The sequence below is a fragment of the Rhinichthys klamathensis genome, unplaced genomic scaffold (assembly GCF_029890125.1).
Source record: "Rhinichthys klamathensis goyatoka isolate OS25496 unplaced genomic scaffold, OSU_Roscu_1.1 h1tg000768l_1, whole genome shotgun sequence".
In the NCBI taxonomy this organism is placed as follows: domain Eukaryota; kingdom Metazoa; phylum Chordata; class Actinopteri; order Cypriniformes; family Leuciscidae; genus Rhinichthys; species Rhinichthys klamathensis.
Genome location: NW_026607168.1, coordinates 66,639 through 210,817, shown reverse-complemented (window position 1 = coordinate 210,817; position 144,179 = coordinate 66,639). Strand labels below are relative to the sequence as shown.

The window sequence follows — 144,179 nt, the reverse complement described above, 5'->3', positions numbered from 1 at the left end:
CACCTGCATTATGTCAGAGGGGTCTCAGAGATGCAGGAGAGGGGAGTGCCTGGAGACAGCTGACCTCCGCCTCAGAGAGAGAGAGAGAGAGAGGAAGAGCAGAGGGGGAAGGGAGGGAGAGGAGGCTGTGATTCTCCCGCACAGTGACAGGAAAGCACACAAGCTCCAGGGTTGAGGAGGAAGAGAAGAAAAAAGAGACAGAAAGCGGGGGAGGGGCCGAGGCACTATTTTTAGTGCATTTTTTTCTTTCTGCGAGTGTCTCTCTGCGTCACAGATGAGGGGAGCGCAATGGACTGTGGCAGGTTTGTGTATTCTGTTCTTCAGTTTCACCCAGACTAATGTGCCGTTTGGCACCCGGTGTTCTGGTGAGAAACAGACTAAAAACTCTCTGTCAAAGGTATAGTGACCTGGCGTCACCTTTCACCCTCCCCGTTGTCACGGTAACAGGGCAAAAGAACTGTGACATAAAAGCTGCTGTCATCGAGAGCTCTCTCTCTCTATATATATATATATATCTACATCCATCTGTCTGTCTATCTACCTACCTATCGATCTGTCTATGTAACTAACTATCTATCTATCTATCTATCTAACTATTGATCTGTCTATCTATCTATCTATCTATCTATCTATCTATCTATCTATCTATCTATCTACCCATCCATCTGTCTGTCTATCTATCTATCGATCTCTCTATCTATCTAACTATCGATCTATCTATCTATCTATCTATCTATCTATCTATCTATCTATCTATCTATCTATCTATCTATCTATCTATCTATCTACCTATCCATCCATCTGTCTATCTATCTACCAATCCATCTATGTATCTACCTATCCATCTATGTATCTACCTATCCATCTGTCAATCAATCAATCAATCAATCAATCTGTCTATCTATCTACCCATCCATCCGTCTATCTATCTATCTATCTATCTATCTATCTATCTGTCTATCTATCTATCCATCTGTCTATCTATCCATCTATCTATCCATCCATCCATCCATCCATCCATCCATCCATCCATCTCCTTTTCCATCTATCCAAACAAATGATGAACACAAATCCATCAAACCATAAAATCTCCTTGACGGCTGATTTGTCATAATATTTAATGAGGCGATTTACTTTCAGTGCCGTTATAAATAATAATAGTATTAACAATAATAATAATAACAATAATAACAAATTACGCCGTCTCTTCTAGGTCTCATTCCTTACATTTTAAGCCATCAGTATTGAAACATGCAGGTTGACTGCTGGGTGCAGTGAGCAGGAAAAAAAAACTCCGCGGGCCATTTCATCCCACACATCCACGCTGTTGGATTTGATTGGAGCATGTCATGTGACAGAGGCTGAAGCATTTTTGCTGCAGAGCTGCAGCTGCGCATGCATTGAAACTTTAGGCACAAGGACCCAGCAGAGATGCAGATGGCACTTCTGCATGAGTCAGGGCTGTTTTGTAACAGGGGAGAGACCAAGGGCCCTGCTCCCTAATGGCACTCCACACATACACACGCTCAAGCTGAGACCCAGGCAGAATATCTCAATGAACAAGCAATGACATGAGCACACTAGCTCACATTGTAACACAATGATGTCACAATAATCATATAAAAGATCATTTAAAAAAGAGACAACATAAAGAAACATAATGAATATGGTCTAACAGCAGCAACACATATGTGGATTGATGAGTACAGCAGTTAAACCTACCAAAGAGTGTTTGTGGACATGATCTAATGATAATACATTGTTTTGTTTTTTTGTTTTTTGGGGGGGGGGGGATATGTAACATGATATTCAATGACTCTATTCATGCAAACACACTACTAGAACATTTGTATCACACCACAGGAATCAGTATAAGCTATGAAAGCACACTGTGCTGTTCAGCAGTCTATTGTCAGTTAATTATAGCTCAAACTGCGTCAATGCTGCGTTGGGTTCGACCAGGATGGTCGAGTGTCCTTGCTGGATGGACTGACACAGATGGCACAAAATGGCAGTAGAAACTAGCCTTAAGATAAATATTGTTTTTATGTCACAGAAAGCCATTTTTGTAAGCAAAAGTAGCCATTGAACATGGTCTTATACATCCCTACTGAAAAAACATCTTACATCTTGTCTTAGTAGGCTCCCAAACTGGCCAGCCTATTGGCTGGTGGTTTTTGTCCAAAGTTTTTAATCCAAAATTACTTACAAAAGAGAACTAAAGCAATGTGTCAAAGAGCCAATAATAACTGTAATACAGTAATATTTCCCCCATTAAAGCTGTTAAGTTTTTTCAAATCAAAGTTTGTAATATTTTTATACACCTCTTAATTTTCTTAAAATCCCTATTGGAAAAATGAATGGAAAAAACATTTGCAGAAAAGATTGCAGGAAAAGGTGATGGGCACTGTTGCGCTCCATAGCAAAAAAAACAACAAATAAAAGCTAATAAGCTGTTCCTGACTTACCCAGCATCCCTTTGTTGGGCTCAGACAAACACATGTCCTTCTCAGCACTGGGCAGGACGAAACCCACCACGAAGATCTCCACGCCGTCAGCCATCAGAGCCAGACCCAGTACAAAGTAGAGGGTCCACTGGAAGCGGCCGTGGCCACACTCCTGAAGGATGGTCTCATACTGCTGTGCCAGCTCCTCCTGGTCCTTCCTCCTCTCGCCTTCATACTGCGCTACGTCCCGGAACTGAGATTGTCCCACTCCGTCCACCTGTCTGTCACCCTTTTCCACTGAGTCGTTTCTGGGGATGCCCTGGTACTCGCCCTCATAGATCTCATCATCCTCATCGTGGCCTTCTGTAGAGTCACTGTGAGCCCCTTCGTCGTCATTGGCCCTGCTATTGCTGCGGTAGTAGCTGCCGTCCTGGGCCTGTACGGGGTAGTCGTCGTCATCGTCTTCCTCTTCGAAGCGAGTATATGAGCGTTTGGTGTACTCATCAGCCACCTTGTCCACGTGGCGGCCCACCTTTTTACCTGCATGCCTTTTGACTTCTTTGGCAATGTCCTTAGCGCCTTTAATAAAGGCCGAACGATCTCTGTAACCCTCATCCATGGTTGAAAGTTGTGTGTTGATGTAAAGAGTGCTGGAGCCGGGTGTCAGGAGCTGCTTGTTAGCATGTAGTAGAGTGAAGCTGGGCTAGAGAAGTTCAGGACCTTGGACAGCACCTACTAGAGCACAGAGCTCTAAACGACAGCCTGAAATTATAGAAGAACACATGCTGTTATTCAGTTATATAATGATTATTTTATTTGGATAATTATTATAAGCAAAAACTCCAAAAGGGCTTCATTGTCTTTATACTGAATGCCATTTCTGTAATTAAAATGTTGTATTATTTGTTACATGGGCATGTTTTTATGAGATTTGCTCTTTTAGAAATCACTCTTTGCTGAATCATACAGGTAGTCTGTATATTCTGATGATATACAAAGGCGGCAAACAGTATACCAATATTGGGTGACTTATTTTTTCAAATTGACTTCCAAAATACATTATTTGTATTCTTGAACTATGGATGACTAGTTTGTACACAATTGACCCGCTTAAAGAGTTAGTTCACCCCAAAATGAAAATTCTGTCAGTAATTACTCACCCTCATGTTGTTCCAACCCCGTAAGACTTTCGTTCATCTTCGGAACACAAATTAAGATATTTTTGATTAAATCTGAGAGCTGTCTCACTCCTCCATAGGCTTCTAAGGGATTGAAACTTGCCGGCCCAGAAAAGTTATTAAAGACATCGTTAAAATAGTCCAAGTGACTACAGTGGCTCAATCTTAAGTTTATCAAGCAACGAGAATACTTTTTGTGCGCAAAAAACAAACAAAAATAACGACTTTATTCAACTATTCATTTCCTTCTCTGTGGGCCGCGAGACTTCACGTAGTGATATTGCGCAGCGCTTCTGTGTTGTACGTCACACGTAGGCTCACTATTGGCCGACGCTGGTCATGTGTGTGATGCGTGTGACGTACAACAGAAGCGCTGCGCAGTTACACTACGTGAAGTCTCGCGGCCCACAGAGAAGGAAATTAAAAGTTGAATAAAGTCGTTATTTTTGTTTGTTTGTTGCGCACAAAAAGTATTCTCATCGCTTGATAAACTTAAAGATAGAGCCACTGTAGTCACTCTGACTATTTTAACGATGTCTTTAACTTTTCTGGGCCGGCAAGTTTCGATCCCTTAAGAAGCCTATGGGGGAGTGATCCAGCTCTCAGATTTAATAAAAAAATATCTTAATTTGTGTTCCGAAGATGAACGAAAGTCTTACGGGGTTGAAACAACATGAGGGTGAGTAATTACTGACAGAATTTTCATTTTGGGGTGAACTAACCCTTTAAAACAATGCATTTACAATGTCAAAAAAATGACGCTAGAAGAGACACAGCTGCCAGTTGTTAAGACAATCTACCTTTAGACTAGTCTTAAAAGATAGTCATTAAAAAACATTTTCTTCAAGACATGTCCTAACTTTTTAAAGTCAGTTATATATATTATAAAGGCTAACTGACTTAAAAAAGTTAGGACATGTCTTGAAGATTTTTTTTTTAAATGACTATCTTTTAAGACTAGTCTAAGCAGTTTATACAACCTGTCATACCAGCTTAACCCAAACTAGTTTTTAAAATGGTCAACCAGGTAAAAAAACAGGTCCAACGGCTGCTCCACTAGCTAATCAACCATCTTAACCAGCTTGGATCCGCTAATAATGACCTGCTTGGACCAAATAAAAATCATGTAAAACAAGCAATACACTGAGCTTGGCTTCAGCAGGATTTTCCAGCAGAAAGAAACATTACCTGTATAATCTTGATTAACATGAATCACTTTTGTGATAACAGCAACAACAACAAAAGTATTATACATTAAAATTCTTGTAAGCTTACAAATGAATACATGGATAACACTGACAGCATGTAAATAGGTGCAGCAGCTCTCGCAGTGACCTTGTTTCCTCCACTTTACATTCTGGGGGAAAACACTTTAAGAAACCAATTGAGCCTCCCTGAAAAACGGCTGATTAAAATGTTCCTGAGGGAAATTCATGAAACCATCGTTTTTGTGTTGCCTCGTACAATCTGTTGAAATTGGTCTGGTTCCAGTTATTGCATTAATAATCAAATATTCATAATTGAGCCACATTAATAATATCTCAGAGGGTACTTAGGAGCTCTACAACACCGATAAAGATCTGTACAGAAATCTTTCACTGCGCAAACCTGAAAAGGATCATATTTAAGGTTAGGAATCAAAACCGGAACTGACAATGACAACACCTCTTTCACCTCGAGTTGTCCTCACTTCGCCATGAGTAGTTTAGTATGATTTTGGAACAACATTTTTTTGTGGGTATTGAATCACTCACTAAACCGCACAAGTTATTACTTTTATCATATATATATTATATATATATATATATATATATATTATATTCTACACACATCACACATCTTTAGGATATGTAGACGTGCCTACACATAGATATACTGTATATATACAGAGCCACAATCATTAAATTCATTACAATTCCTATTCCTAATGACACTGCTCTTCTTTTTTGTCAGTCTTTTTTTTACATTCTCAACTAATTTAGTAATTTGCCTGTTCTTTTCTATCTCTCTGGCTGTGTTTTCCTCTCTGAATAGAACTCATCAGCTGGCATCCATCTCTCAGCAACCACATCACCCTGTGTCTGTGAAGATAATGAGCCGGTCAGTCTGACATTCGGCCTTCTCTGTGACAGACAAAAAAAAGAGCAATCTCGATATCTGTCAGCAGCCCTGCTCTAAACACCTCGGCACAAGTCCTATTACGTTATCGTGGATGGCACTGATAAGTGAATACACAGAAACTGAACAGCCATGTGGATCGTAGAGCTGTAAATGACAATAAAACAAATTGACGTGCTTCCCTTGTTACTCAAAGTAAACACTGTGCAATAGAGGAGGAGATGGTTGTAAAACTATAAATGTCTGTAAAGGTGGATCTGGGGCGCTATGAGCTCATCAGCAGTTGTGATCGGTCCAAGGGAGAAATGGCCCAGTTGGCGGCAACAGACAGGGATCTGCGGTATACTGTCCTCTGTGGTCGTTCAACTATGACTAATATAATACTTGCATGTTCTCTGGATGTCTTCCAATACAGAGGCCTGCACTGCCATTGGGAAAATCATTTCTAATATCGATTGCTTTCAGGGCTGGTTAGATAGTGTTTGGTATAGAAAAATCCATGCATAAGTGGGTTCTGATGAGTATTTGATCGATAAAGTGCTGACACGATGAAAATGCATCAGCAATTTTGTGGCTAAGCTCAAGAAAGCGTGATTTCATTAAAAACAACACAAATATCAATGGTGCTATCATTACTATACTGAAACAATCAAAGGCATTCTGACCCAGGGCCTAAAAAAATCGATCCGTTCACTCCGAGCAGAATCAATATTTTAACTCATAGCAACAATAATCTTTTGTAATCTGTGTAAATTGATATAAATGCAATGCGAGGCACTTACTGCCTCAGATGCGGCCATTCTAATGACTGACAAAACACACATTTCTGACATTCGCTGGTGAAAAACCTAACTTCATTTAAGCTTGATTTTGGTAAAATGTAAATAATATAATGGCACTTTTTTTTTTTTTTATTGAATAGTAATGGTTCAAATACAATCAAATACAGATATAAAAACCTACCACAAACCTAAAATTACCCTAATCCTACCCCTTCAATAAGATGTAAATTTACTGTAAAAGAAGTGAGGCTCGTGATGACATCAATGGTTCTAGAGGGAGGTGCTAATTGGCTGTCTCATTGTAAGGGGGCGTAACTTGTAGGGGCGTGGTTTGTAGTACTGCAGGATGCAGTCGGAAAAATTGGGGCATTTTACTCACATTGGATGCGTCAATGTCACATTTGCATAGGCCATTTTATTTGAATTAATTGGTTGACTCCCAAACAGCACGATAAAATAACATTATAAACTGGTTAGAGGTCATTTCAAATAAGCGTTTCTGTTCAGAACAATGAAACTTGTATAAATAATACTAAAATAACACTGTCATGTACTCACCTTCATATATAATTTAGTGGAACACAAAACATTACATACAATGAAACTGACTTCCACACAATGAAAGTGCACTGCTAATTTGGTTGCCAAAAAAAGACCACTAAAGCAGTCAACAACTCTTATGCTAAATTTCAAGCTGTCTGAATTGATAGCTTTATGTGAGAAACAAACTGATATTTAAGTTGTACTAATTCGCTCTGCTATTCTGGCATAGCACCTCCAAAGAGATTTGAGAGTAATAATAACCTGTAAATAACCCATGTAACTAGTCCTGCGTAGGCAGAGCACACAGACTTGTGCACACAGTACGGTGCAACTGTAACAACCGTCTCCCCCACAGTTCCCAAATACAGCTCTATTCATGTCTGCAGACAGGACAGCAATAGTGGCGTGTAGGAGCAGCGGTGTGTGAGATGGCTCTGCTGGGAAAAACACTCAATCAACTCTTGGTGGAACACTTGCGTTTCAATTAGACTCCTACAGGAACATATGTCAGCGCTAAAGAACAGGGTCTAAAAGCTCTGTGAACCAAAGCCTAGCCCAGAGCGGTCACATCTCTCTGATACACTGCTCTAATAGCAATATGAGATTATAGGCCATTTAGATGTGATTTAGTACTGCAGTAGATCAAAAGTGGAGTAAAACACACAGACAGACGAGGAAGACAGTGCCATTCTTAAATACAATACAAATTTGATTTCTTCTAGATCTGCTATGAATCAAGAGAGATGGCGCACTGCAAAAATACTTATTTTTTTATAAATAAGATATAATATAAATAAATATATATTTATATATTGTTATTTATATATATATATATATATATATACACTCACCTAAAGGATTATTAGGAACACCATACTAATACTGTGTTTGACCCCCTTTCGCCTTCAGAACTGCCTTAATTCTACGTGGCATTGATTCAACAAGGTGCTGAAAGCATTCTTTAGAAATGTTGGCCCATATTGATAGGATAGCATCTTGCAGTTGATGGAGATTTGTGGGATGCACATCCAGGGCACGAAGCTCCCGTTCCACCACATCCAAAAGATGCTCTATTGGGTTGAGATCTGGTGACTGTGGGGGCCATTTTAGTACAGTGAACTCATTGTCATGTTCAAGAAACCAATTTGAAATGATTTGAGCTTTGTGACATGGTGCATTATCCTGCTGGAAGTAGCCATCAGAGGATGGGTACATGGTGGCCATAAAGGGATGGACATGGTCAGAACCAATGCTAAGGTAGGCCGTGGCATTTAAACGATGCCCAATTGGCACTAAGGGGCCTAAAGTGTACCAAGAAAACATCCCCCACACCATTACACCACCACCACCAGCCTGCACAGTGGTAACAAGGCATGATGGATCCATGTTCTCATTCTGTTTGCGCCAAATTCTGACTCTACCATCTGAATGTCTCAACAGAAATCGAGACTCATCAGACCAAGCAACATTTTTCCAGTCTTGAACTGTCCAATTTTGGTGAGCTCTTGCAAGTTGTAACGAGTGGTTATTTCAGTCAAAGTTGCTCTTCTATCAGCTTGAATCAGTCGGCCCATTCTCCTCTGACCTCTAGCATCAACAAGGCATTTTCGCCCACAGGACTGCATACACACAGCATACTGGATTTCACACCATTCTTTGTAAACCCTAGAAATCCCAGTAACTGAGCAGATTGTGAAATACTCAGACCGGCCCGTCTGGCACCAACAACCATGCCACGCTCAAAATTGCTTAAATCACCTTTCTTTCCTATTCTGACACTCAGTTTGGAGTTCAGGAGATTGTCTTGACCAGGACCACACCCCTAAATGCATTGAAGCAACTGCCATGTGATTGGTTGATTATATAATTGCATTAATGAGAAATTGAACAGGTGTTCCTAATAATCCTTTAGGTGAGTGTATTCATGTGACACTGAAGACTGGAGTAATGGCTGCTGAAAATTCAGCTTTCACATCACAGGAAAATATTACATTTTAAAATATATTTAAATAGAACAAGGTTTTGTAAATTCATAATAATATTTCACAATTTTACTGTTTTTATTGCATTTTTAATCAAATAAATGCAGCCTTGGTGAGCATAAGTGACTTCTCTCAAAGACACTAACTGACCCCCTTTGAACAGTAGCATGTGTGTGTATGTACATATATATATATATATATATATATATATATATATATATATATATATATATATATATATATATATATAACCAAACAAACTCCTCTGACATTTTTTCTCATAAAAAATCTTGTTGCACTTGGAAATATATCAGATAATGAAAGTAAAATGGGCTGTGAAACATGTTTCATGTTGTAGCTCTTAATTTGTAATTTCTCAGAAGTTGCAACATATCAGTAAAAGATCTGGCACCTTTATTCCTAACATCTCTTTAGGATCAAGCTGATTGTGAATTAACTATGATATAAGGGGTGGGCAATGGCTTTGCCGCTTGTTCACCAGTGATGAAAGACACAATTATGTAATTCAGTTTTTGAAGCAGAGACTACGCCAGCGGGAGTGTAGATCATCATTTTCAATGAGAGACGACAGGAAAGCAGCGCATGAGCTAGAGTGTGAAGAGGCTCATGGGACTCCAGTGAATCTCAGTGTTAGCGAACACAAACTGCCAATGAAAACACAAACCTATGATGACAGCCCTGAGGGGCTCATTTCTGTTTTGGAGTACATTTTCATGTCCCCATCATATATGTCTTAAAGGCATAGTTCACCTAAAAACTTTCATTCTGTCATAATTTACTCACCCTCATATTGTTCCAAACCTGTATGAGTTTCTTTCTTCTGTTGAACATAAAAGAAGATATTTTGAAGAATATGGGTTGATGGACCCCATTGACCTCCATATTATTATTTTTTTCATATGTATGGAAGTCAATGGGGTCCATAAACTGTCTGGTTAACAACATTCTTCAAAATATCTTATTTTTTGTTCAACAGAAGAAAGAAACGTATACAGGTTTGAAACAACTTCAGGGTGAGTAAATGATGACAAAAAATGGTGAACTATCCCTTTAAGCTGTTTGTATGCAGAAACACCATCAGGGATTATAAAGTCATCTTGTTTGGGTGTGTATTCTGTTGATCTGATATCATGTTACAATAATTTCAAAAAGTGGCTAATGTCAATGAAAATCCCTAAAGCTAGGATCAGAGCGCTGTTGGTTTGCCGGGTCACATCAAATGGCTTTGACAGAATGTTGACATTCATTGAGATTAAACATGGTTTTTCAAACCGAGAGAATTTTTCTCTTTCTTTACAAAAAAACATGCAAATAAATAGTCGCATTAAGGATAATCTGCACCCGTGACTAGTACATTTCCAAAAAACATCAACCCACTGCATGTTCCTCTCAGCAAAACACACACACAGGTGCCCATTTAGCATTTAGAGAAAATGATTATGCTTCTTTCTAAAACACCTTATTTTAACCAAATTCTAAAGCAAATTTCTTATATCTTATGATATGTCTCTGTGTACATACGGTGGCACTTGCCATATGCTGACTGTGAGCCTGAATGGTTTTGTGAACCCAGACAGACTGGCGCTTGCAGCGAGCTTTACAGAAAGTGCAAATTGTTATGGTAAGGGGATGGCATTTCCAATCAGAGTACATGTGCTTTTAGGAAGGAGGGGCTTCATAGAGACAGGAACTAAACAGAGCGTTACTGACAGACTGGGAAGAGAGGTGCTGCAACATTGTAGAATATGTCAAAAATTATGTGTTTTGAACATTCAAGCATGAAACCTATTTTAGCAGATCTGAAAAACAAAATCAAGACTTTGTAAAAGGGCATAATATGGCCTCTAAAGGGTCACTTTGGCAGAAGATTCAAGCCAGTTAAATGTCAGCGGTCAAAAATTGGCGAAGAGAGGAGAAACCTGCTCAACAACAGTGACCAACAGAGCGGCAGCACATGTCGAGACTCGAGAGAGAGGAAGAGACTGTACTGAGAGCCATCATGACTAATGACAGCCATGCAAATACACCCAAAACAAAAAAAATAACTTGTGAATGTTAAACTCATTTCCACCATTTCCTTTGTTCACATTCATATTTTGAAGAAAGGTGGGGTCCAAATAACGCTGGACCCAATTGACTTGAAAAAACTAACAAACAAACAATAAAACTTTCCCTAAAAAATAAAAGTCATATGCTTGGAACCGTGTCTAATGAGGAAATAAAGAGGGGCACATAATTATCATTATGCAAAAGCATGTACAAACACAGAGACTTGAGAAGAGAAGAAACACTCAAAACTAATTTGAATAATGAAATATTCAAACGAATGCATCCATTATTCCTACAGTAGCAATGCCATTAACCAATACTTGTAACTTAAAATTACTAACAACATTTCATACAAGGCATTATAAATCCTTTACATGTCATCCCACATAATAACCCTATTAATACACCTAACAGGCTTATTCATTATTCATGTGAAAAGCAATTTAAGCCTTAACTGTGCACCCTTTAACAAAACATGCCGAGTCACTTGTCTTATCAGGGTATTGAAGCCATTTTCAACATTGTGAACGATTATTTGTACAAAAATTAAAACTAAGCTATCCATTATCCAGCAGGCTGATGGAATATGTGTATGGTGGTCACACACAGCCCAGGGGACAAACATGAGAATACCAATATCCCCGGCATAACAAGGACTATAACGAGATGAAGCAGTTAGCTTGATAGAAACATAAGTTCATTTAACAGTAAATGGGTGAATCTCAACCAAACCTGTTCAATGCATAATTTGGCCAATGGAGTGAGTTTGGGGAGGGACTATCTGTTTGTTCAACCAATATAAAACAGGGGGAGTGTTCGGGAAACCAGTTTGAAAACAAGATTATTACATCATTGTATTTTGTACTATATAATCCCCTGGTTTCACATACAAGGCTTAAGCTAGTCCCAGACTAAAATGCATGTTTGAGCTGTTTTAACTGAAAGCAAATTGCACTGGCATATCTTAAGTGAAAATCAAGCGATTCATGTTGTTTATATGTCTATGTAGTGTTTTTAATTATGCTTGATTTTCTCCTTAAAACTGCAGTGAACCAAAGAGTCTCAAAAATGCGGTTTGAAATCACTGGTGTTTCCGACGTCACAAACTACCTTGTAACCAATCAGGTCAACGTGTGATCGTCAACTAGTGGATCTCTGAGCTGGAGTGAGTGAGTGGAGGCGGGGCTAATCTGCATTTTCATAGAACCGCTTATACTAAAGGAGGCTAGGGTAGAGTTCTCAACGGGTCGGGTCGGCCCGACAAACCTGACGGGACCCGCGGGTTCGGGTCGAAAATATTTGCAAATGACTCGGGTCGGGTCGGACCTCGGGCTTAATCTTTTGAATTGTACAGTGAAAAAAAAAAACATTTATTATTCATCGCTGCTGTTCACTGTAAAGAAAGTCTGGCTGCTGCGTGCAACGTGCATCGCGATGGCTTTAGCCCGGAGAAGAAGATGGAGTTGGTGAAAAGTAAACTTGCCGCAGGTGAAATCACCGTCGCTCAGGGGTGGCGCCAGATCATTTTAATGCTGATGGGGGTGCTAGATCATTGACAGGGGGAGCTGCGCAATTATATATATATATATATATATATTAGAGCTGTCAAATGATTAATCGTGATTAATCACATCCAAAATAAAAGTTTTTGTTTACATAATATATGTGGGTGCACTGTGTATAATTATTTTATATTTATAAATACACACACATGCTTGTATATATTTAAGAAATATTTTCATGTATATACTGTATATAGATTTATATATAATTTATATTATATATAAATATAAATATTTTATATATAAATAATATTTTTTTCTTAAATATACATGCATGTGTGTGTATTTATATATATACAAAATAATTATACACAGTGCATCCACATATTTATGTAAACAAAAACTTTTATTTTGGATGTGATTAATCGTGATTAATCATTTGACAGCCCTAATATATATATATATATATATATACATACACACACACACACTATTATTTACATGAGAAAATTTATGATGAGATGTACTCCAGTTCACGTGCAATGCAATCGCGCCCGCGCCTCCTATATCATGATCATTATTGTCTGCAATATTTGCTTCTTATTTATTATATCCAGGCAATTGGTTGATGAAAAATTGATTAAAATTAAGATACAATTTATACAAAATGAAATTCACTTTAAAGAAAGGCTTTCTACAAAACAAAACTTAATTTAGTGGTCAAAATCATGTCTGAGTCTGACCCATCATATCTTACGATATATTGCACATCTTAGCCTACTCATGCTGTTCAATTTTCATAATCAGCATAGATGTAAAAGAAACAACCACATTATAATATTTTAACAAAAATGAAACTAAATGCAATTATTTAATGGCAACAACACATATAGTGGGCCTATACATACTATCTAAATATTGAAATTAACATTAACAATGCTGTAGAAGTGCAGTTTATTAATAGTAAATGTTAACTAATCTAATTAAGTGTTACCGTTTTTTTATACACCGATTCAGAGGTCTCGTGAGTTCAGTGTTGAGTTAAAGTGAATGGTTAAAATGAGTCATTCGTTTGCGTATCGGACGTCTAGCCACGGCACACGTTTTGTGATTATCTCGGCAGTTTAGGACATCGCACAAGATTCGCGTCAATACAGAAAACATTTAAATCACTGGATAGGTTTTTTCGTTTATTGAAATGTGGTTTATGTCAGCTGGATGGGCGGAACGTGGGAGACGTGAGAGTGCGCGCACGCGTGCGCGCCGGGGCTCTCTCTCTGCGTCAAGCGCGAGCAGTCATTCTATTCTACATCACTCACCGATCAAAAGGGTGGCGTCGGGCGTCCGGCCGCGGGCCGGGTTCGGGCAGATAATTCATGTTGATGTGTCGGGTTACATCGGGTCCGGGCTTTAAAAGCCACGGGCTGGGTCGGGTCGGGTTGTAATTTTCAGGCCCATTGAAAACTCTAGGCTAGGGTGTAGAGTTACATTCAAGCTATTTTAAGGCACAAATATGTCATTTTGGTGATCAAAGATGAGTTTTGAGGGATACAATCATTGACTACAGGGGGACTTTAAAATATGTCAGTGCCATTGTTTTGTCTCAAGATACACACCAGTAATGTTTTTTTTTTCTAAGACACGTTTTTAAAAGCTATAAATGCCCTAATTGAACTAAGGCTTAATCCTGGCTTAATTTAAGCACTGTCTGTGAAACCGGGCCACAATATACATTGTATAATTATATTAAAATGAACACAAAGCAGTTTTAATATTATTATGCTCCATCCTCTTAGAGTTTTGCTTCACCTTCAGTACATCTTTCTTTTTTTAATGTGTTTGAAGTATAATCATACAGAGAGTAATAAATTGAACACAATTTGAACTAGCTTTCTCTAACACATGCTCGGCATGATAAAGTATTGCCAACAAGGCCAAAGCTCAATGTATCTGGTGTATTTCAAAGAGCAAGAGTGACAGCAGAAGCCTTGAGTAGATGGATCTAGGAATCAGTGCGGTGGAATAGAGGGAGGAGAGCGGATGGTTAGAAGCGTCTCGACAGCGGTCTCGCAGGAAAGGACAGAGCCGCTGTGAGTCACGTTAGCCCTGGAACAAATCTCTCTGTGTGCGCTGTCACCATGACCACAGTCACTCCTGGCCTCTGCTACATCAGCACCACCAGCATCCTCATGCCCTGCCTCCATTTTAGCCCCAAATATTCCAGCACAAACTGGCCTGAGCCACATTTGGATGGGTGTTGTCAATGCAACATTTCATTAAAAACAGGAAGTGCTTCTACTCTTTCATACTGTCGCTAGTACAAATTGAACCCTGATAAGTGAAATATATAATATGCAAGGAAATCATCATCCTTAAAGTCAACATGAAATTAAAACTGACCTATACTTTCTTAAAATGATAGTTCACCTAAAAATGAAAATTCGGTCATTAACTTCTCCCCCTCATGTTGCTCTAAACCCATAAGACTTTCGTTCATCTTCAAAAAAAAAGATATTTTAATGAAATCTGAGAGATTTCTCTTCCTCCATTGAAAGCCTATTCATCCAAAACTGATGCTTCAGACCGTTCATTAAGTGATTGTAAAGTAAATCCATATGAATCTAGAAGTCTTATGAAGGGTGGTCACAGTCGCTTTATATGATGAACAGATTTAATTTAGGCTTTTATTTGCATATAAACTTTGATCAGCGCACATTATACATAGAATCCTCAAATATGATAAACCGCACTTACTCGACACGCAAGAATAAACCTCACTGGTTCTTGCGGAAGCTCAAACAGGCTGGTGTGACATGAGAGAATGTCTGGTTCACCGTTCGTTTACCATAGTATTTGTTCGCTGATCAGTGTTTATTTGTGAATGAAAGCCTAAATTAAATCTGTTCATCATATAAAGCGCTCAATATGGATTTTTTTTACGATCTCTTTATGAACTATCTATTTTGAGAAATATCTTCATTTGTGTTTCAAAGATGAACAAAATGACGGGTGAGTAATTAAATAATGATAACATTTTCAAATATCCCTTTAAAGTGGTGAACGTAACTCAACGGGTTTAAATGGTGTAATGAAGTCCAGGGGAAATGAGAATTCCTTCTGTAGGAGCTCATATTTTACCGCAGGGATTAATGGGTGAGAGATTACAGTATGATTCAGTTATATGCAGACTCGTGCAATATACTAAACATAAGCATAGTGCAGTTTCAAAGAAACCTCTCACCCTCCGTTTGCATCATCGTGAAACTGAGGACATCTGGATCTAACCTTGAAGAAAATTCTAAATAAATCACATATCTATAGAGGACTGTGATGTCACTGTTATTTGTTACGCTTCAAAGAGGTTGGTGGCCTTTACCCTTCTCTCTGTGAACGCATGCTGAGAGAGTAATGTATAGATTTTGGTTCAAACACTACACAAGTGAATGGGAATTTAAACATGGCTCCACCTTGGTGTGAAAATATGTATTTTTCTGAGGTTCTGCTTCAATTTAGATGTTTCCATTCCACTCTAAAAATTGGCATGCCTTCGATTTCACTCTAAACATTTACCCAGACGTTAACCTGCTGTTATGCAAGTATATTTTGAAGACTAACAGGATGGAAAGTGATATTGAAGACACAAAGGCAAAAAAACGTAAACTGATCACCGATTAGAACAATAATCCCAAGAAAACATCTTTTGCTTAAAAAAAGAAAGGATTACTTGGAATATTTCTTAAAAATCACCATGAAATCAAAATGGACAATTCAGTATCATGAATGATTTATCTGTGCACATTTAGTGTGAATACTAGTTACTAGTAGTTTACTAGGGACATCCTATCACTCACATGAGATCTACCAATAGCAAACTACAACCATCCAATGAATTCCAAAAGGACAAAAACAAAAAAGTAATTTTGTTTAATTTTGTTTCTAATTTGAGAAGCCATTTTACTCAGATATACATATAATTGTGAAGAAAAGACTTTCGCAAATTCCGTTTCATGCCTACTTTAACAAATTGCCAGTTTTTCATATTAAAATCAGAGCAGCACCAGGGGATATGGAGTTATTGTGAAAATTGCAATATTGTAATAAAAGAAAACTAACTAACATGATTTCCAACCTTAAAATTTTTAATCTAATACATGACATGGACATGAAAATGTGCTGCACCAACCTCGAGTGATAATCTTATTCCTGACTCCTGAATGAGTCCTGAATGATGGCCGAGTCAGATAAGGCATCAGCACCAGCAGAGATCAGAGACAAACGCTCCTGCCGTGCCGTTAAACACTTTTTCTGACCCTGTTCTCTCTCTTCCTCGGAGGATTCCTCTCAAGGTTACTCTGAAAAGAGCACTGCAGCGCAGAGAGCACACAATGATTGAGGAACAACTGCAATCCTGAGCAGCACCAGAGGACTGGAGCTGAAGCTGCGTACCACAAATCAATTCACATTAGGAGAAACAGCTTCTCTCAAAGTCCTTCACACGGGCTTGGACACTTTCAAACAGATCCGGATCAAAGTTATGATAACAAGTAGCCAATGACCTGTGTCATTGCACATCAAACTTTTGCATATCACTAAGCCACAGTTAGTATTACTGTACATATTATTTTGCATTGTGATGCTTTTTGGGTAATTAAAGACAATGATAATTCTCCTTAGATTTTAACTACTGTGATACAGTATTGTTATTGTGTGCTTATGAATATAGTCCCACAATGTAAAAAAGAAGGATCTGAATTTACAGTCTTCAGTTAGCACTCATATTTGATCCAAACCGACTTACAAACGTGAATAAAAAAAGCAGAAGTGATTATTCCAACTGGGAAAACATCACAAATACTGCTAACATGCTAAATTCATACTACTGTAGAAATATCTATCAAATATACATATCTAATATCAATACTAACTAACTAAAGCTCTACATACAGGTTATTTATTGGCATCAATGGTTCTATGAAGAACCTTTAACATTCATAGAACTTCTTTAGGTTATTTTAGGTTCTTAGATTAATAAAACGTTCTTCATACTAAGACAAAACGGTTCTTTTAAAAACTGGTCTTTGGGGAACCGAAATTGGTTCTTCTATAATGGCATCGCTGTGAAAACCCCCCTTAGGAACCTTTATTTTTAATAGTGTACTAACAATACTGTCAGATATCAAACTCTATAATATCAATACAGCTAATAAACAAAGATCTGCAGGAATGTAACAACATATAGGATATAGCTACTATCAATGCAGTAATGACAACGTAAATCTCTGCATTGCTAGAACATAAAGCTCTAGCATTGTAATACTACATTTTTTGCATATTACTTCAGCTCTGCACAATCTACTCTTATAGGAAACGGTATAGAGCACACTTATCATTTTTCGCATGCACTCAACAGTGATGGTTGGTTATTCCAGCTCAAAGGCATTATATTTCACTGAAAGAGGAGCAGTATACGGACACATGGAGATCCATAGAGCATCACTGTGAATTCAGTCAAACCAAATGCACATGCTGTCGTGACAAGATTGAATGCAATCAGCAATGGAATAAATCATCGAGGAGATTCACACTCACACACGCGCACACATGTAGCAGGTTTCCATTCTTCATGACTGCTGCAAGGTCATTTTGATGCTTCAAGATAGCACGAGCAAAACATCTCGTTTTAATCTACATTTCTCGTGATTAATCAATTGCAGAAAATATGAAACCCGATAGCAGGCTAAAATCGAGGGAAATGGAAAAGCCCGATCAGTGTTGTTCTGACGGATGGATATTAGGTGAAGGGGCGAGGTTTAAGGTGCCTGGTCTCTATGGGAATATGGCTTTTATAAATTGCTCTTTTGATCTATTCTTTTACACATGGCAAACCAAAATTAACATAAATACAGTAAATAAGTAACAATGTGTCGTAGGATATAGGCTATACTGAGTGCAAAATACAGCACAAAAAAAATCTGCTCGCCGTAAAATTATTTTTGAGATGATGCATGCGCCAATGATAAAAAATATTGCCTTAAAACAGATTTGTATATCATTTACGTACAGTGTTGTAATTATAAAGATGTATTTTTGATGATTACGTTTGCATCCATCATTGATGTGCTCACAATATCTTTCAAATGAATGCATCTTAGCCTGTAGAAGCTTAAACCTGCAACATATAACATAAAACACGTATGCATACCTATATAAATGTGCAATTTAAAACATGGACGAGCATTAAATCATATTTAGGCTATATAGATTCACTAATTATAAATCAGCTCCAAAAACACGACTTAATTAGCAATAGAGGTCACTTACCAGAGCGATTCAGTTATTATTTTTTCCAAATGCTGTCAAGAATAACTGTATATAAGATACGGTGAATTTTTAGTCGTGATGATGAGGAGGGCTGTGTGACATTGCCTGTATCTTCACCCTGTAACGAAGGCGCGTGTGACGTGTAACGGGGTGCAACCCTACAACACAGGCAAAATTACGACTCCTACTATGGCGAACGCTAGACTTATTAATATTAATAGGCAGACTGACGTTGCATGGTAACCTTCCTGGAGCGTCCAGTTACGTAATCTAGTTAGTATTCATGGCCGAGCCTAAAATTCTTGATAGGCCAACCGACTATCGCTCACTCAACTTTCTTTCAGCCAAACGGTTGGGCGATCGTCACGTGATTTGCACTCTTCGCACTCTCTGCCTTTCAGCCAATCATTTAGGTCTATTTAGGCGAACGTGATGTTACGTAATTAATATTCATTAGCCAAGCCATCGCCATAGTAGAATTGGCTAATTCGCATCCTAGAGCGATCCCTTTCATCCCTCACCACTCTCCAATGTGCGAGCGATTCGAAATTAATTTGCTATCAGCATCACCAATGTTTTAATTAAAACGGGTTTTTATTATGATAAAAAACGTCACATGTTTAATCCAAGCTGACTTCAAAAGGATTTACGCAAACGCCAGTGTTTTCCTCGAGCAAATGATTGTGGAAATAGAAGCTTTTTTTTCTTTCTTTTTTTATTATAATAAATTAATGTCATATATTGTGTGTTTAATGCCTTTTAAGAACATGCACTGAGTCCGAAATCACTGGTCTGTGCATGATTGCACGTGCTCTAACTCGTGCACATAATTGGCCAAAAGGACGGAACCATGATGCGCTTTTCTCTCCGTCTTCATCGACTGTTATTAATGTAAACTCGACATAACCTGCCTTTATCAAAGATTAAAATAGGCATACTCTTGCCAATTAATAACATGTCTGCTAGTCTAGAGGTAGCCTAAGTGCAGGAGTTTGCAACCTCATAGATGCCACTGACCCCCAAATATGATCATCTTCGTGCAAAGGACCACCACATCCTAATATAGGCTAGGCCTACTATCAAATGCAGCTAACCTGCCTATATTTTCATGTAAAAAGTCTCAGTCTCTCTCTCTCTCTCTCTCTCTCTCTCTCTCTCTCTCTCTCTCTCTCTCTCTCTCTCTCTCTCTCTCTCTCTCTCTCTCTCTCTCTCTCTCTCTCTCTCTCTCTCTCTCTCTCTCTCTCTCTCTCTCTCTCTCTCTCTCTCTCTCTCTCTCTCTCTCTCTCTCTCTCTCTCTCTCTCTCTCTCTCTCTATATATATATATATATATATATATATATATATATATATATATATATATATATATATATATATATATATATATATATATATACACAGTATACACACACATATACATAGGCTACACACACTAACTTTTATGTTAGATCCGATTTATCACAAATCAAGATTAATCGATTTTGACAGCACTAATTTAAATAAAGTATATTATTTATTTAGTTCCATTTTGTTATTACTAATTTGTGTATTTATTTAAAAAAAATTACACTGTTTTTCTCCAAACTTTTCCACGAACCCCCCTGCGGTCCTCAGACCCCAGTTTGAAAACCCCTGGGACTAATAAAAGAAGATTAACACAAACCAATATTTATGCCAAGAGGCTATGAGTTTTTCGACAGCTATCACTAACAGTGTTTTGAAGAGACATGCAGTCAGACATCAATCTCTTTTTGCACTATCAATTCTATGGAACAGCAATATGATATGACATAAATATTGAGTAAATAACATTCATTAAGAATTAAAATGCTATTCTTCTGCCACATAATAAAGTCCATGTAGGCCATATACGAATGCAAGCATTGTGGAAGCTTGTCATAATGTTAAATATTACAATCTCACTCAACTTAGAGTCGGAACTTGGTTTTAAAACTGGATATTAGCCTACCTAATTCGAACAACAGTTTATTTTTTCAACAGTTTTACATGATGAGGTGCTTTGGTAATGTTAGCTGCTGATTCCTTCAGCAAGCTGTTGTTTTGAAGCACACATCATATGAATCATAACATCTGCATATAAAGCTCAGCAAAAATTTTGAGTTATTTGTTGCAATCTGTTGTGGAATTAGGTATCTGCGATGAAACCTGCACTGCAAAACCTGTGACTGTCAGACGTAGTTTCAGAAGTGCCAGTATTATTGGACATAATGGACTAATGCAGTGCTTAGCAACAGGCAGAATGACGATGTGACTGGTTTTCAAATAAGGCTGCCAGTCACCATTCTCCTGCTGAGAACAGGAACATCTGCTGGTTTCTCAAGTAGCTACTGCATCACATACCTTTACATCAAAACAATATAGGGAACTAATTCATTACTGTAAACCTAGAGTTTGGCCTGATGAAACAGAGACAGAAAAAACATTTTCTTTTCTTAAAGCCTGACATATGAAATAATAGTCAGATTTTGAAACATTGAACAGTTTAGACAAAATAAAGTTTGCACGTGTGTTTTTTGTTGAGTATCATATTTGAAACATCAGGCTTTTATGGCTTATAGTGAGAATATGGAGCTCATACTCGAGGAGGAAAAAAAGCAGATTTTATTCAGAGGCCCAAACTGAGCAAAAATATGCACTTTGGTGCAGCTGCTCATATTTATAGGGACAAGAAGATGAAATTGTGATGGCTTGTAATGTAAATCATTGAGATTTATAAAAGACTACTTCAATAAGCGCATATAAATATCAGTCGTCACTATATCTGACAATAATATGTCTTAGTAAGATTATATTTAAATGCTTAGTTTAGCAAAGTTCTGTAGTTTTTATTGTACGAGCAAACATGATGCAATCCATTACAATGATTATACAAATTATTCTTATGTTTACATCATAAAAATCAGTAAAGATTTCAGATTGATTTCATGATGACTGACTTTATCAGCACTTCATTATGTTGTGGTCCTTTAGAAGTGCCTAGCAAACAAACAATTCAAACAAGAACATATGCTTTATCTGATTCAACCTCATCCTAATGTTAGGAAAATGAAGAAACCAAATCACCCATATGCTGCTATACTTATAGGGTAATCATCATCAAGCTGTAACAAGCCAAGATGAAATTATTTGTTCTATTTAGTTCCTCGAAACCTTGTCACAACAATGGATTACTTCATTAATGCTAAATTACACCTCTCCGCCTCATGAGGATACAGCACCTTTCAGCTAAACAGAAAACCTCCAGCAGATGCTTCTGACTCAACATCTTAATTTGGGTTTCATCTGGGTTTCATTTCTGACTCCAGTCTACAAAGACTACTAACTGTTGTTAACTGCTCCCTGCAGACTGGGTTTTTAGTGCCTTAAAAAGTGTCACGCTGCAGTGTCTACTGCAGGAAAGCAAGCTGGATTTTTTCTCTTCCAAAAATATTCGATGCCAAATTGCCAATAATTCATGATTATTTTGCTGCAGGCACTGAAAAGTCGTCAAATGTCTCTGAAATCTCATTGAGCATATTTCTCTGGTCCCAGCGCGAGGCTGTCATATGTCATATCCTTAATATTATTATCCTTATTTAAATAAATCAGCAAAGTACACCAAAACACACTGCATGTCTAAATAAACACCAGCTACATAACAGACGGACCATATCAGAGCTGTTCCAGCTGTACAGGACGGCCTGAAACAATTAAACAGATGGAAGTCTTCAGTTTAGACCTGCATAGCATCTCATTTGCAGAATATGCCATCTGAATATGATACGTAATTTATTTCCGCTTAAAAATTAAACGAAAATGCAAATCCTTTAACAGTGTCAGTCAGTATGTGGTCTGTATTGTCATGATGCAGTTGCTGCAGATTTGTCGACTGCACATCCATGATGCGAATCTCCCGTTCCTCCACATCCCATATACGTGCGCTACTAAGATCTGAGACTGTGGAGGCCATTTGAGTATAGAGAACTCATTGTCATGTTCAAGAAACCAGTTTGAGGTGATTTGAGCTTTGTGTCATGCCGTGTTATCCTGCTGGAAGTATAGCCATCAGAAGATGGTCGTAAAGGGATGGACATGGTCAGAAACAATACTCGGCTGTGGTGTTTAAATTACGCTAAAATGGCACTGTTGGGGCTCAAAGTGAGGTAAGAAAATATCCTCCGCACCATTACACCACCAGCAGCCTGGACTGTTGATAGAAGGTTTTTTCATGTTGTTTATGTCAAATTCTGACCCTATCTGAATGTCACAGAAGAAATCGAGACTCATCAGACCGGCAATGTTTTTCCAATCTTCTACTGTCCAATTTTGGTGAGCCTGTGTGTGCTGCGTCAGTCTCCTGTTCTCAGCTGACAGGAGTGACACCGGTGTGTCTTCTGTTGCTGCTGCACATCTGCTTCAAGGTTTGATGTGTTGTGTGTTCAGATATCCTCTTCTGCAGGCCGAGCGGTTATTTGACTTACTGTTGCCTTATCAGCTTGACTAGTCTAGTCATTCTCATCTGACCTCTATGTGTCAATTTGCCCACAGAACTGCTGCTCAATGGATATTTTCCCTTTTTCGGGGCCATTCTCTGTAAACCCTAAAGATGCGTGAAAATCCCAGTAGATTCTGGCACCAACAACCATGCCGAGTTAAGCCAAGTCACTTAAATCACCTTTCTTCCCCATTCTGATGCTCAGTCTGAACTTCAGATCTAAATGCATGAATTGCTGATTATAGATATTTGCATTAATGAGCAGCTGAACAGGTGCAGGCCTACCTAATAAAGTGGCCAGTGAGGGTAAATATATATGGTAAAGAGAAAATACGATACAGGTAAAAGGTAAAACAAATATGATCCAGAGACTAGCCTATATAAAAAAAAGGTAAAAAGGTGAGGATAAACATAGTAATCAAATTCAAAATGTACATTTTCCAGTTCAGCACATATGCATATTGTTGTGCAGTTTATGATCATATAAAATTACAAAAGATTTCGTAAAGACTAAACACTTACAAATGTATGAACACCTATATTAATTCAAATACTATTTCAATTAATACTAGGAATACTGTAATATATACTATATAAATAGTTACTAGTAACTACAAAAAGTACTAGAACCTAATGAATAATTGGAAGTAAAACGGATACCAGCAACTCGATTATAGGCTACTACATAATAGCATGAATTGATAAAGAGCCTAGTAACATAAAAATATGATAGTTTTAATTGACAAATGTTAAAACGTCTTGCTATAAAACATCTCCAACTACACATGGATCGAGTTATGATTTCATTTGCGTGTTTTGACTGAAACTTTCTAAAAACAGGATCCTGTAGAGACGCTCGCGCAGCGCTTCTCGCTTGAGAGTCGCGCGCTGCGCTCGTGGTGTGAGGAGATTTTTCCAGCTCTTTCTCTCGCTCAGTTTCTATCTGCGTCTCATTCGCGCTGACCATCGAGAGCAATCGCCACCTATTGATTTATATCGACCTGCTTCCCCACCTCGAGAACGATAAACCACCGATCGCGTCGTCAACTGCGTTTTAATGACCCATTTACTGACCGCGCGTGGCGTTCTGGGTGTCTGGTCGCGTGCGGGAACATGTTAAAAAACTATGAGTCGCTTGCACAGATGTCACATCATCACTCCAGTCTTTTACCATGAGAGGAATGGACATGTGTTGGAAGATTATTGCGACACTGAGCTTGGACTGTTTTAAAGGTTCTCCGTCCTCTTCGCACAGGTACGTCATGTCTCACAAACTGTGTCAGTATTGCGCATTATTTGTATGAATGTGTTTGCATTCATATGCAGGAATCGTGTTGGCGGACTGAACAATGGCAGACTATAAATGGGTTGCTATGGCAATACCTGCTCCGAACATCATCTTTACAGAGATTGTGCATGATGCATGATTTTAACAACAACCTAATGCATGGCATGCATGCTGCTTAAACAAAATAATAATAATCTACCTTAGACTAAAATGGTTTGATGGTCTAGTTGTCTGGCTGTTTTTGGGCACTTTTAGCTTGGTCAGGCTGTTAGACCTTAAACTAGACCAACAAACCGTTTTAGGCTGGTCTAAGCTATTAGAGGGTGACTTTAACACTGAAATGATGAAGTATCATGCGAGGGTCACAACACTATAAGCCTACAGGTTACGAAACACTACCGTCCATTGTGAAAATGTTATATTTCTCCTAAAATCTCAGATGTGTAAAATAAAAATATAATAGGTATAAATGAGACACTAAGTATAAAGTTACAAAATTAATGCGAATAGCATAGTTCAGATAATATTAATTATAGTAGGCTATATTGAAATTATGGGGATCTAAAGTGAGAAGTTTTCTATATAAATGTGTGTGTGTGTGAGTGTCTTACGGTACAATAAATACATTTATTCCAGATTTTAATTGGATTTTGAAAACCACATTTTTAAAAAATTGTGGTCTCACTCTCAGACCATTCGGCCCCATTGTACATTTTATATAGAAAAAAGATGAAAAAGCCAGTTAATTTCATTAAAAAAAAATTATGTAAAAAGATTTAAGAATGTTGAATGTTATTTAGAATTTGAAATAAATTTGTTTAATTTAAATACATTTTAAATTGGAATTTGAATGGCATATTTTCAGTGCGTTCTCAGACAGTTTTTGATGAAAAATGTCTGACTTTATGTTGAAACCTATGTAAAAAAAATAATAATTCACATTTATTCGTATAGCCTAGCGCTTTTCACTTTACATATAATTTCAAAGCAGCTTTACAGAAGACTCTCTGTGGTCAATATAAATCCCAAATTAATGCCAAATTTGCCCCTCATGGCCATCATGGCCTGCTAATCATCCCCATATACTGATTGGCTTCATCACCGTCTCCTCTCCACCAGTAAGCTGGTGTGTGGTGGGCGTTCTGGCGCAATATGGCCGCCGTCGCATCATCCAGGTGGTGCTGCACATTGGTGGTGGTTGAGGAGATTCCCCCTTCCATGTAAAGCGTTTTGAGTACCCAGAACAGCGCTATTTAAATGTAACAAATTATTATTATTATTACATTTTACTGTGCTCTGTTATCAGGGATGACTGTGTTAAAGTAATGTCCAGAAATGCACAGGTCTACGATAATACAAATCCTTACATCATGTATACATTTAGGCAGAAACAATGAGCTCATTAAAGCAATTATTACAAGTTGTGATCATAATGATTACAAAATATACAGAAACTTTGTCAGTTATGTGTTACATTTAGCCTCATGTGCAGTTTCTTGGCATTGCTAGCAGCATGCTAAACCAGCTAAGCTACAACAAGATTCAAACACTAAAGAGATCTTATCTGTGATTTCTCTTCCCGTGGTCCCGCAGGTCGTCCACCAAGCTGGGCTCGAGTCAGGCCGCCAGCATGGAGAGCAGTTCTCTGACCGGTAGCCTGTCTCTGGGCTCTGATGTTCCTCACTGCCAGTGCTGTATCACATACGAGGCCAGGCTGAAGCGCCTCTCCTGTGGACACCTGTACTGTGACCCCTGCTCCGACCAGATCGTCAACCTGGCGTTTGAGGACATCGAAGGCCTGGCTGAATATCCCTGCCCAATGTGCAAAACCCTCCGTCACCTGGGAGGCTTCGTTCCAGCACACAGCTTCCACTGTTCGCCCTTCGAAAGTCAAAAGCAGCAGCTAGTGGAGGCCTGTGGGAAGGATTGTGTCATTTAATGCAGTGGTTCTCAAAAGGACCCAGGTTGAACATTGGACATCACGTGGAAACACAAATCCTGTTCCAAAAGATGCAAACAACAAAAGATATTGGAAGCATTTTCTCCTCTCTTATAAAGTTTATAAGCTTGCTTTTCTAACTATATACACAATATCTCAATTGAGGATGTGACGCGCCACTTGAGATCTATTGCTTTAAAGGGATCGGGCTTCATATCAAGGTTCAATATTCTGAATCAATTATCTGTAACATGAGAATTCATTGTTAAGTGGGGTCGTAGATAATCGTTTAATAGGTTTCAAATGCTTTCTAATGCCATGATGGAGGAAAAGTAAAAGCATTTTACTCCATTACTGGTAGAAGTTATTACACAAACTACTGGCTGTTTATAGATAAAAGATTAATTTTGTGTTTTTAATGCCAGATGATTTACAGTGGTGAAGCTTACCTAGTGTGTATCTGTAGGCCTATACAAGTATTTTTGTAACGAGTGCCATTGATGTAAACAATTATTTATTAAGTCATTTCGCAATTCATGAATTTTAAATGTTGTAATGCCTCTTGCAAAGTGCTCATGTTGTAAATATCTATATTTTGATAAGATTTGAGTAGCTATGTCAGAACTATTGGGCTCATTTGTCATATATTTTTAATAACCGTTATTAAGAAAAAAAACATCAAAAATTGGAGTTAGGAACTATAAGATGCATTTATTTATCTAAAATGTGCCAATAAAGGTTGTTATAAAAGAATAAGGAATGAATGAAAAATGACAATATGTAATGACTCGTCCCTGTGGCAGATGCAAGGATGAAAAGCACAAAACAACTAAGGCACAAGGATTAAATGCAAGCAATTCTTGTGCCATCAAATAAACTTTTGCTCAAATTCAGTCTTGTGAAATGTGTTTCTATTTCAAGTCCACTTCTGCTGAAACTCTTAAATCACTGATGTGCGAGTGAAACAACAGGGTGAAGTCTGAACACGGTGCCGTGTGTTAACGTCACCAGCACCTTTTCCCCACGGGGGAAATAAAAGTAGGACACAAACCTCTGGAGCTTCTCTCTCAATTTTGGAACGTCACTGTTTTCACTGGTGTAACACTTCTTCAGTGTAAAGTCTTGCAAAGACAGATCTGTCCTGAGGTGCACGAGGTCTTTCCATCAAACCTAAAAGGAAAGGTTCTCCTAAAAATGCCAATGGTCACATTCACGTAGTTCCAAAAAGCTGTTATTTTTCCCTTTAGAACACAAAATAATTTTAAAGAAGAAACAACAGCGCTGGGATGAGTAAATAATGACAGTTTTCATTTTTGAGTGAACTTTTAAGAGAATGATGAGCAGTTCCAAACTGAACATCATGAAAATCCATCAATCTTACAAAAGAAATAATGCAAATAAACCACAGGAAATGAAAAAACATGTTGGAGGAAGTCCTGGAAATCCACAGGGATTCAAAATGGAGAGAGTGTGTATTGTGCAGAAGATAAAAATATAAAAATGAGAATATAAAATGTCCTTCAACACGAGCATGTGACTTTTTTTGCCCTTCCTTTATACATGAATTGAGTTCACTCTCATGACCAAATGATTATAAAAACACATCACCGTACATTCATGATGAAGTAACACTTACATATTGTATAAATAGTGTTTAAAATGTCAATGTTGCATCTAGTTTCCATTTCTTTCCTATTTTGTATGAATACTTATTAAAATACAAAAATGCATAACACACTACAGCATTGTGCCTTGCTTGTGAATGTTGAGGCAATACAGCATTTTGTTTCTGTCCAAATCATTTGCCGTCAACACTGAGGTGAGGCTGAAGATTATTTTGTGTCCATCTTGTGGCCGTTCAGGGAACCGCCAAACCTCCTTTGTTATATTATTAGCATGATAGCAGCCATTTTCCCGCTTTTTGGGTTGAGGAAACGAATCACTATTTTACTATCCTACCGTACCACGAACTACTGCTACATACTACTATACTTCAAGCTAGAACTTTCTTGACCCACACAGTTATCGGATCGATATTTTGGCATGAACCACAGACACAACATGCAAACATGTTTAATATCACAATCTACTTCAGTTTTTCAGTTTTATCTAAAGGAATAGTTAATGCAATAAAAGAGAAAATTCCTTCATTACATGGTTAAAACAATGCGAGTATATGAAAGACACTTAATTTTTTTCAGTAAACTATTCTTTTAAAACACTGGCCAAAACGAAATTTAGTTCAATCTTTTTTTTTTTCCTAAACACGTCATAAATTTCACGTCATAAATTACGGACGCTTTTTTGCTAGGCGTTATTTTATTTGCTAAATATTAAATAGCTGCACATGCAAAAGTGTCATTTTTCAAATGCGCATACACTACCATTCAAAAGTTGTTGTTTTTAAAATAAATGAATACTTTTATTCAGCAAGGATGCATTAAATTGATCAAAAGTGACAGTAAAGAGTTATGATGTTACAAAAGATTTCTGTTTCAAATAAATGTTGTTCGTTCGAACCAACCATCTATTCATCAAAGAAATATTTCTTGAGCAGCAAGTCAGCATATTACAATAATTTCTGAAGGATCATGTGACACTGAAGACTGGAATAATGATGCTGAAAATTCAGCTTTGCATCACAGGAATAAATTATATTTTCAAATATATTACAATAGAAAAGCGTTATTTTGGATGGTAATCATTTTTGACAATATTACTGTTTTACTGTATTTTTTTATCAAATAAATGCAGCCTTGGTAAGCAGAAGAGAATTCTTTCAAAAACATTACTAAATCTTACCGACCCCAAACTTTTGAACGGTAGGGTAAATTTCATGTTTCTGTTTGTACCGTATTATATCGCTTTAGTAAAACAAACACCAGAGGCTGGCGTTTCCTCCCTTCCTGCAGATCAGTGTGTGTTTCCTGGGCGTTTGGGAAGTTTGGCACTAGGTGAGGGAATGTGACGCTGCCCTGACTGCGGCTCTTGTTGGTGGCCGAATAGAAACGTGTGCTTGCTGTTGTTCCTCTGTGCAGGCCCGGGCAGGTCGGGTGCTGTCCGCTGGGCTCTGGGCGGGACGGAGGAGTGGGACACACCTCTGCTGGGTGACGCCTGTTGTTGAGACGTTCTAGAGGAAGAGGAGAAGAGGAAGGTCCCATTGTTGGCATTCTGGTTGAGGTTGGACTCCAGTCGGCGCGGCTCCTGTCGTTTGGTCTGGTTTTCGGGACGTCTGTTAGAAGCCTGGGCCAGTTTCTCTCGCAGCTGCTGCACTTCCCAGGAGAGCTGCTCTAAAGGATGCTGACTGCAGGAAGACACGGGGTGTGAGAAAGCCTGCAGGAAGAGGAAAGAGACGGATGTTACAAAAACTCACTCAATCACAAGACACTAGCTATGTTTCCATCCACACGTTTTTATCCGCATTAAGTGATATCGAATGAAAAATGCCTTATGGAAACAGTAAAATTCGATTGAATTTCATGAATATCGACTCAAATGAAATACGATCGGTCTCATCGGATTTTATCTTGATCGATATACGGCTTATGCGATAAACGCGGATGGAAACGTTATTATGGTGCGATCCATTTTGCCTAGTAAAACTTTGTTCGCAAATGTTGGCTTGAATGTTGTGCAACTCGGTGAGAAAATGAATGGAGACACCGTCCTTCGGATGAGACGTTAAACCGAGGCCCTGACTCTCTGTGGTCACAAAAAAATCCCAGGATGTCTTTCGAAAGAGTAGGGGTGTAACCCCGGCATCCTGGCCAAATTTGCCCAGTGGCCTCTGTCCATCATGGCCTCCTAATCATCCCCATATATATATACCAATTGGCTTCATCACTATGTCTCCTCTCCACCAGTAAGCTGGTGTGTGGTGGGCGTTCTGGCGCAATATGGCTGCCGTCGCATCATCCAGGTGGATGCTGCACATTGGTGGTGGTTGTGGAGATTTCCCCCTTCTATGTAAAGCGCTTTGAGTGCCGAGAAAAAGCGCTATATAAATGTAATGAATTATTATTATGATTATTATTAACATGTCTCAAATCAATTCGATATACCAATTTGATCGCAAAACAGCATGTGACGTCATTACGCACAGGTTTTTATCCGCTTTAAAGCCGTTTGATGGAAACACACTTTCACAGCTTTATTCGCATGAGGTTTTTTACCGAACTTCAGATAATTCGATTGACAAGTGGATGGAAACATGGCTATTAACAACCTGAGTATATCTATCTGTCAGTCCATCCATCCATCCATCCATCCATCCATCCATCCATCCGTCGGTCTATCCATCTATACGTCTGTCTCTCTGTCTATCTATCTATCTATCCATCTATCCGTCTGTCTGTCTGTACGTCTGTCTATCCATCTATACATCTATTCGTCTGTCTAGCTATCTGTCTGTCTATCTATACATATATACGTCTGTCTGTCTATATATCTGTCTGTGTGTGTCTGTCTGTCTGTCTGTCTATCTATCTGTGTCTGTCTGTCTGTCTGTCCATCTATACGTCTGTCTGTCTATATATCTGTCTGTGTCTGTCTATATATCTGTCTGTCTGTCTGGCTGTCTGTCTATCTATCTATCTATACATATATACGTCTGTCTGTCTATATATCTGTCTGTGTGTGTCTGTCTGTCTGTCTGTCTGTCCATCTATACGTCTGTCTGTCTATATATCTGTCTGTGTGTGTCTGTCTGTCTGTCTATCTATCTATCTATACATATATACGTCTGTCTGTCTATCTATCTGCCTGTGTGTCTGTCTATCTATACATATATACGTCTGTCTGTCTATATATCTGTCTGTGTCAGTCTATATATCTGTCTGTCTATCTATCTATCTATCTATCTATCTATCTATCTATCTATCTATCTATCTATCTATCTATCTATCTATCTATCTATCTATCTATCTATCTATCTATCTATCTATCTATCTATCTATCTATCTATCTATCTATCCATCCATCTATCAGTCTGTCTGTCTATCATCCACATATTTAATTTATATCAATTTAAAATCAGCTACTATCACCTCCAAGAAGTGTCTGCCATGATGTCGCTCTACATATAATGCACAAACAGGTGATCGCTAGCTAAGTTCAAAGCGTTTTGTCTCCATCTAAAAACTGCAAATAATTTGTTACATTAAATAAAAAAGCCACAGTGGCTTCCCAATAGATACAACTAATTCCCCGAATTTTGATTATTTGCGTAAATCAAAATAACTTTGTGTGGTCACTGCCAGAAAATGAACACCATGACAGTGTACCTGAGCGTGTAGCGCGCCCCGTAAATAGCAGCTCCTCCATACTCTGACACAGGGCCCTAAGAGCAGGGGCAGCAGGGGCTCGTACGGGTCGTGGAGGGTTGTGCTGTTCTCCGAGGGTTCAGAGAGAGAACAGGCTCTGATGAGACGCTCCAGTCCAGACACACTCTCTGAGGAAGGAGCCCTGCGGTGGCTCTTCCAGTAAGAGCCGGAGTTCCCGCTCCTCCAGGGGAGCAGGTTGGAGGGATGGGAGAATGTGCTACGGGACAGCAGGAACACAGAACCTGGCAGTAGTCCGTCACTGTGCTGAGAGAGAAAGAGCAACAGCATTAACACTCTTTAACAGGCTAATGAAGTGATACACTCATTATGAAAAATGACCTAATTTTGCCACCGGTTTATTAGTTGGCCTCCTTTTTAAAGAACCTCCCTTTTGATTTCCAGCCATCTAGGGCAGCCCAGAAACCATGAATCAATGATCACTAACTTGACAAGCAATGCTTATTATGTGATAATTAATTTCTCTATCCTGTACTGTCAATTCCCTATTCAATATTGTTCCTCTATCCTAAAGGAAGGAGGAAGAGAGTAATCATATCTGATGCTTTTACAGTGCACTTATTACAGGGACAATCCCTCTGGAAAAACCTGAGATTAAAGGAATAATTCTAACTAAATAAGAAGTCTGTCATTGTTAAGTCAAGTCACCTTTATTTATTTTTATAGCGCTTTATACAACACAGAATGTTTCAAAGGAGTTTTACAGTGATTATGTCATTCTGACCCCGTTTTATTATCTTTATATTATATTTATTATTGTCTTCTGGGAAACACAGTGGTTGGTGATTTGTACACTACCATTCAAATGTTTGGGGTCATCATTTATTCATGTTTTTGAAAGAAGTCTCTTATGCTCACCAAGGCTGCATTTATTTGATAAAAAATAAGTAAGAACAGTAATATTGTGAAATATTACTTCTATTTGAATATTTTTTCAAATATAATTTATTTATGCGATCAAAGCTGAATTTTCAGCATCATTACTCCAGTCTGCAGTGTCACATGATCCTTCAAAAATCATTCTAATATGCTGATTTGCTGCTCAAGAAACATTTATTATTATTATTATAAGATTATTATTATACAGCCCAGACCTTTAACCACTGTGCAACAACATCCCTATTCCTATTCAGGAGTATATCATTGCTAAAATGCGACTGTTAACGTCGTCCTCATGGCAGATGAGATAACTCTTACCCAGCCGCGGTCCAGGTTGGTGTTGAGGTTTCCGTTGAGGACGGGTGGAGGACAGGGGGGCTGTGACACGGGTTGGGTGAAGCGGACTCGTCTCTGGCTGCTGTACTGCAGGGCCCAGTCCCACACCGGGGGGAAAGGTGGGTCAACCGAGGGCTCCGGGCCGCCCATGGGCAATTCCCTCAGGCCGTTTACTGGGGTGTAGCTCTGGGGAAGATGCTGCAGGGGAAAGGCAGTAGAAACATGCAATACTTAACGATCAAAAGAGCATCTAATAAACAAAAATAGTTAGGGTTTACTGTAGCAACTGTTTATAAACTGTTTTATAACAGATAGTTCAGTCTTTGCATCACTCCAGGTTTTCTTTCTTTCTCTCAAATTATAAAATAATAACTTGGATAAATATTGCATGTCCATTTATTTACACTACTGCTTAAAAGTTTGGGGTTGATGAGATTTTTTGGAGAAGTCATCTCTTATGCTCACCAAAGCTGTTTATTTGATTAAAAATATATTAAAAACAGTAATATTGTGAAATTTTATTACAATCTAAAATAATGGTTTTCGGTTTGAATATGTTCTAAAATGTCATTTATTCCTGTGATCAAAGCTGAATTTTCAGCATCATTACTCCAGTCTTCAGTGTCACATGACCCTTCAGAAATCATTCTAATATGCTGATTTGCTGCTCAAGAAACATTGCTTATTATTATCAATGTTGAAACCAGTTGTGCTGCTTAATATTTTTGTGGAAATGGTCATTTTTTCAGAATTCTTAATGAATAGAAAGTTCCAAGGAACAGCATTTATTAGAAATAGAAATCTTTTGCAATGTTATACATTTTGCAATGTTATATGTTATCACTTTCTAAATAAAGAATTAATTTCATTCATAAAAACACGTACTGACCCCAAACTACTGAACGGTAGTGAATGTATTTGGTAAGTAGCCGTGCAAAAAGAGGATAATGTACAACTACAAACGCATGATGCCTCATTGTAAAATCAACCCCTTAAGGATGATGCAAGGCACACCAAGCATAGATATTGCTGCATTTAATAGCTCTAATTGAGTTTGCAACGTTGTGTAACTATCTGCGTGAGTACCTGTGACCGGCGACATCTCTCCCTCTGACTGTTGGCCAGCAGGCTGCTGAAGAGAGGAAGATGCACGCTGTCGTGCAGAGCCAGCAGGTAGTCTTCAGTGAGCTGGAAGCGTGCGGGATACTGCGCCCACAGCTGCCACACACAGTCCAGAAACAGCAGGAACACGGGCGCCTGCCGGAGGCCAAAGGTACAGCATTACACACATTTACAACAGAGCTCAATTCAAAATGAAATTGAAGTATCATGAGCATTTAGGTTCAGCTAAAACAGCCCATTTAAGCATCATATGTGCTCACAACCTAAAAATCACGGTAAAACTTTACAGTAACACAGGTTCATTAGTTAACATATATTCAGCTGTTCATTGTTTGTTCATGTTAGTTCACAGTGCATTAAGTAAGGGATAATCCACGGCTAGCCATGCATTAAAGGATTTTAATGCACGACGTAGAGGCGAAGAACCACCCGACGCGAAGCGGCCTCTAGGTCGTGCATTAAAATCCTTTAATGCATGGCTAGCCGTGGATTATCCCGCTTATACCTCGGTTATTTGCCAAGTTAATAAGAAGTTAAAGCTGTAACTGATGTTTACAATGTAATTTTTTAACAGACGTGTAAAAATGACGGTTATTTTCTTAAGTTACGGCTCGTTAGTTCTAGCACTCCGTCCGCTTTAAATAAAGTAGAGCCATCGGATTGCTTTTATTTGAATGAATTATAACATTTATTTAAATTCATTATTAAAAGAGAGAGACAGAGAACTGAAAGAGAAGAAAGAGAGAGAGAGAGAGAGAGAGAGAGAGAGAGAGAGAGAGAGAGAGAGAGAGAGAGAGAGAGAGAGAGAGATGCGTGCGCGAGTTACCTATGAGCGTCTCTTCTTTAAAGTCTACAGTCCCCTCGTTGCTTAAGCATAGGCCTATATAGCTAACTTAATGATTCATGGATTTATTAAAATTATTTATGAATGATAGGCAACACTGACAGTGACAAGGAAAGCTTTATTTGAACTAATCATGTCATTTATTTAAATGAATTAGCTGTATGTCAAACCAAACTTTTCTTACGCGGATGAACGCTGGTGTCTTTTCCATTTTTCCTGTAGCGCTTTAAAACTGATTTAAAGACGGCATTGCTTGACTTGAAGTCTTTATCCCTTGTGATGTTGTATTTTGTAATGTGACGGTTTATACCTGCTCTGAGACGCATCAAACTTGCAACACTGTAGCCTATTCGCGTCCAGCGGTAGACTGAATAGAGGCATAAAACTCCCGAAATGTCTCATTTAAAAGAGAAGCAGAGTAACGTTAGGTCTCGAAATCACAATTGTTCTGTCTTTGGCGCAACAAGTCACTGAAAGTGTTAACTGCCCATTTAGTTGTCTTTTTCGTATTGACCTCATTTTTGTCGTCTTCGATCTTATCTAGCTCTGTCCTTTCCCTCAAAAAAAAAAAAAAGCCTAAAACGTATCTAAGTAATATACAGTAGTAGGCTATTTCGTTGTCACCCTGCCTCTCCAAATGCATAACTAATGCAATAATGCAGTAACCGCTGAAAAAGTACTTGGGTGTGTGTTTTATTTGATATTTACCGGTCAATAATGCAATCGCTGCTGTCTGTCCCATAGAAGAACATGACAGCCCGCGTATGTTTTGGAACTTGGGGCTTACATGAACCACGTGACAGCCATCGCGAGCGATCAAAGAGCGTCGCAACTCTTTCTCTCTATGGCTCTGAGCCTATAACGTTTTCATATATGTCTCTCTCTCTCTCACTCTTTTGCAAGTGTACCTCTGTTACTATGGTTACCAATGTTTATAGTAGCGGATTAATTTCGAACTGTAATCAAACTGACTGGAACTACCTGTGCATTAAACGGTTTTACAGCACACCTTCCAGGCCCAGCCAATCAGAATCGAGTATTTAAACAGGCCGTGGTATAACTAATGTTAACAAATACAACCTTTGATTTTAATAATGTATTAGTAAATGTTGATGAAGTTAATATTAACTAAGATTAATAAATGCTGTAGAAGTATTGTTTATTCTTAGTTCATGTTAACTAAGGTAGTTAACTAATGAACCTTATTGTAAAGTGTTACCAACTTAACAGTAAAGTTTCATTTGTTAAAGTCGGAATGATGAAACAGAAGTTGCGATAATCTGTTCTTCCCTATTGTGACGTATATCTGAGTGAAACGGCTTCTCGAACAAGAAAAAAATATAGGGCGGGACTTGATTTTGTGGAATTGGTTTAATGGTTGAGGTTTGCTATTGGTGGATCTCATATGAGTGACAGGTTGCCCCGCCCTCGTGCCAGTCAACACGTCATCAGAGAAGAGAGCATAAGCATAAGAGACTTCTTCCAAAAACAATTTGAAAAATCTTACCAACAAATTTTTGAACGGTTGTCTACATAATCTCGCACTGTTATAAGAATAGTCTGAATGTATGTGGGCAGATCACTAGGTTTCAGAACAGAACCTGTGTTCTTCCTCTCTTTCTTTTACCTCCTCTTTATCACTTTCACGGTGGCAGTTGATCCGGCTGAGGAATTTGTGACCGGCCGTGATCCATTCTTTCTGAACCAGGCTCTGGAATCCAGCCACAGTCCTGCAGTGAGGGTCACACATCACCTGCACCAGACTGCAGACCACACAGTTCATGTCTCGATCCTCCGGCTCTGAGGGGAAACAGAGCAAAAACCAACACTTCATCTGATGATCTGCAATTCACTCCAGCTTTACACCTAAAATTGGAACAGTGGATGAGGGGGTTTCATCGCCCTCTCGTGGAGGTTTCTCAGTGTCTCTGCTCAGCACACATGTGGTGAACAGGCTTTTACAGTGATAGATGGGTGCGACAGCCTCATCTGAGAAACTCATTCCTGAAGTTATTCACTGGTTGTCAAGACACACAGAATATTGATGTTTATTGGAGGGCGGCTGCGGGTCACGTGGAGAAAAACAAACGATTTAGAGGACTGTAAAATGGAAGGAGAATTTAAAGAATTGAAGGGCACTGCCAGATGTCGCAGTTTGTTGGTTTATGGGTTAGGAAAAAGAATAAATCACAACTGTGTGGTATGCTTTGACTTCTGCTAAGAGTGTGTCGTTAAAAAGAGATGAAATCCTATTGTTACAAACTGCAATCTTACTTGGTTTGAGATATGATTTCTAAAGATTTTTTTAGAAATGCACTTAGGGGTCAGATTTCAAGTAGCATCAAAACTGGCTTTGAAAAAAATTTGCAATCGAGTGCATTATGAAAAAAGACTGACCGATTTTAGACAGTAGTACATTTGCTAGTATACTCAAACTAGAGTTGAGTTTTGAAACGCGCGGTTATGGTAAGGGATGTTGGCATTTCCCAAACAAGCTCAAAGTGGTAGACCAATCACAACACACCAGTCCAGCCGACCATTCAGAGCACACTGCGCTTTTCAGAAGGAGGGGCTTCATAGAGACAGGAACTAAACAGAGTGTTACTGACAGACTGGGAAGAGAGGTGCTGCAACAATGTCAAATATGTGAAAAATAATGTGTTTTGAACATTCAATGAACACCTATTCTAGTAGAGCCCACTTTGAAAAAAAAAAACAGTATACTTTTACTCTTTTAAACAGTAGTGCACACTCGAAGGCTATATTAATTTCTGTTTTCAGCACAAATTGGATTGGATTTTGCTGTATGCGTGTGAACAGTATAAAGACACACATGAGTCATTGTGTGCTAGTGGGGTGCAAAGTTCAGAGTCAGGTCAGATGGCCGTTAATGATCAGTGTGACTAACCTTGGAGAACAACAGTCATGTGACCCCCTCTGAGCAAACAAGCGACCTCTGCGGCTTTTCTCAGACAGCACCTGTGGAGACACAATCACATCAAACACAGCTGGGTAAAGCATACAGACAGCGTGATACACTGATAAAGACAACATCAACTGCATTGCACTAGAAAGTTCAAATTTAGTGCATTGCATTGTGGGATGCAGTAGTATGCTCTTTTACATACTGCACATTTTAGCAAATGCAGTGTAGGTCTTCCAGGTATTTTATGCATAGACGAGCTTCACAAGACGCATGTCCATAGTATACATACTATATAGCACTGTCATGAATAGGTGAGAGAACCTTTCTTCATGATGCACCCAAAGTGTGATATGGTTTCAATTTATATTCATGCACATACATATACCTGGTATAGTCAAGCCAGCGAGTGCTTTCAAGTGTAGAGAGCCACTTGTCATCAGGTACTGATACAGATGATGAAATATCTGGGGGCAGAGAGAAAAACATACATTTTATTGACCGACACATTGTAAAACTTACCAACAACAGTGGTCAATGGCTAATATAAATATAATTAATTTTTATGATGTATTTTTTTATTTATATCAAACAAGTCCAACAAAACAAAAATGCAACAAGTGTGGCTAATAAATAAACAAATAATGCTTATATATCATAAATATAAAATGTAATTATATCAAACAAATCCAACAAAACAAAAACGCAACAAATGTGGCTAATAAATAAATAGAAATACAAAATGCACAATTCACATAACAAAATTTAATTACAGCAAACAACACGTACATAAAGTTGCTGAAATTAAATTAAACACTTATTTACCACACATTAGGAATTGAAAACTGGCCAAAAAACAAACGAATAAAAAATTGGCCAACATTTTTTAACTCAAGGGGCAACTACAATCTCGGAACATTTTGCGGTCTCTCTTGCACAGTCTATGCCGATAATCTCACAATGTCAATGTCAATATCAGTCTATCACACCTTCTACTCTGAACCAATTGGAATTTTACAGCATTCTATGGTTTCATGCAACTGACAATGCAAAAATGCCGCGCACTCCAGAAAAATGTGGAGAAACAAAAGTCTGTGGTGGGATTGTGCGAGCTGCTCTTTGAACTCGCACCACTATGAAGAATGCTGCAGGCCAGTGTGGGTTCAACCACAGAAGGAATGTGAAGCCAGACAAAACAATACGACTATCTCTGTAAGACTAAAATTGATCTTTTCAAACAATAGAAGCTCTTGACCTTTGTACACAAAATCTTCAGATCGCCACCCAAGTCTTTCAGTCTCAAAACAGCTGTTGCGCAAAGTCACAACATTTAACCACAAATGACGAAAGACATTTTAGAAAAAGTGAATAAATCTCAGTTTGGAACCACATAGTGACTAAATGAAGGAATTTTCACTCTGGGGTGAATTATTTTTAAGAATTATCTGGGGTGAGTCTTGATTTTGTTTTTGGGGTCTGCTAGATTAAGTTAATGCTTGAATGTTCAAAACACTTTATTTTTTACATATTTGACATTGTTGCAGGTCCTCTCTTCCCAGTCTGTCAGTAACGCTCTGTTTAGTTCCTGTCTCTATGAAGTCCCTCCTTAAGAAAAGCTCAATGTGCTCTGATTGGTCGGCTGGACCAGTGTGTTGTGATTGGTCAACCGCCTCGAGCGTGTTTGGGAAATATCACAACCCTTACCATAACTGCGAGTTTCAACACACAACTAACTAACTCAACCAAGCCTCGTCCCCTTTTTTTGTGTATGCCTAATTTAAATGAGGAATATTATGACGTGTTCGTTCCCGGAAGAAAACTCAAGACTACGATCGAGTTCAGAAACAGTGACACTGATATAGAGAATAACTCCCTTTGGAGTGGCTTTGTGCTTTGTGACACTGCAAACCTTTTTTCATGCTCAAACAGCAACATTACACACTAAAGAAAGTTGAACATGTAAAAAGAGCATAATTAGCCTGGATGCCAGCCTGAACCCCGCCCACAACAATTTTTGGTCGGGAAGTTCGGTCTGGACTCGATCCATTGAGGAGTAATTATGATCAGTCAAAAAATGTTCGGGCAAATCAAATTGCCAGGGCGGGCTTTATACGATGATGGACAGATGATCTGCAGGGACGTAATCATCACGTCATCAAAGAGTGCTTGGGTTGAACTGGTCGCGTCCGTCGTAAAAGAAATCGACAGGGCATTAATTTTAAAGGACGAAAAGAGAACTGCAATAAAGGCATTTGTCGATCGTCAAGATGTGTTTGCCGTCCTTCCTATAGGATTCGGCAAAAGTTTATTTTATCAGCTGGCTCCGATGGTCGCTAAGAATATGGGACGCAATGAAAAGCCTGTTGTCATTGTGGTTTCTCCTTTGGTCGCACTCATGGAGGACCAAGTAAAAGAAGCAACCGAAATGGGCATCAGGGCGATGCAACTCATGTCAAAGCCATCGCTACATCAAACAATGGTGACCCTTTGTTATACTGTACTCGCACACCATACCCATACTGGTAATCACTGTACCCCTTATGAGCGGTTTATTTTTTTTAAATAAATCATTAGATGATGTTACTCAATTCAGTTTATTTGCCAGACTCATGTCCAAAACACCACGGAAGACAGAACAAATAAACAAGACAAAGTACAAGTACAAGAATTACTCAACATTTTGTATTTAAATCATCATTAAAACATCATTTTTGCTCCCGGTCTCTTTTCTCTGAAGACTCAAATGAACACGCTTATTCAGCCTGGTGTCTTTCGTCGTCTCTACATTTATTAAAATCAGTCAAGTCGCGCTCCAACCCTGTTATAAAATTGAGACAGGTCAGACAAATGCGAGTGGATTTGTTGGCTTTACTGTCGAGATCTAATCCTAAACGGAGAACTTGTTCGTATATACATTCACATTTTCTTTTTCGTTCAAAAATGTTTTTTGAGTTTGCAAGTACTCTGCAAATTCTTTTTGCAACACCGGCAAAGGTCGTTAACACTCATTTTTCTTTTAAATACTTTTTCCAGAGTGCGTGCAGTCATAGATGCGTGCAGTGCAGTTCAGTTCTGTTGATATGAGTCGCTCAACATACGTCACTTACTGCGTTGCTCTGATTGGTTGTAGGTCTATCCAATTGAGTGCAGAGTTTTTTTTTCCTGGTTTGATTAAGACACGCCTCATAATCAAAGCCCTATGGAGCAGTATCAGACTCACATTCTGACTAGAATATGAGTATGACGAAGTCAGGCTAGAGCAGTGGTTCTCAACCCGCGGCCCGCGGGCCGCATGCGGCCCGTCGCAAATGCTGATGCGGCCCATGATGCTGATCACGTAAAAAAAAACAAAAAAAAAAACGTATTGTTTTACAATTCATATTTCATTATTGTTTTTATTTTATTTATTAAACCAATATAAGTTTGAACAATATTTATTTTTTTGTCAAAATAATTTTGGTGATCATGTAGGCTACTGGTTTCACATATGCGCAGTACTGACGCAACTATGAACTCACAATAACACAGTTAACGCACACAATTGCAAGCGCGCGCTCTGGCAGATTTTAAACGCATCAATTAACGATCAAAATGGACAAATTTGTTATTAGAGGAGAAAAAAGATGCGAGGAAAATACTGATAAAGGAACACGTGCAAACAAGAAGAGTCGTAGCATCAGCAGTGAAGGTAGGAAAGTGCTTGAAGAATGGAAGAATCAGTTTGCTGTCAACGAGCGAGATGGACAGCCTTTCTGCTTGCTCTGTAATAAAATACTGGGCGTATGTAAAACTTACAATGTCAAAAGGCATTTCGATACCACCCATGCAACTTTTGACACGAAATATCCACCTGGATCTCAGGAAAGAGCTTTCAAGATAACTAGTCTTGAAAAAAATGCCATTGTTGAACAGAATACAATGCGAGCTAGCTTAAAAGTGTCTCAGGCCGTGACATTAGCAACGTTAAAAATTTCCTGGCTCCTTGCCAAACACGGCAAACCATTCAGTGATGGAGAGCTAGTTAAGAACTGTTTTCTGGAATCACAATGTCTGTTTGATGACCTGAGCAACAAGAGCGAGATAATTCGCAGGATAAAAAGTTTACAGCTCAGCAATGACACAGTTACTCGTCGAATTTCTGAAATGTCTGAGAATTTGACAGAACAACTAAAAACTAAGCTAGCCACTGCTTCAGCACTCAGTTTGGCTGCGGATGAATCGACAGACATCGGAGATGTTGCTCAGCTTTGCATTTGGGTGAGATGCGTGAATTCTGAGACTTTTGAGGTTACAGAAGATTTATTGGCATTGAAATCGCTACATGAACGAACAAGGGGCGAGGACATTTATAGAGCACTTAGTGAAGCATGCAAAGACATGAACGTACCGGAATCCTCAGTTGTCTCCATCACTACTGACGGTGCGCCCTCAATGACGGGAAAACACAAGGGTCTCGTAGCTGAAATGCGAAAAATCTCCCCTGACTTGTTGGCATTTCACTGTATTGTGCATCAACAAGCACTATGCAGCAAGCTCGTTGATGGATACTTCGTGGAGGTTATGAACACTGTGGTCAAGGTGGTCAATTTCATTCGAGCGCGGCCTCTTATGCACCGCCGTTTTATTACGTTGTTGGGCGAACTGGACAGTGCTTACGGAGACCTCATTCTGCACAGTGAAGTGAGATGGCTAAGTCGTGGAAAAGTCTTGCATCGCTTTCTGGCTGTTCTCCCCGAGATAGTAAACTTTCTTAATGACATTGGCGAGGGAGAAAGATTTCCAGTCTTGAGAGACAATGAGTGGAAAACAAACGTTGCTTTTCTTTCAGACGTCACAGCTCACCTAAACAAGCTGAACTTACAACTTCAAGGTGAAGAAAAACATGTTGATGACCTGTTGAGCTGTGTTGAGAGTTTCAAAATGAAGCTAGGGCTGTACACGGCACAACTCAAAGATGATGATTTAACTCACTTTCCACTTCTGAATGACGTGTGTGAGGGTGTACTGGACATACAACAGAAAGAACGATTCGTTAAAACTCTCAGTCAAATGCAGGAAAAATTCACCTCACGTTTTTCTGATTTTGAGAAAATAAAATCTGCAGGACATTTCATCAGAGAGCCATTGACTTTCCCTGTGGAAAAAATCAAGGACTTGGCTGCAACTTTCGGTTTGTCCCGCCGCGCACTCGAAGATGAACTGATGGATGTTCAGGCAAGAGGACACAGCCATACCGCGCAACAGTCATCCTCAGTTACAGAAATGTGGCGAAACATCTCTGGACAAAACCTCAGATTATTAAGTTCAAAAGTGCTTTCCATATTTGGGTCGACATACATTTGCGAACGCACATTTTCTGCAATGACGCGCATCAAGTCACGTTTCCGTGCACGTCTTACAGACTGCAACTTACAGTCACAACTTCATTGTGCTGTTACTCCTTTTGAGCCAAATTTCACCAAATTGGTCTGCTCCCGACAACATCAGGTGTCTCATTAATGGTAAGTAGAATTATACTCTCTAATAATAATAATAAATCTAACTGTAATCATTTAGATACCTTAATGCTCAATATCTTAGTTTGCATTGGTGACGCCAAATGTAAATGATATGCGGCCCGTGAAACTTGAACTTAGACATAGTGTGGCCCACTGAAAAAAAAGGTTGAGAACCACTGGGCTAGAGCATAATAGGACCTCTTTAAAAATACCCTGTTTTGGATGCTGATGTGCTGTTGCACCCATCAAGTTTAACTGGCCAGCATCACCAAGTTGGAAAAGCAACAACCAGCATAAACCAGTCGGGAAATTTAAGCTGGCCTTTGCACCAGGGTATCGTCATCAGTTCATCAAAAATCAACTAAAAGTACTGACCGCCCAGACAAAGAGTCCGGAGTCTCGTGTGAGCCAGCTGGATATCTGCAGGGGACGGCATTTCCTCTCCCAGATCCACAATCACACACAGCTGCTGACCGCCAAAGAGCACCGACTCCAGGTTCCTGAGGATCACAGACAAGAGCTCTGTTCAGTGATGGATGCTTGACTGCTGCTAAGGGATGTCGAAGTTATCTAGAAATGATGAAAAACCTGATGTCATCCCTCTCATGGTAGATGTTATTTTGGAAGCTGGCCATTCGTAGTAAGTCGCTGCCACGTGGATGTCGCCAGCACCATCGCTGAGGGAGTTCAATTATTTATTATAAATGATAAAACATGCTTCAATATATATTATATATATATATATATATATATATATATATATATATATATATATATATATATATATATATATATATATATATATATAAAATTGACATTCAGTAGAGCAAACTGTCCCATATTAAACAGCTCACTGAAGATGAATATAATCGCACACAACGCTATCGTATTACTCCATAAGACTTAAAAGGAATAGTTCACCCAAAAATGATCCCAGGTGTACATGAATTTCTTCTTTCAGCCGAACACATAATATCCTGGCTCTTCCCAGCTTGGTAATGGCATTGAATAGCGTCCACGTTTTTGAAGCTCTAAAAAGTGCATCCATCCATTATAAAAGTAATTCCCACTCCAGTGGGTTAATAAATGCCTTCTAAAGCCATACGTGCGCTCATGAGAGAGTCGAGTTCTGGTGGAAGGGTGACCTCTGACCCGAAGTACGACGTAGGACGTAGGTGAGAACCGACTTTTCTTTTCTTAGAAAAAAAGCATCACTTCGTTTCAGAAGGCCTTTATTAACCCACTGAAGTTGTATAGTATATAGATTACTTTTATGATGGAGGGATGCACTTTTTGGAGCGTCAACAACTCTTTACAAGAGCCAAGATATTATTTAATATAACTCTTGATTGTGTTCTGCTCAAAGAAGAAAATCGTATACACATAGCTTTGCTTGAGGCCGAGTAAATTATGGGATCATTTATTATTCCTAAAGTCATATGTATTTATGGTGATTTTATGTATTTTCTGAAGCTTGACACACTTACTCTTTATGAACTGTCAATGTGCAAAAAAGAGCTTTGTAAAAATGTCTTCATATTTTCCATAGAAAAAATAGCATGCACTTTGGGAACAACATGAGGATGGGTACATGATGTCAATTCTATTTTTTGGATAAACTATTACTTTAAGGACAACATGAAACATCATTCGCAAGACTTTACTTTTGCAATGTGACACATTTTAAGTGAAACAATGTTCTGTGAGAAATGTTGGGAAGGAATTGATTTTATCCTTATGTTTATATCATTTTGCCTTGCTCTGCAGCCTTGGTAGAAAGTATTTACATTTTGATTATGATAACAATACAAAGTATTATGAAAACAAAAGTTAGGAACATTCCATTTAGGAACATTCATCGAATACGTAAATAGTGATTTTATCCTTATACCATGTCATATTTAATTTCATGTTGTGTTTAAAAGGGTTGGTGTTTTGTAAAGGCATGTCAGAATGAACTCACTGGGATGCGTCCCTCATTGAAGTGTGCAAATGTTTTCTTGAGCTCTGTGTCTAGGACCCTCTGAGGAACCACAATGAATCTGGGCAGACTACAAGAACACAGAAGAAAAAAAGTGTTAGCAGTTTCCACATGCGATTATGATTGGATATGCTTGTGAAAACATGATATTATGTGGTGAGCTCACTGTACTTGCAGGCACAAATAGATATAGACTTAAGTTTCTACACTAGAAGATACTAGATCTTTTTAAATGTTTCTGAAGAAGTCTCATCAGGACTGCATTTATCTGGTCAAAAACACAGTAAAAATTATGAAATATTACTACAATTTAAAATAACTGTTGTCTATCTGAATATATTTCCAAATCTAATTTATTCCTGTGATCAAAGCTGAATTTTCAGCATCATTACTCCAGTCTTCAGTGTCACATGATCCTTCAGAAATCATTCTAATATGCTGATTTGCTGCTCAAGAAACATTTCTTATTATTATTAATGTTGAAAACAGTTGTTTGAGTTTGTTGCAGGATTTGATAAATAGAAAGTTCAAAAGAACAGCATCAACTTGAAATAGAAATCGTTTGTAACATTATAAATGTCTTTACTGTCAATTCTGGTTCATTTAATGCATCCTCGCTCAATAAAAAGTATTAATTTCTTTACAAGAATTAAATGACCCCAAACTTCAACTTAAAAGTGTATAACGGTTCAATTAAACCATCAAAATATGAGGAAAATATTTTAAATAGGAAGGAAGAACAAAACACTAAACTTGGTTAGGGTATTTATCTGACCAAATTATTTGGCAAAAACAGGGGTAAAGTGCAACTACAGGTTATATTTTTATGCATAAAAAAAGTACATAGCATACATTGACTACAACATAATCAGTTATTAACATATCATTGGTCCACTCTTGTTGCATGGGTTCATAATTTCTTTGTATGACAGCCTGGCCAAAATTATGTCTGCACAATTTGACATGCTTCATTCATTTACAAATAAAACAATTGACTCCAAGCACAACTACGCAAAATGTGCACAACATCATTAACACATTTTTATAAGTAATAAAATAGGGTGAAGATCACTTACATGTAGCTGTTATATAACTTTACTACTTTGCATATCAAAATCAGCAAGTGTGCCATGTTATGTTCAAATGATAACTATTATTATTGAGCTTTTTCCATCCATTTGTGTAAATTATCTGCATACTACAAAAATGGGAGGAGAACACACCAAAGGCTATTCATCAGAGTATGTGTGAGAACAGCATTTCACAGTAACCTGTTATGGTACACACAACATCAGTCGTGTCTAAAAAGCGGAAAAACTCCCTCTAATGTCAACACTAAACGGAGCACAGGAGGTCTGAAAGTGGATCTCTACCTGGTGGACATCTCAAAGCGGTCATTGACAGAGCTGACCCTCCAGCCCGTGGCACCTGTCCTCTCCAGCTCCTGCTCCCAACCCAACGAACTCTCGAACCAGTTCATGGTAGGGTCACGCCGCCTGTTGCTTAGAAACTGCTTCATTTCTATAGACAGCATAGAGAGGCATTAAACGTTTGGATTGGTTACAAGATCCGGATTATGTGCAAAACCTCCCGAGAGCTGCAAACTCAATTCGCTTGCTGGAGAGCAAGTGGACTGGTGCAATGAACATGAACTGACTACAAACAAACCTTGACAAGGTTGAAAAAGGGCTAGAAGGTGACCGGTTTCAGATTACTTTCCATTATTCATCTGGTTGACGGTCACTTTCCTTCTCAGAGATGTGGCTTGGCTCACATTTCCTTCTATGATTCGTTTAAATCTCAAATATGCGTGGGTCACACAGCTAGGACTGGGCGAAAACTATTATATTTCAAAATTATTCAGCTTTTTGAAAATATAAATCACAATATTGATGTATTTGCTCTGAAATCGCTTGAAAAAAATTTATAATAACCATTATTTCAGCCATTATAGCGAAGATTTGAATTGTAGATTCAAAATGTTTCATGCAACACAATAATATATTTAGTTAGAAATAATCAAAGAATGTTTTCCACACTGATTTTCAATAAATGATAAGAGAGATAAAAAAAAGACTCATTTCCATTTATATTCATCTGTATAATAATACTTCGTAAATAACATGTAGCTCATTATTGCTGTTTATTTATTAAGACTTTCAATTCATACGCATACATACTTTTATTAATACAATTTTGCTCACTCCTATAATACAGATCTGAAACTCATTGCCTCACTTGCTGATGCTTCAAAACCTGACAAAAACTACTGAAATGAAGAAGAAATTCCTAAATATTTGAGCAGTTTTACTCTCAATTTATAAGTCGAAGACATCTGTTAATGAGCGAATCATTGGGAATAGGTCACATTCAAATTACTATGTAATGTAAAAAGTGTAAAATGTAAAAAGATCATATTCACATTTTCTTCTAAATTATAATCATTGCAAAAACCTTACTGCAGATAAGCAAAACATCAATCTATAAACAGGATTTTCTCTCTTTCTCGCACTTTTATCTGTTGTGTCATAGTGGCTGTTTGCATTGATTATTAATAACTCACCAATACTACCCAAAGCAGCATTTTGGAAAGAGATGATGGTCCCAGGTTTCAGTGGCTGGTAGGTCTTAGCAATGGTATACGTAATCTGAAAGCAAGTTAAAGTAATGTGGCAGTCATTAGTTTGTTGATAAGGCTTGAAACTTGGTGAGCATAAGAGACTACTTTAAAAAACTTTTTTTAAATTGTACCGACCCCAAACATTAACAGTGGTGTATGTCTAGCCTTATAGTTTTCTTATTTGAGGACAAACCTCCACAGCTTGAGTATCAGGTGTGAGTCTGTCGAACAGGAAGCAGAGAACACGCAGGTCTCGGCAGTACAACACCAGTTCCTCCGGGGTGAACTTCAGGGAGCAGGTAGGGGTCACGAGCTTGGTGCGCGACGGTCCCACTACAACAGACATTTCTATGTTTTAGGGGTTGCACAGACTAGTCAACTAGTCGTCTTTAAAGGGTTAGTTCACCCAAAAATGAAAATACTGTCAGTAATTACTCACCCTCATGTTGTTCCAACCCCATAAGACCTTCGTTCATCTTCGGAACACGAATTAAGATATTTTTGATGAAATCTAAGAGCTGGATCACTCCTCCATAGGCTTCTTCAGGGATTGAACTTGCCGGCCTCGAAAAGTTATTAAAGACATCGTTAAAATAGTCCAAGTGACTACAGTGGCTCAATCTTAAGTTTATCAAGCGACGAGAATATTTTTTGTGCGCAAAAAACAACAAAAATAACGACTTTATTTCAACTATTAATTTCCTTCTCTGTGGGCCTCGAGTCAGTTCACTAGTGTAATAGCGTAAGCTTCTGTTGTTGTACGTCACACGCATCACCCACATGACCAGCGTCGGCCAATAGTGAGCCTACGTGTGACGTAGCTCTACGCAATTACACTAGTTTAACTGACTAGAGGCCCAAAGAGAAGGAAATGAATAGTTGAAATAAAGTCGTTATTTATGTTTGTTTTTGCGCACAAAAAGTATTCTCGTCGCATGATATACTTTAGATTGAGCCACTGTAGTCACTTGGACTATTTTAACGATGTCTTTAATAACTTTTCGAGGCCGGCAAGTTTCACTCCCTGAAGAACCCTATGGACTCACTAGTATGGAGGAGTGATCCAGCTCTCAGATTTCATCAAAAATATCTTAATTCGTGTTCCGAAGATGAACGAAGGTCTAACGGGGTTGGAACAACATGAGGGTGAGTAATTACTGACAGAATTTTCATTTTTGAGTGAACTATCCCTTTAATGCTCTGCCATGATGCGTTAAGCCTGACGTCACTGATCATGGCCTATAGAGGGCGCAACAGGATAAGAAATCTTTGAAGTCCACTTTTAGACTTCAAACAGTTAAAATGACAAATAAAAGCATACTCCGAGAGCACTCCACAAGATATGATTGATTATACTATCTAGATGCTCAAAATTGAACAAGTGAATGCACGTTTTAAATAGCTAATTGTACACCTAAGTTAATCACCGTTCTAAACTAATGCGCTGCTGCATTGTAACGCACACATATACAGACAGTAGCGCACAGATCGCATGCACACAGAAACATTCAGTAGCGCAGAAACTTACTGTCAACACTGTTCTGTGAATTATCAATAAAATAGCTTAGAAACTGAAAAGTTCTAGCATCAATTTCATAGTAACTAAAACCCACAGCTTCACTATTAGTACAGAGACGCTGCCAGGTAGAATTAATTCACACTCAATCGCTCTCTAACTAACGCATTCATATAAATGTAATCTTTACTGTGCTACTTTATCCGTATATGATTTAGAAAGAGCAGAAATCTGTGAGAAATATAACAACCCAAAGACAAAAGAACTTGTGTATGAGCAATAGCCTTGTGTCAGCGCTGAATCATATGTCATAACTGTGTACAACACAACCCGCCTTAGAGTCTCAGCTCGAGGTTCAGGCTTATTTGTTCATGAATGACGTCATCAGCGACTAGTCGACGACGACTCGACTTTAAAATCACATAAATGTCGACTACTGAAAAAATCTGAAGTCGTTCAACCCCTAAAATGTATTAAAACATTGGGTTAAAATGAGACTTAGATATGTTTTTGACAGGTTATATGAAGACTGAATGACCGACCAATTGTCTGTCTGTCTATCTATCTATCTATCTATCTATCTATCTATCTATCTATCTATCTATCTATCTATCTATCTATCTATCTATCTATCTATCTATCTATCTATCTATCTATCTATCTATCTATCTATCTATCTATCTATCTATCTATCTATCTATCTATCTATCTATCTATCTATCTATCAAGATTGCCTCACCTGCCACAACTTTGTCAATTGAGGCGAGAGCTACGTCATGATCTCCTAGCAGCACGGGATCTGCATTATCCTAGGAGAAAACAAGGAGAAAAAGAAGCCATCAAGATAAATATGTCTGCTGAGGATGTAACACTCGACTGCCAGAGACTTTATAAACGGCAAAAAGCACTTCACAGTTCACAGTAAAGCTCAACTTTACACGAAAAACAGAGAAGTGCCCGGATTCTCATTCCGGAAACATCTCAGCAATCTGTGGCACTCACGTCAGGTTTCTGGCTGTCCTGAGGCACGAAGGCTACTCTGAAATGAGTGCAGAACAGAGTCCCAGACAGCCAGCCTCCTCCTTCCTTAGCCGACAGCTTCTTCCTCACCAGGACGGCCCGCTGCAACACACACTCTCCTGAAGACCAACACACACATGATGAAAACTGTTAGCTTGGAGTCATCTATACTGCTTAAAGTTTACTATAGCAACAGGAAAATGTGTGACTGAATAAAAAAAAAAGATGTTATTTCCACATTTAAAGACAATCTTCAAAAGCTCTGTAGGCCATATAAAGGATATGTGGCATTTCAAAAATAGTTTGAGGGAAATTATGAGTCTGTTGACATAAAACTCACACAATAATAAAAAATAAGTTTATTGCTGGTAGAGGCTCTTAAAGACGCCAGAGTCAGGCATGAACACACTCTCAACACATGAAATGAGTCGGGTTGCTCTTATTGCTCTTGTGGTCACTTTGCAAAGGCGAGTTCCTTCATTTTATGACTCTCAAGGGGGCGTTGGACCTCAAAGCTCATTCCTGAGGCATCATGGGCGCAGATGTCGGAGAGGACAGGACGGAAGCAGAGAGAGATCGGACTGTCACGGTGATTACTCGACTATTAGAAAAACAGAGCGCTCAGGATGCTGAAAATGCATTAAATACCACAAAGCTTATAACTGATTTATTGTTGTTATTTTGAACTAAATCTAAAACTATTAAAAATGGCGATATCAATTTGGAAATTATTTAAATATATAATATTGAAATATACACTAGCTATAGAGAAAATATTTAAAAGAAAATTTAAAAATAATAAAAATGCCCAAAATCACAACAAAATTACTAAAATGGAACTAAAAACAAAAATGTCTATATATAAAATAAAAGGTCATTCAAAATATTAACATAAGTATTATACATTATAGTATATAATATGCATTAGCAGCGACAACGTAATGTCTTTTATTTCTCAATTTAGCTCAAAATTAAACCGTTTCTATCATAATGAATAACACTAATTCATTTCAGTTTCAGATTTGCTACTGTGCAGATTTAAACCACACATCCAGTTTCATTTGTTTTTGTCAGCATTTGTTTTCCATTACCCTTCACTTTCAGGCAAGAGTAGCGTGCGCTAGCACAGCCATGCTGATCATTCCTCTCAGATTCACATCAGCCTGATTTCTCTTTCAAGGTTTTAGGCTACCATATGACGGTCACATCCATCAAGCATGGCCACATCTCACATTCCCAGTTATAAAAGAGCAAACATATATCTTATCATTTCAAAAAGCTTTTACTTAAAACATTGCAGGTGTTCTGACGATTCATGCTACCCATCGAGATTTGCTACTTACTGGTTATGCGCATGTGCAGACTCAGTTTTTTTTAAACAAAAGGTACATTTTCGTGTTATAATGTAATTTCTCTTTAAAAAATGCTAACTACCATATGAATATTTGTACGGTCAGCCAGCTGAACAAGAATAACTGAAAGTTTCAGTTACTAAGGAAAGGTGTGCTTTGACAAGTCAAAGATGAATATTTGATGATAATTTTTTACTTTTCACACCGTTTTAAAAATAAAAACAGTAGTCCACAGTATACAGTAGCTACTCATAACTTAGAATTGTATTATTGTATTTCATATAATATTAATCGACATTCTTTGTGATCGATTTGCGCTACGGTAGCATTTTTCGACAAGGCAGCACAAATCGTCAGAACACCGGCAAGGGTTTACCAGTACTGGGTTACAGTGACTTTAAACCAGTAAGATCAAGAAGACCTTTTTTATAGAAAAGTACACCGAAAATGTCCCTACCTCACAGTCCTGGGCTCTTAAACAGCCATAAAATTAAATTAAAAAATAAAGTAAAAAATAAATAAATAATAAATGAAAAAAGGCTATAAATTAATAAATAAACAATACAAATTAAATAATAAATATGTAAAAAAAAATAAGTAAATAAAGAAATTACAATTAAAATAAAGAAATAAATAAGTAATACATTAAATGGTTAGAAAATACAAATAAATAATAAGCAATAAACAAATAAAAATAATAATATATGAATAAATAAACAAATAAAAATTATAAAGGAATAAAAATTAAATAATAAATATGTAAAAAATAAAAACATACAAATTAAAAATAATTAATAATTAAATAAATAATCAAGTAAATACATACATGTGCTAATAGTTTAGCCAATAACAAAACTCTGCCCGTCAGTCATTTTGAGCTGGTTTGCTGCTAGAACTCGGAACTTACTGGGGTTTTGTCCCAGTTACAAGAATAAACCACAAAGACAAATAAAAAAAATACACTACCGCAGCTAAATAATACCATCTGCTGCAGAAACTGCCAACAAACTAATTCCTTTCTTTTCACCCACCCTACAACACAAATAAGAACTCTACATAACAATTAAACAGTATCTCATGGGGTATTTAAAACTGCATACTACAATACTACCCATACTATTTTTACAATATGCAGGATGTGTACAATGTTATTTTCTGTTGCATCTGCCTAAATGAGCAGTACATCCAGAGCACTCAAAAAAAAAAGAAAAAAAAGAAAGAAAGTGCATCACACAATGCAGTGCAGTTGGTAGAAAAAGTGCAAAAAGACTCGTTTTGATTCTGAGATGCTAACTGGATGCCATTCTCTAAATTAAACATAAGGTCACGTTACGACATTGTAGCGTACTACATGTTTGAATAATTTATCATTGGACATACATATCTTTTTGAATAGTAGCCAACAGTATATACAGTATAATCTACTCTTTCAAAATCCTGTGAGCCGTTCACCCCCAGGGACCGATTCAGTTTCCTCTGTCCTGCGTTGGAGGGTTATCAGAGATCGTGTGGATGGAGGTCGAGACTTACACATGACCGCGTGTGTGTCCACGGGGATCTGCAATGTGAGCCCTTTGTCTTCAAATGGTTAATCTGTGTTCGTGCGCTCCATATTCAAACCACTGTGGATGGATGACACTTTGAATATTAGAGGTCTAAGCTTCTAGATATCACAATGAATGAGGATCCCATAACAAAGGAGTAGTCATGACATGTGCTGCTTCAGACTGGTGTTCAACCAAGAATATCTATACTGTCAATACTGCCTATATTTTACTACTGTATCTTCTGTATTTATGTCTATAGTATATTGTACTAGTATATAGTCAGAAGATTTTTCAAAGTTGTTGAAAGAAGTCTCTAATGCTCGCAAGGCTGAATTGATTTGATCAAAAATATAGTAAAAACCGTTATATTGTGAAATATTATTACAATGTAAGATAACTGTTTTCTGTTAATAGATTTAAATTTTTAATTTATTCCTGTGATGGCAAAGAATTTTGAGTGTCACATGATCCTTCAGGAATCATTCTAATATTATTATTATTATTATACATTTTATTTATAGGCGCCTTTCTTGACACTCAAGGTCACCTTACATCATCATCAACAATAACAAATTTAAAAAGCAATGAGACACAAGACAATTAAAAAAAATAGTGCAGTTATGGTCAAAGGGAATAAGCTATTCTAAACAGATAAGTTTTGAGTTTGGATTTGAAAAGTGAAAGAGAGTCAATTTTACGGAGATCTGGTGGAAGCGAATTCCAGAGCTGAGGAGCAGAGAAACTGAAAGCTCTACTCCCCATAGTAACAAGGCGGACACGGGGAACAGTAAAATGAATAAAAGAAGAAGATCTTAGAGTACGCGTGTGTGTCTGTGTATATATTGAGGAGATCAGAAAGATATGAAGGGGCTAGATTATGAATGGCTTTAAAAGTAAGAAGAAGTATTTTGTAGTTGATACGATAAATAATAGGGAGCCAATGCAGCTGTTGTAGGATAGGAGTGATGTGATAAATAGAAGGGGTGCGAGTAATGATACGAGCTGCCGAGTTTTGGACCAGTTGAAGTTTATGAAGAGTTTTATGTGGGAGGCCAAACAAAAGGGAATTACAATAATCTAAACGGGAGGTGACTAAGCTGTGAACAAGAATGGCAGTGGAGTGCGGCGTGAGGAAAGGACACAAACGGTTGATATTACGAAGATGATAATAAGTAGACCGGGTAACGTTGTTAACATGAGATGTAAAGGAGAGGGTGCTATCAAAGATGACACCCAAACTCTTAACCTGAGGGGAGGGGAAAATGGAGGAGCTATCAATAAGAATAGAGAAATTATGGATTTTGTTTAATGTTGATTTTGTACCTATAAGAAGCAATTCTGTTTTATTACTATTTAGTTTAAGGAAATTTGCTCCTTTCTATTATTATCAATATTGAAAACAGTTGTGCTGCTTAATATTTTTGTGGAAACAGTGACACATTTTACTTGTTTTAATTTCAAATATAAATATTTTGTAAGTTTATAAATGTCTTTACTGCCACTTTTGATCAATTTAATGCATTCTTGCTGAATACAAATATTAATAGAAAAAAATAGTACTGACCCCAAACATTTGAAATGTAACATTTGAACTTTGACACTATATGGTTGACAAATGAATGATTTCAGCAATACCTGTATTTTTGTATAATACACCCCCTCGCTCTCCCACTTTGCTTTGTCTACTTACTGTCCTATCATAATAAAGTCAAAAATACCAAAAATCAATCATGGCCTAATGGTTGGAGAGTTAGACTTATACCAAAGGTTGTAGGTTCGATTCTCAATACCAGCAGGAAAATGTTACCCATGACTTGAGCAGGGGCATAGCCAGAACTTTTTTCCCAGGGGTGGCCAGGTAAGACCCAGTGATTTTATTGGGGTGGCAAAAAAAATGGTGCTTAAAATCTAGAGAAAATAACTTATGCATCTAACTGTGATCGTGTATGGCCTGTGTGGAATACCTTAAAACGAATGTGGAATGGAACACACATAAAATGTATTTCATGCGTCTCAACAAACACTGGATCATCGTTCCTATGTAATGATTGCATTTTTGCCTGCCATTAATTCTCTCAGACACAAACGCTATCAATCCAACAGGTAGAGCTCCTTGATTAGCCTATAACAAATCAAACGGCTTGTAGTTATCAGTAAACATAGCAAAATAATGTTGAAAAGTTTTTTAAAAAGTTATTAAAATGCAACATCGTGTTCATTTATATTTTCATTCAAAGTACAAATGCAAATGGCTGTGTATTTCTGTGGCTGTGTACGATGTGTTTCTTTGTGAGTAATGTAGGCTACAGTGTGAGTGAGCGTGTGTAACCATGTCTAATATCTGTTAATTTTGTTGGCTAAAAGTTTTTTTTTTTCACTGGGCTACTTTTCAAGTTCAAAGTTTTATTTCTTGTGCGTTTCTCAGAGTCAGGTTTTAGATTTAAAAAGAATATATATATATATATATATATATATATATATATATATATATATATATATATATATATATATATATATATATATATATATATATATATATATATATATATATATATATATATATATATATATATATATATATACACTCACCGGCCACTTTATTAGGTACACCTGTCCAACTGCTCGTTAACACTTAATTTCTAAGCAGCCAATCACATGGCGGCAACTCAGTGCATTTAGGCATGTAGACATGGTCAAGACAATCTCCTGCAGTTCAAACAGAGCATCAGTATGGGGAAGAAAGTTGATTTGAGTGACTTTGAACGTGGCATGATTGTTGGTGCCAGAAGGGCTGGTCTGAGTATTTCAGAAACTGCTAATCTACTGGGATTTTCACGCACAACCATCTCTAGGGTTTACAGAGAATGGTCCGAAAAAGAAAAAACATCCAGTGAGCGGCAGTTCTGTGGGCGGAAATGCCTTGTTGATGCCAGAGGTCAGAGGAGAATGGCCAGACTGGTTCGAGCTGATAGAAGGGCAACAGTGATTGAAATAACCACTCGTTACAACCGAGGTATGCAGCAAAGCATTTGTGAAACCACAACACGCACAACCTTGAGGCGGATGGGCTACAACAGCAGAAGACTCCACCGGGTACCACTCATCTCCACTACAAATAGGAAAAAGAGGCTACAATTTGCAAGAGCTCACCAAAATTGAACAGTTGAAGACTGGAAAAATGTTGCCTGGTCTGATGAGTCTCGATTTCTGTTGAGACATTCAGATGTTAGAGTCAGAATTTGGCGTAAACAGAATGAGAACATGGAACCATCATGCCTTGTTACCACTGTGCAGGCTGGTGGTGGTGGTGTAATGGTGTGGGGGATGTTTTCCTGGCACACTTTAGGCCCCTTAGTGCCAATTGGGCATCGTTTAAATGCCACGGCCTACCTGAGCATTGTTTCTGACCATGTCCATCCCTTTATGGCCACCATGTACCCATCCTCTGATGGCTACTTCCACCATGTCACAAAGCTCTAATCATTTCAAATTGGTTTCTTGAACATGACAATGAGTTCACTGTACTAAAATGGCCTCCACAGTCACCAGATCTCAACCCAATAGAACATCTTTGGGATGTGGTGGAACGGGAGATTCGCATCATGGATGTGCAGCCGACAAATCTGCGGCAACTGTGTGATGCCATCATGTCAATATGGACCAAACTCCCTGAGGAATGCTTCCAGCACCTTGTTGAATCTATGCCACGAAGAATTGAGGCAGTTCTGAAGGCAAAAGGGGGTCCAACCCGTTACTAGCATGGGGTACCTAATAAAGTGGCCGGTGAGTGTATATATATATATATATATATATATATATATATATATATATATATTCTTTTTAATATATATATATATATATATATATATATATAAGCGTTCAGATGCAAAAGCCTCTAAGTGCCATTTGAAATTTTCTTCTAGAATGATCATTTTTATCAAGCTTGTATATTTAAGTACAGTAATTTCACTTAAATGACAATTAATAGGTAATCTTCATTGCCATTTAAGTAAAATTACTGAACTTAAATATACAAGCTTGATAAAAATGATCATTCTAGAAGAAAATTTCAAATGGCACTTAGAGGCTTTTGCATCTGAACTCTTATATATATTTATATATATATATATATATATATATATATATATATATATTTATATATATATATATATATATATATATATATATATATATATATATATATATATATATATATATATATATATATATATATATATATATATATATATATATATATATATATATATATACACATATATATATATATACACATACATATACATACATACACACACACATACATGCATACATATATAAGGTAGAGCAGAGAGTATTGCCATGTCCACTTATTATAGGCATCTTTGGGCTTGTTATTTTTCCAGATTAACAGGTAAAGTGACAACTTAGTTCAGCTGGAGTGTGTACATGGCCTTTGTCCCAGTGTCATAGTTCTTTGAACTGAGAAAAGTCTCCTGTTAAAGGGGTGAAAATGCTTTTGCAACAGGGGTGACCAGAGGGGTAGCCAAGCTTCAATAATGTATGTGCACTAACTTGGATGTGTTAAATATAGAGGATAAATTCTGAGTATGTGTTACCGTACTTGGCCATCACATCACATCACAAAACACAAACAGTGTCCATATAAGGGTCTTCCGCACACCCTTTTAGAAGCACATATATTTAAGATCTATATCTTTGTTGAAAATTTCATTTTATAAGGCCACCAAGAGCGCGTACGAGTGGTTTCAGTTGTTCCTTCATTTTTATGTAAATTTAGAATACATTTTTTAGAATGAAAGATATTGATGAAGCATGATTTATTCGTAAAAATGTTCGTACACAGATTTCACACACAAATTTGTGCGAATGTATGCTTAGTGAATGAGACTTATTCAATTAATATTGCTCAAAAAAGTCAAATTAGTTCTGAGAAAATAAAATATGAAAATAGTGCAATAGCTTTAGACGATTTAAAAGTGTGGTTTAAGTGTCCAACGTTTTTGGGGCAACCGTATTAAATGCCCTTGAGAATTTTATTGAATTCACAAATGTAAACAGTAAAAACACAGACAGGTGTGTGCGTTTGGAGTCCAAACAGTAAGAGACTCTGAAAGCTGAATAACAACAAAGACTAAGCCGTGTGTGAGCAGAGCGTTGAGGTTAGTTGCGGCTCTATTAAATGTTGATGCGTTGGGAATCGCTCTATGCTCCCGAAGGGCCGCTGAGAGTAAGTGCTGATATGAAGCGTTACAGATTAGGTTGTCCGGGTCGGACTCACGGCCCGCCAACATTCCTGAGTAAAGCTGCTGCTTTAACACACTGCTGACGCTGAGATTATGGTGAGGGGCTGCTGGGGTTCGACACACTCAGCACACTAAGCGATTGTTTTCTGAGCCCATTCACACCCACATACACAGACTGTTATTCTCCCGCACAGACCACAACCAACCAGACCTGGAGCTTTCCTTTTGGGATCAACTAGCTAAAAGCAGCAAAGCATTTCTCAGTAGGGTTTTCAAAACAGTGTAACAGAGTCACATGCCAAAACACTACATCACTGTTTTCGTATGTCACGTTGTACTAAATAAACACACTCTCCTAGAATATTCCCCTCTCTTAATATTCAACAATATTATTGATCTGTACTGACGCTGCTGTATGAGAACTGAACTGAGCTGGACGATTAATTTTTTTTTTTTGCAGAACTGTTTTATAGATAAACTCATTTAATAATTGATGATCTTTACAACGGAACTAAATTTACACTGAACTGACTTCAGTTGAACACAAATGCATCATTTTTCCTGTTATGACTGTAAAGCTGCTTTGAAACAATCTGTATTGTATAAAGCACGATATAATTAAAGGTGACTTGACTTGCCTTGACTCTCATGTGGCGTTGGGAAGTCTGATTCAAGGAATCATTTGGTTCAGATGATTTGTTTTATTTCAATGAACTGATTAAAAATGTTTGATTTCCTTAATAAATCATTCATTAGTTTTCACAATAAGGCCATGTGTCCACCAAAGCATTTTAACCATCTGAAAACGGCAGGTGCTCTTCTGAAAAACACCTGAAAGCATTTCAGTGGTGCAGCGTTATCTTATCATTGTTAAAGGTAGGGTAGGCAATTTTCGTAGCAGCTAGCATTAGCAAGTTAGCTTTGAAAGCATGAGATCCCGCCCTCCCTTCAGAGCTTCTCCAAAGCCACGCCTCCTTCAAAACACATGAACAAACACAGCAAAGTTTGCATAGCGTGACGAGAGATGGCGTTAAAGGGTCATGAAACCCCAAACCAAATTTTCTGAGATTTTATCAGAGGTATGTGTGTTGAACACCATTGAAGACAATGTTAGCATCTGTTAGATTTAATAGTAGGGTGAAAATGGTTCAATTTTAGTTTCTTTCCGCTATTTTCGTCTTCCGGGTTTAAAATCTTCATCGCAGGCTGTGACGTGGCAGTGCACAGTATAGTGCGTTGATGACTCATCGGTGTCTCATAATTATTAATGAGACTGAGTTTTCATATCCTATGAGAAGACACTGTCTCTTAATTATTCATGACACCACGTGGATCTTTCCAGTGACAGACATGTCAAACTGTGATATCGCGTAGTAGATGAGAGAGGCAATCATGGGACGCACGCAAGTGTTTGTTTTCGTGGTGCAAAAGTCCAATTGGGTTGAATGTGTTTCCCCGCGATGCTGCCCGGGCTAGACTCTGGCTCCGGGCGGTTGGTTTTCCATCAACCACGGACACATCTAAACGTGTGTGCCGCAAACATTTTTGAGCTTCGAGAATTGGAGAATGGTGGACTTCGCCTTGTTGACAACCAATGCAGGTTGCGTCTTGCGAGTGATGCGGTACCAAGTCCCGAGGACTTTTCTATCCCTTCAGAGGTGTGTGTGTGTGTGTGTCTAAAATGAGACGTCATCCACCTCCACAGACCCTTCTTTATTATGCGGGTTCAGGGGGCGCGTAGATCTAGCTATGTACGGAACTTTTTTTTTAAGCGGAATATTAATAATTTTCAAATATATGTATAGTGTCTATAAACAACTATATATTTTATAATGACATTATAATTATACATGTAGTAGCCTACTGTAGGCTTACTAGGCTAATATAGGGCATTCAGTTACTTTTGAAAGGACAATAATAAAGCGTCGTATTTCATAAGACTTTAACTTTGCCAGCTATAAAAAAAATCTAGCATTTCCTCACGTTTTACCACTGCTTTTAGTGACAGTCGATATGCATGGGATACTGGCGATGACAGTGATGGCCATACCACACCCCTTCTCACAGCCATCCACGCCCATTTAAGTTGCATTTTTCAAAAAGATTGTGAGCTAGACTTGAGCTGAAAGAGGGGGGTTTCATGACCCTTTAAGTCTGCTTTTTAAAATAATCAAAAGAAGCAATGAAGGAGAATATTATGCGAAAACGGTGGGAAACTGTAAATTCGTGCAGTTCCGATTTTAAGCTTGTGACATATAAACGCACACATCATCCCGATCATTTAGCGTTCTATTTAGCATTTTATTTAGCATTAGCATTTTATTTAGCGTTAATGTAAACACTACGTTCAGGTTCATCAATCAGAATGAATTAATTTAGATTGAAACAAAAGGAGTCCGTGTTAACGTAGCTACTGTTCCTGACTTTGTTTCAGCAAAGATGCATTAAATTGATCAAAAATGACAGTAAAGACTTTTATAATGTTACAAAATATTTCTATTTTCAAGTAAATGCTGTACTCTTGAACTTTCGATTCATCAAAAAAATCCTGAAAAAGGTTGATCATGTTTTCCACTAAAATATGAAGCAGCCAACTGTTTTAAAAATGGACAAAATAAGAAATGTTCTGTGAGCAAATCAGCATATTAGAATGATTTCTGAAGGATCATGTGACACTGAAGACTGGAGTAATGATGCTGAAAATTCAGCTTTGCATCACAGGAATAATTTCACAAAAATAGTTTTTTTACTGTCTTTTTGATCAAATAAATGCAACCATGTTGAGCACTACTTTAAAAAAAGAAGAAAAGAGAAAAAGCATTAAATCTTACTGATATGAAACTTTTGAACGCTAGTGTAAATGACTATCAAAAAATAACCCCATAGATAAAACACGGAAATCCTGTTGACAAATCTCAATGTTACAAAAATAAGCTTGCGTTGTGAGACTTCACCTGGTAAACAGCAGAGGCCGAGCACATCTCTCCCCCGTGCAAGAAGGCTACTGTGGCTCATCATCCTCTCCTGTAGCAAACACAGACAAAAATAAACAAATTAAGCTACAAAACTGGTGGATTAACTGTGCATTTTGAGATGAATATATTGTGTAAAATGATCTCCAAATCATCTGGTTCAGGAAGTTCAGAATTAGCAACCTAATTAAACAGACATGTTTATGCTAAAAATGTCTTCTGCCTTTGCCTTCTGATAGTGTGTAAAAGGGAAATGGGGTCTAAAATGAATATTCAGTGGTCAGAATGGTGGTTTGTTTTTAACCAGATGCAAGAAAGCACTCTATATTTAAATTATTTGTCGAAATAGTCTTTTAGGTTTCCTTTCCCACAGTGCAACTGAACCACAAAAGTAGCTTCATTTACAAGAGGCTAAAACTGCACATGCTGATGTTATCGTCCCGTTTTAAAACAAAGTGTCTTTCATTTGCCATCCACTACTGAGTGGAACAGAAGTATAACATGGTGACATACTTCCAGAGGTCTGAACCCACAGCTCCCAACACACCGTCCGCAATGGAGACTTTGAACTACATCATGCACGGTAACTGCAGTTACTCAAATGTTCAGAGATAAATTAAAGTGCCTGTATTATGCTTTTATAATGAGTTGAAACAAGTCTTCAGCAATTCAATCTAATTTCTCTTAACACTACATAACAAATTTGCATTATGGTCTTCATTGGCTGCCTGTGAACAACGTCTACTTTGACCCGTCCTCAAACACTAGCTGAGGCCTGGAAGAGTTTGGTTCGTGTTGTCGACATGTTGAGAAGACTGTTTTCTGCACTGCAAATCCACTTTAAATTGTTTTTTTTTCTCAAATGAAGAAAGATATTTTAAATAAATAAATAAAAACCAGCTAAATAAAATTAGTTTCTGAGGAAAAAACGATAAATAAAAAATCCAGTTCAACAATCAAGAAAAGTTTCCCCCAACTTTGTAAACAATGATATTAATTTTTTGGGGGAAGTACTATTTATGTATAGAATTTTTTTTTACTGGCTCATAAGTTTCAGTTCAGTTTTTTTATAAATTTAGTTGCAATTGATTCTAATTGAGCCCGTCAGAATAAAATACACAAGAACAAGAAGAAAGTGTTTTATTCTGTGAGTTTTTTTTACTTCTGGAGTAGAGTTTTTTTTTTTTTATGTTTAGGGTGTGTTCACACTTGGCATGTTTGGTTTGATTAAAACGAACTCTGGTGCGATTGCTCAGTTGGTTCATTTGAATAAGTGTGAACGCTGCCATCTGAACCCTGGTGCACCAAACAAGCGGAACGAGAGGCTGTAAAGATGGGTCTCTTTTTTTTGTTGTCATAGTCGCAATGTTTCCCATCATCACAGTTCGGTACAGCATCAGAACCGCGTCTCCTCGCAGCAGATCTTCATTTTGTGTGTGAGGGAGGGATTCCTGATGCTGTTTTGACTCCTTTACACATTTTAGAACCTCTTCACGAGTTCTCAGCCGGTCAAAACACGTAGGCTATGCACACACAACGAGTGCATTTAGCTCAGCACACAGCGTTGTTTTGGATGTTCGGTAAGTTCTGTCACGAAATATACGTAATAAAAGCCGACCAATCAGGTTGTGAACACATACATATCTTTAGGTTCGGTGTTAAAATGCCAATGTGAACACCAAGCGAACCGAACTGCAAGTGTGAACCCACCCTCTGGTATTCCACCCAAGACCTGAAGATAAACAACACCACAACAGTGTTTCTAAACATTTTAGGTTTCAGGTTACATTTTAAGTTTTAACTAAGATAAGAACTAGTATGCTAGTATGTTTGTTTGCTTTCAGGCATTCGCTTTTATCTCCCTGTGATCAGCAACACACACTTGCATCTGTATTTATTTATGTTTTGTTTTTTTCTTCCAAACTTCCTCCAATAATCTAAATTCCACTCTGCAGCATTCCTAAAGGAATATATTTCCAGACAGGAGGAGTAATGCATTCGAATCCCAGTGAACTGGACAGCCTAACATCTCAAAGGAAGTGAATAAACATGCAATCAGTACAGGACGTTTTTGCTGAGGGTTCAGTTCTTCGAGTCACATGGTCGCCACCGCTATCGTGTAATCTCTTTCATTGCCTCTTTCTTCTCCATTAAACACATCCCTCCCTCCTCTCGGCTTCTGAGGGCAGAGGCAGCCAAGACTCATTGCAGTTTCCATTGCTCATGGCTTCCCCTGGTTTCTGTGGCCAGAGAATGCAGCCGAGGGAACATACAGGCCTCTTCTCCCCTGAATCACACAGAAACAGGACGGCCAGTGGGAATGTGTGGATGCACTATGCCACCGTATAAACCTTAAACTGTTAAGTTTATTAGTCATCGCCCAGAGCCACAATAAGCCTTTGTGCAGGGCATCAATCTAGAGCTAAATGAGGCAATAGAGGCCCGGTGGGACGCTTAAACCCAACGCTTAAAAGAGCTGAGCTATTGTTCAGCGCTCATTATTTTCATGCACTCCATGCGTGCATCTCTCATTCTCTCTACAGCAAAGAAATGTCAACAAATGGGAACAATGCATCCATTTCCATAAAACATTTGAAGTTTTTTCTCCTTTGTTTCTTACATACCTAAAATTAAAAATCATTCCTGTCTAGTCATGATGCTGCCTTTCTGTATTTCCCAACTAAAACCAGCCTAAATACTAATAAATAAATGAATAAACATAACTGAAATAAAATTGATTAACTATAAATTATAAATGTCTTTACTGTCACTTTTGCTGAAAGAACTACATTATTTTTATATGTATGAAAGCTCTTACTGGCCCCAAACTTATGAATGGTTCTGTAAAGCAAAACATTGATAACAATAAATGTTTCTTGAGCAGCAAATCAGCATATTAGAATGATTTCTGAAGGATCATGTGACACTGAAGACTGGAGTAATGATGCTGAAAATTCAGCTTTGCATCACAGGAATAAATTACATTTTTAATTAACTGTTTTCCATTTGAATATATTTAAAATTGTAATACAATTTCACAATATTAGTGTATTTATAATCAAATAAATGCCTTGTTGAGCATGAAAGACTTCTTTCAAAAACCTTAATTGTTCCAAACATTTGATCTGTAGTGTATATTTCGCTTGGTGAACGATAAACCAAGCAAAGGGGAAGAAAATCCCACAAAAAAGGATCAGAGCCGTATCTAAAGACCTTAGGCCAGCAGAACACCCTAGCAACCAAACTTACTAAAAACCACTCTAAACACATTTGAAACACCCACAATACCATAGAACTGTGAGTAATTTAGAATGGGCCAACGTCATTCACTAAAAATATTTTGCAAAAATAATCTATTTTTATGTAGATTTACATGCACAACCTGCCACTATTCCAGCTAATTTTGTCTTACAAAGCTTAGTCATCATGCTCTTTATGGAGCTTATTACGATGGTAAAAGAAACCCATGTCTCATAAGGAAAGGCAGTGCAGGAAAAGCTCCAAGTTCAATTAGAGGGTGTGTCACAGTCTTGTTTATGTTATGCACCGTCTTTTTATATCATTTTAAGAATTTTTTTTTTGTTTTTAAAAACAAACCTTCAGCAAATCCCTTTTTTAAACAACCACTCATCTCGCACCAAAACCAGATGACGGCATTCACTTCAATAACATAAACTGACTTCACATACGCCACATGGCGTGCTCCACTCAAACCAAACCAAACAAAGCAACAATGAAGGAGATATTTCTGATCTAGGAAGTCGCCCTACAGTAGTATATTTGCATTTTGACCCATGGGGAAACCAGCGAGCCATATTTATAGTTTTATTTTTTAAACCATTGACATTCCAAAAAGGCTGATCCCAAGACTCCCATTCGAAGAACTCAAACTCCACTCTCAAATAGATGCACATTAATTGTAGCGGTCCTTGTAGAGGATTTTTTTTTTTTTTTGGAAGAAAATATAAATATAATTTCCCTCACCTAGCCTATCAAAATAAACATCCATGTTATTCGGCATTTGGGGAAGTTGATTCGTCCGTTCAGTGAAGCTGACTGCTGTAGCCTACATGTCCAACTGCAACTTCTGTGTGGAGTCTTCCTTCATTTTTGATATGCAGCTGCTGCTTGAATGATATGTTATCAAATTTGTTGGCGATCAAATATCCAATACTCTCTCTTCATAATTAAGGTAGTTGGTATATTATGTCACCGTGATTTTGCCAAGTAAGACATGGTCCTGGATCAACATATTTTGTTGATCCTGGATCAACATTCCTGTCCCAAAATGTAGTCCTTACCCAATCTCTACCCCTAAACCTAACCCTACCCATAACCTTTTCCCTAAAAGCAGAGGGTAATGAAAGGTGAATAGCACTGATGTTTAAGTACTTCACCCTGATTCTAAGCCTAAAATTGACAAACTGTAAACATGTCCCTTAAATCTGATTGGTTGATTGGAAAGTTGATCCAGGATCAACAAAGATTTTGATCCAGGAACATGTGGTACTTGGTTTATTATATTATTATTATTATTGGTGAAATCACGTTCACCGGTATATTATCAGCAGGAGCAGTTCAAACTGAAAGCCTATCACATAATATTTTTTCTCTAATCTAATTTTTTTACCAATGGAGTCTATAAGTCCCAACATCCCCAATCAAATACTTCCCTACTATATAGACCTTATGTAGCCACGCCCCTTTTCCGCACTGAGCTCATTGTCTTTTGACTTCCGGTCTGTATTTTTACAGCGATCTTGCGTAGTTATGAATGAACGGCTCATTAAAAAAATTCCCAAGGTCCATTTGTTAAGACATATGGCATATGCTTTACAATGCTTATCATAAACATTACAATGCTCATGATAACTTTCGTTAACTCTACAATAAGTAAATCAACTTCACCAGCTAATTACTCCTGGACAGCGATGCCATAGAAATATACAGAGCGACCGCAAAAACGAAAGTTCAAAGACAATATTCTAAAGATGGCGGCGCCCTCGTTTCTCTGGTGCATAAGGTCTATAGTATGCGAGAACAATAAGCGAAAAGTCCACGGATGACCTACTACTTCCGGAGAGATTCTAAAGTATGCATTCGATGGACACTTTAATATCCCATGAGGCCACGGGGAGTATTTATGAATGGCAGTGAAGCGACATAACTGACACTGGTAGGTCACATGAACAAAATGGCGGATGTAGTACGTCTGAATTTCATTCATACTACCCACATTCATACTATAAACTAGAACATACTTTTTAACAGTTGTGAAGTAAGTTCAAATTCAAATGTAGTACCTACTCAGACCGTGTATGATTTGGGACACAGTATCTGGCTATGGATTTGCCTTCTCTGTCCCCACAGACTGGCCTTAGCACAGTTTCCCGAACGGCAGATTCGGCATGTTTGAGGAAGAGCAGCGGTGGTTCTGACTTCAGTAATATTTTATGGTATTACAATAATGAAATTACAAGAAATTCACATTCTGAGACATGAAATGTAACTAATAACTGTGAATTTTATTTAACATTCAAATTTCCTCCTCCCGTTTTCCACCTCAAAATTTAGGGTAGGCTGTGCCTCCCCTGACGAACCGACACTGCTCTGAAGGATGACTGTTATGACTTATGAGTTAATGACTTTTAAATGAAAAAGCCGATGTGGTGAAGTCTCGCCACAACTGCTACATTCACAATTCCTTTTCCATTTGTTCATTTACAGCACTGGAGCAAAATATAGGTCGGCCCATTCTCAAATGCACCAGCTTGGGTGGGCTCCATCCACTTAATCTGACACCATCTACACACTCAGACACTCGGATTCATTTTCTGTGCAGGGAACAGCCACTTGGATTACATGTCTGACACTGCACACAATGCATATTCAGAATCCACACACCAAGTGAGTTCTGGGTAGGCTGTTTCCATGGCAACAGCCAGATGTTGTGCACATTAGGGCCTCTACGCTCTCCCGAATGCGCGAGTGGAGGCATCTGCTAGCGTTTCCCCCCCGGGCCAGCTTAAAATAGCCAGAGGAGAAAGTTATGCAGCAGAGGTGAGCACCAGCAGATTACAACTAAAGAAAGTAGATTATTAGTTCACCCAGGAATTAACATTCTGTCATCATTTACTCATTTATTTGTCAATCAGACATGCATTATTTTCTTTCTTCCATGAAACACAAAAGGAGATGTTAGGCTGAAAGTCTGATTTCCTATCTTCCATATAACAAAAGCGAAATAATTTAAACATGCATTCATTATACTGTTTTTGGAGATTGCCAGAGTAAATATATAAAAACATCATGACAAAGAGGTGTATGTGTATATGACTCGAGCATGCTAAATGCATGAATGAAATCACCAAAAAATGTACCCACCACACCCTGAGTTAAAAGAAAAGTAACAAATACAAACAGCCAGACATAACTTCACCACTAAAGCAGATGTATGCTTTCCTGTTGCTTTTTTATAGTTATATATTTTTTTCTCAATGGAAAAACAGATTCTCAACTAAACTGAAACTATGTGAATGGCGTTTCTGAATACAATACAGTAGAATAGAACAGAAAAGTATATTCCATCATTAACAATCACAGCATCTGAAAAATACTAAACACTGGAGGAGTGCTGGAGTTCAAATTCATACACCAGACAAAATAAGTCATTCTTGGAAAAGTTTAAAACTTTTTTTTTTTTTTATATGGAAAATTGACTCCTACAACAACTGCAGATTGTGGACACATCCATTAAAAGTGTTTCTGGTAAAATAATGAATTTAAATGGATGGATGCAATTTTCCCTGGAAAGTGACTAATCATGAAAGTTGCACAAACATTAGCCTACATAAACATTTACACATCTGTTACAAATATACTGACAGATGAAATGCATAAATATGTACACAGATGTGTTCGAACCCCTTTCTCAAGATTTTGCTTGCATATTATTTAATACGAATTAGACACCGCAGACATGAGAAAACAATGATAAACTCGATCCTAAATAAATGATACAGCTATTTATATTATTATTTAACCTAAATGCTTACCTTCATGTCCGGTACCATCTGTCTCACTTTAAAGGTGGTTTTGGACCCTGTCAACATGATTTCAACCTAAAACGGATCCGGACTAACAGTTGTGGTGTATTTGGAAGAGGTTTAGTGGTGAAGGTTTGATCTGGTCCATGTTACTGAAATCGGATGGTCCGCGCGCTGTCTGCATCACTTTCACACATTTCTGCGTCCGTACTGTTAAGTGTTAACATATCCAACTAAACGTCAAATCATCTCTAAAGCAAATCTATTTTCACACAGAGAACGCGCTTTTCCATCGCATTTGTTTACAGCCCCTTCGCCATAGTGAAACGACACGGGTGTTACTGAGTAACAAAAACCAGGAGCGAGTCTCTTAAAGGGCCAGTCCCGCGAAACACACTCAATGCGCTTCCTTCTGTGCGCTGCTTCCATCAGGGATCAAAACCAAGAGAACTGCAGCATTTTTCGACATCAGTGGCTGTCCTCGAAGTAGCATACTACCGTAGTACTCTCACTATTAACACAGTGTATATAGTATGTACAGCCTACTATAAATAGCTTGCACATTTTGAAATACCCACATGACCTACTATATTTGTGCTGTACACAACAGAGCACGATGCAGTGTGTAATGTATCTCACATTCACAATGCAATGCATTCGTTTTGAACTTTCATTTACAGGGTGATGGATTAACATCTGAGCCTGGTAAGAGGTGCTTGTCTAATATCAGGTCATTCCAAGGGGTTAAGTCAGGTTTGGCTGGTTAGCATAGCCCTGTTAGCCCCTACTGGTAGACAACACATCATTTGGAAAAGCATCTTTTACCTTGACATCCATTCAAAATTAGCTTTATATACTTTTTTCCCTATTATAGTATTATAATATGGACAAATATTATAGTAGATGTTTTACCAGTGCCCATGTATTTTTTGGAGACTCTTAAAACATGACATCAATGAGATTGCAAAAGATCAGCTTCTAGCCATACATGAAATAATTTAGAGTCAAGCATACAAATTATTAACTTTATTTATTAATAAAATGTATAATATTTTTGTTAATTATTATTTTTGCAAATTAAGACCTTATCAATTCCCATTATGCTACCCAGTATCTTCAATTTTTTATATTTGTTTGACTAAATTATTAAGTATATTGAATATTTTTTTGTGTATAACACTATGAGTATATATCAGTTTGAGAATATCTATCTATCCATCCATCCGTCCGTCTGTCTACTATGCAAAATGCATACAACATACAACAATATTCATATTTCATTAATAATTTCCTTGTTTTTTTTGGCATAATTTTTGGCCAGGCTGTCATACATGTTCGCACAATTTGGCATGTTTCATTACGTTATCACAAATAAAAAAAATGTACTCCAAGCACAATTATGCAATAGGCTTAAAAAATATTTAATCAATTTTTTTACAATATCTAAATAAATGTGTCAATTTTCTTAGGCCAGACATCCGTCCATCCATCAATCTGTCTGTCTATCTCCTTATTAATGGTGCAGTGTGTAGATTTTAGAGGCATCTAGCGGTTCGGTTGCGAGTTGCACTAATGGCTCAGCCCACTGCTCACCCCTCCCTTTCGAAGAAGCTACGGTTGCTAAAACGGGACAAACATATTGTCGTCTGAGACAGCAGAGAATAGCCAGAGTAAGCCAAGTTTCTGTACCACAGTCCATTGTAAACTTTATCCATGATGTGGTTTATAAAGCCACAGTCAGGTGAGGATCAAGGGTCTTAATATATAATATAATAATAGTAATCAGCTGATTGTCTCACGAACGTAACCAGCACATTTCTCCCCACATAGCAAACCCATAATACAGCGAGGGAGAAGAACCACATGAAACTATCCAACTACAAAGTTTAGCTGGCTAATATGAGCTGTTACTGTGGCTGAGCCGGTTAAAGCGTAAAGCATTGTTTATATACTCGACGTGTCCGCATGAGCGCAAAGGTGCGCGCGGCAAAAATTATGCGATTGTAACAGCGCGCGCACCTCCGCATCCCCTAGACACCATTTACTACACACAAATTAATAAATAATAATAATGAATAAAAATTGTTTTTTTCTCTGGTTTTGAAAACTCTTCGTGACTAACTTAAAATGCTTCCAAGATCGACTTGTCGACTCCTGTAACGTTACAGTTTTACGGTCAATAGTACTAGTCAGCTGACTGTCAAAGCCATAACACAGCGAGGGAGAAGAACTAAGTTACATGAAACAATCCAAATACATATTTTATACCACTGACAAGGGAAAAGTCACTACTCACGGTGTCTATGGCTAGCTTCTAGCTTTCTGCGTCTTCTCTTTCAAGGTATGAACGAAACGCGCTCTGTAGCGCTGTGTGTTCGCTGTCGGCTACGGTAGAAACATGACGTCACAATATGTCGACCTTCATAGAAGGGTGTGCCCGCGGTTATGTAGATATAAATGTCTCATTCTAAGGTAATAAAAACATTACGGTTCATTGAGTAAGGTCTTTATACACCACTGAACACATAGTTATCGATCTTATATTGCATTTCTGTCAATAGATCCTCAGAAATATTACACATTGCACCTTTAAACTATCAATACAATTTTAAAAACGGTATAATTCCACTTACATCCATTTAGCAAGCAGATACATTTCTAAATCTATCATTATCTACAATGATAGCGAGGGATAGGCAACGTGACTAATCTTAAGGAATCAATAACATTAGACTTGCTCTAATACAAACTTTCAAAGTTAGCAATAAGTTAAATAAAACAATAAAAAGAGAATGCAAATACTAGAAACCTAAGTACTATATAAAATATAAAGTACATTCTATCATTCATAATCACACTATTTGAAAAAAATACTCGGCACTAGTGGAGTTTAGAGGTCTAAATGCTAAACCAGCAAACATTACGCCAGTTCCAATTCATGGAAAGGTTTTGCATGCTAAAGAAAAAAAAAATCTAAACGTCCTGCAAGCCTATTAATGAATATTATAGTGCAAGTTTTGATTATTATTATTATATGCTTTACCAATGCATCTACATGCAAAGAAATGCCATTCGATATTTCAGACTCCTGCACCATAATTCCCATCTGCACAAACATTGCAATTCACAAATGAGCAAACACACCTGACATTCCCATAGCCTTTGCCACTTAGTACCTTGTCACTGCAGTATCAATGAAGCATTTCACAGCAGCCTCCACCAGACAGGCGATGTCAGATTATGATGTGCGAGCAGCATCAGCGTTCAGACGGATATGAACTGATGCAGTGTGCACTGTGTGGAAAAAGGCTTCTTGAAATTGATACCTGCAAAGCAAAAACAAATGAAAACTGATCCCAAAGATATCAGTGTTGCTATTACTAATTCATCAGACTCTCACTTTGAATTTATTAGAGCAAAAGAACTCACAAGAAATAGCCCACAAAAATACCTTATAAATGAGACAAATGTCCTGAGCGCTAACCTGGCAACTACTAAAATGTAAGGTATATATTCTCACATTATAAAAGCAAACGAGCATCCAATAATCCAGCTGAATTAGTGAGAGTAAACTTTATTTACTCTTTACCTTGTTAACTGTGTTGTGACACAAGGCAAAGATCACATGCTGTGGTAATTAGCAGTCTTAAATGGCAGGCAGTGCTTTCTGGGAATTAAATTTAAATGACTTTACCTAGCAGTAACTTTAGACATTTTTGAAACAATTGGAAGGAAAGATGTCAGCTGCATTTTGAGGAAGCAAGTTGCATGCTTGCTTATGGCTATGGTTTTTGTTCTCGTTAATTTGATTCAGGGTTAATTCAGGGTTTACACATTATTTCAATGTGACTGGATATCCGAGGCCTGTTCCCAAGGCAATATTTCTCATTTTAATTTAGTTTAACTTGATGTGAAAAAATAACTAAAACTTAAAAAAAAAAGTGATTATATATATATATATATATATACACACGGGTCCTTCTCAATAAATTAGCATATTGTGATAAAGTTCATTATTTTTCATAATGTAATGATAAAAATTAAACTTTCATATATTTTAGATTCATTGCACACCAACTGAAATATTTCAGGTCTTTTATTGTTTTAATACTGATGATTTTGGCATACAGCTCATGAAAACCCCAAATTCCTGTCTCAAAAAATTAGCATATCATGAAAAGGGTCTCTAAACGAGCTATTAACCTAATCATCTGAATCAACTAATTAACTCTAAACACCTGCAAAAGATTCCTGAGGCTTTTAAAAACTCCCAGCCTGTTTCATTACTCAAAACCGCAATCATGGGTAAGACTGCCGAACTGACTGCTGTCCAGAAGGCCATCATTGACACCCTCAAGCAAGAGGGTAAGACAGAAAGAAATTTCTGAACAAATAGGCTGTTCCCAGAGTGCTGTATCAAGGCACCTCAGTGGGAAGTCTGTGGGAAGGAAAAAGTGTGGCAAAAAACGCTGCACAACGAGAAGAGGTGACCGGACCCTGAGGAAGATTGTGGAGAAGGAGCGATTCCAGACCTTGGGGGACCTGCGGAAGCAGTGGACTGAGTCTGGAGTAGAAACATCCAGAGCCACCGTGCACAGGCGTGTGCAGGAGATGGGCTACAGGTGCCGCATTCCCCAGGTCAAGCCACTTTTGAACCAGAAACAGCGGCAGAAGCGCCTGACCTGGGCTACAGAGAAGCAGCACTGGACTGTTGCTCAGTTTCGCATGTCATTCGGAAATCAAGGTGCCAGAGTCTGGAGGAAGACTGGGGAGAAGGAAATGCCAAAATGCCTGAAGTCCAGTGTCAAGTACCCACAGTCAGTGATGGTCTGGGGTGCCATGTCAGCTGCTGGTGTTGGTGGACTGTGTTTTAGGGCAGGGTCAATGCAGCTAGCTATCAGGAGATTTTGGAGCACTTCATGCTTCCATCTGCTGAAAAACTTTATGGAGATGAAGATTTCATTTTTCAGCACGACCTGGCACCTGCTCACAGTGCCAAAACCACTGGTAAATGGTTTACTGACCATGGTATTACTGTGCTCAATTGGCCTGCCAACTCTCCTGACCTGAACCCCATAGAGAATCTGTGGGATATTGTGAAGAGAAAGTTGAGAGACGCAAGACCCAACACTCTGGATGAGCTTAAGGCCCCTATCGAAGCATCCTGGGCCTCCATAACACCTCAGCAGTGCCACAGGCTGATTGCCTCCATGCCACGCCGCATTGAAGCAGTCATTTCTGCAAAAGGATTCCCGACCAAGTATTGACTATTGAGTGCATAACTGAACATAATTATTTGAAGGTTGACTTTTTTTTTTGTATTAAAAACACTTCTTTTATTGGTCGGATGAAATATGCTAATTTTTTTAGACAGGAATTTTGGGTTTTCATGAGCTGTATGCCAAAATCATCAGTATTAAAACAATAAAAGACCTGAAATATTTCAGTTGGTGTGCAATGAATCTAAAATATATGAAAGTTTAATTTTTATCATTACATTATGGAAAATAATGAACTTTATCACAATATGCTAATTTTTTTAGAAGGACCTGTATATATATATATATATATATATATATATATAGACCTATAAAAACTAAAACGAATAAAAAATTACTGAAAATGAAACTGAAAAATATAAAAAGAACTGATCATAATATTTATAAAACTATAATATCTCAATGATATTAAAATGACACTGCTGCTGGATATTGGGATTACTGGGAACAAATAGAGGTTGCATTAAATTATTGGATTATAAAAGCAGTAAAATATTCTGTATATTCAGAAATGTCCATTATTTATTTATTTGTTATTATGGAAATTAAGCCCTTACTAATTCCCATTAAAGAGCTGAAAGCTTGTGTCACTGTAAAAACACAAGATGTTTTTATTACCAAGACTCTATAGTCAAATGTAGAGAGCAAGAGTGGAAGATAAAATCAGTACAAACAACTGTTTAAATACAATGAGAATTTTATTAAAACGGTGCAAAAATAAAATAAAAATAAAATAAAACTAACATAAAAATCAGATGTTCTTTCCACCTAGATTGCACTGTCACACAGCCTGGGGTCACCTCTCAAACACAGAGAAAGGTAAAACGGCTGCAAACAAACACAAATCGCCCAATTAGCCAGAAGTAATGCACAAATATGATTAGATAAATTGCATCTGCCAGTTCTGTACATGCAACAGTTTCAGTCTCATGCAAATTCGAGAATGCTGATGACTGTAGCTCTGTCACATCCATGAAAACATACCATATAAAAATAGTAAGTAAGCTACGTCATAACAAAACAAAGCCCACTGTATTAAATAAGAGAATTTAGTGTTTGAAAACTGATGGTGGACGCCACCAACACCATCATTAAAAAATGTACTCAAAATGTGATTAAGTAGCATAATTCGCTTTTAAAATAGAAATTAGGAAACTTCAGGAGGCCCGTCTGTTTGACAACTAGCCATGTAAGAAAGAACATCCTAGTTTCAGAACTAAACATCCAAGTCTTTTGAAAAAATATTACTACAAATATATATTTTCAAATCATACCTCGTCAGATCACACTGATGGAGAAATTAGTTTGTTCACAAGAAACTCTCCGATTTAAGAGGCTTCTCTTGTCAGACAGCGCCGTACGCACCAGAATACTGACTCCACCATCAATTCAGCTGACTTCAACTCAGGGAACGGTCCTACAGCATACATTCGTATCTTTAAAAAACACTGGAAAACTGCTTTCGATTTACAAAAATAACTTGAACGCATTTATACATTTTTTTCATTTCTTAATACAAAAATGTTTGCACTCTTATTGAAGTCCAACGCTCGGGGTGGCTGAATGACCTTTCCATTTGTTAAATAAATGGATCCGTTAAACGCAAACTACGAGTACATCGGAAGGAGAACATAAACTCCAACGGAGAGTAGCTGTCATTTCACTGACAATTTCCTCTGGTTTGTGCCTTGAAGCTGCAATATGTTTGCAAAAGCACAGTTTACCAGACGCACACACACACACACACACACACACACACACACGATGAATTCCTTTTTGCGACTTAGCAGAGTGGAAATCTGGGTAAATGGTGCCTTACATAAGACCAAAAAAAGTTCATTGCTTGCATTTTATATTCAAATGTGCCTGACAAAACGAAACAAACAAACAAACAAACATAAAAAGCAGCAGCAGCAGCAGCAGTGTACTCTTTGTCCCTTATTTACACTGAAAAACTGAGCCAGTCTCAAAAGGTCACTAGGGAGGCATTGATGTAGAAATAGGGGTGATGATGAAAAAGAAACCTAAACAAGTGTGCCATCTATTGGTTATGCGAGTGAATAACGTGTCAAAAATATCTCGCTTTCATTTGGGGAGAAAAAAAAAAAAGAAACCATTAACCCTCCATCTTGCTGGACAGTAATAGGAAATTTAGTGCTTTAAAAGTGAATGTCGAATAAGATGAATCTAAGCTTTGAAAACACGGGAGATACCATATAACGAGGTATGTTGAAAGTGTTAGGATACTAGCCTGACATATTTTTAATTGTGCAAATCAGTAATGCAAATGTGGGAACATTGGAGATGCAACGTGGCCTTGAGCTGACACAGTTATACAAATATTTGCATACGACTGATTACGTTTGTATTGAGTGTTTCGGAAGCAGAGGGGGGTTCGCTACGACACCAGCTCTTCATCTGCAGTACACGAACACTTACCCATGATCACAGCAGCAACATCCTCTTATGGTGCTAAGAGCCCATTTCACAGGAGCAATGAGAGGGTAAAGGGATAGATCAGCCCAAAATAAAGAATCTGTCATAACTTACTCCCTCTCATGTCGTTCTGAACCTGTATGACTTTCTTTCTGCAGTCAAACACAAAATGAGATGTTTAGCAGAATGTCCAGACTGCTCTTTTCCATATAATGAAATTGAACGGGGCGCTCGGCAAAATGGTGTAACTAAACATTTAGTTAAAATGGAGCAAAAACTGATCTTCCCTACTATGATCTAACATACATGATGGGCAGACGGGTTTGGCTACGGGAATCTACACTCGGATTCGGAGAAAACGGAGTACGTTTGCAGTCCAACGTAGCTCTCAAAATCTCATTCGCACGTCCACATTGGTGTGTTGTGCTTATTTGCAAGACGCCAAGTACCATTTGTCCTCACTAATGTCAAATTTGTCAGTAAATGAGCAGAGGGCAACACTTAGTGTAAATAATAACTTATGGTCTATGAAATATACTGTATGCTTCACATTTACTTTCATTGTATGGAAAATGGACATTTTCATTTTCTATTTCCCAGTCATACGGGTTTTGAACTGCATGCAAGAGAGAGTAAATGACAGCATTTTCCATTTCTGGCTGACTCGTACAACTGGCTTTATCAGAGGCTGTACTTTCTGCTAACAGTGTAAAAGGATTTTGAAAGCGTTTGTCACAAAATCTCGACTCAAGGTGCATCGTATAGTTTAGAGAGATCTGCTAGCATCCCTCTACGTCCACAAACATTGAAACCACTAGAATCAGCACTGTGAATCCAAAACCAAACAAAAGTAGAAATTCAGTTCAACAATCCTCATGGGAGGACTGAACTAAGACTGAAAAGGCAACTAGGAAACAAGTGAGTTTGCGCACAACACAGTGGCACCTACAGCCGAACCCTGACCTCCGCAGTCCACGCAAGTGGAACCGCAAGCTCTGCCTCCAGAACGGAGCAAACCGCCAGACTAGAAGCACAGCAACATAACAGTCTATTCATCTAAAACCCACATGCACAACCTCTGGACATGAGAAAAGTGCTTGATTTGGTGCAGCAACTACTCTGGGGGCGATACTGCGTCTATCAATTATCTTGTGTCCAGTGAATTTGATGGAAGCTGATGCGTTAACCCCAATATCATAAAGGAACACCATTTTATTTGGTGCAGCAGTAACATTTGAAGAGGTCAGAAATTGTTTTCAACATCCACCCCCTTTGACCAGCAAGTACCTAGAACTATTATATCAATATTACCAACATAATACTTGAATACTACCACATGATGTACCATTTCCAAAAAAAATACGTCCGATTTCTTTCCTTGAGAAAGGGATTTCTTTGCGCTAATTTGAAAGGATTTGCACTTTTAAATGTTCTAGAAACACTTAATAGAACGGAAATGACTGCAATTTTTAATCGGGGCATATAAAGACCTAAAACGAACCCTTTGTCAGCTCCATAAGTTAAACATCTTAGAAGCGAGAAAGCACCATAATAGCTCATTTAAGCCAACTAAGTATGGCTTCAAAATGGGTGCAAGTTAAAGTATTGTAGCTTTACAGTAAAACGGGCCAATGTGGATAACACTCGAAGCTAACAGAGTGTTGTTGCCTTACGCTCGCAATATGGCAAGTCTGATTTTGATTGCAGCTGATATAAATGGATTAATTGTAGCTAATATAAATACGCATTTTCTGGTTGTGCTTAATGTGTATTTTGGGGTACGCAGCATGTTCATGTGATGCACATAGCATGTTGTGTTCAAATGTCCCGTGTTCTACATTCTCACCACAAGGAGGAGACAAGGAGACAGGTTAGAGGATGACCACGTCAAGCAAATGTGTGAGGAGCTTAAAGCTCCTGCCTATGAGCCACAGCAAATGTAACACAACAGCAGTCCCATTTCCGCAATGCCCATTCACTGTGGACACAGAGTCTCAGTAACCTGGTTCAGAAAGGCCGATCTTATGTCTTAAAGCAAGATCCACACAAACAGGATATGATGTGGCTCACATGGTGGGCTCCGATGAGTCCTATATGAGAGAAACGGGACAGAGATTGTCCGTTCAAAACCTGTGGATGGCCGGCTCTGTTTCCCGTCTCTTCAACTCCTCTCTGTAGCAGTACGAGCAGTAATTGCCCGTCTCGGGGTGGCCGTAGTAATTGCAGGTAGGCGTTCGGCATCTGCTGGACTGCAGGTTTGCAAGGCCACCCGCACTGCCCAAGGAGTAATGCCTCACAGGCATCGGCCCATTGCGAACGTCCAAAGTAGTGCGCAAGTCCCGCAAGCCATTTGTATAGCCTCCGGTAGGTTCGGTTGGGTAGTCAGTTGGGTCATGCTCCTGGGAAAAAGATGCCAGGCAGGGGGTGATGATACGGGATGGGCTACCCAAGCTGGTGGAAGGTGGGTGGTACTGGGAATGGGGAGGGCCCTGTGCTAGGGGGCAGTGTCGGGGCAAGGTAGCATAGGATGGTAGGCCTGGGTAAGAAGACGGCGAACCTCCTGCCAGCTGCCGTCGTGTATCCATGTAACCGTGCACATGTAGATGCTGTGTAATTGGGGTAGGAGAATGGTCAATGAAGGTGGGCCTTGGGATTGGGACCACACCCGAGTACATCATCGGACTGAAAGAAGTCGACTTCAATGCGTTAAAAGTAGGAGGTGAGTTATCAGTAATTTCCTCTCTGCTTTCAAAACCTCGGTAACTCAGCTCAGGCCCGTCCTTTTTCAGTTGAGATCCACTAGTTGTTGCAAGACCTCCTGCTGCTTTCCGTTCAGCTTCCCTCCGCTGTTCCTGTTCGGCACGGAAGCGCTCCTCGGCATCCATCAAGTATCGTTGGATCATCTCCTCCTGGAACGGCTGACGGTTGCTAGTAGTGAGCACAGCAGCGAAGATGTACTTCCTTTCTCCTTGCATTGCGGATCGGAGGATGCTAAGACTCACTTTCACATCCGAGCTGTACTTAAAAGGGTCACTTTCTGAAGAGTAGCTTCCGTTTTGCCGTTCACTTATTGAGGAGGGTGAACCTTTCCCAGAGTCCTCAGAGCCGGTTTGAATGGAAGGAGAGCTGTCCTTACTGCCCTTACGACCTCTCAGAGAGCCTTTCTTCTTCTCCAGACCCTCTTGTTTGCCTCCACTTCCACTTGCGTTCTTCCCCGTCATCAGGCCTCCCACATTCTTCTTCAGCTTACTGCCCAGGCTCTTGCCAAAGCTACCCAGCTTGTTGGCAACGGAATCAGCACGTTTCTTGTCCTTATCCTTTTCTTTGTCTTTCTTCCCCTTCTCCTTTCCAATTGTGCCAGTCGTCCCTGCTGAACTGTTACTGGATGAGCTAGAGGAGCTGGAAGATCCACCACTTGTTTTGCCTGTTGTCCCACTGGTTCCAGTAGTACTGCTGTCCCCATTGCCATTGGAACTGCTGCTGACGGACTCCTTATCTGACTCTCCAGAGTCTGGCGGGGTGCGGGCATCCTCTCCTGCAGACGCTGTAGGGGACTCTGGCTGGGCCAATGGGGCCTGCTGTGGATACAAACACAAAATATTGTCACTAGATGATTTAGCTGGAATACAAATAACGAGCACAGTACAAAATCTGAATGACAACTTCAAAGATGACTTTTCAATCAATGGTTTTCAACAGTTTTGACCTGAAGGCCCCCTATTGACTAACACAATATTTGAAGACCCCCTATGTGCGTGTGTGTGTGTGTGTCTGTGTGTGTGAGAGAATCTATTAATTTCAAGTTTAAAATAAACATAAAAACAAATATTTATTGAAGGAAAAATTAATTTCCGTTTACATTTTGCTTCCATGTTTGTAATGACTTTTTAACTTGTATATAATAAATACATTTATTAAAAATATATTCATATTTATCAAATATATTACATTTGTAAAAAGTATACATTTAATACAAAACAATAGTAAAATAATACATGTATAAAAAGTATTAAAATCAGGAAAAATCCTTTTCAAATAATTTGGTATGCATGCACAATTTGCAATTTCTTTTAGAACAAAGAATTAGGAAGTATCACTGTCATTACATAATGAAGTTTTTGATATTTGGATATGGGAAGTGATAGGGAAACACTATGCCAGTTTAATAATAAAAAATGCTTTGGATGCACTGTTGTCAGAGCAGTGTTTCCCCTACCATTGTTTTGGGGGGGCGGCCCGCCCCAATGGCTGACGAAATCCAGTCATAAAAAAGGAATTAAGTGTATAACGCGGAATTTCACGGAATTTGTAAATTTGAGGAAAAAATAGAAAGCAGTTCAGTACACTTGAAAACAAATCGCGATGTAGACTAGTGTGTGTGAATATTAAAACACAAAGACTATTTAAATATGAATCCTGTATGTTCTGAATGAATGGTGCCGCCGACGCGCAGTTTCATTTACCACACACATACACTGAAGCACGTATGACGCTTGCGCTGTTTTTTGGCCTATATGAAGACACAAATGCATGAACTTCCTCTCCAGGCTCTAGATCCACTCTGAAAGTCACTTCGTGATCATTTCACCGCTTCATTTGAGAAAAACTATCATCATGACATAAACAAACAGAAACTCAAAAGGTCTTCACGGCAACCCGTCAAAATAAAAGTTCGGTTTAACTTGACAGAAATATATTACTGTTGTACATTAGAATTTAGATATGTCCCAATGTAATAATACACTAACACTAATCCAAATAAATTATCATCAAAACTGAAATTTTTAAGGAATAATCCATGTTTTAATTTTAACAGCTCATTGTGCAGCAAGTTATTTGACAAAAAGTTTATTTAATTTATATGATTAAAATTGATGATAAATGATACAATTTGTGTTTTATGTCTTCATTTTATTACCAGAAAAAACACAACACAGAATTAGCGTGAATTTTTTTCCCCATATATTTAAAAAAAAATGTATAAGTTTAATGATTCATAATACATTATTTCAATTAATTAGACATGCTTTTTCTTTATTGCAAAAAAAAATTACACCACATATCCGTAACACGCCCGCTCCGCAACACTAGCAGTCCCCCCCCCCCCCCCCCCCCTGAAAAAAAATCCTAGGGGAAACACTGCAGAGTAAAGAGTTAAACTAAAACCAGTTAAATTATTAGCACGGGAAAGCAAGCTAGAAGCTCACCTGTACCTCACAGGGTAGAGGAAGCCAGGTGACAGTCATGTAGCAGTGCAGCAGATGGAGCTTGGCCTCCAGAGATAAGGTTACACTGAAACCAAACAATAGGCAGGTCAGAGTGCAGATATTCACTTATAAGTGCTATTCAAACTGCCTTTGACGATAGCAAACATAAAGTAAACGAATGTGCATGTTTCATGAAAAATGCATAAATAACATTAGCAAAAGTAAAAAAAAACAACAAGTATTTAAAGAGATATTTAAGTGAAATATTTTAAAATAGCATATCAAATATTGACAAATGTTAAAACTGTGGAAATAAGAGGGAACTACAGATGCAACCCTGAGCTATTTGAGTGCCTCTCTGTGTTCCATTCATAGCAAGAATTTAGCGATAATCTGCATTAAAGAACAAGAATTGCTAATCTTGAGTGTTGGCCAACACCAACAGCGCTCAGTTCCAACAGGCTCCACAGTGCTAATGCCTTCTTTACAGTCAGGCATTACTGAACTCTGCTGTAAATAAGTCAGAGCTGAGTCATTTGGCACTACATGGTCAAAATAACTTGAATACTTAAAAAACATTTTTCTGGGCAAATTTGGTATATGCACAACACACAGCAATTACAAGAATGTTCCAGGTTTAAAACGAATCAAAATCTATGGATGGCATTTAGAACATGCTGTTGATTACCAAAGGGAATAATTTCAACTTCCCTCAGAGTTTATAAACACATAAATAGCATGGATAAATTATAAATTCTTTGACAAAAAAATGCGGATGTCTCGCTTCAAACTTGACATGCAGGTTTTTTTACTGTAAACATTTTATGTTTGTTTTTTCCAAACGTAGTCTAAATTATATTGTCTGTGGTAACTGACAGCATATCAGAAACGTTGTCCATTGAGTGTAACTACATGCATGAGCAGCAGTTTTCTAATCAACGTATAATGTGATGTCTACCTTGCTAGCATCACATTGTCATTGTCATCTTTGCCCCATTCCCAGTCTTCCCCAGGATCCACAGCAAAGTGCAAAGGCAGCATCTTATGATCTGAGTCCGTCAGAGGGATCACCACTGTGAAAGTTAACAAACAAATGGTCAGTGCCTTTCTGAATTACCGTACACTATTTCACTACTTATTTATACTTTAGCTTATTTACAAACACAATGTAGTATTCAACTGAATTCTTAAGACTACAGCCATAAAGACCTTTGAAAAAACAAGCTGCATAAAGCGGATAAAGACTTTCTGGCAAGCATAAATTATTGCAGTTTTTTGTTCCATCCTGGTTGGCAAAACTGGTTTATCAGGCAAGAACAGCACACAGCATGCAACATAAAAAAGCAAACAGATTTGCTACATATAAACCATTCCTCACCTTGTTCTTTGGAACAGTCCTTCTGCTCCATTGAGACCAGGGCAGAGAAATGAGCCTGGTCATATGCCAAAACGAGAGGAGAGCGGTGACACTTGTTGGCTGGTACTTCCAGAGGCAGGTAAATCCCTCCAAATGGGATTGGTGCAAAAGCTAAACAGGTGACAAAAAAAGAGAGAGATATCTGAGACAAACTCTTGAGATATGCTTTGTTAATGGAACATGGAAGGACAAATGGAAAATTCATTATTTAAATGGGACACTTATGCCATTTTATTTTTCTCCCTTAAAGTCAGCTTATATTATGTCATAATTTAGTTTTACACAACCATTTTGAAATTCTGCTACAGTCATATGCTAATTAAGGATGTGACTGAATGTTCATGGGTGGGCAAGTGATGTAACCGGTGTTGCAGCTAAACACCGGTAACACTGGTAACACCGACTATCGCAGCAAGCCTAATGCTAACGTGCTCATGGTTACATTATGATCATGAAGATTTGTGATGGAGCCATTTTTCCAGCTTAGCTTCAATAGACAAGGGAGGGAGTTTTGCATTGTGAATGTTAAAGTATTTCAAAGTGCGTCAAACTACCCTCATTAAAGGAATCGTTCACCCAAAATTTAATATTCTGTCTTTATTTACCTTCTCCCCCAGAGTCCCGTAGCATGGTGTCAGCCACCACCACTATCGGCCTGCGGAGCACGTGAGCAAGAACAAACACATGAAACTCCTCCAGGCTCTCATATACCGGCTCCTCTTGTGACTCGGCACTGCGGGACACAAAACACACTCACAGCATGAGCACAGCACTCCAGAAAACCAGTTTACAACTTTCAATCTAGAAAATAAAATCAATGAAATCAACACACCCGTTGCTGCCGTTGGTGCTGTAGTGTATCCTGGGTTCACTAGATGCCAGTTTCAACAACTCATTCCACTCTCTCTGCCACTCTTCTTCTGTGTAAACCAGTCCCGACTGCACACAAAATCACAAACATAAACATAATTAGGCTGAAATTTTCCTAATTACACTATCATTCAAAAGTTTGGGGTCGGTAAGACTTTTTAATGTTTTTGATAGAAATCTCTTATGCTCACCAGGACTACATTTATATAATCAAATATAGTCAAAACTAAAACAGTAATATTACCTTTCATGCAGTGTTTAATATAACTGTTTGTGAATGTAAAAGGTTTGCGAAGTTTTATAGATCAAAGTGCATGACAAATACATTTATTGTCTTCCAAAAGAAATAATAATTTTGAACTGCTGAAATGAGTCGTCGGCAATTCCAATCTCACTTCCTGAATTTAAAAATTAGCATATTGCCAGCCTATGATCTGCATTGTCTGCCCGCGAACGTCTACTTTGAACCGCCAACAAACACTGGCTATAGCTGAGGCCTGGAAGAGTTTAGTTTGTGTTGTCGAGATGTTGAGATGACGCCGTTTTCTGCACTGCGAGTCCACTTTAAATGCACTTCAAAAGGAGGAGGACTCGGGCTCGAATTGATATGGTAAAACCGACGCCATTGTTATGGTTCGTATTACTGTGTATCAAGTACTGAGGAAGACTCCAGAGATGAAATTCAGATATGGTAATGGACGTTTTGTTTCTGACACGCACTGTAAACGGTAGACCAATCACGACAGACTGGGCCATCTGACCAATCGGAGCAGAGTAAGCTCTTGAAAAGCAGCGGTTTAGAGACAGAATCTTCAAACGAATCGTTTTCAGACTCTTGAGAAGAAATGAGGAGATATGCAAAGTATATTAGGAGTAAATGAAAGTGTTTTTTGACCTTTGATGCATGCAAACCTATTGTAGGAGACTCCAAAAACAAAATTAGCATAATAGGGGCACTAAATGTTTTCTATTTAAAATATAATTTATTGTGGTGATGGTAACTTTATTACTTCATTATATTCATTACTTCATTATTACTCCAAAATTCTCTATAAATTATTCTATAAATCCAGAATGATTCTTCAGAAACCATTCTAATATATTGCTCAAGAAACATTTCTTATTATCAATGTTGAAAACTTAATATTGCTTAATAATAATACTTAATATTTTTGTGGAAACCGTGATACTTTTTTGCAGGATTCTTTAAAGAGTAGAAAGTTCAAACAAAATATTTATTTAAAATAGAAATCTTTACTGTCACTTTTTATCAACTTCCTTGCTGAATAAAAGTATTAATTTCTTTAAAGAACCTTTTGAATGGTAGTGTATTTTAATTAAGAAGCCTGATACCAAATTGATTAGTGTTATCTGTTGCAATCTTTTTTACAAAATAATGAACCAAAAGTGCTCTAACCTCTTTGTTCTGCATGGTTTGTTGCCATCTCCACCTTCGCTTTAAAGCTTCCCTCTCCTGCCCATGATCCATCAGTGCATAGAGAGACTTCCGCAGCATCAAGTCTCGATCATGGAAGCCCCACATACCTGCATTATAATGTTCAATGTTTTAAGCATAATTACCAAGATTTCATCTGGCAGTGGTGGTAGCCTGTAAACTTTGAGCTAAATGTAACACCAACAGAAAGCTTGAATTAATCCATATAAAACTGTATAAAAACTTGCAGATCAGAAGTCAGTTTGAACACTTACCCAGTGAGGCTGCGTGTAACAGGCAGTTCCCATCACCACTAGTAGCCAGAGGTAATAAACTCTGACATCCAGTGCCTAAACGAGTCCACCAGTTCAATCGTCCTGTTGAAAAACAAATCTCTGAAATATTTTTGGCTATAGACACTGACATTTCTTAAAAATCTTTCTATGGCTGTATCCGAAATCGCATACTTCCCTACTATAAAAAAATAAAAAATAAACAAAGTTGCATGTCCAAATTATTCATAAAACAGTAGGCAAAAAGTACCTGGATGACCTACTATTTCCGGCAAGTGCACATCCAATGGGATTGGCAGTGAAATGACGCAACTGACACTGGTAGTTCACATGACAATGACAACATGACGAATGTAGTATGTCCAGATTACATTCATACTACACACATCCTTACTAAATTGAACATACTTTAACAGTCACATAGTAATTACTTATTCAAAAGTAGTTCCAACACCAAGAGTATGCAATTTCAGATGCAGCCTAGGTCTCTGTTCCAAAACCCAGTTAGCTGCCTATGTAGGCAATACTGGAAGGGCGATGGTGAACCAAGTGAAATATCAATCATAAATATACTTATGATTAGATTCATAATTCATCCAAAACTATCAATAAAAATTGTTAAACCTAATAAAAAAAAGACTATTTTCCTATTATTTGTGTGTGCTGTGTATCTTTGTGCTTATTATAGTATCATGCTAATGGAAAACTCCTGTGTGCGTCACATGAGGACCAGTATATGCATGACATGGCGTTTCTGCCTATGTAGGGCATTTCAAATCAGTAACTTATGAGGTTACAGTTTAGTCAGGATGCTTATATAGACAGAAGAGAATAATGCAGCTAACAGAAATGTCATGTTAGAAATATCTGGCTATAAAACTACTATAATAATAATAGTTATAATATAAAAATATTTGGTTTGTCTGTCAGAGGAGAGATTCTTGAAATAAAATGACTAACCCGCATGCTCCAATGCCACCATCATAGACTGCTCAATGAGGTCTCTTTCGATGAAGCCACGGAAGTCGTCTCTGTAGACGGTGAGGTCAGGCAACTGGAAGGTGCAGAGCGGAGTGTCCAGAAGCGGCTCGTTGCTGCCGCCCGTACTCGACACGTGCGAGCGAGCCAGAGAGACGATGGTGGAGCTGGCGTGAGAGATCCCCCTCGACAGTCGCTTCTCCGTGGCTGCTGCCATGATACATGTTCAGATTACTGCGTATACTGGAGAATATGAAACTAGACACTGGTAACCTATTATCTGGCCGACCTATTCTTATCACTCCTTTCAATTCGAAAAACAATGTTAGTCAGGTGAGAGTGGGCAAGGCTTTGAAATTACATCATATGCAACTAGTGTCATGATCAGCGTAAATCATTTACATAAATTATGAAACACCATTTGAGAATTGAGGTCAGGCCATGCAGAGGCGATCAAGTGCTTTTCGTACCTTGCACAACCTCATCTTGGCGATGCAAAAGGGACCGCCCCGTTCGTGCCATCTCTTTCTCAATGGAGGGGTACTCTCTCTCCTCAGCAAGGGTGCATGAGAGGTTCCCAGCATGCACTTGTCTCAGCTGCTCAAAGTCACTCAGCGCAGCTGAGAGGTCCCAATTCTTTCCTGTGAGGAGAGTCACAATCATGAAGTGTTCAAGTAAATAAGAGGTCATAGTTCCACCGCACTTCTGCTTAGGACTTTAAATATTAACCCAACATTGTTAGGTGCAGCAGGGTTCAATGACACATTTCTCTGCAGTAGCTTTTGTAAATATTGGTCTGTACTGACTATAAAGCGCGCATACTGCAGAACTATGTATATTTTAACTCATTCTCTTATCTGCCGTGTTGCTAGGCAACATGCGCTGGGTTTGTTAAAGTTTTGTTGCACATATGCATATAGACGCTTCAGCCCGTTTTTTTCTCCCTCCTGTAGTCAGTTAATCATAAAGACCTTAGTCAGGATAGATGCCATATTGAATTCTACATGGCTCACTCAAATAGAATTCATCAGTGTCGTAACTATCTGTTTTATAATAAAGTTGAGTCTTGTTTTTAATTCAAGTGTTACATAATGTGAATATTTCAGCTTGCATCAATCAAGTTTCATAAAAAAGGAACACAATAAGAGACCACTTGCCATTTAAATTAATTGGATTATCAAAAAAATTACATTACTGCATGGTTATGTAATATTTAAACAATTTGGGTTGGTTTGTTTTTGTGTTATAGTTAAAGTAATGTAACAGTACTCATACAACAGTATAAGATTTTGGTCATGCCACCCATCATCTCTACCAAAAGACTGGCTTCTTATTGGAGCAAAATGAATGAATCAAAGCTGAAGAGGGGGTAATGGGAAACGGGATGGTTTAGGCTCACCCTCCAGCAGGTCTCTGGCCAGTCCTGGTTCAGCTCCAGTAGAACGGACAAAGTCGGACAGGACCGCGTCCATATCCAAAGTCATGTGATCATGAATTTACAGTGTAGAAGGGGGCATCAGGAGAGAGAAAAGACATGAGAGCAATTCTCCCTCACAGCAAAAGCACCATTACGGCCACACCTATAGAGCAAGAGGGGGAAACAGATAGAGGCGATCCTTAGTGAGGCCATGCTCAAGCTTAAGCTCGGTGCATCATATTGGTGCACATTACCAGAGATCTGTTGACTCCAGCAGTCACATGCCATTCCTGTGACCTCTGCTGTGTAGCCCAGCTGAACGCTTCAGTTTGCATTACAGAGAATTTGCAACTCATTAGAAAGGTGGCTAGTATGATACAGCTGTTTTAGGTGCATGTATAATAATAATAATAATAAGAAGAAGAAGAAGAAGAAATGCTTCTTGAGCACCAAATCACTTATCGGCCGATCATCACATTTTATGACTCGATCGGTACTCACTCAACTTGGCCGATCTCACAAACCGATCACAATTTGATGACGTCAAAACGTGAGGAGGTAGCCTATATGATGCGTGGGGACTTAAATGATTTGGCAGTCATGTCATCGCCGGTGTGGAATTAGGCTGCTATGTGTCGAGAAACAATGAAATTTTTTTGCTATTTGCCGTGTATGTTTCAAAGGAATCTCACATGGAGGATCATTGTCCTCCAGAGAGAGCGCCTTTTTGAAGAGTATGCTTCGCTCGCTCAGTCCACAGCGCCACTCGCTCAGAACGCCCGCAGTGACATGCTGGTTAGAAAATATGTTAAAGGTGCCCTAGAAGGTTTTTTTTTATTATTTTATAATGTTTCCTGGGTTACCCTTATAATGTTAGTATGTTTTTTAGATAAAAAATATTCATAATTTAGAAATAAATGGCATTTTTCCTAGCCTGCTTTTAGCCTCTGAACACTCTGTTTGAAGGGGCGTGTCTGCTGTGGGATTCAGTGTAACCGCGGCCACTGCTGTGATTGGCTGACATGCTTGCATATGAAATAGCTACGCATTACATGTGAAACTCTCTCCCGAATACTTTTACTACTGCTATTATACGTTTTTACTATAACAGCTATCGAGATTAACGAATCGTGAGATGTTTTTAAAGTATTTCAATCTATTCCCATCACATAAAATGTTGCCATGGTGAGCATTGAGCAGATGACAGTGTGTTGATCGCGAGAATGAAGATCTTATCATTGCAAAGCAGTTTCTGCACTCTCTCTGCTTTCACCAATGCAAACACGATGATGTAAATACAGTAAGAGCTTCGTTGTGCAGTAACGTGCATCATTGATTTCATAACGAGTTTGGCAAGTGTCCAGATAAACTCGCGCTGTGTGGAAAGATTGTTCTTTGATCGCTTTCTGTATATAATTTGTTCACAATTTAAATACGATTATTTTCATCCTACTAATAGAAACGATGTGAAGCTGATATTTTAGTCACTGGCTTGACTTACTGATGCATAAACAGTATTGAACGATTTTGAGAGAAAGATTACCTGTCTGAACTTGAACAATTACACATCAGAAAGTGTTGCTTGGTAGCTCGATCCGAGGCCAGCTCTGTATTGGCCCAAGTTGAGGAAACACTCGGTGAAATGTTTGGAAATTTCCAGAGAAAATAAAATTAACCCATTGTTTCTTCAGAGGCTCAGATGAAGGAACTAAAAAATACTTTTGTGTTCATGTGTACATCCACACTGAGCAACTGCCATGCTTCGGCTGCGCAGTTCCGCCTGGCATTGAGGGCTGGCATTATGCAAATATTTGGAGGCGTACATATTAATGATCCCGACTAATGCGTCACAGTCGGTATTGTGTGGAGAACCGACCGTTTTTCAGGGGTGTTTTTCATAAACGTGAATTAAATGAGAACGCGAAAACAGTCCAGTTTGAGATTCACTCTATGTCATGTCCATGCACTGAACTCTTGTTATTTGACTATACCAAGGTAAATTAAATTTTGAATTATAGGTCACCTTTAAATAAGTTGGGCTGCCCGTGCACGACTAAAGTTTTTTTAAGCCATTAGTCTAATCGCATATCATATTAATTTAATTAAATATATATGGGAGAAAATACTAAACCATAATGAGTGTCATCATAATAGGCTATATTGCCTATATTCCGCATATCAAGCGCATGCATAAAGCTTGCCACAAAGAACCGGCAAAAGTAATGTTTATGCAGCATGATATATTTTAATTATTTATTAATAAACTGCAAAGATACAGTTGGCGATGTTGACGCCATCTTCGCATAGTGAACGCGCTTATAGAGAGAAATGCACACTTCATACGGATTAGCCTACATAAGCAGAGAGTAGCCCATTTATTATCGATTTAAATATTTTTTTTTTTTAAAGTAGACATTTCAAGCCTGAACTATACATTCTCACGTATGTGAGGCAAGTTGAGGTTCGGTTCACTTATGAGATGCGCTCCAGTTCACACGCCGGCATGTCCGTGTCCTGATTATATTGTCTGCTATATTTCGCTTATTATTTATTAAATCCAGGCAAATGGTTGATGAAACATAGTTTGAAATTAAGATACAATTTTTACAAAACGAAATTCACTTTAAAGAATGGCTTTCTACAAAACAAAACTTAAGTGGTCAAAATCATGTCTGACCCATTCCAAATGTTTTCCGATATATTGGGCATCTTATGATCCTATCTTACTCATCTCATGCGGTTCCCTTTTAATATAATCAACATATATGACTTTTTTTTTAAAAGAACACTATATTAGCCTACTATAAAACATAAATATGAAACGTATATTTATGTTAAGTTATATTTAAACGTCACACCACTCCGCTTTTCTCATGTGTGTGGCCTATATATGCATGTGTGCGTGCATATGGGGGAGGGGTGCGATTTTCAAATAATAAGCGAATAATACCCAGATCTTCGAATAATATTTTTGCTTGAAATGCCCATCCCTTCTAATGAGTAGCATCAAACTACTCCAATTTGTTCTAATTAAATTAATAATTAATCTAATTAAATTAATTTTGTCCTGCTTAGACTTGTATTAGACCAGGTTTAAGTTACATCAGACTCTCTATTTTAGGTATTTAAATGTTTATTTTGTCCTCCAAAGTTTACTATTGGACAATGTTTAATTAAACCTTGTGGGCTGCATCAGACTGCTCCATTTTGTTTGTATTTATCTTTGTCTTATATTAAGCATCGGTATCGGGATCAGTATCGGCCGATCACCATGACAAGAAATCGGCAATCGGTATCGGCTGCAAAAATCCTGATCGGAGCATCCCTACTGAAGACTAATGATAAGAGTAATGATGCTGAAAATTCAGCTTCGACATCACAGGAATAAATCACATTTTGAAATCTATTAAAAGAGAAAACAGTTATTTAAAATTTGTATAATAATTTAGAATTTTACTGTTCTTACTGTATTTTTGATCGAGATTCATATTCACATCCATTCATATTGTTGAGCCCTAACCAATCAAATTTATACCAATTAGCTTTATACAACTGTTTTTAGTTCTTGATCCTCCTTGACATAGGAGAGGTTCCTACTTGTGAGTTTGCAAGTCATAATTACAAACATGTGCGTTCAAGTGATTTTGGTCAGAATAAGATGTGTTACGCAAGCTCTCTTTTGTACTTTTTCAAAGACCGGAAGCTTTTTTTGGTTCAAAGTGTAACTAAAAAAAAGAGCAAATTTTGTCTGTAATTGATGCTTTCTCTGTGTCAGCACAAGAATGATACATAGATAATGATGGGAAATTTAGTTCCGTCACCGTCACGCAAGTCTGCTGCCTCATAAACTGGCTAAATGAGTAGTATTTTCTAGCAAGCTTTATAGCTATTCCTCATCAACAGTACACAAAACGCAGAGACTAAATTGTACAGTCAATATTCACAATTACAACTTACTATGACAAATAGCAATTTGGGTCAGGGCTTAAAGGTAAACCAATGTTTCTCGCTAAAAAGTATGACACTTGAAGTATCACTGATCATTGAAGTATCATTCATGTGCACTTGTCTCATAAATACATTCATTCCAACATGACTCGAAGGCTGCATAAAATCAAATGCACATAACTGCTCTGAACCTTTACGCCTCAAACTGCACTGCTTAAAGCGTTGTGACACAGAGATGGTCAGCTGAGAAGGCAGCGCAGGAAAGCACTGGAGGAGCTGAACAATGCCACTACACTACCCATTAGGGCTGCACGATATACTGAAATTATTGAAATATCAGCAATACATATCAACACGTCTTAACATTAACGGTGATTCAGATAGCAGAGAATAAACTGGGTTACAGAGCTCCACTCACATTGTTTTCCATTCAACTACATTATATTTGTCACAGAATTTAGTAACTTAAAAATAAAAAAAAATTATATATAATTATAATATAATGAATAAATTAAAAATCTGAACACCAATTAACAAGAGAGTAAACTTTTGTCATTACATTAATTCAGTTCACAGACAATGAGCAGAGAGCTTAGATATAACAAGTTATGACAGCTACGTATAAACGCTAAAAACAAAAACATCATCAGGAAATCAAGTTGACATTAAAATCACTAATTGGCTTTGGTTATAAAAATCCTGTTTCGAACATCTGTAGCATTTTAGTTATGTAATTTGGAGCTTTTAAATACGTTTAAATATTCCCACATGTGAGAGAGAAAAAAAAAAGAAAAGAAAAAAATCACATTATTTAAAACGTTTTTTTTTTTTTAAGGCCTTGTCCACACGGACATGGGTATTTTTATAACCGTGACATTATTTTACGCGGTTCGGCCACACGGAAACGCAGTATCAGGACACTGAAACCGAACATTTTTGAAAACCCCTGCCAGGGTGAGGATTTTCAGAAACGCCGGTTACAGTGTTGTCGTGTAGACAGTAAAACCGGGGGTTTTGCCGTGACGTCAGAGTGTGCGCCCCGCGCTGCGCCGTTATCCGCCTACCGGAACCTGTAATAACTTTTTGTTAGGCTTCTGATTGGCCAACGTGGGTTTACGGTTAGGGTTATATCGCCGCCTGCTGGTGTGGCATGCTCTTGACAGCGCTTGATAGCGTGTTTTTGCGTTTTCATGTGGACGGGATTTTTTTTTTTAAACGGAGGAAAAACTCCGGTTATAAAAATACCCGTGTCCATGTGGACAAGGCCTAAGTCTTGAATATTGTGCAGTCACACTAGCCACGCCTCATTCAGGCAGAGTTATGGAGAATTTTAAATGACTGTTGAAACAAGATTAGACGGCAAAGCTTTATGGATGACAGATCAAATAAAAGTGGCATTTACATCTTCCTCAACAGGACAATGAAAATGTAAAAACTCAAAGGGTGTTAAATAATGATTCGTTGCCGCTGATCATACTTTACGGGTTTGCGAACACAGGCGTCACGTATAGATGATAACATTATGCAGTCAAAAAGTCCCAATGTTTAAATCACCCCTCCCTGATGTAATGGTACATCCTGTCAGCGCTGCCGTCACCTCCCTTAAAGCTCTGACTCAAACTTTTCAATATAATGCCCATGCCATGACTCATGACTCCTTACTGGGCCCTTCCCACCTCTATGACCAACAAAAAGGCAGGCAGCTCGCTGTGCCACTGACGGACATAAAGGGCCTTTTCAGCGAGGAAGCTGCTTTCTCTCTCGCTTTGACTTTGTTTGGCACCTATAGCAGAGTGGCTAGAGAAAGACTAACAGCAAAAACAAGGGAATCGGTTGAATCTGGAACATGCATCCCTATCTGATCATTTCTAGGCATGTAAAAGAACTCCTGCCTAGAGCAGCTAATCAGAATAATCCACTGGGTGGGGATTAGATTAGTGACTCAAAAACAGCTCCTGTCAAGAGTTTAAAGGAAATATGAAGTGCTAAATAAAACATTGAAATGACTCAATAGCATAAAGCTTGCTTCACACTCACCTGACATCTTTCATAACATTAGTTAGAGTGAGTCAGCCTCTTCTAACACACACAAACACAACAGGACAGCAGTTTCAGAGGTCTGGGCCCCCAGGACAAGGTCAACAGCCCATCTCTCAGCAGCAGCCAGGCTCTGAGAACCATCCAGCAAGCAAAATGGTCAGAGATGGATGCTGTGCACAAAAACCTGAAAAACAGAGAGTCAAAGTTAACTTAACATCTCAGATTATTGAGGGAGAAACGACTAACAAAAGGCAACTGGCACAGAGTCAGCTTATAGGCAATTCGGATGAGATCTCAACATCACAAGCGTTGCATCATTATGGCATTCAGGGTTTGCCAGAGACACCTAGGTGATGGATTGTAAACAGAAAGCACCCAACAGATTTTTCTCCATTTGCTAGCCGGGCTTTTGTCTGTTACATAACAAGCGTTGCTGCCAACACGTGGGTGCTTTAAGATAGCAGGATCACTGAAACAGAGACGCACACAAGCAGAGGTCAACAGAGTTGTGTTCGCTCTGTGCACTGTACTGACTATAACCCTCTAACCTATATGGCTGATGACTGTGTACAGGTTAAACTAATAACAAAGATTTGCATCAGTTTATGGAAATAACTCAACTTTTTGTAACCCTTGCTCCCCTATAAAGATGCATCAAGGCTCAACAATAAGGATGACCCCAGGTCAGTGAGAGAGAGTTCTGGGCCAGTTTATGGAACAGTCACTCAGGCCAGTGTTGTCTTGTTTATGTTCAACAGTTCAATGATCACTATGAACAACAGTTCAATGTGTTTTTATGCATCTGGATTACCGTGGCATATTGAGCTGTTCAGTCCTGATGCACGGAACAAGACTTGACATGCCTCTCCTAATTTTCTTGTCTGATATCCTCTATATATCTCATGACATGCATGCAATATAAAAAATATGCCAGTAGAGTAGTGCTTCACATCTTGAACTGGATCTGAGGGTGCTTTCACACTGAGTGTTTGTTATGGACCTGGTGCGTTTTCTCCCTCGGTTCGGTTCTTTTAGGCATATGTGAACACGGCAATCGTGCTCGGATCCGCCCCAAAACAACCGCTCAGCCCGATCGCAAACGAACTCTGGGGGGGTTCACTTGAGGTGTGAAAGCAATCAGACCCAACAGACCAATGAATCAAATGGTGTTATGATTCATAATGGGAAACGTACTACATAAATAGAGGTAGTGTCTGATTCAGTGAGTGAGCACATTAGTTATCACAGTTAAAAAAAACAAAAGAGCACCTCTTCATCTTAAAACATTGTGTAATTGTGCTTCTCTGTGCAAGAATGCTGCCCCGACGAAGCCTTGATTCCTGCTCTAGCTGCATTACAACATTCGTATAGTGTTTGCGTGTGTCTTGAAACTGTTAACCACTAGACAGCGCTGGGAGATCCAGAGAGCGCTTTTGAATTTGCTGCAGTATTAATACAAATGTAGTACATAATTTAACAGCGGGAATGACGGCTACATTCGTATAGTGCTTGCATATCTCGACAGTTACAAATAAAGCCACAATAAGCTTATGGAGCGAACATAGTGCTGGGCAGTAAGACCAAAAATATATATTGCAGTATTTTTCAAAATTATACCGGTTTCATGGTATTTTTATTTTTTTTTCAAGCATGACTGGGTGTTAACCATATTTTCTACTGATTCAGAGAGGAAATACTGCAGTAAAAACGTGCAGTGCTCATGTTTATTCAACGATGTCAAAGCCTTTTGGAAAATCTATTTGTAGCGTTTTTTCTCTCTACAAAATACACATTTAAAGAAAGTTAGAAACTAGAATAATGGCTGTAGGTGCAATGACAAACATAATGCAAAATATACTAAAATATTAAATTGAGAACATAACATTATTTTAAATGAACACTAATTTTTCATAATATTTACTCAAAATTAGGGACGCTCATAATTAACTGGTTAACCGTTAAACGACCATAAGAATTTTGACCGATTAATACTATTGGTTAAATGATTTAAAAAGTCATTTAAAGGGTTAGTTTACCCATAATTTACTCCACCCTTAAGCCATCCTAGGTGTATGTGACTTTCTTCTTTCAGTTAAACACAATCAGAGTTATATTATAAAAATATCCTGGCTCTTTCAAGCTTTATGGGACTATGGGAATGAATAGAAATTGAAACAGAAAACAGCGGGCTCACGTAGCCTACCTCCCTCATTCGGCACAATACGGGACGCTGTTCCCTAAACAGCTTTCTGTGTACGCAATCCAAGATGGAGCAAAACACGGACCAGTATAAGGGCTTTTTGGGTGTGCACTTAAATGGACAAACACACAGAAAATGATGTCAAAATGTCCGTCTTGTTGAGTTTTCACTTAAATGCAGTCAGTTATGTCTTAAGTGAACAAACATTTGGGAAAGTAAACGAGATAATCATTCACTGAATAACTATAGTAACCTTAATAAGAATCAATGTATATTTAATTCAGACGGGGAAACCTATGCAGCAGTGTTTTATTTTTTACATATGATTACTTTATTAGATTTCTGTATAGGCTTATTATTAGTAGTAGGTTTTTATGAACGCAGAGTTTTACAAAGGGCCCCCAGAAGTCTAGGACCGGCACTGATGCCCATCAGATTAGAGTAAGACCTCATTTGAAACTGTAAAGAGTTTACCGGTACTTGTATTTGTGTGCACTCATTGTGCTTTTGAAAACAAACAGGAAGCCTTTTATAATTGATTGTATTCTGTTTTTCTCCATTCTCAGAAGCACTACAGGTGAGTGATGTGACGACGAATCCTCATGTTCTTCTGTTGTTTATGCATTTACATTTATTATATATTTAGCAGACGCTTTCCATCCAAAGCGACTTATAAATGAGAACAATAGAAGCAGTTAAACTAACAGTAGTACAACAATACGCAAGTGCTACGACCCTTCTCAGCTTAAAAAGAAGAAAAAGACATGTACTGCGTTAGGTTATTTTTTATAAATAGAATAGAAGAGAAGAGAAAGTGTTAGTATTACTGGATCAAGTGCCGAGGTCCGAGAAAGAGATTTTGTGCCTCTTTGAGATGGCACCACAAGACGACGTTCGCTTGCAGAGCGCAAGTTTCCAGATGGCACATAAGTCTGAAGTAACGAGTTTAGGTAAAAGGGAGCAGAGCCAGTGGTTGTTCTGTAGGCAAACGTCAGTGACTTGAATTTGATGCGAGCGGCAACTGGAAACCAGTGCAATTTTGTGAGGAGAGGAGTGACGTGTGCCCTCTTATGCTGCTATTACACATGTAAAAACTATTTTAAATGGATCTATTCGGATTTAATTTTATTCTAATTTAACATAACTTGTCAGTTATCAGATAGTGAGATGGGTTAACGAGCTTCGGTTGTCAGTTAGGGAAAAAACCCGAAGTGAACAATGAACATCCCTCCTCAAAATTCACAAAAAGGGCGTTATTAAATGAAACATCTGTTGATAAATTTTGGAGCTATAAAAGGGGAAACTAATACTACTGTTCATGTGTTACAGCACATTTGCTCTGAATACAAAAATGTGAGTTAATGACAGCAGAGTTAATGACAGCAGAATCAGCAGCTGAAGAAGTTTGTTTGAATATATGGTATAAATGCTCCAAGCAAAAATAGGGATGTTTCTCTTCAGGTGTTGTCCGCCCATGCAGAGCTAATGAACTCACTAAAGCACAACACCAGCATAAATGAGCAAGATAAAACACTAACCAGCCATCTGCTACTCATAATCCAAATTAGTAATGTCAGACTAAACTGAAGAAGCATGATCCAAATACAAATGCAATACTGTAAGAAAAGAAAAACAGAGCAGACCTCCTCACCAGAAGTCACTGCTGAAGGATAATTGAATGAATGTTCCCCATGGTTTTTAGAGCTGCATTAATGAGCCCAACTGGTATCATGCAATCACCACTGCTGAGCTTGAGTGAAAAAAAGACCACTTTGTCAATCACAACTTGACAACATAGTCACTCTCACACCATGTCCTGACCAGGTGCGACACGACCATCTGGGTGTCACTGTCAAGTCATTTTTCTGTTCTAACTAAATGCTGAGAGAAGCAACCAAACATATCTTATGTTTAATGATTCTACCCTACAAGCAAAACAAAAATTGCACACAAAAAAAAGAAAAAAGAAAAAACAAGCTTTCAAACACTTTGTCCCACAGTCATTTTTCAGATAATCATGCTCCAAACAAAACTAGTTTTCTTGCAAATAAAATTGCACATTCTGGAGAGGAAACCTTGAGTATTATGAATTACAACAGTGCATTAAGCATCATTTCATGAACAAAATGAAGAATTAACAAATGCATGACTCAAACGATGTCCAATGAAGTCTAACGATCTGATGAGCCTAGCAAACTGAACTGCTTGGTGCTGGCGTAATCGGTTTAGGCATGGGAAGCGTAGTATCATTATGTAACATCACTGCTAGGGCTCTGAGATGCAGCAAAGAAGAGATTGTGCTCTCAAAACCCAGTTTGCACCTTCTCGCTACTGCACCAAGACAGGCCACGCAATGATGAGACACTGAGGCCTGAAAGCAAAGGGCTGCCTCAGGGGGTTGTGTAGGGAGGGATGTGTAAGCTCTCTGGAAATTCAGGGACTGCACCACAGATATATACTCTTCAGCATCCTGTCCAGCCCCCATTAAAAAGTCATTAGTGCAAAGCAAACCGATTGTTAAGCAGGAGCATAGAGTCACTGTTAATTTGTCCATTTGCAGTTAAGCAAGTGCTAAACAGTCCAAATGCAGTCCCCCTGTGAATCCTAATCAATACGATCAATTGCGTTTGCCATTTCCTGGTAATAAAAAAGGAACAAAATAAATCCTTTTTAAAGAGATAGAATATATGCTATGTTCTGTCACCTCCCTTCTCTGGTCTTAATAACAATTTGTTTTATTTTTTACTGATCAAGAAGTTCTACAATGCTGATAGGTCAAGCCAAGCCTTATGTGGGGCTGGGTATCGGGTATTTTTTAGGCACCGACCGAATTGCCTCGATACCAGAGTATCAAAAAAAATCTTGTCGTTCGGTACCAAATTTCGATACCTATGGCGTTAATCTTGTCAACGTCAGTGAGCCAATAAGCATGCAGCATGATTGGCTGTGGCGAGGCATCAAGGAAGAACACTAGTTTTTATGCCGGTTACACCCAAAGACGTGGCTCACACGCGATGCTGAAGTGTGTGACCCCTTTACACTGCACACGTCTGCGGCGCATAACGGCTCCGACAAGGTTTTGTTCCGTCCTCCACGCGGTGCCTTGAACTCACACCAGGAGCATTTCAGAAGCGAAAGCGACAGGATGCGCGAGACCACGTGATTTGCCTGTCAAACGTGTTTTTTCTTGATTTTGGGGTTTCTACCAAGGATATATTGGTGTGCAATACAATTGGGAGTCTGCACAGGGTGTTTATTTTGAAATTGACTGTTTTTTAACTTTTATTTTGTATTTACGGTGGGGCTTGGACGCAGCGTCCGTCGAAAATAGACTCGGCGCCTATCTTTAGCGAAGCAGCGTGGAGAGCCGCTTCTGAAACGCGCCGCGTCGTGACTGTGAACACAAGCATTGACTAGAGTGGGCGCGATCAGCTCCGGTAGCCGTGTCGCATCCATAACACGCCGCAGACGTGTGTAGTCTAAGTAAGGGGTAAGCGTCCCAACCCCCATAGAAAAGATGTGGAAAAGATCAAAAGTGTGGCTACATTTCACCAGGCTCAATGCCAACAGCGTGCAATGCAATATTTGCAACAAGACCATTGCTGCCAAGACCGGCAAGACAATAAATCAGAATAAATTTAAGAGCAGAAAGTTTCTCCGTCTTCGACTGCAAGAAGAACTGGAGTGCGTCGCAAATTAACCGAAACTCGGCATATAAGATACTTGCCTCACAGCTAACAGACATGAGAAATAATAGGCATATAGAAAGCTTAAAATGTCTACATTTAAAACGAACCAATTCGAATCGAAAACATATGCTCTCTGATTATGTAATTCAAATCAAAGGTGCATTTCTAGTTACTAGTTTATTAACCTGTTAAACCCCTTAACTGTCACCGTCCCACAGGTGGGACGTTTGCCATTATATTTTAAAAACAATAATATCTTAGTAAAAAAAAAAGTAATATTGACAAACTATATATCATTTGAAAGCTTACAATCTCTAGTTTCCATATTTGGTGATTGATTTTCAAAATAAATTACAGAGGAGCCGTAATTTATCAATTTGCAACAAGAATATGTTCATACTCCTAAGGCGTGTTCAGACCTTTATTTTGAAATAGCAATGAACATGAAAAATCATGAAAAAAAATGTAGAAACCTAGTTGGTTTTCATGCCAAGAGTTCAAAAGATAGCATCCATTCAATTATTTTAGAAAAAAAGGTCTGAAAATGTTTTAAATATAAAGAAAAAAATAATAAATTCACCATTTGTGATGTGGCAGCGAGCTATGACGCACATGCGTGTTCTTTGTATGTGTTTACTAGAGGTTGAATTCATATCAAAATCTGCCAAACTTCCCATACTACTACTGAATAGGATCTCTACTTCATAAATTTTATGAAAATTGTGGAAATAATGGTTCATATCACTCAAAACACATATGGAAATGGAGGCGCCCTTATATGGGCAGTAATGGAGTCTGGTTGTGACCTAGTGAAAAAGTTTGGTACTGCGCCCAAACAAAATCTTACTGAAAGCTCATTTTTTGAGATATCAACCTAAAATTTGAAACACAACTTGTTCAGATTTTTGGCTTTTATTTTTCTGCAGTTTTAGAGAAGCCCAGGTTTTGAAAATATATATTTTATATAAAATATTAATAATTAATTTTTTTACATTGTACATTTCCATAAACTCAAACTTCTATAACTTTTTTTCTGTTTCACTTTCTTAATTTATTTCACTTCTACATAAATCTGCCAAATGTCTTCTTTAAAACAAGACCAATCTTACGTCTATATTCCAAAGCATTCTTGAATTACAACCATTTATGTTCGAAATGTGCATTTTCATGTCTATTCAAAAAAAGGGGTGTGACAGTTAATAAACAATTAAAATGTCTCCTTGCTATTTTTTCCCTGACACATTCATAATTAGGCCACTTTTGCCAGTGCTTTGCGATAAGCTTAATGCGTGCGCTTGAGCGCGAGGCATATATTCTGCCACCCAGTGGCCTATACGAGTCTGTAAAAAAAGTCAACAAACTGAGAAAATATAACCAAAGTTTTTTTTAGGTAATATGTAATGTAATCTTGTAAAAAAACGGATTTCATAAAATTGGTACCGAAAAAAGTAACGTTCAGGAACCTGTATTGAAGTCAAGGTATCGGTATCGAAATTTTTTGAACGATACCCACTAGTCCTAGCCTTAGCCTGTCTTGTCCTTCCTCAGTCTAAGATCATATTATTCCCAGAAGCAAAAAAAGTTAAATTAGTACATTAAATTGTACTAATTTGTACTTTGTAATGCTGCCCGAATCATGCACTGTTCCTTCGTTGGCCAGAGGAGAACTGGTCCCCCGACTTAGTCTGGTTTCTCCCAAGGTTTTTTTCTCCATTCTGTCACCTGATGGAGTTTTGGTTCCTTGCCACTGTTGCCTTGGCTTTTGGCTTGCTTAGTTGGGGACATTTAACATTTAATATTCAATAATATTATTGATCTGCCTTACTTAAGGTGGACGTTGACGCAATTTCTTTTAGAAACAAACTTTGTTATATTGTTTTCTAGGGGTGGGGGAAAAAATCGATTCTTAGATGCATCGCGATGCGGACGTGGACGATTCTGAATCGATTCACAATTGTCAAAAATCGATTTTCAAAAAAAAAAAAATTTTTTAGATATATATTTATAATAACGTAATATTGACGGAACGCGAAAGACGGAACTCTGAAGCGCGGAAGTGCAGTGGCCGGACCGTCTGTGGCGTGCACATAACAGACGCGGACGCGATGGCTGAGCGCCAAATCCTAACACCCTCCTCGTTAAAAGCTGACGTGTGGAAATATTTTGGCTTCTGAAGTTGAAGGGGGAAAGGAGCTGGACAAGAGCCACACTAGTTGTAAGCTTTGTAGAGTAAAACTAAAATATTTCGGAAACAAGACACATGAAGCCAAATGACACGTTTCCAGCCAGAGGAGGAAAACCACTCGGCTGTAACGTTACCGGTCGTTGTTATATTATTAATTTACTACAAATATGCTGCTGCTAGTTCAGACACACATGTATTTTCCTGTTGGTTCTTTGCAATGTTAATAAAATATATTGTACGTTAATTCTTTATGGGTCATTACTTTGTACTTTTAAAGCAAAGTATTTATAGTCACACACACACAAAAAAAAGATTATGATAATCGATTTAGCATCGAATCGCAGCCCTCTGAATCGTAATCGAATCGAATCGTGAGGTGCCTAGAGATTCCCACCCCTATTGTTTTCATGTTATCACTGTGAAGCGCTTTGATACAATCTGTATTGTAAAAAGCGCTATATAAATAAAGGTGACTTGACTTGACTTAAATTAAGTACATACAAAATAATAATAATAAATGATGACAACTATTTTTATGTCAGTTCTAATATTGGGAAATAGGTCAAAAGTCTGATGTAAATGTAAATATCTTGGAACGCTCTGTGGGACTGGAGCTTCCAACGCACGTTCAAGCTCTTATCAGCAAAGCGCCAAGTTTAGAAAAGCCTGTTCTTGACTACTAAAAATAGCTACATATAATCATAGTCCAAAAAAAGCAACACAAAGTACAAAGTAAAGTCTGCAAAACAGACAGCAGAGGGGAAACAGGAGGGCAAGAAATCTGGTAAACCCCCATGCTATGAATACCACAGAACACAATGCACTTTACTGATACTGAGAAATATTTCACAATGACACCTACCCACAGCCCATCATGTAATACACTATTTCAGCTACAGTTTACTCAACCAAAAAATACAGTAAATTATTTGAAGCTAAGAGGAACAGAGAGTAATCTTTTTTTTTTTCTCGAGTGAGAAATGTGTCACTGAGTTCAGAACAGACACTGGAAACATAGCGTGTATATACAGTTAAAAGAACTATATTTTTGCTGCTTGTTCAAATTACTTAACTAAAATGAGCTAAAGCAACAGAATTGTTGTACATTTTGTCCTAACTTAATTTCATTGTGTTCAATATACTTAAAATTGAAGTTTACTTAAACCATTTGTGTTGGGATAACATTAATGATTTTTGTTGCATCAACTGAAACTGGGTAGTGGATTGTTAGTTCCCAGCATGCTTTGCATGGAATTAAGTTGAAATTAAGTATCAATTTATGTGTTTTTTGAGTGAGTGTTTAGCATTCAATAAAATAATAGTTTAGCATCCAAATACATGCGCATAAACATTTAGATTTGTGCTGAATGAGGGAGGTAGGCTACGTGAGCCCGCTGGTTTCTGTTTACGCGTTCCTTGTTGAGTGAAGGGATAGATCTGTAAATTTTGAATGTTCAGTCATGTTTGACATTTAAATATGTTTCTGTTATGTTGAAATTTTTAAGGTTACCATTGTGCTGAAGAGTAGAGCTTGGTTAGGTTGTGGATGGCTGCATTTATGCATGATGCTATGTCCAATAAGCAATAGCTTTACTAATGCCAGTGCAGTAACACTTATCCTCCTACTTGTGCTGTGCTAGTAGTTACAGAAAGTCTTTTCATTGAAAAACATAACGGTATTTTCCATTACTAAATCACAGACTTGAATATATTGGAAACTCAATATATTTGAACTGATATAACTAAAAAACATTAGCTGTTTCTATCACTCTGTTTTTATGCACATTTTGAAGCATCGCATCAGAAACGAGTGATGGAAACGGCAAATTTTGAAGAAAAAAAAAAGTTTAGGATCGCTTGAGGAAGTTTTTGCCTTGTGGGAAAAAGAGTTCATGCGAATAATGGGAGATGGAAACGCATTTGCCTTATAAATTCTGACATAGCGAACATTAAACCCACGTGACTAATCGGCTGTTTCCACTGATGATGGTGTCAATAATGTTGCACAACATTTCAAATGTGGCCTCTCTGACATTCTGAAATGTCGTAGCCAGAGGTTGTGAGAAAAATGTCTGGTCACCACGACCTCCCAAAAATCTTAGTGACGTCGTTTTCCCCATATGTATGGGGCTCAACGTGCTCGTAATGCACTTGCTTCTAGTACCTTCATCAAAAAAAATCTGCATTTCTTCTTTTGTGTACAGCATTCAATTTGTCGATTGCATGCTGCACTGATTGTAAATTTATAACTTGCCCAATGTTAACTAATTGCAGTCCTGTCTCCATTTTCTATGTGTGCCTTGTTTTATTTAATGTTGGTTACTAGGTTACCAATACCACAGTCATCCGCTCGAACAACTTGATGGAAACACACCTAATTTGCATTCCCCCCCCCCCCCTTTTTTTGAGAATTTGAGAAAAAATGAGCTTCACATTTGGATGGAAACCAGCTATTGACTATCTTCATTTTAAACATATTTTAGTTGAACTTAAATTAATTGTGTAACCACTTGCTTAAAAACACTTGCTAGTAACCAGAGACTGAGCTAGAACATCTAGAGGGCAGTGCCTTTTAAAAAGCTTAAAGAGTTTGTATGGGAATATCCAGAGTTTGCTAAAGTCTACTTGTATCCTACAATACAAATACTAAGAGATAAGCCTATCAGCAAGCCCACACAACATCTGCTTCAACAGATTTTTTCAGCTACCATAAGAGTGTAGTAGCCTACTTAACACTTTTTATTACAATTAAATCCATTTTGTTGAACTCTAGAGATTTTCACCCAAAATCAGTGAAGGAAATGCAAAAAATAAATTAAAAAATGTTCCATCTGGGCCAGCCATCTTGGTAGCACAATGACAATTCTGCTCCGTGGCTAAGGCTACTGCTGTCTGCAAAAAAAGATAAGAAGATAATAATAAAAGATAGCGACAGTTATGTTTTCATTGACCCTGGCAAACAATCCGCCAAAGTTTTAACAGTGCAGGCGAGTTTGCCAACCTAAACTAAACAATGTTTGGACAAGGAGTCATATTGTTCTGTGAACATGATTTGGGTTTCCCCTATTCAATCCACATCTGACTGTCACAATTATTATTTTTAAATTTCACAAACACGCCTTATAAAACTAGCCATCTGAGCAGGCGGTTTAAAGTGCACAATCATGTCAGGCAGCTTCTGTCATTTGAAAAATGTGCAATGCTCACTGTGCCATGGGAATCTAGCTGCGGCTCCTACAAAGGATGCTATTGTTGCTTAAAATGATGAATTCAATTGTTGTATTCAATCTGACACAGTTATATAATCTACATTAAGGTGGCAGGGTGTGGTTTGCGTTTTGATTTACACATTGCTTTTAAAAGGCGCATTTAATGAGATTTGATCTAGTGCTGCTGCTTTCTTTCATCAAGCAAAAGAAGTATACCATGATGACCATGAGTAAACTTTTGCGTTTCAGCAAGTCAAGCTTAACTGCTTTGTTGTTCAAACAAAACACTTCAAACAAACCAATTCAAGGGACGGCTTTTCACTAGGGTAAACAGCAAGAGTAATATTTCTTCTATAGCAAACAAATATATATTCAAGAAGGACATTTGGACCATACAACAAACTACAGGCACCTAAAGTGTACACAGCCGCAGCTCAACGCGAATTATCCACAGCCTAAGGCAGCTATTGCTCATGTGAATCCCCACGTGCTGCAAGCTCGGCAGCCAGGCATCTTTGCTTCAATCCCTGTGATGTCATCCCAGGCGAAAGACTCCTCTTCAGCTTCTCTGGGATAGGATTACGGCTGCTCTGGATCAAGACTGATGTTTAGCGCATGAGGAATGAGCCATGTGATCAACACACTTTCACACCAGACACTGGGCCCAGTGACAGCCCACTGACAGTAAACTGACGGTTACATTGTTTGTTTGACTCTCTGGCCACCGTTTGGACTAGCGGTTGTGCTTTTGTTTCACAGCATAATCTGTGGCGCTCTGAAGAATAGTGCTTTCTTAAAGAATGTGAATAGTCTTCATATGAAGTTGACACATAGGTCTGGAGCAGCGAGGAGGTATGCTGCTAGCGGGACTCTCCAGAGGAATGAATCAAACCGTGGGCACTGGCTGTCATCAGAAACCAAGAGAACAGCTAGTTCCTAGAAACTCAGAGCTGGAGAAAAAAGGACCTGCATTTTAAAGCTACAGCTTAACATCAAGAAACAAGTTAGAGACAAGGCTCTCTGACAAGACAATGTTAGCAGTCAGTCACTCAGCAAACACTTTCAATACCCCTGGATCAACCGGCGAGACCCAAGTGCTTTGCTCAAAAGCACAATGCTGATGGCTCATGTTGGCTCAATATCAAGCAAAAACATATTTTCTCTATATGTATACAGTTAAAAGTCTAAAGATGAGGGTCTCATGTCAATTTAATGGTGTCTGTTTGTTGGGGCAGATGATTGTTGTGGGAGCATTTTGGCTCAGTGGATAACACTGTAAGTGATATGTAAGGTCTCTGGCCCACCTGCTCTCATTCACCTGCTGTTCTCAAACCCACTGGTGAGGGGACACCACTTAAATTTTCATAATTAACTAGTAGCACATGCAGGTTCTTACCTGACACCCAGCTCTCACAATTAGCTCTCAAAAATAAATAAGTGAAAAAAGGAACTACAGTGTGATGTAAAGCACAGAACATAAGCATCGGTTATCAGGAGTCTCATTTATAAAACTGTGCGTAGGATCCTTACTAAAAGTGTACGTGCACCCGAAAGCCAAAAAATGTCGCACGCAAAAAAATATTCAGACTTATAAAACTGTGCGTACGCCAGAAGCGGCGCAGAATTCACTTGATAAATCCCAGTCAGCGGAAGATTGTGCGCACATGCGTCTCCTCCTCGAAATAACCATATGGAGCTTACGACGCCTAGTTTGACTATGCATATCCTCATCTCATCAGCTTTAATGATATATTAATCTAGACACTGCACAGAATATTTCTACTTTTAAAAATGTATTTGTATTATCACATGGACTACAGAAATGAGCTAATCAAAAGAAAAACCATGCTCTCCCTTACATAAATAAATAAATGCTTAAAAATCATGTTGAAAAAAAAGTTAATGTCAATCTTGCAAGTACAAAAAATATCAAATCATAATGAGGCTGAAGACTGGGTCCGTTTAAACGGCTTAGATACGATTATTTTCAAGGTCCACACAAGAGAAAACAACAACCCTGAACAGTCTTAAAACCCAAGACTTTGTTTGCATGTCCTACTTTCATGTCTAGGGGTGGCTGCCTTCACTAAACAACAAGCTGACAAAAGAGCTTGTAAATACAGAGCTGAATAATTCAGAGCTGAGAGTAACCGTACCCACACATTGTAGGGATTCGAACCATGGAAGCAAGTGCCCACAGCTTTCATTTTAAGCGGGTTTCGGTAGCGACTGCGACTGCACCACGCTCTGATGTCCGTCAAATTCCACCAGAAATAGGAAAGATGGAATAAGTAGGACAGTTGTGGAAAAAAGTAGATTATTAACTTAAATTCCATCCAATTTTGCATACACATTTGGGCCACTGAAAAACATTGCACCCATCTTGGTAAAACTGCAATCACATGAAACAGTTCAGCTAACTCTCGTTTCTCAAAACAGTACCAGTTTTTGTACTTTAAACTGACACCTATTGGCCTGGATACAAGAAGTTTTTGATGTCCTTTAATAGTGATTGTGGCAACTGATGTGCTGCCATTTATTCTCAATCGGACCGACCGTACTGTTGGTTTAAAAACTCCAGCAAAGACTGCTTATAATTTGAATATTTTAGTAGTCAATTGTATGACGTGATGTTTTTTATCAGTCAATTGCTTGACATCATGTGATGTTTTTTATCAGTCAATTGCATGACATGTCATGACATGGCAGTGCCCATGTGCGGGCAATAAGTTCCATGTCGAATAAACATGATTTTCTAGATGACTGGAGTTAGATTAAATATATATTTTCACGTTTATGATCTTCATCTTAATATAATCTTAAAGATAACAAGTGAGGATGCAGATCAGGTCAGCATATAACACCCTGTATATAATATACACTACGAACCAGAATTGGACACACATTGTACTATATAATAAGCTACAGTCTATAAAACAAATGCCAATCAAATATTATGCACAGGTCAGTAACGTTATATAGCCTAACAAACATAGCCTACATGACAACCAAATACCTGAAGCATGAAGGGTCACTGGGATGAAAGGAGTGGCCACAGTCATTGGCTGCCAGATGATAGCTTCAATAGTCTTCTTCACTAATCTATAACACATTTTTAGTTCTTACTAATATAAACCTTTCAAACTACACAATGTGTCGTCCTTTCAGACTGTCATTGCTTAGCCAGTTAACGTTAACGTTAGTTAGCTGCTCGGCTAGCGGACCGTGAGTGTCTCTCAAAGTTGCTGAGGCACAAAATTGCGTTAGCCCAGAAACTGACGAACAAGTCTTGTTATACACAATTAAAAGCACTTAATAAGACTCGTACTGAACTTTTAGAGTTTGTGACTGTTAGTTAATCTAGTTTTAGCAGTTAAAGAAGGGTCACCCGTTCGCTCACCGTCCCCTCAAGAGTGTCCAGCCTAAAACATGACCTAACGACCAACTTTCCCTTATTAACATTTTACTTTCACACAGTTTTTCCACAGAACACATCTATTTTGATGTCAAACTACGGATATGGCGGAAATAACGGTCACTTTCCTTTCATCAACAACACTCAAACGCTGAGGAAAAATGACCCGGTTCCGTTACAAAACGCTCGTGAGGGTTTTTCAGGCTCGCGGAGCTAAAGCTAATGCAGTTGCGCGCTTACCATGAGCGGCCTCGCGGAATTTCTCTCTCATTTCCTCCCACTCTGGGCTTTTCGATCGCAGAAAATCCGTTCCTTAGGAGGTAATGTGTTGTTCAGCTTTGTGTAAATGTCAAAAATACCTCTTGCTTGTTGTCTTAAAAAGACTTGACGACTAAGTACATTCTTACTCCCACAACAACAACAATGTCAACCAAGGCGCTACAAATCCGCCCATCTAAGGAAACTCAACTGACCGCTTGGGCCAATCAGAGAGAGAGTTGAATTTGACGGGCACAGACGTGAGCCAATAGCGATTGGAATTTCCTATTAAGCTCCGCCTGTGGGCAGAAAAGGGCAAATGTGAAAAGAGAGTGGGAGCTCAGTATTCCACGCTGGTTGGTCAACCACATAGTACATGATGGGCATCGGTTCGAGGAGCCTATTAAAGTAAATCGGACCTATGACAAAGCAATAAGCAACTTTATTTAAGGGTGACCGGCTTAGTCATGACGTATTTTGCTGATGCTGGAAAAATGTCATCAGCATGTTGTCTGGTCATTTCCACATTTTCATCCATCATGACCTCAGAAGTCGTAAGTTAACGCCTATCATTTCTGTGAAAAATTCTGATGAGATAATTGCCTTTAATAAAAAATATGGTTATTCAAAACTAGGTAAAATGTATCTTAATGTTTTTATAAATTGTGTGACTAACAATACAAAAAAAAAAGAGAGTAATATTTTGGACTATTTAATAAAAAAAGTCAAAGTACAGTGAGGAAAAAAATGAAAACATTTTTAATAAATTGTAATTTGAATTGAATAGTTTGACCCATATTAAAGACATTACAAAATTTAAACATATCGGTAGGGTAAAAAACAAACTCAAAAGCAACTCAAGGACATAAATTTACATTTACATTTAAATTTACACACAAAATTTGGCGTAGTGTAATGCCAGTTAGTTTTTTGTATTTATACTATTTTAGCAATGCATTTTGTTTGTGTAAACCTGTAAATTCTAAGTAAAAACTGTAATTGTAAAAACCCAAATGGTCTCAAACAAGGTAGGAAACAAAGATTAATCCAAATTAATTTATTGGAAGTATACAAATCACTACTCATAACAGGTGAGGAAATGACATGTCAATCTACATACATTTTAAAGTGTACAGCCACTTTTTACACACAAAAAAAAGCTATGGAAATACCAACAGCTTTAACATGTATGCTTCAGTAACGTCTGTCATTCTTCAACAAAAGACCTACAGACAGTTGCCGAATAACTAACAATTAAGACAAAAACCACCTCCTTCAAAAACAACACTAAAATCCTTAAAGAAATATAAACACTCCAATCTGCCTCAAAGTATAATGCCACAATGGCTGGAAAACAGACAATGAAGTTTAATATGGGAAAAATCAACGTCTCCGTCTGTCAGGGCTTCTGCTGCGCCTTCTTCCACCCCTAGAGGAAAACACATTGGTCCATTAGTCATATTATATATCAACCTGTATCATTAAATGCTACAGAAGACAAACTCCACTACAAAATAAGATTGTTTGAGCGAGTGACACGGTCAGAGTATATAAAACCAGTTTAATAGCATAAGATACTGACTCACCTCCTCTTGCTCTTAGGGGGTCCCCTTACAAAGCCCCAGTCAACGCTGATTGGTTGCCCCATAAGATCTTGTCCATTCAGCCCTTCCATCGCAGCCTGGGCTTCTTTGTAAGTCTCGTACTCCACCAGTGCATAGCCCTATAAAAAACAAAAACAGGCCTCATTATTTGCCAGAATTTTTCAAACACATCAAGCTCTTAAAGGAATAATTCTCCATTGGTTGCCTGGTTCCACAACTGTCTTTCACATCTTGAAACAGGCCAAACTAAACATTTTGTGCATTAACATGCGTCAGCTTGACCTGAGAAATCTCTTCAAGCAAAAAAAGGGGCCAAATGTGAGGATCCACCAAATATGGGTTTCTCAATTGCCGACAGATATACATTTATTTAATAAAATGTATGAAAACAAATGAAATGCAACAGGGTCAAAATATTCAAAATCACACAAAATAAAACTGCATATTGAGCATCTTGTGATCAAAAACAGCTACACAGAGCACAACTGAAAGGAACAGGACACCACAGCTGAAATTTGTTTTAAAAGTAATTATTTTTTTGACATAATACACCATATTAGAGGACTGATAGCTGATGCATTGATCTAAGAACTGTTTCACATGTGCACATAAAAAAAAGAAAAAAAAGAGTTAAAACTGCATATGGAATTCACTTTTATCAAGTCCTTGAGCAGACAAACTATTGAAGATGCACATCACTAGTCACATGTAAAGTAGTAGCCAGACCTTCAGACTGATGGCAGAAGGTCTAGACTCCATCACAGGTTTCATTGGCCAAGGACCACCCAAGAGGACGTCTGAACGACATGTAAGGCAACCGATTTTCTCTTCAGAAATTTTTGGAATAAACCGCTCAATTCATATGGATTAGTTTTACGATCTCTTTATGAACTTTCTAAAGCGTCAAAGTGGTAGTTGTGTAGCTGTCAATGGAGGGACAGAAAGCTCTGAGATTTCTTTAAAAAGATCTTCATTTGTGTTCCGAAGATGAACAAAAGTCTTACGGGTTTGGAACGACATGAGGGTGAGTAATTAATGACAGAATTTTTCGGTTGAACCATTCCTTTAAGCACAAGATCATATTAAACACTGTCAAAATATGGTCATCAATTTGAGACAAAATGAATCAGATTTTGGGTTTTGTTTAAAACACTGCCATCTGGTGGACGGAATCAAAAACACTTGGGTGAATCCCTCTTATTCAACAATTCCTCAAATTAGGGTTAAAAAAAGAAAGAAAACTATTTCAGAGCAAATACGGAGAGAAAGGCCTTCCTGAGCCAATAAACCTGTCAACTTTATATTATATACATTTTGTATATATAGATATTATCTCACTCAGTCTCATTCATATACACATAACACACTCAAGCAGTCATTCATAAATTACAAATAAAGTGAAAAAAAGTTCAGTAAACTTTACACACATTTGCATGTATTTTTCTGAATCACAAATTTACAAAAAACACCAAACTAACCTTAAGGTAACCAGTTCTTCTGTCCAAATTTAGATGCAAGTTCTTGATTTCTCCAAACTCTGCAAACTTGTCGTGGACATCCTCTTCCGTCGCCTCCTCATGTACACCAGTCACAAACAGAATCCATCCTTCAACAGCTAAAGTGACATCAAAACATGTTAAAAATGGTTTAAAATCTACAAGCGATAAAAGTTCTTTCTTCCAGCTGCAACCAAGATAAGAACCAAACATTTTGTCAACTGCAGATAAACCAGCTTTTCCTTGACATATGCGCCTCATGATAGACATTCTAATACATTTTAATACAGTCCAATATGTTGAAAGAAGAACTTACAGGCATAGAGATGTCAGATGCTGATATGCAACATTAACATCAAATCTACTCTGATATTCTGTGATTTGCAAAAATACACTTGCATGTAATTTACAGTTCTGTGAGTTCCACTTACATCTCTGTGGGCCAGGCTCATCTCCATCCTGTTCTACAGTGTCATAGTCCTCTCTGACTCGGGATCTCGCTCCTTCCTCTGTGAAATAAAGCACCAAACATCATTAGCACGATTAATTAAGATGCAAACACACAGGATTAGAGATTAGATGACTTACCTGATCCAAACCCACGACCCTTCCTCTTCTTGGCTTTCTCTTTTAACTTGTGAATGCTCTCTGTAAGGTGAACAAAAGGAAAAATGAATGACTCTTACGATGTATTCAAAAATAATAACAACGGCGTAGACATTTTTGAAGATAACTATATAAACATTATGAACGAAATTATATAAACAAATAGAAGATTGCCATGCATACTGTCTTTTTAACATCACAAACGATGATGAATCTAAACATCTGAGCTTGTATTCTTAACGACCATTCAATGCCTTTTTGACAATGATAAACATGAAAACAAGTTAAACGTATAAAAACTAAAACCAAAGCAAGGCAACAAAATTAAGTAACGTAACGTTAGAATCAGTACAGCGCGCGATTAGTTTGAATTAGCCAACCATTAGCACGCGTGCTAATCTGACTAGGCCCGTCGGAAGTAAACACGGGTATTACACACATTCAGCACTAATAAACAGGTGTTTTTTTTATCATTTAAAATAATAATAATGTGTATGGACTGTTTGAATATAAATAATCACTGTACCGTCACCATCCTCGTCCATAGGAAAGTCTTCACCCCCCGCTTCATGAAGATCCAGTACGTCCGCCATGATGCCTGCTTGTGAGTGAGCGAGAGTGCGACTGCGAGCATGCGCAGAACACTCACTGCGACACACGTCTTGTTCGTCTTCATTGCGTCACATGCTGTTCGACTACTTCGCCATCTGTTGTTTTGGAGGACGTCGTACCTCTGAATTTTATTTACAGACAAGGCTTCAAAGTCCCAGACTAAAATGCTTGAGGTGTTTTAACTGAAAGTGCACTGATATATCTTAAAATATGCACACCAGTAAAGTTTTTTTCTAAGGCACATTTTTTTATGTCCTAGCTAAGGCACTACTTAAATGTCCCAATTTAACAAACGCCTAATCCTGGCTTTATCTAAACTCTGTCTGTAAAGCCATGCAGGCATACAACCCAATATAAATATAACAATAAGAATAAAATAAATAGTCAGGAATTATACATTTATTAAAACATCAAAATAAAGTACATAAATAATTAACATACTCTGTACAGCACAAAAAAAAACCATGACGTTTTGGTGTCTTCTTTATTTAACGAGTCTCTATTACTGTTACTTTTTATCTAGCCAAAATTATAAAAACATTAATTCAATTAAATTGTTTATGATCCTCATGTATAGCCTTTAACACATTTTAAACAATCCTGATGACAACAAACTGGTATTAATTAAGTCATGAAATTACTATAAATCTAGTTCAAACAATGCCCACTTCAAAATGATCTGTTCTTCAAGTGTAAAGTTCAGCGCTTGTTTCTAACGTTGGACTCCAATAGTCACTTTATATGACAAAGGGTGACAAGATAACCAACAATACCTGACCGTAGATATATTCCCCACTCCACAGTCTTAGATAAACCCAATCAGTTTGTGATAGAATAACAGCTGAGCTGGTCTGTGTTGACGTGTAAGTCAAAGCATAAGAGGAAAATACTAGCTCAGAAGCTTTTAGGATAAAATCTCAAGACACCAGGTAACATTCATTCACATGGGTTTGGGGCATTAGACTAAAAAAGAAAGAAAATCCATATCGACAGTGATAGACATACTCTCATGTAAAAGTGATTATGTGATTTGAAACCCCACAAAAATGCATCATTTGAGCACAAAGAGTAAAACAGATTACTGCTGAACTTTGATTCGATCACTTCAGTGTCAGGTAAAGCCTAAAGGTTCAGTGTAGATGATTTCATCACTGGTCACCCTTTGAACTGGTCCTGGGACTGTAAAAAGCCACGGCTCATTGGAGAACACACCATCAGGTCTAAGAACCCCTGGACGTAAGGTAAGATTGCATCTACATTATACTGGTCATGTCGAGCTCTGCTGTTGATTCTTAATTTCTGTTGAAATTTAAGAGGAGAAGTCTGACTAGAAACTGATATTAATCATTATCTTTGTCTGTTCAGGCAACTCTCACCCAACCTGCAACCATGAAGTTCTCCCTCATCGCCGTCCTTGTTGTTGCTCTGGCCATTGGTGAGACTTTAAAACACGTTAATGTGTGATGCTCTCAAGATATGTTGTATTTTGTGTATGCCATATGGCAACTCAGTTAATCTAAAATAAAGGATCTTCATGGTTTCATAAAGAACATTTAAATTCCATGGAACCTTTCCATTGCACAAAAGGTTCTAAATAGTGGGAAAGGCTTTAGATAGTTAAAATGTTCTTCACAATAAGAGAAAATGGTTATTTTGAGAACTATTCACAGAAAGGTTCTTTGAGGAACCCAAAATGGTCCTTCTATTGCTCACTGCGAGTAAAAAAACCTTTTCGAACCTTTATTTTTACGAATGTAGGGGTTAAATAGACAATGTGTGTGGTGGATATTTTATCTTTATCTATTTATCTTGTATTTTGTGTATGCAATATGGCAACTCAGTTAGTCTAGGGGTTAAATAGACAAACTATATCTGTGTGTGTGATGGATATTTTATCTTTACTCTCTAACATAACAAAGTGTCCTGTAGAAACATACAGTAAAAGCCTCCTTTCACCTGATTTAGCTGGAGCACTTGAGAGTAATGCCATTCAAGATGTAAGAGTGTATTGATCAACCATCTCTGTTGATGTTCCAGGCTCTGAGTCAGTATCTCTGGTCAAGAGAGACGCTCCTGCTGAGCTGGACAAGATCGCCAAGTATTTCCAGGACCTCGTGGACAATCTGAAGAACGTTGAGGGCCCTGAGCTGGCCAACAAGGCCAAGTAAGTTCATCATCATTATCTCAATTGTGGATTTAAATGATCAACAGAATTACGATCCAATTGAACTTATGTTAATGAATTATCTTTGGTTTGTGTTGCAGCGCTTACCTCGAGCAGAGCAGAGCCCAGTTCCAGCCCATGGTTGAGAAGCTCCAGGAGCAGCTGAAGCCCCTCTCCAGCAACATTGAAGACCACATCAAGCCTCTGGCCGCCTCCGTCCAGGCTCAGGTCGCCCCGCTGGCCGGCATGGTCCAGACCCACGTTGAAGACGTCCTCAAGTTCGTGGCCGAGAAGACCAAAGCCATCCTGCCGCCCCAGTAAACCCACAGAATCACCATTGCTTAGTTTTCTTCCATTGTGGTCTCTTTATGTATATTTAAAATAATAAAAGGGGTTTAAAAGTCACTATGCTTTGTATCTCCTCCTTCCATTTTCTCACAAACTGTGTCTTTTCCGTGCACATCTCATGTATTAAATGAAGTAGCCATTTTGTTTGTGGGCTTCCCTAAAATGCAGGGAATGCTCTCTTCATGTATGCTGGCATGTTTGAAATAATAAAAACGATTAAAAAGTGACCACTCTGGCTGGTTATTGAAATGTCTCACATTAAATGTAACACTTTTTGGCTTGTTGGACAATAAAGCTGTTAAAAAAAACATAATAGCCTTAAGAATGGTGGACCATAAGGACTTTTGATGTGATTTGTCCAGTAAACAGTCATCCAGGGGCCAGTTGCATAAACCGCGACTAGTCTTAAGTTAGTCATCATCATATTTTTTTTTTCTTTTAGACTGTTCATAACTTTTTAAAGTCAGTTATATTAAAAAGTATATTGGTCTAATTTAATACCAAAAAGTAAGAAGGCTCACCCCAACTATACTGCTATAGGTCATACTAGTTCTTAAAGGGATAGTTCACCCAAAAATTTTAATTCTGTCATTAATTACTCACCCTCATGTCGTTCCAAACTTGTAAGACTTTCATTCATCTTCAGAACACAAATGAAGATTGAGTAGTTGCGTGTCAGGGGCAGAAATCTCCGATTTCATCAAAAAGATCTTAATTTGGGTTCAGAAGAAGAACGAAAGTCCTACTGGTTTGGGACGACTTGAGGGTGAGTAATTAATGACAGAATTTCAATTTTTGGGTGAACTTACACTTTAACATAATAACAGTCCTAACATAATGGCCTTGTTTATGCAGCTGGATTCAGAACACCATAGCAACTGCATAGCAACACTCTAAAATCCCTCAGAACACCATTGTAAGAATGGGTGTGTTCCTGACTCTGAATTATGATTAACAACAGGTTTTTGCAGTTTATATTTCAGAGCACAGACAAGTCATTTTGTAAAATCGAGAAGCATTTTTTTTTTTTTGCTATAGGCTAATATAAAAAGCAGAAAAGGCAATTACATACTTTCCAACTCTAATACAATAAGCCTATTGCAAATAATTTTATTGAAAACAAATGTTATTTAGATTTTTGCCATTTTAAGTTATAGCTTCTCTAATCTTTAGTTTTTATATTCCAATGTCAGATGACAGAGATAAAAAAAACAGCATTTCATGGAAATAAATAAAGGTTTGCCAGTGTCACTAAGGTCTGCTTTCATCCTAATTTTACTGCATTAAAATATTTTATACATGCAAGATCAGACTCAAAACTGTAACGAGACAGTTTCACAATAAAATAAATTAAAAACCCAGAGGTACAAGCACATTTAAGTCAAAGCTGATGAACATATAGTTCATACAAAAAACTAAATATAACACACATTCACATCATTCCACTGTCACTGAAATCACCACACAAGCAAGTTGGGGTATACATTTATTTAAATCAAATTCCAAAACAGTATTTTCAGGGCTTGCACAGACAAAAACATGCATTACTTTATTTCAGTCTATAAATAAGCCCTGAACTATTTCTGCACGTACAGAAGTGCTGCACTGATCACGTTATCAGATGACTGTAACTCCACAAAAATGCACTAATTAAGCACAAACACAGATTACTGTTGAACTTTGATTCGATCACTTCAGTGTCAGGTAAAGCCTAAAGGTTCAGTGCATGTAGATGATTTCATCACTGGTCACCCTTTGAACTTGTCCTGGGACTATAAAAACCCACGACTCATTGGAGAACACACCATCAGGTCTATGAACCCCTGGACGTAAGGTAAGATTACATCTACATTATACTGGTCATGTCGAGCTCTGCTGTTGATTCTTAATTTCTGTTGAAATTTAAGAGAAGTCTGACTATAAACTGATATTAATCATTATCTTTGTCTGTTCAGGCAACTCTCACCCAACCTGCAACCATGAAGTTCTCCCTCATCGCCGTCCTTGTTGTTGCTCTGGCCATTGGTGAGACTTTAAAACACGTTAATGTGTGATGCTCTCAAGATATGTTGTATTTTGTGTATGCCATTATGGCAACTCAGTTAATCTAAAATAAAGGATCTTCATGGTTCCATAAAGAATATTTAAATTCCATGGAACTTTTCCATTGCACAAAAGGTTCTAAATAGTGGGAAAGGCTTTAGATAATTAAAATGTTCTTCACAATAAGAGAAAATGGTTATTTTGAGAACTATTCACAGAAAGGTTCTTTGAGGAACCCAAAATGGTCCTTCTATTGCTCACTGCGAGTAAAAAAACCTTTTCGAACCTTTATTTTTACGAATGTAGGGGTTAAATAGACAATGTGTGTGATGGATATTTTATCTTTACTCTGTTAAGTACTTAAAGTGTCCTGTTGAAACATACAGTAAAAGCCATAGTGTCTTTCACCTGATTTAGCTGGAGCACTTGAGAGTAATGCCATTCAAGATGTAAGAGTGTATTGATCAACCATCTCTGTTGATGTTCCAGGCTCTGAGTCAGTATCTCTGGTCAAGAGAGACGCTCCTGCTGAGCTGGACAAGATCGCCAAGTATTTCCAGGACCTCGTGGACAATCTGAAGAACGTTGAGGGCCCTGAGCTGGCCAACAAGGCCAAGTAAGTTCATCATCATTATCTCAATTGTGGATTTAAATGATCAACAGAATTACGATCCAATTGAACTTATGTTAATGAATTCTCTTTGGTTTGTGTTGCAGCGCTTACCTCGAGCAGAGCAGAGCCCAGTTCCAGCCCATGGTTGAGAAGCTCCAGGAGCAGCTGAAGCCCCTCTCCAGCAACATTGAAGACCACATCAAGCCTCTGGCCGCCTCCGTCCAGGCTCAGGTCGCCCCGCTGGCCGGCATGGTCCAGACCCACGTTGAAGACGTCCTCAAGTTCGTGGCCGAGAAGACCAAAGCCATCCTGCCGCCCCAGTAAACCCACAGAATCAGCATTGCTTAGTTTTCTTCCATTGTGGTCTCTTTATGTATATTTAAAATAATAAAAGGGGTTTAAAAGTCACTATGCTTTGTATCTCCTCCTTCCATTTTCTCACAAACCGTGTGTTTTTTCCGTGCACATCTCACATGTAAAATTAAGTAGCCATTTTGTTTTTAGGGCTTCCCTTAAATGAGGAAAATCATGTAAAAATCCAAACATTTTCCTGACATGTTCAAGTTGACAAATCAAGGTTGTGAAAGAAAATATTTCCAATTATTTTAAAATAAAACAGATTAAAGACAAAAACCATAAGGATGAAGATTGTGTTTCATTTTCCTGATATTTTAAATGTGTTTATATAAGGACACAGCCTTATAACTATAATAGGCACATTTTTCTTTTCTTAGTAACAATGTGTATATGTACTTTTTAAATTAATTTATGTTTTTTCATCTATATTTAACATTGATTTATGCATTGAGGACAAGTGTTTTTGGATGAGTGACCACGTCATACATTTTATTTTAAAAAAGAAAAGAAAAAGAAATGGTACATTAGTTTTGGTTTTGTAACAATTAGTTTTAAAGTAGAAATGTTGCCATTTAGCCTAATTGCAGGTACAATTTTTTTTTATATATATATACACAGCTTTCTTACAAATTTCTTGTCACTTTCATTTATCTAGTTGAATCTCACATTCACATCAATGCCAAGACATGACAAAGAATGAGAACAATACAATAAGGTTATATAAACATTTCAGAGAAGCCCAGGTTTGACATTTTCTCTAACCAGTTATTTTCTTGATTTTACCACAGAACAATATTTGATGGCAGGAAACAGATGCCTCAAAGTAAGAAAATAAAATGACAGAAACACTAATTCAGCTATCCTGCATAAAACCTAATGCACATTCACAGACATGTGAATAACCACACAATGAAATATAGGTACATTTATTTCCAAATGAATATCCTCAGTTCATGTCAGTCATTTGGTTTGGCAGCAGAGGGCAGTGTAAAGAAATAAACTGGTTATTTTCTGTGTGCATTGAACACATTCATCGTAGAGCCGTGAGGTAGACTATGACTTGTTGTCTTCTTAGATAAAAACAACAAAATCACTAGTCTTCCACACTGCAATAGACTTCATCAAAACTGCTCAGACGTACCTAAAACTCAGACGACGAACCACATTAGAAGCTGGTTTTATCGGCAAAAAAAGCATTAAATAATATCAACAAAAAGAGGCATGCATTAGTGCATTAGAGATATCAGAGCTTACAAAACATGATTCTTGAGAGAAATTCATGTTCATACTCTCCAGTCGTGATTTTATTTTCTGTCATTTTAAGACTTGGCCTGCAGTCACTATCCCCTCAAGTTGTTCCAAACCTGTATTCGTTTTTTCTTCTGATGGACACAAAAGATGATATTTTAAAGAATGTTGGTACTAGACAGTTGACAGTAGCCATTGACTTCCATAGTAGGAAAAAAATACAACTGAAGTCAATGGGTGCTGTCAACTGTCTAGTTACCAACATTCTTTAAAATATCTTCTTTTGTGTTAAATGGTGAGTAAATGATGACAACATTTTCATTTTTGGGTGAACTATCCCTTTAACTCATTTTGAAGCAATAATTTGGCCACTGTCAACTCACATCACCAGTACCACGTACTATTCTGTCAGAAGGTCACACAGGCGTGAGGGACACGATGTTAGTCCGCGCTGACCTTCTCCTTGTACAGCGAGATAAATAACTAGGCTACAGCGAGCTTTTCACGCCCGCACGTCAGCCTTCATAAAGCACATTTCTGTATCAGCATCTCTCTTTGAAATTCAATGTCAAATGCCAATTGCCAGAGTCCTATGACAATGCTGAATAAAGCAAATGAGTTAAAAAAAAAAAACATAACAAGTAAAATGTGATGTTCAGTGTCTCAAGTTGTAGTTACATCCTTAGAAAAAAAGGTTCAATGGGTTCTATAGAGAACCCTAAGGTTCTTGACTCAATTTTAAAGAATACCTTATGCCAAGGTTCTAAATGATTGCAAAATACTTTAATGTTTAACAGGTTATTTCATTTTTTTCTAGTGAAAAATAATGTTTACAGGCTGCTTAATTCATAAAATGTCATTAAAATTTAAAATGATTTAAAACTAAATTAATTAATCAAAACTAAATCCATAAAATTATCCCATGAACCGCCTGACAGAAGCCTTTAAGGTTCTATACTATAGAACCTTTTCTTCTAACAGTAGTAAAAAATATTGTATTGATAAAAACTTACCAGAATGATGTACAAGGACATTTATGTCAATTCCTGACGGATGATAGCTTGATATTAAAATAAGTGATCGACTCTGGAAATCTCCACCTTAAGTTGGTCCGTATGTTCTGAAATACATATGTCCTTAATAGCTGGTGACCTAAAAGGATGCATCAAAAACGGATGAATTAAAATGTAAAATTGATCTCAAAGCGTACATTCTGCAAGTCACCATTCTCACATCACAACAATATGACATAAAATAAAACACTTGGTACTCACCACGAACAGCCATTGTGTGTCTCTCAAAAGAATCAGTTTATAGACGAAAGGACTTGCCTTTGATGAAAAAAGAAAGAAAAATAGGAAAAGAAAAAAAGAAAAAGCAGAAAAATAAGCCTCCCGCTGATAATTGGAGTCTCGGCGGCACTTGAAAATAAAACAGAGGCCAGATGAATGGAGTACTGATACAAACTCCAAGGTGCTTTAGCTGAAAATTGGGGAACAAAACTACAGGTTTGTTTTGGAAAGACTGTAGGACCAATGGTCCAGAATCTGAGGTTCCTGAGGAGTCTCGTCTCTTCAAACGCGAAGGGCCCCGGGCGCAAGGAAAGCTCTGCGTCTCTGGTCAGCGGTGGATATACTAATGGCTAGGTTTTGCAGACATGGGTTATGTTTTTTACTCAAAGCTGACAGACGGACACCCCCCCCCCCCCCCCCCCTGCACACAGGTGCTATTCAAGGATATTGTGTAAAAATGACGTCAGAGAAATTTTACTTGACAATCTTTTCAGCGTAAAAGTCCCGCCCTCTGTTACCAGTGTATATAAGTTCATCGGTACTATAGGCTAGCGTGTTCATTAAAGAGCTTTTCTCAATGCACATCTGTGCATTTGAACTGAACTGTTGTTGTTTTTTTAATCATTATTTATGCATGCATATGTTTTTGACATGCCTGAACATCAAGTGCATTTTAGTGAAATAGCGAGTAATGAAAGTGTACAGATGAATCTGTAGACAGACAATGCAGTGCATGCAGCGCTTTGCCTCAGCAACAATGAAGCGCTGGCCTTGGTGATAGTTGCTAGGCGATGGAGGAGATACAATGGCCTCCTTAGAAACCAAAGGCCGTTTTTTTGGCTAAAAGGACCAGTGCCACACAAATTAAACTTGATGTACTATACTGAACTCAATAGTGCTGGTGTGGATCATCTTCAGTGTCTTTTAGTAAAACTCTTTAGTTTGGTGGTTTTAGTGCCATTTTAGGTGATCTTGCAATCGCATAATAATAATTAACCTGCAATTGTTTAGACTCATTTTTTTTTACTCATAGTCATGTAAATAAATGTAACTTTCACCTATTGCACATGCATAAACCAGGTTTTATTTACACTGTGAGATTTCTAATTTTTCTTTTTCCTGATGACAAGATTATGATTATGGGATAGCATTTCAGTGTCACTGACAATATTTTGTTATAATACCAATGTACTGGAACTACTTAAATCTGTTGAAATCTACTTAAATTACTGATATCCGTCATAATAATACAAGTGGTAAACATGATTACTTTAATGTAGAGCGATGTTTGATAAATGCAGGGACTTACAGTATGACCCATACTTAAATACATATTTGTTATAAAGTAATTGATTTAACAATGTAGTAGTTTAGCATACAGTTTAACAGGATTTTATATCATTTCTATACCATTTTATATAGTCTACAGTGTTTTCGATAGCAAAATCGGATACAGGTTAGAATCAGATCACCGAGGCCATTTCCTATTGAATAATTTTTTTCTTTTGAACCAAAGTGATTCAACTTAACTTATGCTGTAAAGCCATGCAATTTTCTAAGGCAAACGCTTAGCAATTAGATGACCATTCTTTCATTAAGTTGAGGTCAGCCCATTAACGGTGGCAACAAAAAGAAAAGCATAACGCAAGTTTGACGCACCCCAGTGAGTTTTAGACAGGTCTTCACAATGGGACCTGCAGCAAAATGTAAATTACACTAAATTGCTCTAATACACATCCAGTGATCCTGAGAAGCACAGTGGGTCTTTTATGCACACGACTGATGGGTTCAGCTACAAAGTGGAGGAGAATTAGAGTACAGACTTGAAAACAGTAGAGAGTGAGCGGCTGAGCAAGAGCAGGGCAGTGAAGGATTGTTCTTTTGTACTGACAGCGATGGCAGGTGCACTTTGAGAGACTCCGAGAAAGACAACGGCTGGCTCGCTATAGGACGCGGTATTTCCAAGATTAAAAAGGACAATTAAATTAATTGTATTTTTCTGGAGGGGCTTTTCTTGGAGGGGCTTTCCTTCTTAATTAGGAAATTAAAATTAGACTGAATTATTAAAGCTGGCCACACCCTTTTTATTAAAATGCTTCTTTCACAAACAGCTTTCCCAAAATGAACCATCATTTAGAAAAGAGCACCATGGGATTGTAGATATGTATACATATATGCCTCATTAGTGGCTGTTTCTATGGGCTGCTATACGTGAACCGTCTGCCATATTGGACCCGAACCGGTCAAAGCTGGTCCGTGAACATTTGAGAGCAAGTTCTGCAAGTAATACACATGCATGAATATCTCCAATAGACTTCAGCTGATGATTTTGCTAAACTAACACAATTCAACAAGATGAAGGCATTAACACAACATTAAAAAGTTAAAAGCCTACATATAAAAACATATTTCACTTGTACAATTTAAATCTATGCAGTTTTTACAACCAGAGGCTCCGCAATGTTGTGGCGTCTTGGAAAACAAATTGATTTTTACTGAGTGAGGACAGCATCTGAAATGTTGACTGTTCCAAGATGGCGGACACCATTTACAGGTGTGTTCATGCCAAAGTGTTAATACCGTAATTACGAGATTTCAACTTTCAACAAATCGTTCACGTCCTTGCAGAGCTCGTAATTACAACTTTTAAGATAGGAATTTTCTGAGAGCTCCTACTTGTACCCTGTGACCGCTGGCGCTGCAGATTCATTTAGGTGTTGATCGTGTTGCCATATAATGCATAATTCAGCTCAGAACAGCTCAGAGTACATCACTTGTTGTCTTCTCGGAATTGCGGTAATTACGACATGGGGTGGACGCAGAATACGTACACATATCTATGATTGTAATGGTTTTTGGACATGCAAGTGTGTCATGTGTCTTCTAAATATCAGAACTGAATTGAATGTGAATTGAATTGGCTAAAACACACAGGAAGTTGAAATGGTATGATAAGAGGAGTGCGTCTCAATCAGCTCCCAGTTCAGAAGTCAGGGCACTGATCAGGGAGTCGACCATTTTAAGGGCTGTCTCAATCGCAAAATCCTTCCAGTGCACTGGAACGTTCGCTCCCTGAAAAATCCCACAATGCACCGCAAAAACCAGGGAGCATTACGTCACATTTCTGAAGCGCGAAACATAAAATACATGGGCCAACTCAAATATAATGGCATGCAATAGAAGATTTGCAAAGATCACCATAAACACACGTCGCTAGACAGGTAGTGAACACACAGGGCCATATTTTAACGATCTAAGCGCATGGTCTAAAGCACAAGGCTCAAGTTCACTTAGGGCTTGTCCGAATCCACTTTTGCTAGTTTATCGACGGGAAAATGGTCGGCGCGCGCGGCGCATGGTCTAAAAGGGTTGTCACTATTCTCTTAATGAGTAATGGGTGTGTTTTGGGCTTAACGTGAAATAAACCAACCAGAGTGTCATCTCCCACTCCTTTAAAAGCCAGTTGCGCTCGCGCCATGGCGAATTGCTATTTACAAGACCGAATTTTCAAGCGGAAAAACTGAGCGCGTCTCCAGAGCGCAAACGGATGCTTATGCGCGAGGTTAAAGTACACAATATTAATATTTTACATATTGCGCAAAAATGGGCGCAAATGCATTTAAACAACGTGGCGCAGGACGTGAAAAGGATAACTGCGTCGGACTGAAACTAGCAAAAAACAAGTGCGTCGCGCTTGGCGCTGCATTGTGCCGGGTGTATGATAGGGCCCATATAGTTAGCCTATAGACTATAAACCTTGAAGGCTTTTTAAACTATCAAGCAAAGCCAACATGCAATGTTTGTGTTGACGTTGTCAGCGACGTGTGTAAGCAGCATGAAGACGAAGAAGCAAAATGTCTTTAATGACAAAACTCAGGAGATCAGAGGAGTAAATCCAACACACACAACGTAACAAACGGTAGAACGGACAAAAACTGCGGGAACACAAGGAGTATAAAACAAAAGGAACGAATGAGTATATTAAAGGTGAACTACAGTAAATGCCTAATCAAACATGCAGGAAAACTACGTCAGGGGAAACAATGAAACAGAACAAACCTCTAACAGACTTCTCTAACTAACTCTTCTAGTTAAAAACTACAGTTATATACAATTCTTGTGTAATTTCTTGTGTAAAAAATATTGTGGCTAGTTGGCCATGAATTAAGAATTTGTTACCACAACTTATTCATTTCTGGCCATGTTTTATTAATTCATTCCCTTGTTTTAGTTCAATCATGGCCACATCATTTGAATTTATTCCCTTATTTTAATTTAGTTAGATCGTGGTTGTGGACTAAAATGAGGAAACAAACGAATAAGGTGTGGGAATGAACTGTTAATTCGGGGCCACAAAATCTTGTCTCGTTTTTTCCCACCGCATATCATGTATGGAGCTCCGTAAATTTTAAGTTCAACATCCTTAAATTTAAATTGTAATTCTGCATCCTGTTTGTTTCCTCAATTTAAATTCATTACAATTCACGAAGTGAAATGGAATATAAATGACCATATCCTTCACAATTCTGCACAACCCTGGTAATCACACTGACAAAGTAACATGATATTACCATATTTTTTTTTTCATAAGGCATGTTTTAGTACAGGAAAAACACTTAAAGGCCTATACGCAATGATATTACATGCATAATTCAATAACAGACAAGAAAACATTGAAAGCTTACAGCTATGTGATTTCACTGTGGGCAGAGCTACACAACACGACAAAATGTCTTGTCTTTTGACAAACCAGCTTTATTATATTTTCTCTGATTAGAACATACTGTATATAATTAATAAGTGCAACATATAATGGCCACATGTAGAGTCTTCCTATTGTATAAATCTGCTCTAATATTAGGTACTGAACTCACACACGGTTGTTTGGAAAGACATATTTGATGGCTCCGCAATGCTTCTCCATTAATGTACCTGCTGTTCCAATGCAGCAATTTCATTTTCATTTTCCCCAGCAGCCATTTGAGGAAATGGTGAAGCTCCGCTCCACTCAAAGCCCCCCACCCGCCCCCGTCAGCGCCACAGACGGCCCAAACCAGAAGTGTTCCACTCCGTTAGGGCTCTTAATGTAAATTCCATTTCAGTGGCTATTATCCCTTCTTATTTTCCAGAGCTTTCCGTTAGTACTACATGCATCTGGCCCTATGGCACAGAAGCGGCCCTCGTCCAGCAGCACCCACCCCGGGGAGTCCTGCAAACTGCTTATTCAACAACTGCTTGCCATAACGATGCCTAATGACATTTTAGAGGCAAAAAGGCCTGTGTGGTTTTTAATTCATATTTAATGGTCGTCAGGCTAAATAGGTCCACTGCCCTAAATGAGGACTCTCTCTCTCTCTCTCTCTCTCTCTCTCTCTCTCTCTCTCTCTCTCTCTCTCTCTCTCTCTCTCTCTCTCTCTCTCTCTCTCTCTCTCTCTCTCTCTCTCTTAGGGTTGATGCTGCTTTTCAAAACGAATTGCTGAACCCAACTGCTCTTGTTTTTATTTCAGGGTAATAGAAAATACAAAAAACATGTATAATAATACATAATATGAGGACAGTTGAAAAGAAAGCACAGGCTCACGATTTCAACCGCTTTGGAATTGAAGGTGTATTTTTTAACTTTCTATTTATTCGAGAACCCTGAAAAAATGTATTAAGGTTTACACATAAAAAATAATTAAGCATTTTATTTAGAAAGGATGCATTTAATTGATCAAAAGTGACAGTAAAACATTTATAATGTTACAAAAGATTAAATAAATGCTGTTCTTTTGAACTAAAATATTACTAAAACTAAAGTGTTTCTTGAGCAGCAAATCAGCATATTAGAATGATTTCTGAAGGATCATGTGACAATGCTGAAAATTCAGCTTTACGTCACAGGAATAGATTACATTTTAAAATATATTACAATAGAAAACCGTAATTTTAAATTGTAATTATATTTATTACACCATTATTTGGTCTAAACACAACTGCTCTCATGTTTTGCCGCAGGACAGCAATTGCGAGTAAATTTTCTGTCATCTTTGCAGGACTGCGATATAAAGAGTGTACAAAGTAACTTTAGAAACAGTGTGAAAGTGAATAGCACATAACAGGCACAAATCCTAATTCAGAGGCCACATCCTTCGAAGGCTGCATTCGAAGGCCGATTGTGTCACCGCGGCGCGATGAAGGGTGTCCCAATTCGAAGGCTCCTGCAAATACGGCCTCCAAATGCGTCCTTCATTTCCCGTTAAATGAAGGATACAACAGATGGATCCTTCACGGCCTTGCCTACCCCAGAATTCATTGTGCACCAGTGACAACAGGATTTTTTAAGAGAAAATACTTTTAAACATAAGTATTGGGTTACGATATTAACCCACAATAAGATATTAACAATATATTTAACTTACTCAAATATCTAATGACACAAATGTAAAAATTAAAACCTTACTGAGATGTGATATATAATTTATAGGGGTGTAACGATACCTAGCCTCGTGAGACCATCCTGATCTCGCGAGCTTTCAAGGTTTCACTCGCAGATCAGTCTGGATACTTTCCGTTAAAGAAAATTTGGGAGCAGTTCACCAAACGAACGTCCAATCAGCGTTGGCTTTGAGGCGGGTTGAGGTGTGACGCAACGAGAAGCGCGACAGTTCAGTCTAAAGAACATGTCGGCTTCAGCGGATGAAACTAGCATCAGCGTGGCTATCGAGCAAGTTTTATCGGAATTACAGAGTATTTCTTCACTGAAAGAAGAGCAAAACACTGCTCTGGAGGCTTTTCTCAGAGGAAAAGATACGCTCTGTTAGTACGTCATATGCTTCGTTGATCTGATTGGTTGATTTGGCCCGTCTATCACCAACATAGGCCAATCGATATGCGGAGCAAATCCATCTGGCGGAGTCAGGTTAAACGATACCCTCATGTCACGATTCGATACATATCACGATATTATTGCGATACTCCAAGACATACAATAAAAGGTTAACAAAAAATATGCTATATTAAAATGCTAAATTTGGTATTACATGGGGTGTAAATGAATAGGCTTGGACTTGGTGCTGATGGCTGGATATCCCAATTTACAGGACAATGGTGACACCAGAATAAAAATATTCATGATTCTGAAGCTGAAATACAAACTTATAAAAACGAATATGTTTGCACTCTGTCACTGACTAGATATATTTAAAATAATGTAGGCCACTTGTTACTGGTAACATTGTCAGGGTTCTGTCACTTCGGTCTTGTTTATTTCTTGGTTTTGTGACAGAGCTCTGACACTCCTGTTTCATCATGTCTTTGTGTGGGTGCGCGGTTTCGAGCGTTCTCGAGCCGTGCGCTCTCTTGTCTGTATGCCTTGTTACATGTGCCGGACGTGGTGTTTGGATCCCGGCACATCTGTCTAGTTTGGTTTCGGTTCTGTGTCAGGATTCAGACATTCATGCTCCGTGTGTTTGTCCTCTGGATGAGCTTACGCTCGTTCTCGTGCACTCTGTCTTGTTGTGTGAGCATACGGTTTCAAGTTCGCTTCTATCCACGTGTGTTGTGTTTTGTGTAGCATGCGGTTCGTGTTTTCATCGGCCGCATGCTTTTATGTCATGTTTTGTCTTGTGCTGTGTAGTACACAGCTTGTGTTTTACACTAGCTGTGTGCTTTCATGTTGTCATGTTTTGTGTGAACACGTGGCTTATGCGTGTTCATGTCTCGTTTTGTGTGAGCACATGGCTGGTGATTTTGTTTTACTGGACATGTGCTTGTGTTCTAGTCCGGTTTGTTGTGAGCATATGGCTTGTCATGTGTGTTTCCTTGTGCCATGTGCTCTCCTGTCAATTGTCTAACCCCACCCATCTTGTTACCTGATTATTGGTTCATTTGCCCCACCTGTTCTCCCTGGTTACCTGCCTTGTTTTCTCCCTAATTATTCTCCTTTTGTTTGCAGTCATGCTGGTTCGTCATCAAATTACTCTAGTCGTGTGTCTTGCCTGTTCCTGCCCTGCCCTGCCCTGTCCTGCCCTGCCCTGTCCTGCCCTGCCCTGTCCTGCCCTGCCCTGTCCTGTCCTGCCCTGCAAGTCTGTTTTTCCCCCTACGGGGTAGTTTTTGTTGTCTGTTTTGTTTTATTTTATTAATAAAGAAGCCCTTGTTTCCTGCACTAGAGTCCTCGCTCCTTCCGTCACACCCAACCCTGACAAACATAAGACATTTGGCATTATCAGGACCCACAAATATTCGCCCATTGCATTATTATACATTATATTCAACATTATATAATAGTTTAATGTTGTACTGACACTAAAACTTGAATTTTTTCTCACACAGTAATTTTCATTTTGGGTTACTACACATTACATATTGTCAATATCCACGCTACTGTACACATTGTTGCATTTTTGTATTGCGATATATTGTGAGTAATAGTTTATAATCTTTATTATACATAAATGGACCATGGTGAACATATTTAGACAGTTTGTGAAACATGTTTTGTTTTCAGACAGTTTAATATAACTTAAAAGCACAGTACAAACGTTCCTGTCACTCATCATTGGCAGCTGTCAGATGTCTCTAGGAGAAAAGAAAAGTCCTCCGTAGTTTAGACCGTCCCATTTAACAACGCTCAGTCTAACCTTCACGGCCTTCAAAGGATGCAGCCTTTGAATTGGGACACAGTCGACAGCGGTATTAACATACATATCTATGGGTTCAATATGCGCCACATGACTAAACATGCTTTCCAAATAATTCTGTTTTCATAATCTACAATACAATGCGAAACCAGCGTTTTCAAATGTATCCACTTGGGAAAGTGTTTTCAAAAAGCTCATTTTTCGTTTGAAAACGCATCTTTTTCAAACGAAAACGTATTTGTGTGGACAAGGCCTGAGATGAATGGGAATGCCTAGCTTTCTCAAGGTCCTATAGAACTAGATGCACAATAGAGCATGCATAAAAAAACGACAACTGTGTATTAAGAAGATCAATTTCATGTTGACATTAAAATAAATATTTGAAGTTTACACGCAAATCCTATAAAATCAGTTCAGGTCTAGAAATAATTAGTACAGTTGTGCAAGAAGCACAAAGAGCTTCAATCAAAACATGATCATAATAAAACAGCAATGCCTCCTATCTCTCTCTCTCTCTCTCTCTCTCTAGACAGGGCTGAGGCGCTGCAAGTAAATAAATCTATCAGGGCAAGGAGCTCGAATATCAAGTTACCACTCCTTACAATCAAGAGCCTTTTCATGCCACCCATGAGGGCCATTCTTGTAATGCTAGCACACGAGAGGCCCACAAATCATCTCTCTTGCACACACACACACACACACGCACACACACACACACACACACACACACACACACACGTACACACACACCTTATTTTTTTTCCTCATACATTCCCTTTCAATACCTCCCTGTTGCATCTAATCCTTCTTTCTTTCCATACGCAGACATCTTGCTTGTTTGGCTGTGAATAGCCGAGTACTGGAAGAGAGACTGGACAGACCGTGATTGATATCTGCTAGAATCTGGTTTGGGCTCATGTAGCCACTACACAAACATGTTGCGAGTACTGAACGATGAGACTATCTCTAGCCATGATCAATGTCAGGCTTGGCCGCTATCGATCTGTCCCTGTTGGCACAGCCGCGCTCTGACCGGGAACGGAAAATCTGCTTACAAGGGTCAGTGGTGTGTTTAGACAGACAATTGAAGAGGTCAGTAGTACTAGTAAACACAGTAACATAGATGAGCTGGAAATGTGTGGCATGTGCTGTGCAGAAATGCTCATTTAAAAGGGATAATATCATAAAGTCATATTATATATATACACTCACCGGCCACTTTATTAGGTACACCTGTCCAACTGCTCGTTAACACTTAATTTCTAAGCAGCCAATCACATGGCGGCAACTCGTGCATTTAGGCATGTAGACATGGTCAAGATAATCTCCTGCAGTTCAAACCGAGCATCAGTATGGGGAAGAAAGTTGATTTGAGTGACTTTGAACGTGGCATGATTGTTGGTGCCAGAAGGGCTGGTCTGAGTATTTCAGAAACTGCTAATCTACTGGGATTTTCACGCACAACCATCTCTAGGGTTTACAGAGAATGGTCCGAAAAAGAAAAAACATCCAGTGAGCGGCAGTTCTGTGGGCGGAAATGCCTTGTTGATGCCAGAGGTCAGAGGAGAATGGCCAGACTGGTTCGAGCTGATAGAAGGGCAACAGTGACTGAAATAACCACTCGTTACAACCGAGGTATGCAGCAAAGCATTTGTGAAGCCACAACACGCACAACCTTGAGGCGGATGGGCTACAACAGCAGAAGACTCCACCGGGTACCACTCATCTCCACTACAAATAGGAAAAAGAGGCTACAATTTGCAAGAGCTCACCAAAATTGAACAGTTGAAGACTGGAAAAATGTTGCCTGGTCTGATGAGTCTCGATTTCTGTTGAGACATTCAGATGTTAGAGTCAGAATTTGGCGTAAACAGAATGAGAACATGGAACCATCATGCCTTGTTACCACTGTGCAGGCTGGTGGTGGTGGTGTAATGGTGTGGGGGATGTTTTCCTGGCACACTTTAGGCCCCTTAGTGCCAATTGGGCATCATTTAAATGCCACGGCCTACCTGAGCATTGTTTCTGACCATGTCCATCCCTTTATGGCCACCATGTACCCATCCTCTGATGGCTACTTCCACCATGTCACAAAGCTCTAATCATTTCAAATTGGTTTCTTGAACATGACAATGAGTTCACTGTACTAAAATGGCCTCCACAGTCACCAGATCTCAACCCAATAGAGCATCTTTGGGATGTGGTGGAACGGGAGATTCGCATCATGGATGTGCAGCCGACAAATCTGCGGCAACTGTGTGATGCCATCATGTCAATATGGACCAAACTCCCTGAGGAATGCTTCCAGCACCTTGTTGAATCTATGCCACGAAGAATTGAGGCAGTTCTGAAGGCAAAAGGGGGTCCAACCCGTTACTAGCATGGGGTACCTAATAAAGTGGCCGGTGAGTGTATATATATATATATGCGCTACTGATGAAAAGGGGTCTACACGTTTTTTTTAAATGTTTTTGAAAGAAGTCTCTGCAAACCAAGGCTGCATTTATTTGGTCAAAAATACAGTAAAAACACTGACATTATTACAATTCAAAAAATCCTGAAGATATTTTTTAATGTAATTTATTCTTGTGATCAAAGCTGAATTTTCAGTATCATTCATTACTCCAGTTTTTAGTGTCACATACTCCTTCAGAAATCATTCTAATATGTGGATTTGCTGCTCAAGAAACATTTATTATTATTATCAATGTTGAAAATAGTTGTGCTGCTTCATATTTTAGTGGAAATACTATTGATGATACCTTCTGTCAGGATTCTTTGATGAATAGAAAGTTCAAAAGAACAGGATTTATTTGAAATAGAAATCTTTTGCAACATGTCTTTAATAGTATTAATTAAAGTATTAATTTCTTTAAAAAAACTCTTACTGACCCCAAACTTTTTAAATGATAGTGTACAGTTTTCAGTACTGGATGAATAAATGGCTTTTGGTAAATTTGTGACTCAGTCACAAAAAAATATCACAAAAAAAAAAATATTTTGCAGAAAACAAAAAGGGTATATGGACTCAATATGAACTCAAATGTTTCTCATCCTTCCAAGACCTGGGGCAAGAGGTGGTCATGGTGAATGACGTAAAAAGCAAATAACTGCTAATTCAGTCTGTTGTTTACTAGCATGTCTTTTAGCAGAATTACAGCAGCTCAAGTGCATTTAGATCACATCCAACTTAAGTTCTTTCCTGAAACTGCCAATGATTCATTATCAGCTCAGTGAGTCATCTTATGAAAAACCACATTTATAGATTTGTTTTTCAAATCTTTTTTGTTGAAAAACTGCTATAAAAAGGAAGCCAGCAAATCTGATCTCAAAAGTGAACAAGCATAGGCCGATTTTAAGGATGAACAAGTATACCATGATGACGCGACCCCTCTGTGTCATATTCCCAGAACACATGACATGCAGTGTCAGTTTACACTTTACAAACTTTACTGGCGGAAAGGTGGAAAATATACTGCTTCACAAGTAACATTAAAAAAGAGAAATATAAAAACATAAAACAATAAAATATATAATTCTGACAGGTTATTTGAGCATTTAAAGTCAACATGAAATGTTTTTTGCAAATCATTTACCACTGTAATGTGACATATTATCATACAGACCTTCGTTCATCTCCGGAACACAAATGAAGATGTTTTTAATGAAATCCGAGAGCTTGGTAACTTTACATACTCAGATGGCCACTTATCTCAGGGAAACTATAGAATGCTGCATTCGTGACTTTAAAACCCAGAAGACTTAGGAGCCGTTTACAAGACACCGTTTTCAACTAAAACTTGTTATGCGTATTGTTCATTTAAACAGATTTGAGTTTTGGGGGCCTGATACCATTATCACCTCGGTGTAAACTACAAAAACGTGAATTTGAGAAAATGGTGACATCATGCGCATGTGTTTTACGTGTTCAGTCTATAGGTGTGTAGTGTTTCTTTACAAAGTGATATCGCCAACTACTGGCCTGGCAGCAGAATACAGCGTTTTTAGTCGTTTTCGCGGATCCGTGAACGGGGATCATTTTTGACAACATTGTCGTCTGTACGCGTAGTAATGCCAAAGAAAAAAAAATCTGTTGTACATTGTTGTCATGTAAACATACCCTAATTCGCCAGTGGTTCCCTAGAGATTTTCCTATGGGCTTTTATAATGGGGTTTTTATGAGTAAAATAAGGTGTGGTAAACATAATTTGACTATACTAGGTCGTTTTGTTCTACGACGTAAACTGCACACACACTCACACCCCAAACTTTCTTATCTAGTTACTTATTAAAAACATGTTTGTTTTTTTATAAAATAGCATTCTGAAATAGCAATTCGCATTTTGATATGGGTGTGTGTAATTTATGTTGTAAAGCAAAGCTTCCAAGTATCGTCAAGTTATGTATACCACATACTTTATATTACTCATAATTTGAAAAACTCCATTATAAAAACCCATAGGGTTTTGTGATTCATTGCGACTATGGCTTTTGTTAAAGGCAATTATAAAACGTATTGTTCCGGTCCTTGATTCTGATTGGTTGAGGTGCGTTCGAAGCCGTTGTAAATTACAAACATACACCTGTGACCTCATTACATCAGTATTATTGATTTGCTTTAACCCCTTAAGTGTCACGGGCCCACCGGTGGGCCCAAATCCTTTACATTTTTAAAACAGTAATATCCTATACTAAACCTAAACTAATCTTGACAAACTATATATCATTTGAAAGCTTACAATCTCTAGTTTCCATATTTGGTGATTGATTTTCAAAATAAATTACAGAGGAGCCGTAATTTATCAATTTGCAACAATAATATTTTCATACTCTTAGACCTTTATTTTGAAATAGTGATGAACATGAAAAATCATGAAAGAAGGGTAGAAATCTCAGTTTGTTTTCATGCCAAGAGTTCAAAAGATAGCATCCATTCAATTATTTAAAAAAAAAAAAGGTCTGAATTTTTTTTTTTATATAAAGAAAAAAATTATATGATGTGGCAGGAAGCTAAAACGCACATGCGTGTTCTTTTTATGTTTCTTAGAGGTTGAAATCATATCAAAATCTGCCAAACTTCTCATATTACTTCTGAATAGGATGTCTACTTCATAAATTGTATGAAAATTGTGGAAATAATGGTTCATATCACTCAAAACACATATGGAAATGGAGGCGCCCTTATATGGGCAGTAATGGAGTCTGGTTGTCATCTAGTGAAAAAGTTTGGTACTGCGCCCAAACAAAATCTTACTGAAAGCTCATTTTTTGAGATATCAACCTAAAATTTGAAACACAACTTGTTCAGATTTTTGGCTTTGATTTTTTTGCAGTTTTAGAGTCGCCCAGGTTTTGAAAATATGTATTTTAAATAAAATATGAATAATTTTTTTTTTTTACATTGTACAGTTTCATAAACTCAAACTTCTATAACTTTTTTTCTGTTTCACTTTCTTAATTTATTTCACTTCTACAAAAATCTGCCAAATGTCTTCTTTAAAACAAGACCAATCTTACGTCTATATTCCAAAGCATTCTTGAATTACAACCATTTAAGTTCGAAATGTGCATTTTCATGTATATTCAAAAAAAGGGGGGTGACACTTAAAGGGTTAATGCACAGGCCAGTTTTCTTTTAGTTTGCATTGGAACAAACATCCCCAATAAGTTCCGATAATGACAGAAAAGGCAACGTTCCACTGTTGTGTTTGGGAATAGCTTCCATTTACTGCAAAATCATTGTGGACTTATGAATAAATCATTATGCATAAGATAATAGAATGCATCAAGCCATATTGCCCATAGACCTTTAACCCTTGGTAGGTTATGAGATTAATCAAAGAAAATCCACTCACCCAGATATTTGGTTAATGTTTGGCCTCAAATGCCAAACCACCGAAAGGATTGATCTCCATCAAACACTGAGAAGATGAAAAAGGTTTGTGTTTAATCCATCACCAAAACATTATTTAATAATCTCTATAGGATTCAGAATTATGATAATAGAAGCAGGGCCACTCTTAAAATGCAGTGCAATTTCATATCCCCATCATACTGTATATGTGTGTTAATGTATTGACATTCTTTTGTGCATGACAATGAATTAAAGACTTAAATTTGAAAACCCACGAGGGAATGCTATTTCAGTTATTTTAGCTTCACAAATAGGACGTACTTCATAAATAAGAAACAAAAACTGTTTGTTACATTGTTCCAACATGTTTACCAGGTACTTCATAATATCAAGCAACTGCACATGGCTGAAAAACTTTCTAAAAATAAATAAATAAATAAAGTTGCATGAGAACATCTATTGTAAAGTTGTTATTAAAGCAAAGATGAACAAATGAAAAGACCTGTCTGTTATTTGCAGTTTTTTCAAGGATCAGAGAAGACATTTCTTATCTTCTTGTGAATGGCAATCGACCCTGAGACCCTTGAAACAGCCACGAAACAGCCTTGGGCTTTTTGGGACCCTTTCATTTAAAGAAATTAAATGTTATTTTTGCATTGAGGTCAGTCATGTAATTGGGCTATTTCATAATGATGCATTATAATAATTGAATGGATCCGGACCAAGACCAAACCTGATGAGGTATACATCAAATCAGTCGATAGTTCGAGTGAATCATTTTTTGATTCCTCGCTATTTAAAAGCACTTTTATTAGAATATTTACAAGGAAGCCATGCGGCTGATGATAGTGCCTTCTTAAAAAATAAATGACACATAATGGGTCTGTTTACACCTGGTCACTTAATGCATTTTCTCTGATCAGATAGCTATCCGATCGTATAAAGACTAGGTGTAGGCCAAATGCCATGCCAGACAGCAATATAATAGTGTCGGCCCAGATCTGGGCCTTGTGGAATACATTTCTCTTGTGGCCCATAATAAGTGAAAAAATTAGAATTCGTGTAAAACAAGTAGGCCTAGGCTAGGCCAGTTTTTGAGAAGATGAGTAAGATAATCTAACTAATCTTTTACTCGCAGCTCATCTGTAAAATTAATGCTGGGCAAATTAATTGTAAGCCTATTAATTTAATAATAAAAATAGTAGTTATAACAATAATTTAATACATTACTGGATATGTCATATCCTCTTGATAAGGCCGATAGCTGATCATCTTCTGATCTATCGGCATCAGTGCATGGCGTCTATCAGCTGATCATCGTCTATCGGCACAACCTGGCACGGGGTTATCACGGGGCCTCCAACAAGCGGGGCCCCCGCATTGCGTGCCCGTCCAGGCCACTGCTTATAGTGTTTCTTGAGTTAAGAAAAGCTGTACTTGTTCAAAGAACCAGTTCCTTACCCTTGCATTGCAAACAAGCAGAGTCGGTCGTGTGGCACTTCATTTACGAGAGACGCGGCGCAGAGTTATGAGGTTTAACTGACAGTTTAAGTATCCAATGGAGATACGAGGTTCAGTCGCAAGCTCTTTTTAATACGTTTCATTGGTTCAATTATTTGCAAAACCCACAGACAGATGTAAAGGTTGACCAGTAGTAATGATTTGTTTTTTTTTTTAAATGGCAAAAAATGGAAATAGAGGTTTGTGCCAATATTTAAATTGTTAAATTATATAGTTGTCTTACAGTGTTGTACTATAAGGGTGAAATAATAATAGGGCTTAATAATAATTAAAAACGTGCAATAGCCTATGCTCGCACGTCCGTGGGATGCCTGTAAATCCGGCCCTGATTATGCTTTATAGTCCCCATGAAATCAAGTTTTTGGCTTTTAGTATGAATAGCCTATTAGTCAGTTATCTATAAGCTATAGGCCTAGTGTGCTCCAAAACAATGACAAAATTCCCATTTAGAAGATATAAGCATTCAAAACTTACAGTCTCTCACTTCCGCTGATATGGATGAATGATTTTGATGACATCACTCTGCACTTCAACTTATCATCAGATTTCCTGTCCAATCAAACGCTCTCTAGAATCTGCAGCGTCCCGCCCCCTATTATAAATAGATGCTGAAGCTGCGCCTAAAATCGGTCACTTGTTCACACATTTATTATTTTCTACTTGGTGAATAGCACTTAGTGCTCTAAATAGGGGATAGGGAACGATTCAGACAGTGTGCTTTCCATTGAGGCAAATGAAGTCTGGTTTCACGTCAGTGTCACGTGAACCGCTCCCGTCCAGAGACACGAGAGCACAGAGCGGATCTTATGCCTGAGTCGGTGCAGACCGCAAAATGTACCGGACCCGTTTGAATTCTGCAGAATGCTTTATTTTAAAGCGATATGGAGAAGATTTTAGAAGGAAACTGTGGCTTTACCAAGCTCAACAGCTCTGGGCGAGCTGTGACATGAACAAAATGCTATTGGCTATTTTAAAAAGGGAGAGTGGCTGATCGATAAGTCCCGCCCTGTCTTCCTGTTTCAGTGGAAATTACGTCAACATATTGAATAATGCTGCGTGTTTCAAGGCACTTCAGTGGGCCTTTAGATATTAATTTTCTTACAGTGTTTTACTATTAGAGTGAAAAAATAATTAAAAACGTGCACTATGCTCGCATGTCAATGGGGTGCCTATATATAATCCGGCCTTGATTTTGCTTTAATTTCAGTTAAGAGGGGCAGTGGAAATTAGACCGTGAGTGAGCTAATACACAAAAGAGGCAGAAATGGAGACAACTGTAAGAGCGAGCCAGAACGGAGGCATGAGAGGAGATGCTGCATGTTCATTAGTCTTTGGCGAACTGCTCCTCGAGTTTCGGCTCATCTGCATGAAGACGGGCTTCTCGTGTCCCTAATGAGAGAACCTAGATTCAGTTACATTACCAAAACCCCCAGCAGCATGAGCCAATCGATCCCAGGTTTACCCCAGCGAGTCTCACTAACACTGCTGCTCTGAATACTATGATTTGGGTGTTGCTGGGGACTGGTTCCTGGTAGAGAGATGATGATGTGAGAAGAAGATGAGGCAAAAGCTGCTGAACCAGAGATGGACACACCCTGCACTGCTCAGCAAAACAAATAGTAGCCTTTTTGTTGTTTTTATTAACTTTTTTACAGAAAAACCAAACTGTATACTGTTCATTTAAATCAGGGGTGTCCAAACTCGGTCCTGGAGGGCCACTGTCCTGCGGAGTTCAGCTCCAACTCTCCTCAACACTCCTGCCTGAGTTTCGCTTAGTAAGACCTTGATTATCTGCTTCAGGTGTGTATAATAGGGGTTGGAGCTAAACTCTGCAGGACAGTGGCCCTCCAGAAGCAGGATTGGACACCCCTAATCTAAATGGTCTGCTAACTGAAATGCATTATAGTGCTGGTCCATTGCTTGCTTTGAGTTGTCTCCCTAAAAACGACCCAACAACCACATATCATTCCCCTAAGAACAACTAAACAATCTTTTTTAAAGGCAGGTTTTTTCTAAAACACTTTTGCCCAAATTTGTTTAAACTGTCTTTATATATTACCAATACATATTTAAAATGTAAGTACTCTGAAAATGAGAGTATAAAAATCGAGTGTCTGTAGTCCTCTGCAGGGCTCCAATAAACACAGCTACTCTTTCCATTCATAACGAATGAAATGATTGGCTGGGTGACTGTCACTCTCCCTCGCTACCATGGCCCACATGCGCGCACTCGGTTGACTCGCTCATTTTGGAAGAGGAGAGGCTCTCATCGTGGAAGCTCTCACATGGAAAACAAGAAAAATCTTACACGAAATTCACCTTCATCACAGTGTAACTGTTGGTAACGGGAAAACGTGTATCAATGCAACCTGTTTTTAGCTTTGCCTTATGTTATAGCTCGTTACCGAATCAAACTCAATATATTTAAAACTTTATCGATATGCTAGCTTGATAGTGAGTACTAACAGCCATATTAGTTGTTTATATTCATAATGATAAAGTTAGGTATTTTCTTACATGTGATTCTGACATGATGTCACACTGCGCTCCTCTCCGCTCGGCGCTTGTAAACGCGTCCTCCAGCTCCTATTGAGTTTGATTCGGGTAACGAGCTAGTCAACCGAGCGCGTGCATGTGGTGGTAACCATTGTAGCGAGGGATAGTGACAGTCGCCCAGCCAATCATTTCATTCGTTCCGAATGGAAAGAGTAGCTGTGTTTATTGGAGCCCTGAGAGGACTACAGACACTCGATTTTTATATTCTCCTTTTCAGAGTACTTACATTTTAAATATGTATTATAAAGACAGTTTTGGGAAAAAGTGTTTTAGAAAAAACCTGCCTACCCTGCCTTTTATTTAATACTGAGGTGGAAGGGTCACATTTTATTAGTTGCAATAAATTCACAAACTTATTGTGTTATTTTAATTTGACATTACTCATAACTTAACCGGATATGCAAATGTAGCGCATACAGGTCGATGGTTTGCTTTATTGTGTGTGGCAGTGGACAGCAGGAGTGTGGAGATCCATATATTAACCACTGCAGGTGTAAAAGCCTTTCCTTGTACCCGTTCCAGGAGTGCTTTTACTCCGGTCCACTCTGCACTGGTCTCTCTCTCTGTGGCAGGACATTAGTTTGATGGGGATTGAGTAACTTGCAGCCAGGTCACTACTCTCCGCTTCTCTCATAATACGTCTCTTTAGATCTCTCCAGGTTCAGATATCACTGATATCATACAACTTAAAAATTGATTTTAAATAAATGGCAACATTTATAGACATTTTCAAATAAAATGTTACTAAAAATAAATAGATTTCAATAAATAAAACATGCCAAAATTTAAGACACATTTTAAAGGGATAGTTCACCCATAAATGAATATTCTGTCATTTACTAATAACCCTTATATTGTTCCAAACCTGTATGAGTTTCTTTCTCCTGTTGAACTAAAAACAGAAAAAATTGTGTGTTTGTGTTCACACATTAAGTGCCAAAACCTGTACCAAGTCTCGTACAATTTTGATGAAGTAAAAAAATGCAAAAAAAATAAAAATAAAAAACGTAAACATTTTCGGTCAAAAATGACAGAACAGCACCAGAAAGTTTTAATAAAATTGAATTTGAAATCAATCGTTTTTTTATTGAATTAAACATGAAATTCCATGAGGCCACTGACTTCCACAGTAGGAAAAAAAATACCATTGAAGTCAATGGGTTCAATCAAATGTCTGGTTACCAACATTCTTCAAAATATCTTCTTTTGTGTTCAACAGAAGAAAGAAACTCATACAGGTTTGGAACAACTTGTGGGTGAGTGAATGATGACAACGCGTTCGTTTTTGGGCGAACTATCCCTTTAACCCTCTAGTGCTGATCGTGTGGTGGTCAAAAATGACAGACTAGTTTTATGGGATTTTATGGTTCTAAATTATATTTATGGAATAGTTATGATCCATTTATGGCAAAACATTTACCAAGTGTCGTACCATTCAGATGAAGTAAAAAAAAAAAATAACAACCAGAGGGCTAAATATTGCCTAATTGAATGTTAATAAAAAAAAAAAAAATTAAAATAAATTTGTATTAAAAAAAGATGCAGTTATATATAAGATAAATAAAGTTATATTTTAAGTAAACAAATAACCATATTTATTTCAGAGATAAATGGATGGCACTTTCTGAATTAAACATGCAATTCCATGTGGATGTGTGACAACAATGTAGCGTACTGTTTGAAACAAGTATCACTGCATATTGCATACTTATTCATACATTTTTAAAAATTAGCATGCAGTACGCCATGTAGTATATACTCTGAAGAAAAACAGTATTCAATTCTGCACAAAGCCTTTGAGTAGAGAAAACCGGTGTCCTTTTTATTTGGAAGCTGCAGCCCATTAGCAGTAGTTTTGTTGTGTGGGAGTGGTTCATTTGGCCTGTAATTGAATTATTCTCTACTTTGATTGGCTTGACAGACTTATTCAGCATATCCTGTTTAAAATCACTCATACTTCCTACGCCTAAATTTAATGGACTGGGAGGGCACGCCGAAAAATAATGACAGTATTTTACTGTCATGACAGAGTCTCTTCCAAAAGTTACAAAAAGAATTGTCTGATTCATGAATGAATCCTTCTTTTGAGTCAGATATCTGCAATGAATCATTGATCCAATTCACAAAATCGTCTAAATGATTCCACATGAATCGGACTGATCTGACTCCCACTGACACAATGGCTTCATTTTTCAAGTGTGAACGCTCTAGTTCACCTTAATTGTAAGTTAATGGAAAAGCCTTATACATGATTAAAAATGACTCCTTTTGAAAGGGTTTGGAACAACAGAAAGAGAGAAATTGCAACATAATATGAAGTTTTTAGTTGAACGATTCCCTAAATTCACAGGAGAGGTGTAATGGTCAGCATGGATTTCTCTGCGAGTCGTTCTTTAAAGCACACTGAGGGAGTATCAACAGCCAGCCTCTCCTCATGCTGACGGTTTTCTCTCTTTCTAAAAGAGTGAGAACGCACTGAAAGAAATCAATGGATTGTGGAAGCACACAGGTACACTGTTAGATGTAAAGAGGTAAACAACTGAGGTAATAATAGAGTCCGGAATCTACGAAATGGTCTTAAAAGCCTCTTCACAAGCTGAGCTTTTAAAGAGCACGGGAGAACCGTACAAACTCTAGAGTTGCCATTTTAGGGCCACGGGATAGAAAACCACCATAGATGGATTTTTTCACTCGCCCCCTCATTCTCTCTCTCTCTCTCTCCTACTATATCTTACTTTGCTGATCCTGATGAAGAGGGAACAAGAGGAGGAAGTCTGGAGCCATCACTATGTCCCTATTGCAGCAGAAAAAGGGTCTGCTCGGGTCCTGCCAGTAATTGTGGTCAGGGCACTATGACCTTACTGATGTGTGTATGGAGACTCTCTGAGAGGGAGGCGGGGCACAATATTTATCCCTTATGGGAGGACGAGACACTGCAATCACAGCAGTCGGCCAACAACATCCATCCTCCTCTTGTACCCTTTCAGTACCAGAAAGCCTTGAGTGTCTCTGAGCTACATGGAAAATTACAACAGGCACGGCTAGATCTGTAACACACGAGCGAAACAACTCTTTAATATCAATCTAGAACTAAATGAGATTTGAAATGAAGTCATTTCATGTTGCACATCTCTGGATTTTCATAAGAGATCTCATAATATCTGCTTGAATTTGACAAGATTCCTCCAATCAAAAGTCTGAGATCTGCAGTATGAGCTCAAATATTTCTCATCAGATTTTAAGTTATACTATCCACTTTCACTTTATAGCACTATATGTATGTAAACAATTTTCCATTGACTAAATTGATTCTTACTGTAAATGAAACTGCTTTCCCGAGCAACTTGTGAGCATTCAAATTTCTGCCGGAGCAAAAAAAGGAAAGAAAAATCACTAATTAGATCTTTTTAAACATGTCAATATATCGGTGATATTAAAAAGAGATCAGATGCAGTCATTTGCATGGGCTTCTCAGTAAACTCAATAAAGTTTTAGAAGAGATTTCAAAGTGTTTTAAACTGTGCTCGGATTTGCCAAAGTCTGCAATCAAAACTCCTAAATTGAACTCCTATTTCTCATCAAATTATAGTTCTCTACATTCATTCTTAATGTCAACAATTCCCTATTTGTGTTAATTACATTTTAAGAGAAACATCTGAGAAAAGATTTATGTTTATTGTAAATGTCTATGGAGCAAAAAAAGAGCAACTTCTGAGCACACATCTTTTCTCTCAGACTCTCCTCAATCTCAACTGTTTCTCCTGGACAGCAATAATATTCAATGGAGAGCAAATGCAGACCTTTGCTTGAGTCTCCTGCTTCTTATATTCATTCTGCTGAGAAAAAGAGCCAGTGATCTCACACGTGCCTCCTTCAGAGTTTCAGAAGAGATCTCTAAACGTCTCAAACTGTGCTCAGATTTGCAGATTTTAGTCTGAAATCAAATGTCAAAGATCTCAATATGAACTCAAATATTTCTCATCAAACATTACCAAATGATCTGAGTTATGCTACTCGTATTCTTTTACTGTAACATTTGTGTTTAC

General features: G+C 38.1%; 6 protein-coding genes across 9 annotated transcripts in view; 2 read left to right on the top strand and 4 right to left on the bottom strand.

Annotated features, from left to right (window-relative positions):
- sv2a (synaptic vesicle glycoprotein 2A) overlaps nt 1-19,336 on the bottom strand; it is a 37,811-nt gene extending 18,475 nt beyond the window's left edge. Inside the window, exons 1-2 of the mRNA XM_056242996.1 lie at nt 18,944-19,336; nt 2,469-3,209 (exon numbers count right to left, since the gene is read on the bottom strand). Of these exons, the coding sequence (XP_056098971.1) occupies nt 2,469-3,066 (598 nt within the window). The 5' untranslated portion in view covers nt 3,067-3,209; nt 18,944-19,336. The remainder of the gene's footprint in view (nt 1-2,468; nt 3,210-18,943) is intronic.
- A 10,102-nt stretch (nt 19,337-29,438) lies between these two features.
- On the bottom strand, nt 29,439-69,343 carry mtmr11 (myotubularin related protein 11). Its single transcript, XM_056243000.1, has 17 exons — nt 68,932-69,343; nt 61,859-61,928; nt 50,724-50,860; nt 50,461-50,530; nt 48,399-48,538; nt 48,149-48,233; nt 46,959-47,106; nt 45,568-45,655; nt 44,193-44,281; nt 43,980-44,104; nt 38,495-38,573; nt 38,092-38,162; nt 36,811-36,983; nt 34,304-34,474; nt 33,200-33,415; nt 31,946-32,248; nt 29,439-29,996 (listed from the first exon to the last, which is right to left on the bottom strand). The coding sequence occupies exons 1-17, from the start codon at nt 68,986-68,988 to the stop codon at nt 29,577-29,579; spliced, it is 2,442 nt and encodes an 813-aa protein (XP_056098975.1). The 5' UTR covers nt 68,989-69,343; the 3' UTR covers nt 29,439-29,576.
- A 7,838-nt stretch (nt 69,344-77,181) lies between these two features.
- Nucleotides 77,182-109,408, bottom strand: otud7b (OTU deubiquitinase 7B). Of its 4 annotated transcripts, none has more exons than XM_056242995.1 (13): nt 109,181-109,408; nt 94,240-94,426; nt 88,237-88,417; nt 87,308-87,478; nt 86,820-87,044; nt 85,842-85,943; nt 85,549-85,676; nt 84,094-84,200; nt 83,867-83,994; nt 83,223-83,372; nt 82,803-82,917; nt 81,851-81,929; nt 77,182-80,215 (listed from the first exon to the last, which is right to left on the bottom strand). In XM_056242995.1, the coding sequence occupies exons 3-13, from the start codon at nt 88,319-88,321 to the stop codon at nt 78,761-78,763; spliced, it is 2,745 nt and encodes a 914-aa protein (XP_056098970.1). In that variant the 5' UTR covers nt 88,322-88,417; nt 94,240-94,426; nt 109,181-109,408; the 3' UTR covers nt 77,182-78,760. The 4 variants fall into 4 exon arrangements, with proteins under 4 accessions (XP_056098970.1, XP_056098966.1, XP_056098969.1 ...); XM_056242991.1 differs by having other exon boundaries at nt 81,845-81,929; nt 86,820-87,047; nt 109,181-109,407; XM_056242994.1 differs by having other exon boundaries at nt 86,820-87,047; nt 109,181-109,407.
- An 832-nt stretch (nt 109,409-110,240) lies between these two features.
- rbm8a (RNA binding motif protein 8A) lies at nt 110,241-113,576 on the bottom strand. Its single transcript, XM_056242997.1, has 6 exons — nt 113,431-113,576; nt 112,887-112,946; nt 112,730-112,807; nt 112,281-112,417; nt 110,785-110,921; nt 110,241-110,627 (listed from the first exon to the last, which is right to left on the bottom strand). The coding sequence occupies exons 1-6, from the start codon at nt 113,495-113,497 to the stop codon at nt 110,582-110,584; spliced, it is 525 nt and encodes a 174-aa protein (XP_056098972.1). The 5' UTR covers nt 113,498-113,576; the 3' UTR covers nt 110,241-110,581.
- A 1,142-nt stretch (nt 113,577-114,718) lies between these two features.
- LOC130077685 (type-4 ice-structuring protein LS-12-like) lies at nt 114,719-116,085 on the top strand. Its single transcript, XM_056242998.1, has 4 exons — nt 114,719-114,757; nt 114,882-114,951; nt 115,554-115,680; nt 115,782-116,085. Exons 2-4 carry the CDS (start codon nt 114,906-114,908, stop codon nt 115,999-116,001), a joined length of 393 nt encoding a protein of 130 aa, XP_056098973.1. The 5' UTR covers nt 114,719-114,757; nt 114,882-114,905; the 3' UTR covers nt 116,002-116,085.
- A 1,565-nt stretch (nt 116,086-117,650) lies between these two features.
- LOC130077686 (type-4 ice-structuring protein LS-12-like) lies at nt 117,651-119,178 on the top strand. The gene is made up of 4 exons (XM_056242999.1): nt 117,651-117,862; nt 117,984-118,053; nt 118,561-118,687; nt 118,789-119,178. The coding sequence occupies exons 2-4, from the start codon at nt 118,008-118,010 to the stop codon at nt 119,006-119,008; spliced, it is 393 nt and encodes a 130-aa protein (XP_056098974.1). The 5' UTR covers nt 117,651-117,862; nt 117,984-118,007; the 3' UTR covers nt 119,009-119,178.
- Nucleotides 119,179-144,179: the final 25,001 nt, after the last annotated feature.

What these genes read in the sequence shown, in the direction of transcription:
- mtmr11 (XM_056243000.1), bottom strand. Translation starts at nt 68,988, where the DNA reads ATGTTGACAGGGTCCAAAACCACCTTTAAAGTGAGACAGATGGTACCG. An exon ending in CGGCCTCTGCTGTTTACCAG is followed by an intron (nt 50,861 to 61,858) that starts GTGAAGTCTCAC and finishes GTTGGTCTTCAG; the next exon opens with GAGAGTGTGTGTTGCAGCGG. An exon ending in AGAGATGTCGCCGGTCACAG is followed by an intron (nt 33,416 to 34,303) that starts GTACTCACGCAG and finishes TTTCCCCTGCAG; the next exon opens with CATCTTCCCCAGAGCTACAC.
- otud7b (XM_056242991.1), bottom strand. Translation starts at nt 88,321, where the DNA reads ATGACTTTGGATATGGACGCGGTCCTGTCCGACTTTGTCCGTTCTACT. An exon ending in GGCCAGAGACCTGCTGGAGG is followed by an intron (nt 87,479 to 88,236) that starts GTGAGCCTAAAC and finishes CTCTCCTCACAG; the next exon opens with GAAAGAATTGGGACCTCTCA. An exon ending in AGCACCAACGGCAGCAACGG is followed by an intron (nt 83,995 to 84,093) that starts GTGTGTTGATTT and finishes TGTGTCCCGCAG; the next exon opens with TGCCGAGTCACAAGAGGAGC.
- rbm8a (XM_056242997.1), bottom strand. Translation starts at nt 113,497, where the DNA reads ATGGCGGACGTACTGGATCTTCATGAAGCGGGGGGTGAAGACTTTCCT. An exon ending in TATGGACGAGGATGGTGACG is followed by an intron (nt 112,947 to 113,430) that starts GTACAGTGATTA and finishes TTCACCTTACAG; the next exon opens with AGAGCATTCACAAGTTAAAA. An exon ending in GAAGAACTGGTTACCTTAAG is followed by an intron (nt 110,922 to 112,280) that starts GTTAGTTTGGTG and finishes TGTTTTTTATAG; the next exon opens with GGCTATGCACTGGTGGAGTA.
- LOC130077685 (XM_056242998.1), top strand. Translation starts at nt 114,906, where the DNA reads ATGAAGTTCTCCCTCATCGCCGTCCTTGTTGTTGCTCTGGCCATTG. An exon ending in TGTTGTTGCTCTGGCCATTG is followed by an intron (nt 114,952 to 115,553) that starts GTGAGACTTTAA and finishes TTGATGTTCCAG; the next exon opens with GCTCTGAGTCAGTATCTCTG. An exon ending in GAGCTGGCCAACAAGGCCAA is followed by an intron (nt 115,681 to 115,781) that starts GTAAGTTCATCA and finishes TTTGTGTTGCAG; the next exon opens with CGCTTACCTCGAGCAGAGCA.
- LOC130077686 (XM_056242999.1), top strand. Translation starts at nt 118,008, where the DNA reads ATGAAGTTCTCCCTCATCGCCGTCCTTGTTGTTGCTCTGGCCATTG. An exon ending in TGTTGTTGCTCTGGCCATTG is followed by an intron (nt 118,054 to 118,560) that starts GTGAGACTTTAA and finishes TTGATGTTCCAG; the next exon opens with GCTCTGAGTCAGTATCTCTG. An exon ending in GAGCTGGCCAACAAGGCCAA is followed by an intron (nt 118,688 to 118,788) that starts GTAAGTTCATCA and finishes TTTGTGTTGCAG; the next exon opens with CGCTTACCTCGAGCAGAGCA.